This window comes from Equus caballus, chromosome 9 (assembly GCF_041296265.1).
Source record: "Equus caballus isolate H_3958 breed thoroughbred chromosome 9, TB-T2T, whole genome shotgun sequence".
Lineage (NCBI taxonomy): Eukaryota > Metazoa > Chordata > Mammalia > Perissodactyla > Equidae > Equus > Equus caballus.
This window is the reverse complement of record NC_091692.1, coordinates 97,564,691-97,697,299: the sequence shown is the minus strand read 5'-3', so window position 1 is coordinate 97,697,299 and position 132,609 is coordinate 97,564,691. Positions and strand designations below refer to the sequence as shown.

Sequence of the window (132,609 nt, the reverse complement as noted above, 5' to 3'; positions counted from 1 at the left end):
CGCGTGAAGCGGCGCTTCACCGAGGACAAGGCGGCCTTCGAGCGCGAGGCTCGCCAGCGCGTGCAGTCCCTGGCGCGGCGCGCGGAGCGGGAGGCGGCGCGCGCGCTCCTCGCGCACACGCAGGCCATCAAGGCGGACAACGCGCGCCTGCGACAGGAGCTGCTGCGGCTGCTCCAGCGGGCCCAGCTGCTGCATGACACGCGGCGCCAGCTGCTGGAGCAGCGTGAGAAGCTGCGGCGCGAGCACGAGGACACGCGGGACCTGGCGCGGGTGCATGGCTGGCTGCGCCGGGGCCCCGGGGGCCCGCCGCTGTGGCAACCTTTGCCCGTCGCCTCGCGCCCCGCGTCCTTCGCCTCCCCGACAGGCCCGTCGCGCGCAGCCTCCCGGTCCCCGTCAAACGCAGCCTCCCGGGTCCCGTCGCTGCTCTCGTCGCGCATGGCTTCCGGGGTCCCGTCGTTGATCTCGTCGCGTGTGGGCTCCAGGGTCCCGTCGCTGCCCCTTTCGAAGGCGAGCTCCCGGGTCCCGTCCTTAACTCTGTCCCGCCTGGCTTCCCGGGTCTCTTCGCGGTCCTCGTTGCGTGCGGCCTCACAGAACATCCTCCTCTCTGCGAGGCCTGTGCTTGGAGTGGGCTCTTCCTATCCCCGCGTCGAAGGACACCATGAACACTGACCCTGCAGCAGAAGCCGCCGCGGGAGAGCCTGCACCTGCCGGGAGGGAGGCCCGGGGCCGGGGGAGACGAGCGCGCAGGACGCGTGTTTGGAGAGTGCCGCTGTTAATAAAGGTGCGACACCCCCGCTCGCCGCTCTGGCGCCGCCTGCTTCGCCGCGTCTGCGTTTGCTGCAAGGGAGCTGGGTCGCCCTTCGCCCCGTGCCTGCCTGGCTTCAGCACCCTTCACTCCGCGGCTGCCCGCGGGCCGCTCGGGTGTCCTGCCCGCGGGGGTGACAGTCTGGCGGCAGGGACGGACACCGCGGGCACGGACAGCCGGCGTGACGGCGGGAACGGAGTCCGGCGGGCCGGGCAGGAGCCGGGCAGCTGCGCGCTGTGGCCGGAGGGCCGGCGCCATGCGAGCTGCGGTCACAAGGCCTTCGGGAGGGACGTGGCTTTACTCCCAGCGCCGCGGGGAGCCACGGGAGATTTCGTCTGACCTCTTGGGGTTTTTCGGTAATTTTTAAATTTTAATGTAATATCCAACTTAGAGAAAAATTGGAAGAATACTACAGGGAAGTCCCATGTGCACTGGTCCAGACTCACCAGCAGCTTGCCTTCTGTCCCTTTGGGGCGGGGGATGTCCATGCATTTTTCTCCGTGAACCATTTCAGAGTAGGTTGCAGACATCGTGCCCCTTTGAAGACCTCTAAATCCTTTAGTGTTTCCCGAGCATAATTACCGCAGTACTATGATCCAAATCAGGAGATTTAGCATGGGGAAAAGAGCATTAGCTAATCCATAGCTCATATTAAAACGTCAGTTGTCCCAACAGTGTCCTTTGTGGCCACGCCCTCTGCCAAGGTCACGCATCGTATTTACTTGTCAGTCCCAAAGTGCACAGGCCGGTTATTAGGACGTCCTTCAGTGTGTTTTTTTGTTTTGTTGGGGCTTTTGTGGGGGGGGGGGGAGGGTGAGGAAGATTGGCCCTGAACTGACATTTGTGCCAGTCTTCCTCCATTTTGTATGTGGGACGCCACCACAGCACGGCTTGACCAACGGTGTGTAGGTCCGCGCCCGGGATCCGAACCTCGGAACTGGGCCGCCAAAGCGGAGCACGCGAACTTAACCACTACGCCACCAGGCCGGCCCCCTCAGCGTGGTTTGTATTCATCGAGGGCTGTGCTGGGGAGGAGGTCGAGCGGCTTCGGAGAGGCCAGGCCCCACGCACCCTCGATGCTGGCCGAGGAGCACGGACCTCGCCCCGAGCGCGGAGGGAAGGTTGTAAAAGACGCTTGCTCTCTGGACCCCAGCGCAGAGTTGGAAGTCCGACCAACGAGACGGCCGCCGCTAGAGCGGCCGGCGCACTTCCGGTCGGGGTCACGCGAGTTCCGGCCGGCCGGGGCCGGGTACCGGAAGCGCGGGAGCGGGCGGGGGCCCAGTGGCGCTGCCGGGCGCCGGGTTCTCAAGAGGCCGCGACCCTGGCAGCCCACCTGGGACGCCCTGGAGGGAGGCGTTCAGGCCACAGGTTTAAGACGGAGCTCCTGTGGGCCAGGGCAGCGCGTGAGGCGGGTGACGCACAGACGGCGTGGGTGAAGCCCCGCCCCCCACCCCTCCGTGTGAGTGCTCGGCGCACGCGCGCCCCCTGGCCCGGAGCTCCGGGCGGAAGTCTCGGCGCCCCTGGTTGGCGGCGCTCCTCGGCCCCTGGCAGCAGCAAACGCAAGTCGTTTTGGGCGAGTTCGCTTGAAGCCCAGGTCGGGGAGCGTTCCCACAACCACTTCCCTTTAAAAGGAGCTAGGGCTCCTTGGAGATTTGGGGCAACGGTGCGGAGCAGTCTCGGCCGTCCTGTGGACGGGGTGACAGCGGGGCGACGTGCCGGGGTGTCGGGAGCGGAGCCGGGGCCGCAGGGCGGGGGTGCAGCCGCACGCGGGGCTGCAGACGGGGCGGCGGGTTTGCGAGGGGCTGCGCCGGCGCCTGGCCTCTCGGAGACGCGCGCGCTGCCGAGACGACAGCGCCCCGCCGTCGAGGCGCCTTCGCAGCCGCCCGCGCGGGCCCGGCCCCAAGTCCTGCCGGACCTCCTGCGCGCTCCGCCTTTGCGCACCCTCCCCGCCTGACCCTCCGCGCCCCTGCTGGGTTCTACCTGACTCGGTCTCTAGAATTACGCTTCTCACAGCCCCGGTAAATACCTGCTGCGTGAACTGCAGTGAATTTCTCTGCGGGCAACACCCGAGAGCCAGGTTGCTCCCAGACGGGGCCGGTCAGAAGGACCGGGCAGCAGAAGCGAAGGGCTCCCACTCGCCGCCAAGGCAGCTAGTTCAGCATCAAAAAGAATACTGACTGTACTGAATAGAAACGTCAAATGCATAAAGTGCATGAGTTTAAAATACGACAAAACCCCACCCTACCGGTCATCTTGAAGGTTGCCGGTACGATACTCATTATGCTAAAAACTGGCAAATGAAGAATCACGTGTTCATCCCGCCTTTCCCGTGTGAACTGTATTTCAGGATAAACGAATTGTTGGTGAAGGGAAGTTATGTACGGAATTCCACCTAATAACTGCAGAAGAAATATAGCGACGTCATGGTTGCTGAAGCCTGTAGGTGGCAGACTGATGAGGACAATGCACGGACCGGCTCACTCTCCGCATCCGTGAATGGCCCCAACTTTGCCGAAAGGAAGCCACTCAGGGCCTCCTGGTCTGAAGCAGCAGAATCTGCACGGTGCAACCTGCAAAGAACGCTCGATCAGAAGCAAAGCTCTGACCTAATCAAGCTTTGGGACCTGACTATCAATGTATATAAGATAGAGGGGACAGAGGAAGATGTTAAAAGACAGTAGGGATGCAGTCATCCAGATCCTCTTTAGGGCAAATGACTCAGGTTTTTTCCGAAAAATAAATGACAAGGGAAAAAAAAGAGGGAGGGGTAATTATCAATTAACAGAGACTTAAGACATAGGTCCTCTAAATGCAGCATGTGCACCTTGTTCAAACCCTCATTCTAATTTGTAATGTTAAGTCAAGATAGGAAGAGTTTCCTGGTAATTATGAAGCTAATAGACTGCAGCACGCCCCACTTCCTCTTCCCAGGCACTGCTCCTATCCGCTGACACTCCAGTCTCTCTCTTCTGCCCAGACCCTCCTGTCCCCAAGACCCTCCAGCCCACCACTTTCCATGAAATCCTTCCTGGAGAGACATCAGGGTAGGCACTTGTCAGTTTATCCTTGTAGTTCTGCCCCTGTTACTTTATGTGTTTGAAAGCAAGTATTAGTTGCGTATAAGTTTAGAACTACTAGCTGTTCTCCGTGAATTGAACCTTTCATCAGTCTGCAGTGTTCTTCTTTACCTCTGCCCACAGCCGGTCTGACATTAACGTGGCTGCTCCAACTTTCTTTTGGTTTGTTTTGCACACACCTTTCTTTGGGTGTCAATTTTATATTTCAGGTGTGTCCCTAGAAACAGTATAAATGGTTCTTATATTTCGAATACAGTCTGACTTGAATACACTCTTCTCTTTTTGTGGTCACCTGAGAAATGTTAACACGCACATTTAAGCTCATAATTTATGAAGATAATATCTTTACCCTCCTCCCAACCCTCAAAATGCTTTAAATTTTGATCACATCTTCCTGGCTGAGAACCTATTGATAACAAGATTACCCACAAATTAGACATTGTTACTTTCCTTGTGAAAGTTCATCCACCTGCATACTTACCATTTGGGACATATTTGTATGTTGTTATGCTTTGACAGAAAGCTGACTTTCCAAATCCTGCAGGTTTAGTTCTGGTAGTCCCTTATTCCTTGCTCAGCTTTCTGGCTTCTCCCTCTCAACGAGCCACTCAAACTCAGCCCTGGTTGACCTGTCTGGTTGCCACCCTGACAGCTCCTATGGGGATGGAGGAGAGCATGACCCCACAGGGCCCTGATGCTGGATCACCCAGCCCAGGGGACATAAAGCAGTGGAGGGGACAGGATGGCCCTCAGGGGGCACCTCCAGTCCGGGCCCCCTCAGACTGTGACCCCCATCCTCTTCTGTCCCATCAAAACCCACCCACTGCTCTGTGGCTCCTGTGCCAAGTCACCACTGCACACTCAGTGGGGGCCGCGGGGGCTTTCCTGTCACCACCTGGAGCCCCTCCCTAGGATCTTGAGGGCAGTCCGGAGAGCAGGGACCAGAGCAAGCCCATCCGCAGCGATGCTTGGTCCCCTCCCAAAAAAGAGCCGCTGACTGTTCAGCTTCCAGTCACCTCGGCAGAGGCAGGAGGGACACTGGTTGCCAGGGGACGGTGGGTAGGTCCCTTGGAGGGTGTAGTGAGGGTTACAGTGAGGGCACCGTCTCCGGAGGGTTCAGGCTGGGCTGGGCCAGGGTGTGTGCCAATAGCGGCAATAGCCAGAGAGCAGAGGAGTGGGCAGCCGTAAGGTCGGGCAGGGCACAGGGTGAGTGGGAGCAGCATCCCAACCTGCGGAGGAAAGTCACGTGATGAGAAGGGAGCCTGCCTTGGCCTGGACGCCAGGGCATTGTACCTCTGCACAAGGCCTGCCGGAGAAGAGGGGCAGCTGGCTGCTGGAACAAGCAAAGGGCTCTCACCATCAGGTCTCTCTTTGTGACTAAAAATCCAAGAATTCCAAAAAAAGTAAACACTTACCTGTTAGAATGGCTAAAGTCCAAAATGCTGACAACACCAAGTGCTGCCGAGGATGTGGAGCAACAGAACTCTCATCTGTTGCTGGTGGGAATGCAAAATAGTGCAGCCACTTTGGAAGACAGTTTGGTGGGTTTTTACAAAATTAAAATATTCTTACAATATGATCCAGCAGTCATGCTCCCTGGTGTTTATCCAAAGGAGCTGAAGACTTGTGTCCACACAGAAGCCTGCCCACGGAGGTTCACGGCAGCTTTGTTCACAATCGCCCAAAAGCAACCAAGACGCTGTTCAGTGGGTGATGGACAGATAAACGTGGTCCATCCAGACAACAGGATATCATTCAGTGCCAAAAATAAATGAGCTATGAAGCCGTGAAAAGACACAGAGGAACCTTAAATGCATGTTACTAAGTGAAAGAAGCCAATCTGAAAAGGCTACATAGTCTGTGATTCCAACTCTATGACATTCTGGAAAAGGCAAAACTATGAAGACAGTAAAAAGATCAGGGGCTGCCAGGGGTACTTGGGTGGGGGGGGATGAATAGACCGGCACAGGGGATTTTTAGGGCTGTGAAACTGCTCTGTACGATACGATAATGGTGGATACGTGTCTATACGTTTGTCCAGACCCACAGAACGTGCAACACCAAGAGCGAACCCTGATGTAAACTATGGGCTTTATTAATAATGGATCCATATTGGCTCATCAGTTGTAGCAAATGAACTGCACTAATGCAAGATATTAATAACAGGAGAAACTGGGGGGTCAGGAGTACATGGCAACTCTCTGCACTTTCTGATCAATTTTTCAGTAAGCCTAAAACTACTCTAAAAATATAAAGTCTCTTAACTTTTTTTTAAAAAGTAAAAACATTAAAGTAGTGGAAGCCTTTTATATTCCTGAGGAGTGGAAAGCATTTTTTAACAAGAAAGAAAACCCCAAGGCATAAAAGAAAAGATTACTATAAGAAGATAGAAAATTAATGTAAAGAACTCTAAGGTAAGGGCCGGCCCCATGGTGTCGTGGTTTGGGTGCGGGGCACTCCACTTCGGCAACCTGGGTTCACAGGTTTGGATCCTGGGCACCAACCTACTCCACTCATCAGCCATGGTGTGGCAGCGACCCACATAGAAAGTGGAGGAAGACTGGCACAGATGTTAGCTCAGGGCTAATCTTCCTCAAGCAAAAAAAACCAAAAAGCAAAAGAGGAAGATTGGCAACAGATATTAGCTCAGGACTAAGCTACCTCAGGAAAAAAAAAACTAAGGTAAAATACACCATAAATTAGAAGGCAAACAACAATCTTGGCAAAAATATTTACAACAGATAAAAGAGACAAAGGACAACTCTCTTTATAATGAGCTATAAAGAAAAGAAAAAGAGCCAACAACCCACCAGCAAAAGCAGGCAGAGGCCTTGGAGACCAGAGAACACAGTGCTGATGCACAGGCGACAAGACAGTGCCCCGGGCCTGGGGAGATGCCGAGTAAAGCAGTGCCGCATGAGGGAGGCCCCCACCCAGGGTGGGAAGGGCTCCGTCACGCTGAGCCTGAGGCGGGCCGTCTGCCTCTCTTAAATTCGAAGCAGGCAGACTGTGACCAGCGGCTCTCCAGGAATCCTTTCTGCGTATATGCTGTGGGTTGAACTGTGTCCCCAGAAAGATCTGTACGAATCCTAACCTCCAGATCCGACCGTGTTTGGAAATAGGGTTGCTGCAGATGTAATTAGCTGAGATGAGGTCACAATGGAGTGGGGCCCCTAATCCAATAGGACGGGTGTCTTTGTAAGAAGACAGAGACACATGGGGTGAATGCCATGTGACCACAGAGGCAGAGACTGGAGTGATGTGGCCACGAGCCAAGGGACGCCAAGGATGGCCGGCGCCACCAGCAGCAGGAAGAGGCAGGAAGGATCCTCCCTCCAGGTTTCAGAGGCAGCGCAGCCCCGCCCACACCTTGATCTTGACTTCTAGCCTCAGAACCGGGACAGTAAATTTCTGGTGTTTTCAGCCGCCCGGTCTGTGCCCCAGGAGACGGATGCGACCCACATGCGCACACAGACGCGGGAGACCGTTCACCGCAGCACGATACTCACGGGAAGCGTCCTTCAGCAGGACACAGCGTGAAGCTCTGTGAGGCTGCCACCCGAGGAGGACACGGAGCGTCCATGGTAGACTGACGAGAGCAGGTGCAGGACGATGTGGGGAGTACGGCTCCGTTATTGCGAGGAAAACAAACCAAAGTCATGGGCTTACTGACACGGCACAGGACAAGCAGCTGGGGACATGCCACCGTGAACAGACTATCCCCGGGGAGTGGGGCTGGGTGAGGGGGTCTTTGACTTTCCGCTGTCTCCCAGAGAGGTATGCTTTCTCAAGGATGAGGCTTCTATTGAACCGATAACTTGGAATAAATTTCACTAGAATAACATGCACTTGGCTCTCTTGTCTAGGCAAAACTTGCCTAATTTACTGGTCAGGAGATCCAGAACCCCACTCCACCCTCCCCACGGGGCACACAGTCAGACCACAGAGGCCTCGTGGTGAGGGGATTTCAATGGGTCATGAAGGACAAGGACGACGCACAGCAGCTTGGGTTTTCTGGGTCCCAAATGGGAAGACTGGGATGCCATGCTTTGCAGGCCAGGAACCAGAGAGGCCAACTGTGCTGCAGCCCTGACAGCTGGCTTTTCTGTTTGAATGCAAGTGCCTGGCCTCAGCTTTGACTGCTGGCGCCCACTTCAAAGAGGGCATTCAGTCCAATGACGGCTGTCTGGAAAAAACACGTCGTCAGCCACTCGACTAGATAAAGAGCCACTGCTCCCCCCAGGCCCCCCAGGCTCCTTTGTTTCACAGATCCTGGTTGGTTTCTATAACTCACTTTTGGGGCCTCTTGTTTTTTCTCTTCCCAAGCTTTAAATTCCCACTCTTATGTTTTAAATTCACCAATAAAGAGTGAGCCCACGAAGCCCTAGGCCCCCACCCTCCACCCCAAGAAAAGCAGAACCCCAGGCCCATGCGCTCACTCTCTGTACAATACTGTAATGATGGTGTCAATGCAAATAACCAACAGCCACTCTATAGATAAGAGAGGGACGGTGAGGTCTACCTGAGCCAAGCTGAGGACTAGCCCAGGGAAGGCAGTCTCCACAAAGGAAGAAAGCGTTCTGGAGAAGCATGGTTTTCAGTACAGTTTTATACCTTTTTAGAACGAAGAACATACAGCAAACACACCAGGGATACACATTCATCAAAGGTTCAAAGAGATACGCAATTATAGGTTAGCAGGTCAACATGACCCTGCTGTCCGGGAAAGGAGACATCTCCAGGAGCACTGATACTCCGTGCAGGCACAGCAGTGAGCAGCCTATCCTCAAAGCATTCTTTACTTTGAGACAGTGTTTAATGCATCCTCCTCTTAGTTTTTTGTGCGTGTGAGGAAGATTGTTGCTGAGCTAACACCTGTGCCAGTCTTCCTCTATTTTATGTGGGATGCTGCCACAGCGTGGCTTGACAAGCAGTGCTAGGTCCGTGCCTGGGATCCAAACCTGTGAACCCCAGGCAACCAAAGTGGAGTGTGCAAACTTAACCACTACGCCACCAAGTCAGCCCCTAATGCATCCTTATCTTTAATGGTTAAAGCAGACGGACAATGTATGTCTGACAGGCCTTAAGTCAAGCTTCTTTAGTTCAGGCCAAACCAGGTTTAAACCAGAACAGTACCCCACATACCTCAATATGTGAAAATTCATTATCATTGGATACATTGCGACCTCGCTGTGTGGCCCCAGGCGGGCTGTGTAATTTCCAGGTGCTGTAGGTCATAAACCTTTATTTTGCCAAAGTTTCTTTATGGTTACTACTGAAGGGCATCTTGTAGTCATAACAGGAACCAGAAGGGCCGGCCCAGCCACAACAGTGGTTATTGATAGGCTGAGACCAGCACCAAACACCAACTCTGAGACGGAAACGCAGGCTGCGGGCGTGCTGAGGAGAGGATGTGTGCACAGGGAGGAGTGAGGGCCCAGGCCGACCCACAGGGCGCTCTGAAGCTGGTGCCTTTACACGCTCTGGAGCTGTTACACGTCTCCATCGACCTGTCATTGGAGGCAGTCATCAGGAAGGGGGGCCAACTTGGGCCAAACAACTCACTTTGGCCAAGGGCCCTTCCTGGAGGGCTGACCCATGAGGGCTGTGGCAGCAGCACTCTCAGCAGCTGGGGGACCGTCCCTTTAGTCCTGAAGGGGCATTCAAATGGCATGTCACTGCATCTGCTACAAACGCCAAAGGGTTGAGTTTTATTTGCAGGACTGGAGGGAAAAGTGAATCAGGAAATAGCAGGACTGGATTCATGTTGTACAGAAGGACCTGGTGCCTTTACTGGAGCCAGAGCTGCCTGAGGAATAAGGTGGGAGCTGCCAGGCAGCCTCATTCAGAAGGCACCACGGGAGACGACAGGACGCCTCTACAGAATACTGTCCTAGCTCCCTTAGGTGTCTCTCCTCCCCAAATGGTAAGGCATTGGAGAAAGCCGCCCCCTCTCTCAAGCCTGTTCCCAAGTGACCTCCAGGAGTCTGGAGGAGCCTCACAGAGTAGCCTGAGGAGCCCACCACTTAGGAGGGACTCGGGGGGGCCTGATGGCGGCACAGGACCACTCACTGCCCGCTTCTGCCTCCCATGCGGTCTCAGAAGCAGCGCTGCCCCGGGGCTGTCCTACAGTGGACGTCACTGAACTTTACCCACCCGCTGACTTCCCTGATTCCTCTTTTAAAAAGAACCTCCCTCTCCTCTTGCTCCTTTGTAGGGAATTTTGTCGTACCCAAATTTTCCACATGGTCCTTGAGTTGCAGAAGCCCCTTCGGGTTGTGACAGACACACTGGACACCAGCTCTGGGGAGGCGGGCCCACGCGGTGCTCAGCCACTGCTCAGGCATGCATGCTGGCTCTCTGCCACCAGGGGCGGGCAGCCAGACGGGAAACTGGATGGCGCATCAGAGACAGTGGGGGGCACCCGCGAGCTGACCACCTTGTCTTCCCCTCTCTGCGGTAGGTAAAGATAGCCCCCGGCCACCACAAGGGGGCCTGCAAGTCAGGAGCTGCGAGCCGATCAGAAAGCTCTTCCAAAGAGGCCATCAAGAAACCCAGCTTAGTGGCAGCACCAGGAGCACAGTGAGCACGTCCTGAGGCTGTCTTACCGAGGCCTCGCCTTTCTTGGGGCTTGACTGTTGAGCTCTGCTTGGACTGTGGAGACAGGACATTCCTGCAGTTGCAGTCCCGCACTGCACAACGACACAGGCTGTCTTTCCTGAAAAGTGTGCGTGTGCGCAGGGGCTGTGCGGAGAGGGTGAGCGAACTCGAAGCGGTCAGCTGTGAGATGCCCGGGCCCCCTCAGAGTTCCCTCTGTGCCTCCTTGCCCCCCGGCTCCACAACCCACCATCCAGCTGTGGACAGTGATGGGCCAGGTGGAAAGGAGGTTTCCTAAAGTTAAGTCCGGTATGGTTCCGACATTAGGCTCATACTGAGGAATCCTCTTTTTTCATACTTTTGCTCAAAACCTGCACGTTTCTTATTCCCCAAAACATTTCATTTGGTGGGCCATGACTTCGATCCCAGGAGACCACAGACGCAAGCATTACAAGGTGGATTATCAAGGGCAAGGCTGCATGGGAGAAGCCGCTGCCTCCTACCCGGGCCCTGCACTGCCAACTCCATGCGCACGCGCCCTCAGTGGAGGGTCTCAAGGGTTTGGGACATCTGCAGACTCCACGAAGACCCAGAACATCAGGTATGTAGTGTTTATGATGCATCCTTCCCAGCATGACCCCAAACATCTGTATTTACCAAGCATTATGCTTCCCCAAAGATGACCAGATGGTCTGGCTGCGGCTTCAGAACACACTGGGGCTGTTCGGGGTGCTCGGCCTGCTGGGAATGTGCTCTCCCTGAGCGCCAGGCTCTCCTCTCCCTGGACACACAAACTCCCTGGTCTTGGGCAAGGCTGCAGGGGCCACTGTGTGGTTCTCATGTTCCTGGGGTTCTCACTGCTCCAGGGCACACGTGTGCTGGGTGTAGACATGCAGGCTGGACAAGAGCGTCCCCTGGGGACAGAGAGTGGAAGGCCAGGTCACAGGCATGATTCTTACAAATCAGCCCCAGTGGGACACCATCCTGCCCCAAAGTGGACTCACGTGTCCTCTGTCCCAGGGAAACGCAGGCAAAAGTGGCAGCTACTCCCCTGGCTGATGGTGGAGCTCCACTGCCACCAGGCTCGCCTGCCCTGAGAAGGCTGGTACTTCTCACCTGCTGTGAGACTCCGTCCTCCTGGGGACGTGGTGACAGCAAGAGCTGAGGGGCAGGCCCTGTTGTGCCCTCACGAGCTCCACTACCACGACTCTCCATCTGCATCTTGTCTGAAGGCAGCTTTCTCAGGAAGCGACATGCAAATGCACACAGGAGCCACAGCCTGGCCAGCCAGTACTGTGTCTGCCAATTACTGCTCCCTTGAAGGACTCTCCAGCCAGAGCCTGGGAAGCTGGGCACCAAGAAACTACAGACTGGGACGTCCACCACAGCCGTGGTCTAAGCAGCCGGCAGCAGTGAGCGAGGGGCAGCTGGAGGCCTGACGCTCCCACTCTTCAACTGCCCCTCAGCCCAAGGTGGCCGCTGGGATCAGTCGACAATTGTCGTCAGATGGAATTTAGTTAGTTACATAATTATTCATTGTTCATATTTAACTCCACACAATTGCATCATGAAGGATTAAAACCCAGAAACAGGGGAGACAGTCACCTGGCCAGCGGGCTCCTGCAGGACAAAGTTCGAGTCTTTAGAAGTGCTACCCAGAGCGGTGACTGCTCACACCCCCAAGGCAGGCCATTCAGACCTGCACACAAACACCATCTGAAGGCCTTCACAACTCCACACATTGGGGGAAACCCACCAGGCACTTCCCTGCCCAACAGCTCTGAACTGGAAGAAAAATACAGGCACTAGTACAAATGTTTGGATTCCATAAATAAGAGAAAAGTCACTCAAATGTTCCATTGGGTAGACTTCCATTTATTCTAGAGGCCCTGCACCCCACACCCCCATGTCCTCACTGGCCAGGAGAAGGCTGGTCTACAGACCAGGACTGACCCAGAGAAGCTCCTGCTATGACCTGGATTGTGTCCCCACAATTCCCACATGGAAGCCCTAACCCCTAATGGATGGTATTTGGAGGGGGCCTTTGGGAGGTGGTTAGGGTTAGATGAGGTCGTGAGGGTGGGCCCCGTGATGGTATTAGTGCCCTTATAAGAAGAGACGGCAGAGCTCTCTCTCTGTCCACTATGTGAAGACACAGCGAGAAGGAGGCCATCTACAAGCCTGGAAGAGAGTCCTCACCAGGAACCCACCATGCTGACCGCATCTTGGACTTCTGGGCTCCAGAACTGAGAAAATCAATTTCCAATATTTAAGACCCCTAGTCTGTGGTGTTTTGTTATGGCAGCCCAAGCCAACTGAGACGGCTTCGTAACTTAAGACTTAATGGCTGTTTTCAACCATCTTCAGTAAGTGTTAATGAACTTAAAATATAATATCCTGTAAAACAAAAAAAAATACAGAAAAATTTCAAGCATACCCATCACCTAGCTTCAACAACTCATTCTGCTAATATTGCTTTGTCTTCCTTATTAGAATTTTAAAGCAAATCCCACATCACATCATTTCACCCATGAATGTCAGAATGTGTCTTTAATAAGGACTTATAAAAACAGAACCACCATGACATTATCACAACAAAATCCTTAATACCACTACCATCCAGTCCATGCTCAGATTTCCACAACAGTCTCTGACGTGCCTTCTTCAGCTGGTTTGCGCAGATCAGGATCAGACATCCTCAGAGCACTGGTCCCTGGCGGCCCCCTCTTCCCCAGCCTGACTCACTGAGAGGTCACTGCCTGGCAGCATCTCCCTGTCTGATCTGGCTCAGTGCTTCCTCTTGGTGGTTTGAACCTGCCCTTCACCCCCCATTTCCTGTATACTCACTTCTAATTCTATCATTCCATCCACATTTGTTAGCTGGAATTCTTAAAAAACAAAAGAAAATCAGAATCTTTCATCAACTATTTGGCTAACCTGAAACGGTGTTCATACCAGCAAGGGGGCAAGTGTCCTGCCCTGACCAGCTCTGAGTGGGAGCCGCTGCCCTCGGGAGCTGCACTTGGCAGTTATACTTCCGTGCTGGTCAAGCGGAGACGCCTGAAGTTTAGAACAAAGAGGTGCCTCTTCCTCCTAAAACTCCCTCTCGCGAACACGGCTGTCCCTTACTGCTCTAAGACCGGACTTCACTCACTGATTCAAGGTGCGGGACCTAAGTCTCTCCTGAAGGTGCCGTGGGGGGACTTGCGTGGCAGTGGTCACCTTGGTGAGCAGTCAACCACTCCGACCTAATCAGCTCCTGGACACCACCCACCAGCACAAAGGCACCTGCAGTTGCTGTGGTGACCATAAAGCCACAACATGGTAGTGGCTGTGGGGGTCCTACTTAGCAAAGAAAGATCCTAAAAGCAGAGGGCCTGGGGCTGAGCAAAGCCATCACAGGCCGGGAGCCATGTCGGTGACACATCCACATGCGTACTCAGGTCTGGTGAGACCCCTCCAGGCCTCATGGGCCACACGGGAACCCTCTGCCGGCTTCCTCACCACACGTCCCTGCAGCCGACACAGGCTCTGACGGACAGTCACCACCAGAGTACCAGAAGCTCCCAGTGCCTGACCTCACCGGGCGGAGGGACTCAGCTGTGCTCTTGGGAGCAAAGGGCTGAGTCTGGAGCGAAAGGACCGTGCAGACCCACATGGCTTCTTCGACAGATCTGCGAGCATCTGATCACATAACTCTGGGAGAAAAGCCCTCCAAACTGCACGTGCTCACAAACATTAACAAACACACACAGCAAGATGCCATGATGTTTTACCAAAGACCTAGTATCTACAAGTTAATCTAGGCTGGAGAGAGGGGCCACAGCAACGGGGCTGCCAGGGCAGGGTTCTTAGACACTTGTGAGGACACACGGGCCCAAGCAGGTACCAGATGGATGCCGTGTCCTCACGCAGAGGACTTGCTAACCACAACTCTGGTTCTGAGTTCCGGGTGACCACTGAAGGTCTGGAATCCTCTGACGAGCTCACGACATTACAAAGGTGCCCCTTTCTAAGTTGCACCTACAAAGACTGCAGGAGGGGCTGTACTTCTGTGTAAAACCCACAGCTGCCTTAAGATGCAGAAATGGGATGCAAGTTGAAAAAGACAAACAGACCAGACAAGGAAGGGAGTGAAAAAGAGGTAGGAAGGGAAGAAAGTTAAGGTCACAGGGAGAGCCCTTGGCCCTGGGGAGGGGCAGGGGCCTGGCACCTGGAACCTGGCGCTGCACCTGCTTGGCCTCCTCCTGCTACCATGACCATGGGAGCACCCGGGCTCTTGCCACAGTGTGCCCCTCAGACCCACTTCTCCTGGAGGGCGGTGTTCCCAGTGATGCCACTCGGGAGAGCCAGGAGCTCTGACTGCACCTTTCCTGCAGGTCTGGGATCAAGGTGGCTTCTTCCCGCCTCGTTAAGTCAGGACCCACCGCCTCCCGCGGCGCCTGCAGACCCAGACACGCGCCGTGGGCGCTCCTACACTTCCCCTCTCCTGTGGGTCCTCTGATGCCGCGTGAAGAAGCCCAGGTGGCGGAAGCCCTTCCCGCAGCGGTCGCATTCGTAGGCCCTCCTGGTCAGGTGCAGCCTCTGGTGGATGCTGAAGCCCTTGGGCCACCGGAAGGCCTTGCCGCACTGGGCACACGTGTAGGGCTTCTCCCCGCTGTGGATCCTCCGGTGGTGGGTGAGGTTCTCCTTGGTGCGGAAGGCCTTCCCACAGTCTGTGCAGCAGAAAGGCCTCTCCCCGCTGTGTAGCAGCTGATGCCGGAGAAGGTTCGACTTCTGCTTGAAGGCCTTCCCACAGTCCCCGCACGGGTAGGGTTTGTGCTCAGTGTGGACCTTGCGATGCTGGGCGAGGCGGTCTTTCAGGCTGAAGGCCTGTCCACACACCTCACAGCTGAAGGGCTTCTCATTTGTGTGGTTTCTCTGGTGTCTCAACAGGTTTGAGACCCACCTGAAGGTCTGGCCACATTCAAAACACGCGAAGGACTTGGCTCCCGTGTGGACCGTCTGGTGAGCAGTGAGCCGGCTGTGACAGCTCAGGACTTTCCCACACGTGTCACAGATAAATGGCTGCTCCTGAGCGGGACACTCCTGCTGCTCTTGGAGGCCTGGCGGCTGCCCGCAACACACCCCACACCCGCCGCACTGCAGAGCCGCCATGCAGGGAAGCTGCACGTCGTCCGAGCTCAGAAGGAAGCTCTTCCCGAAACCAGCGCCAGCCTCGGCTCTCTTGGACTCGTGGATTTCCTCATGGGTTGCCGACAGCCGATTATGCTGTCTCTTCTGGTAAAGGGACTTCCCTGCTCCTGGGGAGGAACACAGGCGCTTACACAGGGCTGGCAGCCCTGAAGACGGGCCAGCAAAACAGAAGAAAAGCTACAAAATGTGTCCTATCAGCTCATTTCAATCTAATTAAGGATTCACTCCAAGTAAGTGGCACAGGTGTGGTAAGGAAACACACAGACAAGCCAGAAGTGTCAACAGTGGGAATGAAAGTGAACTGAAATGCTCACCCGAGGCAGGTGAGAGTTAGGTACACTCCTGCATCATCGGCATGATGGAAGACTCTAAACTTCAAGTTGGCTTACACGGCCCAAGAGTACAGGTACATACTTGTCTTCGCATAGGAAGAAAGACACCAATCAGGGTAGAAAGAACGCCCTAAGCTTGCCTCCGTCCATTCAACAAGGCCCTGGTGGGGTGGGGGGTGACGCCAGGGACAGGCATGTAGAAGCTGGGGAGCTCTGCAGAGTTGTTCTGAACCACTCACCCTCCAGGATGTAAGCTCCTCTCCAGCCAGGGACCTGAGACCCTCTCCGTCCTGGGGCTCCACACAACCCAGTGTCTTCCCAGCTTGTCTCATTTTCACACATCTGCTTGATCTCACTTCTGAGAGAATCTGAAATCAACAAGAGAAGCCCACCACTGCGCCCACCACCTCATTGATGGAGGGAGGCACCGTTACCATCTGGTTTTACAAAGGCATAAACAGCACACAAAGCACCTGCCCAGGCCACCGGGAAGACCCTCAGAGAAGCGGGTCAGGCTCCTGACTTCATCCTGTGAGCACATGTGGCCGCCAGGCCTCAAATAGCTACACCCAGGGTCTCCACAGGACAGTGCCCGGCCCTCTCAGGCCAGACCCAAACTGAGGCTGCACCTGCCGCCTGCCCGCCTCACACATCCCCAGGGCGTGCTTGGCACTCCTTGGGGCAGCTCTCAGTGCAGGAGTGTGGCTGACACCCCGTGGGTTTCCACAGTCTCATTAGGAAGCAGCTCGGCACCCACAGTCCCACTGGGAGAGGAAAACGGACAGACACTGCATGTTGAGCTCACCCGGGAGCTGGGAGGTGGGAAAATGGGGAGCCCTCCACGCTTCCTGAAACTTGGCTCTCTCCTGCTCCTCAACCCATGGCTCATCCCACTGTTCCAGGTGAGAGATGAGGTCTGGTCTGGGGCCGCAAAATCCTTCTCAAAGGAGAGAAAAGGTGCTGTTTTATTTGTAGAGAGGACAAAGCGAGGGTGCAGGGGCTCAGGCCAGTCCTCAGGGATCCTCCAGAGAAGCTGCCCCAAAACAGAGACAACAGAGAGAAAGGGAGTCAGGGCAGCAAATGGGCTCTCCTTCCCCCCTCCCTGCTGCTGGCAAAGGCCCAGAGAAGGTTCCAGCAGTGCCAAGTCCAACAGTGGATGGACCTGAGGAAGAGGGGGCTGCCTCCAAGAGCACAAAGAAATGCCCTTGGCCAGACTTGGTGCAGAACAGCCCCTCTATGGGACATAGGACAAAGGCTCCCACTCCCAAACCCCCGTAGCCTGGACTCCAGGCCCCAGCACCATCGAGGGAGCAGGGAGGCTCTAGAGACTGAAAGCACAGTCCTTACCCAGTGCGGCCAAGTTCCCAAAATTATCCAGCATCACGTCCCGGTAGAGGGCCCTCTGGCTGGGGTCCAGACACTGCCACTCCTCCCTTGAGAAGTGTATGGCCACCTCCTCGAAGGTCACCGGCTCCTGCAACAGACAGCTCCCCCCCAGGAGCAAGAAGTCACACCTGGCTGCTCTTGAGGCTGGCAGGACAGCAGGAAATAAAGAGAAGCTAAAACCCACAGGTCTGGGCTGGAAGAAAAAGTGTGTGTGCGCAGAGGCTGGAAGCTTAGGCATGAGGGAAGGCACATGTTAGGGACTAAATGTCTGTGTCCCCCAAATTTGTACGTAGAAGCCCTAACCCCAGTACGGCTGTTTGAAGACAGGGCCTGTAAGGCAGTAATTAAGGTTAAAAGCGGTCACGAGGGTGGGGCCTGATCCGATAGGATCAGTGTCTTCATAAAAAAAGACACCAGAGAGCTTGCACACCCACTCTCCCCCTCTCTCAGGCGGCCGTCTGCACACCAGGAAGTGGGTCCTCACCAGAACCCGACCATGCCGGCACCCTGGTCTGGGACTTTCAGCCTCCAGAACAGTGAGAAGTACTCAAATGCTTGTGGTAGTGAGTTATGGCAGCTCTAGCAGACAAGATAGCACCTAAGAGAAGGACACGTATTTTCAACTTTTCTGTAACATCTACTGAGGTCTTACTGTAAATGAATCACATTTTCTTTTTGTTCCTCAGTCCATAAGAGGGAACGACCAATCAGGCAGGGAGCCACAGACCTCTGGAGCCACCACCGTGGACCCCTCGCCACGGTGGGCTGGAGGCTGGGGCTCGGGCACCTGCAGGGCTGGGGAAGGCTGCGCTCACCTGGGACACATCCATGGGAACAGCAGTGGCCTGCAGGGAGACGTGTGGGCCCTCGCTGGGGAAAGGCAGGTGCCGAAGAGCAGCCAATCTGGGGAGACAGAGAGTGAGTGAGAGCTGCAGCCTGGAAGCCCCCACCTGACTCAGGAGCTGCACCTACTCAGGGGGCCGAGGGGGATTCAGGAAAAACCAGTGACACAAGGGCACACATGCTGGCAGGGGATGCTGCTAGCAGGGGATGCTCCATAATAGAAGGGGAACTGGGGGCGCGGAGCGGGCCAGCACCACTGTAGGGAAATCACTAGCTGCGATGTGCTACCTCACACACAAGGACCATGACATTCCAGAAGGCAAGCCACAGTCTCTCACCAAATGATAGCTGAGAGCAGCCATTTATGGCTGAAAGCCAACAGCTTTTTTGCAGACATGTCACTGGAGAATTTGGGGCTAAAACCCCACTTGAGGCAGCCTGGGTTCCCCCCCAGGAGACAGGACCAGGACAGCCCATGCCCATGGCACTGCACACACAAACGTCCTCGGGCATCTTCCCACAAACAAGGCCACCTCACAGCCTTCCCCCAAACGCAGCTATGGTGCAGCTCTTTATTCTTCCTTATTCTCCATCAGAGCTTCATCATTCTTCACCTAGTTTGGGGAATAAGCCACAAGCTCCCAAACCGAGCAGCAGGCTCTGCTCAGATCAAGCATCTTCCCCCAGGTCTGTTCAGAACCACCCTCCTGGAAGCCCAAAGACTCCTGCCACAGTGGGCTCCTGTGTCCTGCCTGGGTGAAACATGGAGCCCCAAGATGCAGGAGAGGCCAGTTCTAAAGATGCCCCGAGAAAAGACAGACCAGCTGGAGGAAGATGCCTAGTTGCCCATATTAGGAATGAAAGAAAGAGGCCTCGCTACAGATCCCTTAGACATTAGAAGTATCATAAAGGGCCGTTACAAGCAACTTCATGCCAACAAACTCAGTAACTGAGATGAAAGAGACAAATTCCCTTAAAAGCACACTATGAAACTGACAAAAAAAAAAAAAACCCTCCCACAGGGAAAACACCAGACCCAGCTGATTCACTGATGAACGGCACCAAACCCTTAAGGAAGACTAGCACCAATCTTAGAAGCCTTTACAGGAACTGAGAAAGAATACATTCCAGCTTGTCTCACGAGGCCAGCAAAGCCTTCATACCAAAACCTGATAAAGACACTATAAGACAAGAAAAGTGCAGTCCAACCTCACTCATAAGCAGACACAGAAATTCCTAACAAAATATTAGGAAGTCCAATACAGTGATCTATAAAAAGAACTATAGTCTCCAACAAAACTCCAAATGGAGTTTATCTGAAGAATACAAAGTTGGTTTGATCATCATTCACTGGAGTTAATGACTCCAGGGCTGGAAGGCACCAGATCAGAGCACAACTTCCCAGAAGGATGCCTTTGCCCAGCTCAGCTCGGGCCTCTGTGGCAACCTCTCTTCACACCCATCTGCCTCACTCGCCACACCCACCTCCGGCCCAGCCACTCCAGCTGAGAGTTCTGCCGGAAGTTCATGGGGTTCATCCTTTGACATTCACTGGTAGTTACAGCTAACTGCTAGATGTTTTCCTGAGTATGTTTGTCAGGTTGAGATTTTCCTCATCTTTTCCTTTCAAGGGCATGGCATCACTTTCAGTCACAATGACTTCCTCAACTTTTCCTGTCACTTGAAAATGAAGCAACACAATTACCCACATTAACAGAATAAAGGAGAAAAACTACCATAAGAAAACTATATGATTATCTCAGTAGATGTAGAAAAGGCATTTGTTAAAATTCATCATCCAATCCCGAGAAAAACAAGGAACAGAACAGAAGCTCCTCACCCGGATAAGCCTGGGCTGACATCACAGCTAAAGGTCAAAACCCAGCTCCCCCTCTGGGCTCAGGAACAAGGCACGGCTGTCCGCTCTCACTGCCTCTCCTCAGCCTGGCGGTTCAGGCCAGTGCAAAGAAGGAGAAAGAAACAGAGCCATAAAGATTAGAAACAAAGAAGTGGAACTGTCATTATCCAAGGATGACATGAGAGTGCTTGTAGGAAAATCCTAAGGAATCCTCAAGCAAATAAAAACTAGAGCTAATGAGTGAAGTAAGGTCAGAGGATATAAAAACCAACTATATTTCTACCAGCAATGAATACTGGGAAAGTGAAATAAAAATTACAATGTAATAATTGCAAAAACAACAAAAAGTCAAATGCCTAGTGGGGCATAACAAGAAATCCTCAGTTCCTGGTACAAATCTCCTCAAACCCTTGGAATTTCATTCATAAGGAGCGCCCCCCCCCCTTTTTTTTCTTTTGTTGAGGAAGATTAGCCTTGAGCTAACATCCGCCAATCCTCCTCTTTTTTGCTGAGGAAGACTGGCCCTGAGCTAACATCCATGCCCATCTTCCTCTACTTTATATGTGGGACGCCTGCCACAGCATGGCTAGTCAAGTGGTGCCATGTCTGCACCCGGGATCCGAACTGGCAAACCCCGGGCCGCTGAAGCAGACCGTGTGCACTTACCCACTGGGCCATGGGGCCGGCCCCAGGAGCCCTTTTTTAACTTATGTTAATGAGGTGACTTGGAAAGCTCCTAAGTTGGGGGGGGAGGCCTGGTTGCCGGGGAATCAAACACTGTGAGGAGAGGGTTGGAACTTTCCCCTCAACCCCTGGGGAAGGGACAGGGGCTGGAGGTTGGACCAATCACCAAGGGCCAACGATTTCATCAATCATGCTTGCGTAATGGAACCTCCATAATAACCCAACGGAGGGGTTCGGAGAGTGTCCAGGTTGGTGACCACGTGGAGATTCGGGGAGAGTGGCTGCTGGGAGAGGGCATGGAGGCTCCGCACCCTTCCCATACGTGCCCTGTGCATCTCTTCCCTCTGGCTGGTCCAGAGTTTCATCCTTTCATGACAAACCAGTGATCTAAGTAAAGTAAGCAAAATGTTCCTGTGAGTTCTGTGAGCCGCTCCAGCAAGTTAATCAAACCCAAGGAGGGGGCGAGGGACCCTCCGATCGGTAGCCAGTTGGTCAGAAGCACAAGAGAGGACCTGGACCTGCAAGTGGCATTTGAAGTGTGCGTGCGCGCATTGGGGGGCAGTTCTGCACAACTCAACCCTTAACCTATGGGGTCTGACACTATCTCCAGGTAGCTAGTCTCACAATTTAGTTAACTGCTTGGCGGTGTGGGAAAAAAAACACACATTGGACCTAGAAATACATTTAACAAAAAATGTGCAAGTCCTCCACTCTCAAAATTACAAAACAAAGCTGAGCAAACTTGAAGACAGAAGCAAACTGAGAGAAAGCCCATGTTTATGGGGATTAAGCTTTCAATTCTCCCTAAGGGATCCAGAACTTCAACGGCACTCCAGGCAAAATTCCCAGCAGGTGTCTTTTCTTTTTTGTAGAAATGGACAGGCTGACTATAAAACGTACATGGAAAAGCAAAGCACCTCAAATAATCCACCTTGAAGAACAAAGGGGGAAGACTTACACTACCTGATTCTAAGACTAAGGTTCAGCTACAGTAATTAAGACGGCGTAGTGTTGGCATAAAGACAGACATACAGATCAACGGAGCATGACAGTTTGGAAACAGACCCACACATACAGTTAAGTGTTTACGACAAAGGCACCAATGTAATTCAAAAACACCAAAGTTTTTTTTTTCAATTAATGGTGCCATAACAATAGAAAAAATTACACTTGTACAGTTAACACCCCCTGCCCCACCCATACCCAAAAAGAATTCAAGATGGATCAGGGATGCAATGTAAAAGCTGAAGCTATAAAACGTCCAGAAGAAAAACTCGGAGAATATCTTCATACCCTTGGGGCAGGCAAAGATTTCTTTCATGGAACCCTAAAAGCACTAACCTTAAAAAAAAACTGATACATTGGACTTATCAATTTATTGTGCTTATCAAAAGACAGTTAAGAAATGACAAGGCAAGCCACAGACTCGGAGGAAACATTCCGAGTACACGTATCTGACAAAGGACTCCTATCCAGAAGTCCTCCAAGTCCATAATAAAAAGAAAAATACAGTTTAAAATGGGCACAATATTTGAACAGACACTTCACCAAAAGACGCCCGGTGGTCTAGACACACATGAAAGGTGCGCCGGGCGCATGCGCCATGAGAAGCGTTCAGGTGGAGACCCAGCTCCTCCAGGCACGGATGAGCACCAGGGCGACGAAATCGGAACGGTTCCCTGAACTGAGCACCCACCACGCGCTGCGAACGGGCTGGACGCGGCCTAGGGAAGCAAAGGGGGCGGGAGGGACCCGTGAAGCAGGCAGGGGCGGCGAACCGAGGGGTCCCGGGCCGCAGCTCGCGGGACAGGCAGGAAGGGAGACTACCGGCATGAGTTACGTCTTCGAAGGACCCGTCCGGTGGACACACCAGAAGGCAGCAAGGGGAAGACAGTGAGACGACCTCCGGGAGCCGAGGGCGGAGGCGGAGGGCGGGGGTGGGGGCGCGGAGGGGGAGTCTGAGCCGCGGGAAGGAGTGAACTACGACGGAGTTTGCAGCGCGGCGCCGGGGGCGCCGGGGCGGGGCGGGGCGGGGCGGGGAGACTCGCCCTCCGCGGGATGGCGGGGGAGGCGCGCTGACGGCGTGTGGACACCTGGCTGGCCGTGACCCTAAGCCGGCAGCGGGACGCGGTGTCCGGATCCCACCGCAGTGGTCCAGCCGGCGTCGCAGACGCGGAGGTCGGCTATGAGGTGACCGTGGCCGGGTCCCGGGGGGCCCAGCACAGCGCACGCGGGCGCGCCCCTAACGAGCCGAGGACGCACGGCCGCGGAGAGGAGGCCGCGCGGGGACGGGCGGAGAGCGGAGCCGAGGCGCACCGCTGACTGGCAGGTGGGCCCCGCCGTCCGATCCCCGAGGGCGCGGGCCGGGGAGGGGGCGCGGCGAGGGGGCGGGACACGAACCGGCGCCGGGACTCACCCGCTGCCCCGCGCCGCGGCTCCCGGCTCGCTCCAGCTTTCTCAAACTTCCCCAGCGGAAGTGCTCCTTCCGCCACCGGAAGCGGCGCTCCCGCCCAGCCCGGAAGCCCGTCTCAGTGGTGCGCGCAGGCGGCTCCCAGGGGTCCAAGGGGCGAGCCAGCCGGCCCCACTCAGCCTCCGTCTCCCACCTCCGCCCCCAGCTGAGGGGCGCGCTCTGAGCGCGCGGGGAGGTCTGTGGGTTTTTATTTCTACTGTGGTAAAGCACACATGACATAAAATTTATTATCTTAGCCATTAAGTGTGCAGTGGTGTTAAGTACATTCACATTGTGCTTTTGAGCTCCAAGCTTCATCTTGCAAACCAGCAACTCAGCACCCATTAAACAACCGCTTCTGTCCGCTCTTCGCCCCAGCCCTTGACAACCATCTGCCTCTATGAATTTGATTAAGTACATCGGATAAGTGGAGACGTACCGTATTTGTCTCTTTGTGGCTGGCTTATTTCACTTAGCATGATGTCCTCAAGGTTCATCTACGTGGTAGTGTGTGACAGGATTTCTTCCTTTAAGGGTGCATAAGAGCTCTATTGTGTGGATAGATCGTACTTTCTTTATCCATTCATCCCCTGATGGACGCTGGGGGTGCTTTTTTTGGCTATTGTGAATATGCTGCTACGACCATGGGTGTACAAGATCCTGCTTTCAGTTCTTTTGGGCGTCCACCCAGAAGCGGAATTGCTGGGTCAGATGGTACAGTCGTGTGCCGCGGAATGACGTTTTGGTCAATGACAAACCGCATATACAGTGGTGGTCCCATAAGATTATCATGGAGCTGGAAAATTCCATCGCCTAGTGACGAGGTAGCCATCGTAATGTCCAGCGAAGCGGTGTTTGTGGTGACGCTGGTGTAAGCCAACCTTCAGGTCCTTCGGGAGGTGTTCCAGAAGGCGTTGCTATCATAGACGATAGCTCCATGTGTGTCCCTGCCCCTCAGGTCCTGCCGTGGGAGGATGTGGAGATGGAAGATGGTGATATTGATGATCCTGACCCTGTGTAGGCCTAGGCTAATGTGTTCGTCTCTTAGGTTTTAACAAAAAAATTTTAAAAGTAAAAAAAAAACAAAAATTTTTTTAAATAGAAAAAGCTTATAGAATAAGGATATAAAGGAAATATTTTTGTACAGCTGTGCAATGTGTTTGTGTTTTCAACTGTTATTACAAAAGTCAAAAAGTTTGAAAAATTAAAAAGTTTATAAAGAAGTTAGCATAAGCTAAGTTTATTATTGAATAAAAATTTTAAAATAAATTGAGTGTAGCCTAAGTATACAGTCTTTATAAAGTCTGCAGTACTGATGTCCTGGGCCTTCACATTCACTCACTGCTGGCTCACTGACTCGCCCAGAGCTGCTTCCAGTCCTGCAGGCTCCGTTCATGGTGAGCGCCCTATACAGGTGTACCATTTTTTATCTTTTTTTGGGAGGGCTGGAGAAGAGTCACCCTGAGCTAACATCTCTTGCCAATCTTCCTTTTTTTTTTTTTCCTTCCCAAAGCCCCAATGCATAGTTGTATATTCTAGTTGTAAGTCCTTCTAGTTCTTCAATGTGAGCTGCTGCCACAGCATGGCCAATGACAGACGAGTGGTGTGGTTCCACGCCCAAGAACTGAACCCAGGCCGCCAAAGTGGTGAGAATGCCGAAATTTAACCACTAGGCCATCAGGGCTGGCTCCATTTTTCATCTTTTATACTGTATTTTACCGTACCTTTTCTATGCTTAGGTACAGATATACTACCCCTGTTACAGTTGCCCACAGTATTCAGTGCAGTAACATCCTGTCCAGGCTTGTAGTCTAGGAGCAATGGGCCATAGCATCCAGGTTTGTGTAAGTACACTCTGGCATTTTTTCATGACAAAATCACCTAACGACGCATTTCTCAGAATGTATCCCCATCATGAAGTGACCTATGACTATAATTCTATTTTAACGTATCAAGGAACCACCAGACTGTTTTCCATAGGGGCTGTACCACTTTACATTTCAACCAGCAGTACACCAGGGTTCCAATTCTCCACATTCTCACCAACACTTGTTATTTTCTGTTTTGATAATTGCCATCCTAATGGGTATGAGGAGGTCTCTCACTGTAGTTTTCATTTGCATTTCCCTAGTGATTAATGATGTCAGGCATCTTTTCATATCTTTATTGGCCATTCATATATCTTCTCTGGAGAAATGTCTATTCAAGCCTGTTGCCCATTTTTGAATGGAGATTTTCTTGTTGATTTTTAGAAGTTATTTATATATTTTGGGTATTAATGTTTTATCAGATATGTGATATGCAAATATTTTATCCATTCTATGGGTTACCGTTTTACTCTGTTGGTAGTGTCCTTTGATACACAATTTTTAACTTTGATGAAGTCTCATATATCTATTTTTGCTTTTGTTGCTTGTGCTTTTGGTATCATATCCAAGAAATCATTGCCAAATCTAATATCATGAAGCTTTCCCCCTATGTTTTCTCCAGGGAGTTTTATAGTTTTACCTCTTAGGTTTAGGTCTTTGATCCATTTTGAGTTAATTTTTGTATATGGTGTTAGGTTAGGCCCCCACTTCATTCTTTTGCCTGTGGATAGCCAGTTTTCCCAGCACTGTCTGTTGAAAAGACTGTCTCTTCTCCATTGAATTGTCTTGGCACCATCATCAAAAATCATCTGACCATAAATGCAAGGGTTTATTTCTGGTTTCTCTATTCTATTCCATTGGTCTGTATGTCTGACTTTATGCCAGTACCAGGAGATTTTATACCCATGGAAGCCAGAGACACCTGGCCCCAAGAGATTGAGTCCATACATACTCTTTGATTCTATTTATTTAATTCTTGAAATGACAAAATTATAGAAATGGAGAAAACAGATTAATGGGTGCCAGCTGAGAAGGAGGGGTTGGGTGCAGAAGAGAAGCAGATGTGCCTATAAAAGGGTAACATGAGAGATCTTGGTGGAAAGGTGATGTTCTGTATCTGGATGGTATCAGTGTCAATCTCCTGGTTGTGATGTACTACAGTATTCAAGATGCTACCATCGGGGGAGATGGAGTAAACAGAACGCAGGACTCTCCACATTACATCTTACAAGTGCAAGTGAATCTACAAGTATCTCAAAAAGTTTAATTAAAAATGAAAGCGTGAACTCAACAACAAAAAATCAAACAACTCTATCAAAAAATGGGCAGGGGATATGAACAGACATTTCTCCAAAGAAGATATATGGATGGCCAACAGGTACATGAAAAGATGCTCATCATCGCTGATCATCAGGGAAATGCAAATCAAAACTACACTAAGATATCACCTTACGCCTGTTAAAATGGCTATAATCACTAAGACTAAAAATAACAAATGTTAGCGAGGGTGTGGAGAAAAGGGAACCCTCATACGCTGCCGGAATGCAAACTGGTGCAGCCACTATGGAAAACAGTATGGAAATTTCTCAAAAATTAAAAATGGAAATACCACATGACCCAGCCATCTCACTACTGGGTAAGTATCCAAAGAACTTGACGTCAGGAATTCCAAGAGACTCATGCACCCCTATGTTCATTGCAGCATTATTCACAACAGCCAAGACGTGGAAGCAACCTAAGTGCCCACCAACTGATGACTGGATAAAGAAGATATGGTATATATGTATACAATGGAATACTACTCAGCCATAAAAAAGGATAAAATTGTCCCATTCACAGCAACATGGATGGACCTTGAGGGTATTACGTTAAGTGAAATAAGCCAGATAGAGAAAGACAAACTCTGTATGACTCCACTCATATGTGGAAGATAAACACGTGGACAAGGACAACAGGTTAGTGGTTACTGGGGGAGAGGGGTCTGAGGGATGGGCACAAAGAGTGAAGTGGTGCACCTACAATATGACCGATAAGCAATAATGTACAACTGAAATTTCACAAGGTTGTAAACTATCATAACCTCAAAAATAATAATAAAAAAAAGAGTGTGCCTTTGGAGGCTGCCCAGACTACTGCAGGGGGGCCCATCTTGGGCCTGTGAAAGCTCCTCAGGTGATGTTGAACCATAGCCAGGGCTGATACCAGTGCTCCTGGGGCCTCGACCTGGTTCCCTCCGCACAGGGCACACTGCAGCTATCCCAGTACTTGCCAAAGATCAGGGAGCCAGGGAGACTGAGCCACCTGTGTGAACCCCTTCTCAAGACCAAGTGGGAGACAGGGATGCCCAGGAGGTAGTGTGCCATCCATGAACAGCTAGGAAGGTATGAGGACCCCACGCAGAAGGTCCAGCAGACCCAGTTGATGGATAAAGACCCTGCCCAGAAGGGTACATGCTTGGGCACAAAACTTTGACTCCTTCCCTTGGCAAGGGGACATCCCAGCAGTCCAGTGCAGCAGGAGAGCTCTTAGCCTGAGTCCGGGTTGGATGTCCCTGCACCTGGGGTCTGTGAATGCCCTGCCCCACACCCCTCTCACCTCACCTCGGACTGTGCTTTGATCTGGCCTCCTCAGCAACTCAGCCCACAGCACACACCCTCCAGGTACGGCACTCCCCACACCACGGTGCAGGACAACACTCACCACATGCAACACTCAGCCCCGCCCACCACCACTCAGAGACTGTAATGGAAAAGATTCCAAATTTGATGAAAATCATAAACCCACAAATCCAAAGTCAATAAACAAGCAGGATAAAAACAAACAAAACCATAGCAAGGTACATCACAACCAAATGGCTGAAAGCCAGTGATAAAATCTTAAAAGCACCTAGAGGGAAAAAAGGCACATTATATACAGGAGAACAAAGACAGGAAGGACTACCAAGTTTTCATCAGAAATGGAGCAAGCCAGATGAAAATGGGATGACATCTTCAAGGTGATGAAAGAAAAAAAACCTGTCAATATAAAATTCTATATCCAGCAAAAGTATCCTTCAAAAAATGAAGGCAATATAAAGATAATTTCAGAAGACAAAAGCTGAGAGAACTTGTCCTTGGCAGACTTGCAATAAAATAAATGATAAAGGACATTGTTCAGGTTGCAGGATACAAGATATAAACTTGGACCAGTAATAGTAAATGTGTACGTAAATATCAAAGTCTCTTTCTGGGGCTGGCCCCGTGGCCGAGTGGTTAAGTTCATGCGCTCCGCTGCAGGCAGCCCAGTGTTTCATTGGTTCGAATCCTGGGCACGGACATGGCACTGCTCGTCGGGCCATGCTGGGGTGGCGTCCCACATGCCACAACTGGAAGGACCCACAACAAAAAATATACAACTATGTACTGGGGGGCTTTGGGGAGAAAAAAGGAAAATAATAAAATCTTTAAAGAAAAAAAAGTCTCCTCTTCTAATGTTTAAATTTCATTACAAGATAATTGTTGAAAGTAAAAGTAACAATTATTCTGTGGCAGTTAGAACATATTTAGCAGTAAAATGTATGACAACAGTAGGACAAAGGAGCTGCAGGGAAGTGAAAGAATATTGTTGAAAATTTCTTACACTGTATATGTGAAAATACACTGAGAGTTAAAGACTTACAATATAAAACTGAGAGCAACAAACAAACAGGTGCAGCAAATAAGAAAACGGGAAATAAGATGGAATGCTAAAAACTACTTGACCCCCAAAAAGGCCAGAAAATGGGAACAAAGCACACGTGGGACAGACAGAAAGCAAACAGCAGGATGGGTGATTTCAAGTCAGCCACATCACTATTAAATGTAAACAGACGAAGCTCACCTGTTAAAGGCTGTTTATCATACTTGATCAAAAAGCCAGCCCAATTATAAGCTGTCTACAAGAAATACACACGAAATATACGGACACAGATTAAAAGAAAAAGAAAAATTGTACCATGGAAACACTAATTATAAACCTATAATGGCTATGTTAATATCAGACAAGATAGATTTCAAGTTTTTAAAAAACACCAGAGTTAGATACTTTTAAATGACAAAAAGGTCATCAAGAAAACATAACAAATCTAAATGATTACGCACCCAAACACAGAGCTGCAAAATACATAAATAAAAGTTGACAAAACCGAAGAAGGAACAGACAAATCCACTAAATTTACTGCTAAATATGTTCTAACTGGCACACAATTGTAACTGGTGAATTCAGCACTTTTCTCTCAGTAATAGAAAAGTAGAAAGAAAATCAGTAAAGATAGAGAAAACTTGAACAAGCCTATCAAACTGGACCTAATTGACATTTATAAAACACTAACACCCAAACAACAGCAGAATGCATATGCTTTTCAAGAGCATGTGTCATTCACCAAGGCAAAACATAATCTGGGCCATAAAACCTCAAATTTAAAAGAATTGATAATATACAGAGTATGTTCTCTGACTATAATGGAATTAAATTAGAGATCAGTAATAAAAATGTATCTGAAAAATGCCCCAAGTGCTTGGCATTTAAACAACAAACTTCTACATAAGTCATGGTCAAAGAAATCGCAAAAGAAATCAGAAAATATTTCTTACTGAATGATAATGAAAACACAACATGTCAAAACTTATGGAATGCAGCTAAAGCAGTGTTTAGAGAAAAATTGTTGGCTTTAAATGTTTATATCAGAAAAGAAGAAAGGTCTAAAATTAATGACCTAAGCTTCCACTTTAATAAGCTAGAAAAGGGAAGGAGAAATTAGCTCAAAGTAGAAGGAAAGAAAGAAAATGATTCTATTTCAATGAAATGGAAAACAATAGAGAAAATCAAGGAAAACAAAAGCTGCTCCTTTGAATGACAGATGACAACGGTAATTCTCTAGCTACATTGATCACAAAGACAGAAGGAAGACACAATCACCAATACCAGGAAGAAAAGAGGGAACATTATTTAAAATATAATTAAAATAGGATGCAAAATAGAAAGAACAACTTTATGCCAATAACTCAAAATATTAGATGAAATAAGTAATTCCTTGAAAGACGCAAGTTACCAAAATTGGCACAAGAAAAAATAGAAAAATCTGAGTAGTGTCATATCTATTACAGAAATTGAATTTTCAATTTTCCCACAAAGAAATTCCCAGTGTTTCATTGGTGAAATATATCAAACATTTAAGGATTAAATAATAAATACTATATTACTAACATTAATAATTAATTATATTACTTCTATTATTATTACAAAACTTCAAAAATAGATGTGGGTAGAATAAATCACTACTCTTTGAAAACATTACCCTGATGATAAAACGGCGTCTCACCACTTCTAATAGAAAGTGTACAAGATGCCCTAGTCAGTGCAATAAAACAAGAAAAAGGATCAAAGTCTATATAAAGTGGAAAGGAAGAAGAAAAATTCTTTATTTGCAGATGACATGATTATCTACATAGAAAATGCTAATGAATCTAGAAAAAAACTACTGGAACTAATAAGTGAATTCATGTAGGTTGCAAGATACAAGGTCAATATACAAAAACAAAATGTATTTCTACACACTAGCAATAACAATTGAAAAATAGCTTTTAAAAAACCTAGACAGAATTCAAAAAGCATAAACTATAAAAATTTTTGGTAAATTAGACTTACTAAAGATTAAAAAGAATCTGATCTTCAAGACACCATTAAGAAAAGGAAAGGGCAAGCCAAAGAGTAAAAGAAAGTATTCATAATAAATATATATTTGAAAAAGACTGCCATCTAGAACATAGAAAAGACTCTTACAAGTCAATAAGACGACAAACCACCCAACTTAAAAATGGGCAAAAGGGGGGCCGGCCTGGTGGCGTAGTGGAGCCATGCTTTAGTAGCCTGCAGTTTGCAGGTTCAGATCCTGGGCATGGACCTAGCACCGCCTGTCAGGCCACGCTGTGGCGGCATCCCACATAATATAGAGAAAGATTGGCACAGATGTTGGTTCAGCAGCAATCTTCCTGAAGCAAAAAGAGGAGGACTGGCAACAGATGTTAGCTCAGGGCCAATCTTCCTCACTCACTCACACACACACACACACAAAATGTACAAAAGGTGTGAACAGGCACATCACAAAAGATGATACAGAAGGGCAACATGCACATGAAAAGATGCTCAATGTTGTCATTCAGCAGGCACACACAAATCAGAAGCAGAGACATCATGAGACGTCACCAGAATGGATTCAATTTCAGAAGAGTGACAATACCAAGGGTGGCAAGGATGTGGAGCAATACAAGCTTGACACACTGTTATAACCCAGCAATTAAATTCTTAGGTATTTACCCAAGAGAAATAAAGACACATATCCAAATAAACACGCTTACACAAATGCTCATAGCAGTTTTATTCACAAGAGCCAAAACTGGGAACCCAAATTTCCATCAACAGATGAATGAGTAACAAATGATGGCTTATCCACACAATGGAACACTACTCAGCAAAGAGATACTGAAACACATAACCACTTGGTTGAGTCTTTAAAACATACCAAAGAGAAAGCCAGACACACAAGAGAACATACTGCATGAATCCATTTATACGAAGACCCAGAACAAGCAAAACTCATCTACACGGACAGAAAACGGTTACTTGGGGCTGAGGTGGAACTAATGGGGAAAGGGCAAAAGGGAACATTTTTGAGCAATAGAAATGTTATTTTTATTGTGATGGTGGTTACACTCGTGTATGGATTTGTCGAAACTGTGTACACTTAAGATAGGTGTTTTTCTGTATGGAAATTGGACCTGAACAAAGCTGATTAAAATGGCCTGGTAATATCTGCTTCTGTACCATTTGAAACGTCTCTGGTAATGGTGAGTTTTCCAGAAGATGGAGTACTGTATGCTCTTTCTAAATTATTTACCCCCTCAAGGCTTCTACAGTTGCTGGAATTTGTTAAAAACTCAAAATATGCCCTCATGGGCAAAAAATTGTTCTGCTTGCAAACTGGTTCTTTTGGTTAACGTTCAAAGAAATTCAGAGGCAACAAGACTTTTGCTAGACAGAGATCCCCTGTGTAATAAACCTGCCCGCTTTTGAACAGCCCTGTCAGAGGAATCGGTCATGCCTCCCTGCTTCTGCATGGCTTCCCTCCCCCAGATCGTTCTTTCTTCTCTTCTCTAGCTGACACATCTACTTTTCTCTGAAGACCAGTTCAAACGTCAACTCTTCTGTGAAGCCTCCCCAGACCCTCCATGACAAATCAGTCACCTCCTCACCTATGCTCCTATACACCTGGGAACATACTTCTGTTTCAACACTTCGCTCAGTGCACCATGATCTTTCTGTTTTTCAGACTTTGAACAACTTCAGGATGGATGATGTCTTACTCATCTCTGTTTTCCCACTATTTAGCACTGGTCCTTATAGGCATCAATACATTTTCAAATAAATGACAAAATGAGCCAGAGAGCTGAAAAGTTGAGTTCAATCATGGACTGCTAAGACAAGAAAAGTTGTGTAGTGCACTGGGGGTGTGTGCCCCTTGAGTTAGAAAGATACAGAGACAACTAAGTGTAGACAGTGCTCCCCAAAAGCAAGTGGACAGTCATGGGTGAGCTCTAATGGCAATAAATATGAGGGGCATTAGTTTTATACTGGCTATTGCCTGCAACTTCTGAGTTAATTATAAGCAGAAGACAGAAACAGGGCTGAGACAAGATATTTCCAGTAAACCAGTAGATTGTACTGATTACACAAAACAAAAGTACAAACACTTAAAAAATAGCAATATAGAAAGGACAGAGCAAGAGAGGTGCCAATTACACACAGGTTTGAGGTGTGCTTTTTATTGCACTGCGCCAGACGCCAGGGACACATAAATCAACCAGATATGATCGTTGTCCTTAAGGAATTAACAGTCTAACAATGAGAGAGTACATAAAAACATAATTTATCAAAGTTTAAGGGCTGTAACAGGCGAGCACCAAGCAGCAGCAGCACAGAGAGGTAGCTGGCTGAGGCTGACGTGATGCCGGAGATGGGTCCTGACTAGCAACGAGCAGTTCACCAGGTGAGGACAGCATTCATGGAGGACAAGGCAGGCGAAGGCAGAGCTGGGAAGGGGGGACGTCCGGCAGTTAGTGCCGCCATAGGGCCAACCATGCAGCAGGGAGCTATGCCATGGCGGATGAGGCTCCAAGAAGCAAGAGGCCTTCGGATGCAGGAGATCCCAAGGACAACAGGGAACCAATTTGTGGTTTAAAATAAGAGAGTATCTTTCTCCAACTTGTCTTTTTGATAGATCCAAATTTGCTACACAATATTCTTTTAAGTAGTAAGACTAGATACAGGCATACTTTATTCTATTGCACTTTGCTTTATTGCCCCACATAGATATTGTGTTTTTTACAAGACCCTCCGCCAACTAAAAGATTACAGCTCGCTGAAGGCTCAGATGACGGTTAGCATTGTTTAGCAATAAAGTATTTTTTAATTAAGGTATGTACATTTCTTTTAGACATAATGCACACCTAACAGACTATAGTATAGTGTAAACATAACTTTTATATGCACTGGGAAACCCAAAACTTCGTGTGACTCGCTTTATTGCAATATTCACTTTATTGCAGTGGTCTGGAACTGAACCCACAATGTCTCCGAGGTACGCCTGTACATAGTTCTGCTTTAAAAGGGACTTAACTCAGGGGCGAATTGTAGTTGTGCAATAAAATACAGAAACCCTCTCTTGAGACCTAGCTCCCCCTGCTCCTTGTTCCAGGTCAAAGTCAGTTGTCCAGGTACGCGGCTCTCCTGAGGACATGTGTCCCTAGCCAAGGACAGCAGTCCAGCACTGCTGCAAAGTTGTAGGTGGTAGCCCACTCCTAAAGCAGCCCCATCTGTGACTGGGAAATGCTGACGTGTTGAAAGCCACATGAATTAGGACTCATGCCACTCACTTCCAAACATCACTCATTGAGTCAGAGAATAATTATAAGTTATTGGTATGTTCCCCCTGACCTACAGAATTCTCACCCAAATATATGGGGGTCTTACTCAAGGGAAGTCCCTCTTGGTGAATACCTTGATTATTTTTAAAGTTTGGAGTTGAGTTGAAATCTTTCCCATACTCACTACATTCATAGAGTTTCTCTTCAGTATGAATTTTCTGGTGTTGAAGGAAGTTTGACCTCTGAATAAAGCCTTTCCCACAATAACTACATACATAGGGCTTTTCTCCAGTATGAATAATCTGATGTAGAAGCAGCTTGGAGCTCTGAATGAAAGCTTTCCCACAGTCCTTACATTCAAAGGGCCTGTCCCCAGTGTGGATTTTCTGATGTTCTGTGAGATGGGCTTTCTGCAGAAAGGCTTTCCCACACTCCTTACATTCATACACCCTCTCACCAGTGTGGATTTTCTGGTGTCGAATAAGGTATGAACTCAAAAAGAAAGCTTTCCCACATTCATTACATTCATAGAGTTTCTCTCCAGTGTGAATTCTCTGGTGCTGAGTAAAGTTTGACGTCTGGCTGAAACGCTTCCCACACTCATTGCATACATAAGGCCTTTCTCCAGTATGGATCCTCTGATGCTGAATAAGCTTTGAACTCCGAATAAAGGCTTTCCCACATTCATTGCATTCAAAAGGCCTCTCTCCAGTGTGAATTCTCTGATGTTCGATGAGGTCTGAGCGATGACGGAAGGCCTTCCCACATTCCTTACATTCATACTGTTTCACTTCTGTGTGGATCTGGTAATGTCGAATAAGGCTTGAGCTCCTGATAAAGGATTTTCCACACTCATTACATTCGTATGGTCTTTCTCCCGTGTGAATTCTCTGATGTCGAATAAGTAATGAGCTCTGACTGAAGCCTTTCCCACATTCTTTGCATTCAAAAGGTCTCTCCCGGGTGTGAACTCGCTGGTGCCGAATCAGGTCTGAGCTGTGACAGAACGCTTTCCCGCACTGAGCACACTTGAACGGCTTTTCTCCTGCGTGTATGCTCTCATGCTCAGTAAGATCTGCATAGTGAACAAAATCTTTCCCACACACGTTACACACATAGAGTCTTTCTCCGGTGTGAACTCTCTGATGCTCAGCCAGGTGGGAGCTCTGGCTGAAGCCTCTCCCACACTGATCACATTTGTAAAGTTTATCCCCAGTATGAGAAAGCTGATGTCCAACTAGGTCTGAATTAAATGGGAAGCTTTTGCTGCAAGTCTCACACGGGTGGGCCTCCCCTTCTACGAGCTCCCTCTCAAGGATGAGGAGGTTTGAGCTCAGGACTGGGCTGCCTCCTGACTTAGTGCCCACCTGGGCTGCCTCTCCAGTTTGGATCTTCCAATGGGTAACTGTCACCTGCTTGAAACCTCTCTCCTGAGAGGGGGTTCTCTGCAGGCTCTGCCCTTCCAGGTTTCCCAACAGCCCCCCTAATCTGAGTTCAGGGCACCGCCCAGACTCAGGGGTGGGGGGCTCCATCACTGTGAGCGTTTCTGACACTGTCTCCTGTAGATTTCCATCCTCAGAAATTCAGGCTCCACGGTTACCTTCTTGTCACCAATTCCTACGTCAGAATCTGAAATAAAAGAGAATAACATCATCTTTCCCTTTCATTAACAGACAAGAATCTGCCGGAGCAGATGGGGGATAAAACACATGTGCAAGGAGTGGGAGAGAGGAAACTGTTTCCTCTGCCCACACTCTGGACCCAGCATGCTGCCACTACAGTGCTCGCCTCACCCCAGACCAGCCTCTCCCACTTGGGAAGGCTTCTTTGGGGCACCATGTCTAACATCCAACTCCAGGGGACAGATCAGCCGGGTGGCAGATGGATAGAAATATGGCTTGGACTCCAAAAATCAAGACATATTTCCAAAGAAACAGAAATTTATCAATCTTGCCACCTCTTCTTTGTCCCTCATTCCTTCATGTCCTCCCTGCTGTCCTTGCCCAGATGAGAGCCCATGGTCTGCGGGATTACATTCATTTCAGGTTGTACGTTATAATCATTCTCTTGCATATTAATCCTAACGCCCCTGTCCTTTTCTCCCTCTATCATACTTGCATGGGAAAACCCCAGCTCAGGTTGAATTCAACTTGCTTCCTGATCTGTGTCGGCATCCAAGCCGACTGAGCTCTCTACAGTTATAATCCCTGGCTAACAGGGCCCTGAGAGCTGCCAGCAGTTTATACACTTCCCTAGCTCTCCTTTAAGACCATCTCCTGCTTTTTCCTCTTCTCGAATGTCCAACAATACCCCTCCCTCTCAGTGATGACCTTGCTTATTACTTCAATAAGAAAATCGAGAACATTCACTTTCTCCCCCATTTACCAACTACCTGTGTCTGTACCCACACCATGCTCTCCCTCATTACATGGGTTAAACTGTCCTTGATCCAACTAAACACCTCCACTTGTGCACTAAAACCCACCCCTCTCGTCTACTCAGGGACACCAAGTCTGCCTTGCAGGAGTCTACAGCTGGAGTGTTCACAGCAGCACTACTCACAAGCACCAAAATATCCATCAACAGAGGAACAGATAAATTGAGGACTGCTCCTACCAGGGAATAATATATAGCAATGAAAAGGAACCGCCACACGCAAGCACAGGTGAATCTCACAGATGTAATGTTGAGCAAAAGAAGCCAAGCACAAAGGAGTTCATGTCGTAGGATTCCATTTACATGAAGTTCAAAGACAGACACAACCAATCCTTGGTGGGAGAACTGAGACAGTGATGATCTTTAGGGAGAAGACAAAGACTGGTGGGGGGACAGGGGCTTTGGAGTCCCAGTGACCTACTTGGTGGTCTGCGTTCCACAGGTGTGTTACCTTGGAAAAGCTTGTTCAGGCAGTGGTTACTGACCCTTACACAATTACTGCGGTGCTGTGACCAGCTCCCTTCTTCAGAGCGATGCCCTCCCTCCAGCTTTGGAATTCTCACACTGGGAACTGCCTTCACGCAGGAATCTGCCTCACCCGAGGTCACGCCCTCTCCCAGGGAAGGCCCACTCTGTTATTCATGGCTGCAAACAGTTTACCACAAACTTAGCAGCAGAAAACAGCCCCATCTGTCATCTCGCAGTGCTGTAGCCTGAAAGGATGGGGACCCCTGTTCAGGGCCACTCAAGGTGTCAACCAGCTCTGGGAAAACCTGTTTCCAAACTCACTCAGACTGCCGGCAGGATTCAGTTCCCTGCTGTAGCCAGAAGCTGCTCTCAGCCCCTAAGAGCCACCTACATCTCCCAGCAGGAACGGCTCTTAGAAGTTCTGACTTCTCTTCTGCAACCAGCTGCAGAAAACCCTGCTTTCCAAGGGCTCAAGTGAGAATCTCCCCACCTGGTCAGCTGACTTAGGACCTTAATCACATCCACAAAATCCCTCCACGGCAGCTGGGAGGAGGTGCGTACTTTAGGGGCAGGGGTCTTGGAGGACCATCTCAGAGCCCTGCCTACCAGACCCCAGCCAGCACCCAGCAGATCAGGGAAACCGAGTGCCCTTGCCTCCATCTGGGGCAACTCTGAAGTGTCATCCCAGCCCCCGAGCTCCAGTGGGGTCAGCCGCGGCCTCAGTTTCGACTCCACCACCCAATCCTACCTTCCTTACAGGTGTGTCACATAAGAGCTCTCCTCAGCTGAGTCCTCTTCCAGGGAGCTCCATCCAAGATGACCCCATATGATCGCTTCCCGCCCCAAATCTGCACCGGTGGGAAGCAGACTGACTGCTGTGCAGCCCTGTGAGGGACACCCTCCAAAACTCATTTCCACCGCGGCCGCCAAGGAACAGGATGTGCCTCCGAGGGCAGAGCCAGGGGCGAGGGGAGCCACCTAGGGAGCAGGAGAGCGGAGTGACCAGGCAACAGGTGCTCCGCCACCACCGCAGAGCACGCTTTCAGCACACCTCTTTTACGCGAGCTATAAATTGCAGAAAGTGCACGCATCTTGATGAACTGATCATGGACACCTGTGGAACCACCGCCCAGGTCAGCGCGGAACATTGCTGTTGCCTGAAAGGCCCCCACTCCAAGAGTAACCATCTCTATTACTATAGAGGAGTCCTCTTCCTGAATTTCATTTAATTGAAATCATACACTATGTTCTCTTTTGTGTCTGCTTTCTATTCAACATGTACCCATTTTTTATTGATAAAATTCACATACCATACAACTTACCAATTTAACCTACACAATTCAGTGTTTCTAGAATATTCCTAAGGTTGTAGAACGATCACCACTATCTAATTAACTCCAGAACATTTTCATCACCCCAAAAAGATGCTTCTGCTTACACTCACTGTTACGTCTCTGAAAGTCGCCTGTGAGTTATGTTCCAGCAGCTCCTTTCGCTGACGTGCAGCGTTCCACTGTATGAACACATCGCACTTCATCTGTCCACTCTTCCAGTGAGGAACAGCTGAGTGGTTTGTAGTTGGGGTTCTTATGGATAAACCCGCTATAAGCACTCCTGTCCTTGTCTTCCGGCAGACAGAGGTCCTTGTCTCCGCTGGGTCCCGGGTCCTAGCACTGTTTCACTTTAGTGGCCACCAGTTCAGGACACCTTTGCAAATTCCACTGGGAACCACCGTGGACCAGTGACCGCTGTGGGTCTGGGCTTCCTCCCCTGCCTGAGTGGGCGCATCTGCAGTCACCCTGCTCTCTCGCTGGGTGTTGCAGACAGTATACAGGAGGCTGGGACTTGTCGCAGTCTACAGTGTGACTGCACTGTGTGAAGCTGCACTGGCGCCTGGTAAAGAGAGCCACATGCCACCCAGAGGGCCTGGCTCTGGGCTAGAGGCAGTGAGTATGGCCTGGTGTGGGACAAAGAGTGGCGGGGGGGTGAACTGTGGCCAAGACTGAAGACTGCCCAGGGTCCCTGCTTCTTTGAGTGACAGAAACCCCACTGGAAATTGTAGTGGGCACACAACCACCCAGCAACTAACTACATTTCCTAGAGTCCCCTGAAGTTAGGTGTGACCCGGTGACAGATCCAGCCAATGAGACAGGAACAGAAGGGAGGTGTGCATGCTGCCTGTCTCCACATGCCCTCTCCCACCCCATGGCGACGTGCCCGTGAGGCAGAGCAGCCAGGCTCCCAGAGGGCCTCTGGGGCAGAGCCGCCCACCTGCCTGTGAGATGGAACACAAGAAACCAAGTTTCTTGTTGGAAACACTATTTCTGAGTCTGTTACAGCAACTTGAACCCGTGCTCAAATAACGCTAATAGACAACCTGACTATTCAGATGCCATGCTCCCTGTGATAAGAAAGAAATGCAATCTGCCAACCAGTAACTGACAGTAAGAATGAGAAGCTGAACACAAGTCCAGGTGAGGCATTTCTATCCACAGAAGACTTGCTTTCTAATTAGTCAGCAACAGAGCTCCCTGCAGCAGTGGCCCACTTGGTGGGGCTCTGTGACACAGCATCTACCACCACTGCCTGGTGGCAGTCACTGAGAGTGTTTTCCTAAGTGAAAGGCCCACTAACTTGGCTTAAAAAATCTTTCTCCTGCTTATAAAAATTACTTTTAACTAGTTATTTTTTCAAGGTATAGAGGTAAATTATGCTAGTTGAGAAAACTTAAAGAAAAATAAAATTACCCTTAACCCCACCACTCAGATTACCACGGTTAACAATTTTCCTTTGGTCTTTTTTCTGCACCAATATTCTATGAAATCAGGACCGAGTAATCTTATATCCTGTTTTACCTTACTTTTATATCTTTTGAATTCCTAGTGATTAAAAACATAAGGTACACACTGTAGACAGTGAAAATCCCCGGCACTTCAACAGATAACCACTGCTTGCTATTTAGTTCATACACATTCATCTAGTCCTTTGCTTAAACAAACACAGTTATACGTTTACTGTGGACACACACGATTTTCAAAACCAACAGTGGAATCACACTGTACCTATCCATCTGCCACCTTTCCCCATTTTCAATATACCCTGGCGTTCCCCAAGGTCATCCACACAGACGCGCCGGCGCTGTGCATGGTGTCTCCATCCCAGGTGCTGAGTCCTACAGCAGGCCAGGCGCTGGGGGGAGCGTTTGTCCCTACACCTCTGGAGTCATGAGGAGGGATGTTCCCTGAAGTATCCTGCCACCTGCCTGCCCTTTTCTCCTCCTCAGAGGTGGAATGAGTTAGCAGAATGAGAGGTGTGGGAGATTAACGATTGCAGCGCCCAATATCTTCCACAGGGGCGCATTCTGCCCTGCTCCTCCCAGCTGGAGTAGGGGGGACGGGGACCCACAGGCGGCCTGAGGAGAGGCTGCAGAAATCCAGTGCTGCTGGTGAGCCGGCAGAGAAGTCTAACTGGCATTCAGCCTGAGGAGCCCAATGTCGCTCCACCCTCGCCTTGGACCAGTAGCAGAGTGACATTTTGTGCTTCGTGTGCCTCACTGGTTGAGAACTCTGGAGGGGAGGAGAGGTACTATTCATTAGGGGCCCCCAAACCCCAACCGGGCACAGTGCTAACAACCAGCTGCCACTGTCTCATGCACTCCTCCAAACCTTACGAAGCCACTGTTACCTCTGTCTTACAGACGAGGAAACGGAAAGAGAAAGTCAATTACCCAAGGCCGCTGAACCACTAAGTGGCGGAGTTAAGGTTCAAATCCAGGCCTGTCTCCAGGCCCCTCTCCCCAGTGTCAAAGATCCTCCCAAGTGTGATCGGTCATGTTCACAGGATGCTTCGCTTAGGTCAGCTGGGATCAGTACAGAAAAGTAGGTTTATATTTTAAGCCTCTTTATTTTTAATTAAAAGGGGGGGTAGGATGTTGGGTTTTTGTTTGTTTTGGAAGTCAGTGAATCTTCTGATTTTTATGTTTAAAATGACTGCTATATGACCTGAAAACAAGCTTTCATCTGTCTATAATATAGCTTTAAAAACATGTGCAGGCCTTCTAATGATTTTCATGTTTTTTACCTTTAAAGCTTTTTTAAAATACATTTTATTATTTATTTATTTTTGTGTCTGTGTGTGAGGAAGACTGTTGCCAAGCTAACATCTGTGCCAATCTTCCTCTACTTTATGTGGGATGCTCCCCACAGCCTGGCTTGCCAAGCAGCGCTAGGTCTGTGCCCAGGATGTGAACCTGTGAACCCTGGCCCGCTGAAGCAGAGCGTGTGAACTTAACCACTATGCCACCAGGCCGGCCCCTAGAGGAAGTTTTTAAGATCAAATATACCTTGCTTTGAACAAACATTTATCTGAAAATCAGCAATCTTTCAGTTTCTGCTTAGCTCCTTTATATTCTGTAGATTCAAGCAAAATTAAATTAATACTCTTTATTTTAAAAAACCTGAACGAACAAAATGAACTAAAAATACACCAGACTTCTGGTTCCATAACATGCTGGGCTATCATGTCCCATCCTTCTGTTATAACACACAACTTGATGGATAAAAGGTAACATGCAACTATCTAAATAAACAGTTGATGTTGAGAGAGAAGGGACAATCCTTGGTGCTGGAAAGGAGGCGGGAGCTTAATCTGGGAGTGGGAACCTGTGAGCAGCCCAGAGTGGCTCTGAGGTGGCGAGGGGGCAGTGCCAGACGCAGGCACTAGAAGCTGTTTTCACATCTACACTGGTAAGGGGGTACCGTGGCCTTTATGCTCGAAGGTTAGCCTGACTCACTGTCTGCTGCTTACGGCCCAAAGAGAGGAAGCAGGAAGGTTTGCCAAGGTTCCCCCTTGGCAATAACAAGGAAGAGCAAACGGCGACCCTGAGTGAGACAGAGACTAGAGCTCGCTGAGCATCTGCATCTCTGTGCCTGCCCTGGAGCTGCCACTCTCCTCACCCGGTACTCCTACCACTGTAGCAATGAAGGGCCCTGCGCGCCCGGTGGTGCTTGCCTTGTCTTCTTACATCCTCCTCACAACCATCCTTGAGGTTCAAGGAGGTGACCTGCTGAACACCAAATCAGCTGCTAGCTGCCATCTCCACCCCCCCCACCCCCGCCATCCCATGGCCATTTGGTTTCTGCTCCCACAGGTCTGCCCAAGGACGCTGACGATCTTCTCCTTTCCTGACAAGTCCAGTGTCCTTCCCCAGTCATCTTCCATGACTCGAGGCAGCACTGGACATGCCTGACAGCTCCTTGAACTGCTTCAGTGGCACTGCCCTCTGCCTGGTCAGTTGCTTCCCTGACCACCCCTTCCATCTCTGGCTCACAAATGTTGTCTTGGCCTTCTCAGCTCTGCCCTCTCTCCCTATCATCCTCAAGACCTTTCCAGGAGAGTCAGGAGTCCACTACTATCATTCCAGGAGAGGCTGGGCCCATGTGTGCATGCTTGTGAAAAGACAGAGCAAGCCCTCCGTCAATTCTTCTCTGTATCGCCCATAAGAGGGTGCTGTGGTTACTGCTAGTATTAAGATACCGTTACAATGTTACATCTATACTAGGGACAAAAGTCCCACCTCTGTTAGACTGGCATCTCTCAGATCCTAGGTGGGCAAAAAAACCCACTTATTTCTATCATTCATTGATTCATCCATGAATTGACCTCATGGAACAGATGTGCTGTGGGAGGGTACCGCAGGGCGATTGTGAGCATGAGCTCTAAAGACAACTGCCTGAGTTCAGAGCCTGCCTCAGCTAACATTCCTGGGAAACCTCAGGCCCTGAGGATCCCGCCACCGTGATGGAGCCAGTGTGAGGGGTAAAATGCTGTCCCTGACATCGGTAGAGACGGCCACTAGGACTGATAAAGACTTCTAGGAAAAGGCAGCCTTGACGAAAGAGCTAGAACAGCACAGCCAAACCACCTCTCCCGACCTGGGAATTCTCCTTCAGGCCCAAGGGTTGGAGGAAATTCTGCTGCTCACATTTCCCCCTCCACCTCTACTCCCAGCAGGGCAGAAGGTGCCTGCTCTGCATTTCCTCCAACACAAAGCGGCGCAAGGCCCGGCCCCCTTCCCAGCATCACTTGGAGAGCTCCCTCGGGATCCGGGGGAAGGAGGCAAGCTCAGAGCAAAACAGCAGCACTACTCGCACCGGGACCCCGCCCAGGCCACCTCGGAGGGGCTGGCAGGCTTAGAACTGCGACAGACGCTTCCGCTGGAGGCTCCGAGGCCTGCTGCGTGAGCCCTGGGACGAGGGGAAGGAAACTAGGGAGCGAGACCGGGTATCCACATGACGTTCCTCGGGCAGAGGAGCTGCGGGCCACCGCACGACTGCAGCCCCGCGGGGGCAGCCGCGACAGCTGCGGGACAGGGGCTCCCCGAGGCCGGGGCTCCGGGACAGCTGTGCGGGGCGGGCCGCCTTCACAGCCAGCTCGGCGCCAAGACACTCGCCCACCCGACGACCTGGCCCACACTCGCCCGCGGCCCGGAACGCGCCACTCACCCGGCGCCCAGGGACGACAGGAACACGGCCGCCCGTCCCGCACACCAGCGGACAAAGCACGCACGGCGTCCCGCATGCCCCAGCCGGAAGTCGGCCTGAGGCTCCGCCCGAGGGACTTCCGGTGCCGCTCTAGGCGCGCCGGGGCCGGCCGGCCTCTCGGTGGTGAGGACTTCCGGCCAGGCGCGGATTCTCCTGCCGAGACGTGGGGCCACGGCGGACATCCCTGAGCGCGGCCTGTCTCCCAGGTGGAGATGGTGGCGACGTTGAATACCCGGCGGAGGCCCGTACCGACCGAGGCCACGCCGTCCCTTGGAGGTTTACCGAGAGGGCCGAGCCTTCCAGGGGCCGCGCCGAGCGGGGATGCTCGGAGACAGTGAGAGCCAGCGTTTATGGAGTGCTTCTCACAAGGTCTCCCAGTTAATGCTCGCTGCACCCCACGAGCAGGATCCTTGAACATCTTCCTTCTACGGACGAGGGACTGGAGCCGGAGAAGTCACGTCACTCGTGGGAGGTCACACAGTTGTGCGTGACCGGGCCGACCACCTCTAAGGCCACGCTCTTGCCCTGGCTGTGTGGTTGGTCCTTCGGGTGCAGAAGTAGCCTCTGGGGACAGTCACGGGAGATCCCGCCCATTCCCCCCACCAACCTCTGGGTAGAAGAGCAGGTGTCCAATTACCAAAACCAAATAGGTGATTGAGCTGCTGGGAGAATTCGGAAAGCCTCACCGTATCCACGTATCCACGGGGGCGGGGCGGGTTGGTGAGGGACTACTAAAACTACAGCTGGTGGCGCAGCGGGCACGCCTGGCCTGCGTGGGGCGGGGGGGGGGGGGGGTGCTGCGTTCCTGGTCCCCACCTGCCGGGGCTGCAGAGGACCCTGTGGAGGACTCAGGAGCCGTAGAGGAGAAACGAGCAAAATGGAAGGAGCCTGGGAGTCTGCGTGAGCAGGGAGAAAAGCCCCCCACGGATCCACAGGAACCGCCGAAAACCGGCTGGCACGGCAGCTGGTGCTGCTGACGTGCTAATACGGCGTCTACGGACGATACATGGCATCATTCTGTGCGTGCATCTTAATCATTCACACAGCAGGCATGCCCATCATCTCACTGTGCAGTTGGCTAGTTTCGCTCATCATTGTTTTAAAATCACCCCCCTCTTAACACACAGATCTAGTCTGGTCCACCCACTCACGGGGTGCATAGTCCTGTATGTCTACATCCGCTGTGTATTTACCCCTCCTTATTAACGGACACCATTTATTTCCCGCTTTACTCTGTTGTAAATAATGCAGGATAGCACATCCTTTTCCAGTATCCCATGTCGTGAGCAAGGATTTCTCTGGGGGGTATACCTAGAAATGGGATTAAATGGGAATCGATGTGCAGATTTTAATTTTAGGTACTGCCACATTGTTTTTGAGAGTGGCTATCATAATTTATACTCCCTCTAGTCGTGTGACAGTACCTGTTCCCCTACTTCTTCACTAACGACATTATCTGACTTTGAAATTTGCAGATCTAAGGGGTGAAAAACAGTATCCTGGTTTTTGTTAGCAATTTTGCTGAGATATAATTTAGAAACAATTAGATGCAGTTTTGTTTTTGTTTTGTTTGGGTTTTTTTGTTTTTCTTTGTGAGGACGATTCGCCCTGGGCTGACATCTGTTGCCAGTCACCCTCATTTTGCATGAGAAAGGTTGTCGCCGAGCTAACATCTGTGCCAGTCTTCCTCCACTTTATGTGGGATGCCACCACAGCATGGCTTGAGGAGCAGTGCTAGGTCCACGCCTGGGATCTGAACCCACAAACCCTGAGCCACCAAAGCTAAGTGCGTGAACTTAACCACAATGCCACTGGGCCAGACCCTAGATGCAATTATTTTTAATAAATAAATATATTTGGGGGCCAGCCCCGTGGCCGAGTGGTTAAGTCCACGAGCTCTGCTTCGGGGGCCCAGGGTTCAGATCCTGGGCATGGACATGGCACTGCTCATTAGGCCATGTTGAGGCGGCATCCCACATGCCACAACTGGAAGGACCCACAACTAAAATATACAACTGTGTACTGGGGGGATTTGGGGAGAAAAAAGCAGGGGGGAAAAAAGAAGATTGGCAACGATTGTTAGCTCAGGTGCCAATCTTTTAAAAATAAATAAATAAATATATTTGATAAATAGAATTTTGCCAAATGACTCCTCCTATGTGACTTCCACAATCCAGACGGAGAACATCTCCATCCCCCCAAAGTGTTCTCCTGGACCCCTCCATCAGCCCCCACCCCTCCTGGGTGTTTCAGTGAGCAAATCTGATAGCCAGTCAGGCCAGGCCTCTGGGTTTATTAGACATTCAAACTTCTTCTGTAACTCCATCTCCTAAAATGACCTTGCCCATTTTCCACTGGGCTGGTTATCTTTTTCCTTGTGATTCAGTAGAGTTTGTTTTCTATTCTGGGTACAAATTATTTGCGTATTACATATGCTGCAAATCCCCTACCGTGCTCTCTCCACAGAGTCACATGCGTCCTTCACTAATCCTGGTGTGGACAGATCTGTCTGCCTTTTCCTTTGTCACGTGTATTCTCTGCTTCTGTCTCTGTCTTAGGATCCTAACAGTGTTGTCTTTTCTTTGAGAGGTTTTAAATTTTTACTTTTAATGCTTAGGCCTTCCAATCATCTAGAATTTATTTCTGAATATGATGAGATGTTGGAATCTAATTTAATTCTTTTCCATATGGAGAGCCAGTATTCCTGATAAGATGAATTAGCAATCTGCCCTTTCACACACTGCCTTGTCATCGAAATAGGGTCTTGAGAATAATCGTTTTGAAAAGAAATCAGTCTTGCAGCCATAGTAAGTGGGAAGTACATGTCTTGTAAACTATGAAGCAATGGTGATTTAAGCTTCAGGATATATAGAAAATTACACCTGATAGGTGTTGTCAGCACGTGAGGGCTGCAAAGAGACCCCCACTGATCCCCATTTAAGACCTAGAAATAGGATGGAGTTAAAGCTAAGGGGTCAGAGCAGAGCTGAGCCTCTCCCAGCCTTCAGCACAGGCCTGGGGCTGCATCTGAGAAGTGGAGCCATTTAGAGGGACCCTGGGACCCGGACAGAGGAGAGGGAGACAGAGCCCACCCTACTCCACAGGGGCAGTGGGGGCTGTCCTGGCTGAGGCCTCCAGAGTGTGCCACTGCCACCAGTATGAGCATCCAAAACTGCATATGCTTCATCTCAAGCCCACCGAAAAGCTTCCTGGGTTGCATGGCTTCCCTTACAGGCCTGTCTACTGGGAAGGACTCTGCTGAAGGTGCCCAAGTGAGTGTCACTGTAGAGGGCCACCCGCCATTACCCACCTGGCTGCTGGTGAGCCCTCGGGGAGAGACGCTGTCTGCTGCTTGAGTCCGGCTGCAGAGAGCCTGTTGCCATGGGAACTTGCAAATACCACCCAGGGAGGGGGCCAGCCATCCTGCCTCAGAGAACCACCCTCTGCTTTGCAGCCGGCTGTCCACCCCTCCTCGAGTTGCACAGTGGACCCCAAGTCCACCTCTGGGTTGTGATGACTATAACAGCCCAGCCCAAGCGAGGTTTTTGAAGTGAAACAATCTAACTGCAGTTGGGGAAGGGCAGTGTTCACAAGCACCTGCTCTGTCTGGTCAGGGGGTGAGATGTGGGAGCACGCAAGGATTCACAAAGGGCCATTACAGTCAGCAGTGCCAAAGAGGGGCACTTAAAGATGTAATAGTCTGACTGCGTTGTTAGACGTTTCAGTGCTGACAGATTTTCTCACCTCTCCCTCTTCTCTTGGCCCCACATCTGGGCAAGCTGATAAGAAAGCCAAGGAGCTCCCTTCAAGTCCCTGCCTGCAAGTGGGAACCCTCATCCCGGCCCCACCCTCTAACCACAATCAAAATTTCAGACCAATCTGCTTTCCTTGCTTTCTCAAGCCGTTTTTGGAGGCCTGCCTTGCTGCCCCAGAAAAGCTTCCTAATGAAGTAGTAAATCATTTCAAACCCTCTTGGTGTGTGTGTGCGGGGTCACAAATCCAAATCAGAACCAAATTTTGGGTGGGGGTCTATCCTGATCCTGCAGTGTGATCACAAAAGAAAGCCAGGAAAAGGGATCGTCCTTACTGTTACAAACTGCCGCTTCCTTATGCTGCATCAGTTGCACGCCAAGGATTTGAGAAGTACTTCATCGTCTTTCCTCTCACCTGAGCGGCATGTCTGCTGCTCAAGTCCCCCTTGTAACTGGAAGCAGTATGTTTCCGACACCAGCGGGGCACAGCCACAAACCTTCCTGACATCTGGACCAGTAGCCTCTCTCTTTTTCCCGTCCCCTCCCCTCCTCTTCCGTCCACTTTCCTTTTTCTAAGACAGAGCTCTGCCAGCGCCAAGCCCTGATTCTGAGGGACAGAGGCGCGCGCGTGGGCGTGTGTGTGTGACTCGCAGGCCCTCTGAGGTCAGGGTCCAGGGCAGGGACCCTCTTCAGGGGCCCAGGGCGGCACTGGCCAGGCGGTGGAGGGGATGCGGCCTGTCCTAGGAACAGGAGTGTCCGGGACAGGGTTCCTAAGCCTGCCTTCAATAGTATCTCCAGGAGAACTTGCTAAATTGACTCCCAAGTCCAGCCAGACCGGCGGAACCACAAGCCCCACGCCAAAGGCCCACAGTCTGCGCCTTCAGCAAGCATCCCAGGTGAGCCAGGGCAGGTAACTCAGGGAGGCGGGGCTGAGCGCAGGCGCGGGAGGCGTGGTCGAGGCCGGCGCGGGGTGGGGGCTCCTGCGGAGCAGCCCAAGCGGAGGAGGAAGGGGCGGGGCCTGCGGGGACAAAGAGGGGAGGAGCCCGGGGCCCCGCCCACCGCGCGCGGGCAGGGTCGTCCGGGCTCGGGGGCGCGCTCGGTCCGCGGGGACGCGGCTCCCCGACAGCAGCGGGTCCTCCTGTATCTCCCGCTGGACCCGGGAGCCCGGCGCTGCAGCTGCGCCCCAGGTAGGCCGGGCCAGGCAGTGGCTTCTCTAGCTCCCCTGCTGGACGGTGCGTTGAGCCGCGCACCCGGGGCTCACGTTCGCGCAGAGCGTCAGGCCCGTGGGAGCCCCATCGCTGGAAGGGCCCGGGCTGGGTCTGGAGCCCCCGGGCCGGCCGCCCCCACCCTGCCCGCTCGCCGCTCCGCAGCCCGCCGCCGCTGCCCTCGCCCGGGGGGACCGGGAGCCGGCATGGCGCGCAGCCTCCCGGCCGCCTGGCCCCAGGTGAGCGCGTCTGCCCCCGGGAACTGGGGCTCCTTGCCTCCCAGAGGGTCTTTCCTCGGAGCCCGCTGCACCCGGGCCCTTGAGTCCCAGGTCCTCTCCAGGACGAGGGGCTCAGGGGGCCTCCCTTGTCCCCACCTTCTCTTCCCCGGAGGGTTCCCTGAGGCTGGGGAGGGACATTAATCAAAGAAGACAGTGGGGAGCAGGTTGGGGGGATGGAGGGAGGTGAGAAATGATGTCAGCTGGACAGGATGGGTAGGGAGTGCTGGTGCCCCTTATCATTAGGTCCCCCAGTGCCCCACAACCCATATTCCCCAGTACCTGCTGACCTGCCATCTGTCCCCTCCCCCTTGTGTGCCGATACCCTGCCCACCCCTGACATGGTGACCCCGTGTGCAGCATGAGTGTTGTTTCAGGGCCTGCTGACCTTCTGGGACGTGGCTGTGCACTTCACTCAGGAAGAAGGGGCACGTCTGGATCCCGAGCAGAAGGCCCTGTACAGGGACGTGATGCTGGAAACTTACAGGAACCTGGCCTCGCTGGGTGAGGGGTCTCAGACCCAGGCCTTCCGCCCTCCTCACCCCCAGTCCCCATTCAGAGTTCTGGTGGGACCCGGAGGGGCCAGACTGGCTGTGGCTCAGGGACCAGAGCCAGGCTATTCTGTGCCCAGGCCCAGGTGACAGATGGGGTCTCTGGGCCCATGCCCAGGGCAGGGCCTCTCCTAGGGCTCTGGGGCCTCTGTGAGTAGAGCATCCCCTTCTCTCATGGCTGCAGACCTTGCTTGAGCCCACTGTCCTTGCCCTGAGCCTACACCCCTGCCCTGCTCCCCACCCCCACAGGGTCCTGGGGAGACTCCCTGTTTCTGAGCCTTCACCTGGGGCCCCCGAGCCCTCAGTCCCAGGGCTACCTCCGAGGAGAGGAAGCCGAGGGTGTCCCAGCATCTCAGTCCACACACTTCCTCTCGGCCAGGAGTTCCAGGATCCAAACCAGATCTGATCTCCCGGCTGGAGCAAGGAAAGGAGCCCTGGGGCTTGGACCTGCTGGGGGCCAACGAAGGAGAGATCCTGGAAGACCCCAGCATGGGTGAGTGAGGGGAGCCAGGGGCCTCAGTTGTTCAGTATATACAGCCAGCCAGCGTGAGCGTCGTGAACAGCTGGATGGAAGGACAGTCACACAGAGTCATAAAGGGCACTCTTGTTGGCTTGTCCCTTGGTGTCGGTACCTGGGCACACGGACATGCATCAGATTGGAAACAGGCGGCCAGGTAGCAGGTGAGGAGTAAAGGCCGCCACTGTTGCCTTCGCCACCATTGCAGTAGATGCAGAGAACTTGCCAGGAGCCCAGCACTTGCTAGGTGCTTTACGAACGGTGCCTCACTTTCTCTCCCAGCAACCCCAGCAACACCTGATGGGACGAGCATCAGTTAGAACCCTCACCTTCAAGGGACAGAAAATCCAAGCCAAACTGGCCAAAGCCAGGGGGACTCTTGGCTCAAGTCACGAAAGTTGGGGGTGGGGTTGCGCAGGGGCAAGAGCCAAAATACTTAGTGGTCCAGCCCAGACATCCAGCCTCCCGGAATGGCTGCTGGCCGTGCATGGTGGTGGCCCACTGGCTGGTCATCACCCAATCACCTCCCCTTAAAGGAAAGCTCTTCCTGTTTCTCTGCTTCTCACAGCACTTCCCAAATGCGTGGGAGGGTTTTCCCCAAACCAGCCAATTCCCCAACTCTCTGAACACCAACCTGGTGTCCTAGAAGTAACTCAACTCTAACACTGACTACCCGGAGTTAGTGCAGACCCCGCAGACGGAGCTCAGTCCCACCAAGTGCCCCCACTTACAGTGCCAATCGCAAGTCCAGGTTGGCACCTGTGCTTCTAAGCGACCAGCCGTAAATTGGAGGTTCCCACATCCCCCTCCTTGCATTCAGTTAACTTGCTAGAACAGTGCACAGAACTCAGGGAAACACTTTACTTACCAGGTTACCGGTATATTATAAAGAATACAACTCGGGAACAGCCAGCTGGAAGAGATGTGCAGGGCGAGGTGTAGGGTTTCTACGAGGCTCCAGCACATAGGCGAGACTGATTAAATCACTGGGCCTTGGCGATTGAACTCAATTGCCAGCCCTTCTCCCCTCCCTGAAGGTCTGGGGGTGGGACTGAAAGTCTTTTCGGGTTTGCACGCCATACAGGCTCTGTTGCGGAGCCAAAGGATCTAGTAACAGGAAGCAAAAATTCTGCAAGAGGGTCATAGGGCGTGATGGCTCCTGGACGCTTGTACACCTGCTGTTGGTTCGATGTCTATGCCCTCCAGGGAGGGCCCCAGCTGGCTTCTGGGCTGAACCCGTGCAATGTTCCATCAGGCTGGCTGCTTCTGCTGATGCATATATTATAGGACCAGCGGATCCGGGGGACCTGCACCCATGGTTTCACCTCCTTTGCCACAAAATGGGTCCCTTGGTCTAAAACTATGACCTGTGGCTCCCACATCAAGAAGCTAGGGCTGGGGGCTGGCCTGGTGGTGTAGTGGTTACATTTGCGTAGTGGTTAAGTTTGCCCGGTCTGCTTCAGGGACCTGGGGTTCACCGGTTCGGATCCTGAGCATGGACCTACACACTGCTCGTCAGGCCATGCTGTGGCGGCATCCCACATAAAACAGAGGAAAACTAGCACAGATGTTGGCTCAGGGACAGTCTTCCTCAAGCAAAAAGAGGAAGATTGGCAACAGATGTTAGCTCAGGGACAGTCTTCCTCACCAAAAAAACAAAGAACTAGAGGTGGGCCCTAGAGGTGGGGTGCTGGCCAAGGTGCCCCGGGCAAACCTGGATCTGGAGTAGACGTCAGTGTTGGTGGGGCCCAGCCACTGCCCCCTGCAGGGTGGAAGGTGATTAACTTGCCCACAGCGCTGGTCAGTCCCCTTGCAGGTTTCAGACTGAGGAATTGGTCTTTGCTACTAACAGGTCATGCACTCGGCAGGAACAGGAGCTAGATGAGCCTGGGTGAGAGCTCTGGCCCCTCCCGCACTAAGGCTCCTCTGCCCGTGGGCTCACTGGTCAAGCTCTGGTGACTGAGGACAGAGGCTGGCTGATGTCCGAAGGACAAGCCATCCTGTCCCCCGGTCTCTGAGTGCCTCCCCTGCAGCAGACCTGCACGCCGTCCATCAAACACCTCTCCCCAGGTGTGACCTTGCCCGGTCGACCTCTTTCTCGCCACAGAGCTGACGGCAGGTGCGCTGCCCTGAGCTCCACCCCTCCCCCTCTGCCCGCATTTGAAGCCCACCCAGGCAGGAAGCAGGCCCTCAAACACCAGTCACTGGGGTCCCGGGGAGGCCCAGGGACAAGCTGAGGCAGAGGTGCTGGTGTCAGAGTTGACCGACATGGGGACCCTGGCCCTCGCTCCTGTGAGTTACTGTGTCTTCTGGACCTGCCAGGCCTGTTCGGGTGGATCTGACGATACTTGGCTGCTGATGGCAGCTCTAACCACACAGCCAGTTGCTGTCCCTTGTCCAGTCTCTGCAAAGCCCAGCAGCACATCAGACACCACTTTTGAAAGGGCAAGTGTGTCCTGCTGCAGCAGGCGCACCTAGCCCAGAATCTACAGGCTCGACACCTGCAGCTGGCTGGGGACTCCACGCAGGGCCCAGCAGGTCCTCAGCACCTTGCAGCCGGGGCCTGTGGCACAGCCCTTGCATCTTCTGGGCCCTGCTTGACACTGGCAGCCCGTGGGTCACGTGAACGGGGTGGGAGCGGTTTCCCCAAGGGTGGCATATGCTGTCTCAACCCCAAGAGGCCCACCAGGCTGAGCTGCCTTCCTGGCAGAGGAGGGCGGGGGCCACATTTGCCCTCTACTGAAGAGCTCATCTCCTGGCAGTGCCCACCTCTGGCCCCCTGCACTTCCCCCATGTGGCAGGCCCCTGACCCTTTCTAGGGGTTCACTCACCCTCTGCCACGCAGGCATCTCTAGAGGGTTGGGAGCCCTCGCCACTTCCAGTTTGCTCACCAGATCCGATTGGCATGAGGTCATCAGCACAGTGACCACTGGGCTGCTGTGGATGTCACAGCTGTCCAAGTCTCTGTGGACCCCATTGTGACGGAGCCGACACAGCCCTGGGGCAGGACCATGAACATGTGCTGGGGTCGGTCCCGTGACATATGCCAGCCGCTTTGATCCTCTTTGAAGGGAGCTGAGAGGAACACATCTGCCACATTGAGAGCCCCTCCTAGGTGCCTGAGGTGCTGTTGCTGTGTCCGTTCTAGGCGCCGTGTCCAGCCCAGCGGCTGTGGCTGAGCCGACACTTGCTCAAGCTTCCAGTGGTTCCTCAGCACCAGGCATGAGCCATCGGGTGGTTCAGGTGCCAGGCAGGTGGACCGAATGGGGCTGCGGTTGGACCACCGTCCCTGCCTCCTTCAAGCCTCTGAGGCGGCCACGTGGGCACAGCACTGCTGCTGGTTGACAGCCTTGCCCAGGGCTGGGGGCAGTTTCCCGGCTTCCACTTGGCCCTTCCTGACATAACGGCTCTCACGGCACCAGCCAGGAGGCCAAGAGAGGGCTCTCCCCTGCTAAGTGCACCTATCCCAATTAGACCCTCGGGGATGGGCGGCCACACGGGGGTCCGTGACGTGCTCCTTCACCCCTTGTGTCACCTGGCTTCCATATGCCCCCACTCCACTGGCACTTCCGGGCCCTTTTATCAGTGTTGGCTCAGACCCTGTACCCAGCAGCCTTCTGGGTGAGGGTGTGCGTCTTTCCCTGGTGTTCAGCCCTTTGGAGAAGGATTGAGAATATATCTATTGTAGATATATATAATATAGATAGCTATAAGTTGCAGGGCTGTTCTTCTCAAGGGGACCCAGCCTCCCCTTCGGTCCACAGCCCTAGGTCTGTGAACTGCCCAGATCTGGGTGAGAGATTGGGCTCTCCATCGTGTCTGCTGATCTTGGCCCTCCGCTCCCCATCACTTGGCTTTTCTTGTTCCACACGTCGAGCAGCAGCCGGGTTAGCTGCCCATTGTCTTTCTCAAGGAAGCCCACAGTCGATTGTCCATCGCCAAGTGTCCCCACGCCAAGTCCCAAGGTCCTGCTCTCCTCTCCAGGCCTTGATCTGAGCCGAGGCAGCGATGGCCCAGCCTGCGCCTGCAGGGCCCCTGGTGCTAGGCCTCGCTTGTGGCCTGGGCCCCACAGTCAGCACAGGGACGTCCACGGCGGGGAGCTGAGGGCTCAGGGGAGCTGTGAAGGCCTCTGGCTCTGACAGCCTCCTCTGGAGGTGGCTGGCTGCCCTGAGCCTGTCGCTTTACCCAGTGCTGTCCAGGACATTTACAAAGGTCAGGCGACCCTGTGGCCCTCCTGAAGACCACTGCCCTGCACAGCTAGAGGGCAAAAACGCCCACATAACCTGGCGCTCCCCTCCTGCCTGCCCTCTCTCACTGGCCCCTGCGAAGTTCCTAGCCTCCTGGTGCTGCAGCCCCAGCCCCCTCACCTCATCCCTGTGCTGGAGGCCTGTGGCCGTCTGGGCAGTGGAGCCCCATCCCAGAAACTCTTCCTGGGGTTCAGCCAGGCCACTTCCAGTACCACTCGCCTTAGTTTGGGTCCCCTGGGCACAGAGCCTGAGAGTTTGGGGTACTGATGGTGTATCTGGAAGGCAGCAATTTCAGAAGTGGGAGGAGAGAAAAGTCACTATGAGAGTTGTTGCTGTGAGCATGTGGAGTGTGATAGCTCCAGGAGCACTGAGAGGTGTGCAGAAGGCATCTGGAATTGTCCATCAGAGAGAGGGAGGTGGGGTTTCCTCCATTCCCGGCCCAGGCGGTACCTGTAGTGCAGTGCGGCTGGCAGCCCAGGGCTCTGGAGAAGGCCCAGGGACTCCCCCAGAGGCTGCTGGCAGTGGGCAGCAGTTGGAGCTCAGCAGAGCTGTCCACTGCAGCTGGGGCAGAAATCCTAGGTGGGCAGGGCACTGAGGTAGGGTGCTAGCAGCATCTGCCACAGCCTTCAACTAGAGAAAGATGGAGAGACGGTGCAGCCTCACAAAGTTGGGACATACAGAGGAAGCCCTTGGGGGAAGGCGAGCACAGCCAATGAACTAGGGTCACCTGTGGGATGACCTGTGGGAGGTGTGGCAGACGGTCTGATGCTTGATCTGTGAGGCGGGTCAGGGCGCACGTGGACTTTCCAGCACGGGGGACACATAGGCCCTTTCTTTTTGTTTCAGATTCCAGCCAGGGGTCTCCATGTAAGCAGGTGACTGCAAGAGTGAGCATGTCTCAAGCTGCGCAGCCTCCAGGAGAAGCATCTGGAAGCTTCTCAGGGGTGGCGCCTCCAACACCGGTCTGCAGAGAAGCCCTTGGACACGAGGGCCGGTTAGGGAGCCTTGAGAACTTCCTTCTCCAGGAGAGACAGTTACACAGGACACACTGGACAATCTCCAAAGGAGAAGGTGCCCAGAAATGCAGTAGATGGGGACCCAAGATTTTCCTTAGTCCACCCCTTGGGACCCACGAGAGAAGCACTAAAGGGGAGAGAGCGCACACGTGCGAAACGTGCGACAAGAGCTTCAGGTACCTCTCGCGCCTGCTGAGGCACCGGGCCACCCACAGCGGCGAGAAGCCGCACGCGTGCGCGGAGTGCGGGCGCGCCTTCAGCCAGCGCTCCCACCTGGCGCAGCACCGCAGCGCGCACGCGGGCGAGAAGCCGCACGCATGCGGGGAGTGCGGCCGCGCCTTCACGCGCCTCTCCACGCTGCACCGCCACCAGCGGGTCCACAGCGGCGAGAAGCCCTTCGGGTGCGAGCGGTGCGGGAAGACCTTCAATTACAGCACCCTCCTCGCCCAGCACCGGCGGATCCACACCCGAGAGAGGCCGTTCCAGTGCGCGACATGCGGCAAGAGTTTCATCTGGAAGTCAAGCTTTAGAAACCATCAGAAATCCCACCTGTGCAGCGGTGCCGCTTGGACCTCTGCGAGTTAAGCTTTGGAAGCTGCCGCTGGAGGGGAGAAGGCTTGCGACTCGCTCCAGCCCTCCATAGAAATGAAGGGCTCTTCCTCCGTGGAGGGACCCCAGAAGGATGTCCCCGGGCAAGTGGAAGCAGCGCCACAGCGCGCCCAGCGTCGGGGACCGGATTGTTGCTCCACCCACGATCAACGTGTGCATTTCAGGTCCCTCCCGTAACAGGAGGGCCGCCCAGGCTCCCTGCTCCCCGCCGGCGCCGCCCTGAAGTCTGCTCCGTTCGGCCTCGCTGTAGCAGCAAACTGGACAAATGGATGCTTTGAAGGTTACTATTTTGAAGTGCATCCGGATTTTATTTTTCAAATGCAGGTCTTTGTTGCAACATAGATGGGTTCTAAACGCCTTTGGAACCCAGACAGGCTGCAGAGCGTCTGGATAATCTTTCATCACACAACACACCTGAGCACCTGGCGAAGGGAGTCCGAAGGTCAGGAAATTCTAGCCATCATTTGGTTCTGGCTTTTTATTCTCGGATGCTGATTTGTTGCAGCAGATGTGGTGGTTCCTTCCTCGGCCAGCTCAGCCCCTAGCGCTGTCAGGCACTGAAGGCTTTGCTCACTCAGCCTCACTTTCCTGTGCGCTGACTTTCTCCTTAAGTCAGGCAGTATGAAACGTGGAGTGTGCATTTCATTTTTGTGCTTTTTTCAGCCAGTTCCAGAGAGAATGAGTTTGCATAGTACAAAAGTTTTCTATACAATGATGACGTTAAAGACTATTAAAACACATGGTAGAAATATGAGACGAGGTTATAAAATAGACCAGTGGTCGTGAAACACACGGAGTGATATGAAAGTGAGCTGGAAAACGCTGCCCAAGCATCGAGGAGCAGGGCAAGGCTCTTCCTTTGTGTCCGTGCTCACCAATTAAACCTGGCATTCCTGGAAGGATCATGCTTGCACCTAAAGGCTGAGCGTCACCACGTATAGTGAAACTCGAAGTGTGTTCAGCCATTTTCTCATGGACAGTTTAAATAAAGAAGCACTACAAGATCATTCTAGGAAATATACAAATATACAATAAAGTATATGACGTGTTATGTTGAGTCATCTCATTTTGCCTCTTTAGGAATCCTTATGCCACTAGGTAAACTGACGATGAAAAGGGGGCGGTGGGATTTTGGTGTTGGCCAGTGTTTTACCCAAATTATCTAGAGTCAAAGCTTTAACAGAAGAAATCTCTCCTGAACTAAAGGAATATCTGATCTCAATACTGTGCACTAAGAAAATAATAGAGAGCAGCACGACTACTGAAATTACTTCAAAGGTTAAATACAATAAAAACATCCAGAAAAAAGTAGTAGATCACTCACAAAAGAAAAAATAAGTTTGCCTCAGACTTGAACAAGCACCGTGGCCCCTTCCATAATTATTTCCTTAATGTGTCGTAGTCGTATTTTTTGTTACAGCCATATTTTATTCCTTTCTCTTTCCTACTAGGATGTGATAGCAATAGGTAAATTCAACATTAAGTTCATAAGATGCAAAATATGTGATAGACTCTTGCCAGAAATAAAGGAGGAGACATGGCTCAGAAACACTAGATGTGAGATGGGATGCAATAAATGAAGCAGACGTTGGATTATCTCCCTTTGGGGACAGGGAGAGAGCACTTTCAGATGTATGCAATAATTGCATTATGTTGGAAAGGGTTGAGAAAAGTTTCCAATTGCTTTACGGAAAGAGGTACCTATGTGGATATTGGGTAGTCAAGGGGTGGACTGTAATGAATCTCTCTTGTTTTAGCCTATCCCACATCCATCCCCTCCCCTTTTCTTTTTGCAAAATTTCCTCAGTTTTGGTTTGCAGCACTTCCTAGGGTCGGTTGTACACAGTCGTGGTGGTACCATCCATCTGGATACACCACCCTCCCTTCCCACCTGGTCAACATGTGACTGAAGCTAAGGCAGTCAGAGCCTCCTCTCCAGCCTTGCCCCTGAAGGTGAATGTAAAATCCGGTGATGCCCTAAGCCTTCTTTTCTTCTCAGACCATGTATTCGGCGACAGTGATGTGGCACCTCACCTTGCTCCTTCCTCTCTCCAGCTACCTACTAGAAATCTTCATTTAAATGTCCTAGAGACAGTTCAGTTTCAACATGGCATGACTGACCTCATTTTTGCCTTCCCTCTCCCTTCCAAAAACAGCAACTGTTAATCCTCCTGTGGATTCTCTTTCCATTTGTAGATCCACCATCCACCCAATATCTATATTCTGGTCTCCTCCTCAACTCCTCCCTCCCCTCACCTCCCACATCCCACTGCCACCACATGCTGCTCTTTCTTCCTTAGAAATGGCTCTCAAGTCTCTCACCTCTCTGCAATTGATTTTTGTTTTTGCTGTTGTTTGTTTGCTTTTCTTTTACTGAGTTGAAATTCATATAACGTGAAATTAACCATGTTAAAGTGTACAATTCAGTGGTATTTAGTACATTCACAAAGTTGTGCAACCGTCACGACCATCTAGTTCCAAAACATTTTCATCACCTCACAAGAGACCTGTGCCCATTAAGCAGCCATTCCCTGTTCCCCCGACTCCATCACTAGCAGCTGGCAACCACTAATCTGCTCTCTCTCTGTAGATTTACCTATTCTAGATATTTCATATAAATGGAATCATACACTTGGCAACCTTCTGTGTCTGGATGTTTTCACTTAATGTAATGTCTTCAAAGTTCATTCATGTTGTAACATGTGTCAGTACTTCATTCCTTTTTATTGCTGAATAATATTCCACTGTATGCATAGACCACATCTTGTTTATCCATTCATCCACTGACAAGCACTTGGGCTGTTTCCACCTTTTGGCTATTATGAATAGTGCTACTATAAACATTTGTGTACAAGTTTCAGTGTGAACATGTGGTTTATTTCTCTTGAGCATATGCCTAGGAGTGCAATCGCTGGGTCATATGGTAATTCTACATTTAACTTTTTGAGAAATACCAAACTGTGTTCCACAGTGGGTGTGCCATTTAACATTCTCACCAGCAATGTGCGCGGGTTCCTATTTTTTCTCATCCTTGTCAACACTTATTTTTATTATTATTGTTATTTATTATTTTATTATTGTTGTTACTGTTATTATTGTAGTTATTATTATTAATACCATTGCAATGAGTGTGAAGTGGTGTCTCACTGTGGTTTTGATTTGCATCTCTCTAACGACTAGTGATGTCGAACATCTTTTCATGTGCTTGTTGGCCATATATATGTATATATCTGGAGAAACATCTGTTCAAGTCTTTGCCCAATTTTAATTGGGCTGTTTGTCTTTTTGTTGTTGGTTTGGAAGAGTTCTTTATATGTTCTGGGTACTAGACCCTTATCAGATATATGATTTGCAAGTATTCCCTCCCATTCTGTAGGTTGGCTTTTCACTTTCTTGATAGTGTCCTTTGATGCATAAATTTTTAAAATGTGATAAAGCTCAATTTGTCTATTTTTTCTTTTGTTGCTTGTGCTTTTGATATCATATCTAAGAATCCATTACAAAATTTAAGATCAGGAAGATTTACCCCTGTTGTCTTCTGAGAGTTTTAAAGTTTTAGCTCTTACACTTAGGTCTTTGATTCATTTTGAGTTAATTTTTGTATGTAGTGTAGTGTCCAACTTCATTCTTTGCATGTGGCTATCCAGTTGTCCCAGAACAATTTGTTGAAGAGACTATTCTTTCCCTTTGAATGGCCTTGGCAACTTTTCCAAAAATCAATTGACTATAGATGTATGGGTTTATTTCTGGACTCTCAGTTCTATTCCATTTGTCTCTATGTCTATTCTTATGCCGGTACCACATTGCTTTGGTTACTGTAGCTTTGTAGTGTACTTCGAAATTCAGGAAGTGTGAATCCTCCAACTTTGGTCTTCTTTTTCAAGATTATATTGTCTATTCTGGGCCCCTTGCAATTCCATACGAATTGGAGGATTGGCTTTTCCGGTTCCACAGAAAATAAAATTAAAAAAGGCTGCTGTGATTTCGGCAGGGATTGTATCGGCTCTGTAGATCACTTTGGGTAGTACTGCCAACCTAACAATGTTAAGTCTTCCAACCCATGAACGTAGGATGGCTTTCCACTGACGTAGATCTTCTTTAATTTCTTTCAGCAATGTTTTGCAATTTTCAGTATGCAAATATTGCACCTCCTTGGCTAAATTAATTCCTAAGTGTTTTATTCTTTTTGACACTAGAGTGAATCATTGTTTTTTAAATTTCCTTTTCAGATTGTTTATTGCTAGTATACAGAAATACAACTGATTTCTGTGTGTTGATATCGTATGCTGAAACTTTGCTGAATTCGTTGTATAGCTCTAGCAGTTTTTTGTGGATTCTTTAGGGTTTTCTCTATATATAAGATCATGTCATCTGTGAATAGTGATAGTTTTACTTCTTTCTTTCCAATTTGGATGACTTTTATTTCTTTTCCTTGCCTAGTTACTCTGGCTATAAGTTCAGGTACCACGTTGAATAAAAATGGCAAAAGTGGACGTTCTTGTCTAATTTCTGAACTTAGAAGGAAAGCTTTCACTGTTTCATCACTGAGTATGATGTTGGCTGTGGGTTTTTCATAAATACCCTTTATCAAGTTGAGGAAATTCCCTTCTATTCCTAGTTAATTGAATGTTCTTATCATGAAAGGGTTTTAGATTATGTCAAATGATTTATCTGCATCTGCTGAGATGATCATGTATTTTTTCTTCATTCTATTAATGTAGCGTATTACATTGATTTTTGCATATTGAACCATCCTTACATTGCAGGAATAAATCCCATTTAGTCATGGTGTATAATCCTTCTACTATGCTGCTAGATTCAGTTTACAATTGTCTTTATTCCAGCTCTTACACTTCCCTTTGTGAACGCTCCACTCACCATATAGTGCCCTAGATAGAAACTCAGGTGTATCAGTCAGGGTTCTCTAGAAAAACAGAATCAAGATAGATAGATAGATATCAGAGACAAATACAAATATGTACGTCTATCTACCTAGATAGATACGTATAGATATAGACCTTCATTTCAAGGAATTCACCTATGTGATTGTGGGGCTGGCAAGTGAAATGGGTAGGGGAGGCGGGCAGCTGGACCTCACAGGTAAGAGCTGATGCTACAATCCTCAGGTAGAATGTCTTCTTCGTTAGGAAACCTCAGTTTTGTTCTTAAGGCCTTTCAACTGACTGGATGAGACTCACATTATTGAGGAAAGTCTCCTTTTCTTAAAGTCAACTAACTGATTGAAGATGTTAACATTAAAAATAGCATCACAGTGGGGCTGGCCCCATGGCCAAGTGGTTAAGTTCAGGCGCTCTGCTTTAGTGGCCCAGGGTTTCACTGCTTTGGATCCTGGGTGTGAACGTGGCGCCGTTCATTAAGCCATGCTGAGGTGGCATCCCACATGGCACAACCAGAGGCACTCACAACTAGGATATACAACTACGTACTTGGGGGCTTTGGGGAGAAGAAGAAGAAGAAGACGGAGGAGGAGGAGGGGGAGGAAAAAGAAGATTGGCAACAGATGTTAGCTCAGGTGCCAATCTCGAAAAAAAAAAAAAAAAAGCTTCACAGCAACACCTAGATTAGTGTTTGACTGAATCACTGCGTGCTACGACCTGGCCAAGTTGACACATAGCACCAACCACCACACCAGGTATCATTCCTGACTTCCTCTGCTCAATTTGCATAGCCCATGAATCATGAGTCCTGTTATTCTACCATCTCAGTGTTGCTTCAGTAGGTAAACTTTTGAGTCCTTGTTATCTGCACTACTACAATGGCCCCCTAAGTGGTCTTCTGCTTTTAATGATCTCCTGAGGGCCAGCTGTGGTGGCCTAGTGGTTAAGTTCAGCACACTCCACTTCAGCAGCCTGATTTGGTTCCCGGGTGCAGACCTACACTGCTCATCTGTCAGTGGCCATCCTGTGGAAGCAGCTCACATACAAAAATAGGAAGATTGGCAATGGATGTTAGCTCAAGGCAAATCTCCCTCAGCAAAAAAATGATAATAATACCAATTTGAAATGTACTGTCTCTTTAATGTATCTACTAAAATATTTTTTATGCTGTCCCACCATAATCCCAAATATGGTAACAGAGTTGTAATTGGATGTCACAAATCCACAATTTTTGCCCTGGGAAAGCAATGAGGGGTTGTAACTCCTCCATTTTTAGAATGGTCATTGGATATGCTGTCAGATGCTTGATCTCAAGTAGGCGGTGCCCTATCTCTCACCCAATCCCAAACACAAACACTATATGTGTGGCCAAGAGCTGAGAGAGAGAGAGAGAGAGAGACAGCCCTCTCACCTTTAGGTATAGGGAAGAGGCTCTGGGGGGATGTTTGAATATTGCTTGGCATTGCATTTCATGGGAGAAAGAGACAGTGAAAGCCTTCAGCCAGGCCATGCCTCCTGGAACAGTGCTTCTAAAAATGTAACGTGTATATAAAATGCCACACACTTTGCTGAGCAAGGTGCTTGATGTGTGAAATGGATGTCTCGAGCTCCCCAAGGCCCGATCCAGAGGAGTGGTGCCCCTGACATGGGCAGGTCCCAAAGCAGCTTCATGTATTGATTTTCCATCTTTGCTGTTACATTTACCAGCATTCTTCTTTTGCAGTTCACAGAATCAATCTTGAACTAGCTTATGCAAAAATGGAGGAGTTATTGCAAAGATATGAGGGTAACTGTCAGGATGATAGAGGTAGCCGAACGGAGCTGGCAAGGGCGGGGGTAGGGCAGGTGACAGGGAGGATTTCATCCCACCTCCCCCACCCTCCATTTGTGTGTGCTCGAGGTGGCTTTGTTCTCTGCAAGGAGTAAGAGAAACCTCACCTAAACTGGAGTCGGGAAAGCCTGTAGGGGGCGCTCTCATGCCCCATCACACATCGTCAATTACAGCGAACAGGAAGAGACTCACTTGCATCTTGGGCAAAAAGTAAAACTACTTTACTGTGAAGGAAGATTTCTCTCATTGCCCAGCAACAGTTCAGCCAATGAGAAACGTGGAAGCTCAGCCAATGAGAAACACTTTAGCTCAGCCAATGAGAAATGCTTCAGCTCAGCCAATGAGAAACGCTTCAGCTCAGCCAATGAGAAACGCTTCAGCTCAGCCAATGAGAAATGCTTCAGCTCAGCCAATGAGAAACGCTTCAGCTCAGCCAATGGGAAACGCTTCAGCTCAGCCAATGAGAAACACTGCAGCTCAGCCAATGAGAAGCCATTGCTGCCCTGAACTGTTACTCTCACTGTATGGACTTTCCTTTAGAATAGCCCCGCCCTCTCCCCCTTTTTCTCTTATAGAGAAAACCTCTTCCCTGGTTTGTTTTCTGGATTTGCCTATGGTTTGCTATAGGATGTACCTCCTGAATTGTAGTTCTTTTTGGCTATTCCCAAATAAACACGGTTTGCGAGTAAAACAGCTGGCGGATACACTTTTTAAGTTGACAGTTCTCTCCTGCTGCAGCTGCACCTTCTCCCTGGTGGGACTACAATGGCTGCAGGCAGCCGTGCACCATGGCCTGAGAGGAAAAGGCTCCTGTCGACTATCTCCATTGTGACAAGTTCTGGAACAGATGTTCACTGGGCTGATTTGAGTCCTGTGCTGACCTTTGGCCCATCATGGGTCCAGGGGGTTGGGAAGCAATGGCCAGTTCCACCTGGGTCCTCTGCAAGGAGGAAGCTGTGATGACAAGCGGATGAAGGGCCACAGCTGGAAGCCCAGTCTGTCAGGCACAGGCATTCTTTCTGTTTGACAAAGTGGAACATGGATCATCTCTCAAAACCAGAAGCCAGAAGACGACAGTCCAGGGTAGCCCCGGGACCTGGGACAAGCCTCTCTCCTGCATCTGTTCTCTGGCTTGCTTCCTGGTGCTCACGGGTGGCATCATGTCCTCAAAATAATCAGGTCGTTGACAGAAGGAGACTTTCTCTTCGTTTGCCTCTGCATGACAGAGGAAGTGGAGGCATATGTGGCATTTACAATGTTGTAAAGAGAACCCCTGCAAAGCTGACAAAGGGACCTAGACCTTCTAACCCCTGAGGAGACAAAGTGCCCAATCGCAAGTGCACCGCCAGAGGAAAGGACAGACGAGAAAGCATTACAAGCAGAAGTAAGACTAAGGGAATATACAACATCAGTATGCGGGAAGAGAAAGCTCACTTCACAAACGAAAAGGACTCTCCGGTTAATTTTAAAAACCAAGTATAGCTGGTGGGAATGTATAATGGTGTAGCCACTCTGGAAAAAGCAGTCTGGCTTAAAAAGACTTTTTGGTGGGTTTTCAATGTGGGCTAACATTCCATCCTTTTGGGTTCTGATTTTCGAGATGAAATTTGTGTTTTTGAGGTCCAAGCCCTCTCCTTCTGTCCCTCCTGCCTCCCACCCCAATAGTTCACAAATGTTGAGGGGGTGATTTTCATCTTGCTTTAAGTCAGAAGTCACAAATGACTTTCTTTTTTTAATTAAGGAAAAGACCTCCCACTTTTTGGCTATTGTAAATATTGCTGTTATGAACAGATATCTGAGTCCCTGCTTTCAATTCTTTGGGGTCTACACCCAGAAGCAGGATTTCTGGGTCTTATGGTAATAGCAGCCACAGCCCATTACATCCCCACCAGCAGTGCACAGTGGCTCTGGGTGTCTCCACAACTTTGTCAACACTTGTTATTTTCTGTTTTTTTGATAGAAGCCATCCTAATGGGTGTGAGGTATAAATGCCTGATTTTTAAAAGAAATATAAACTGGTGCATTTATGTGTTTTGCTGTTACTTGATAGTCCTTTGCTCTGCACCCTCTCAGTCCTTGAAACAGACGCCACCCTAAATAAAAGACAAGAGAGAGTGAGCCAGCCGTGCTCACATCCATGGCTGGACATAAGGTGCATAGACAAAACCCAGCAACTGTTATAAGGACATTTCATTAGATTGTGCCTGGGGCCAATTCGTGTTGAACAACTAACATTTATTATTGATATTGATGAACTTCCAAAAATGAAAACAAAAAAGTGGAAATTAATGAGTATTTCACTGATTTTACTCTTGGTAATATAATACAGTGAAAAACTTTTTTTTAAAAAACCTTAAATTTTATGCACTGATTTAGAAGATTGTTGAAGGTAAGTCCATGAAAATGGAGCTAAAATGGTTGCTCGAGAAAAAGATGAACAAGCCAGAATTTAGGCTTGTTCTAGAAATACATCTAGAAAAACTAGATGTATTATCTGTGTCATTTATGAAGCATCATTTTCATTTGTCCCTAAGAGATGTGGCCTCAGTTGCAATGAGATTGATGACGTTGCTTAAAACAACTCAAAATTACATATGATATTTTTTGATTTAGCCCAAAGATGGAACATCTGATGAAATATGGGCCAGTTTTGACCTTGAACCTCTCCTTGCCTTGGCCACAGTATGGAAACAGTGACTAAATGCTGTTAAAAGATTAAATTTAATGTAGACAGGGTTTGAGAAGCTCTAAAAGAGAGAAGGGAAGCAACAGAAGGTGCTCAAATGAAGAACCAATTGTCTTTCCTGAAAATAAGATCCATCTTGAATTTGCACTCTTCAGTTATTGGGTATGAACTGTTACTGGTCATTAATGACGTTTGTAAAAGCTTATCCAAACCCCACATAGAGCTAAGATTGACAATTCCATTTCAAAAGGATTTAAAAATATATTTCTTTAATTTTAGAGAAAATCTTAAGAAACTGCACACGAAATACACAAGAGTAATATTCCAATGAAACATGCAAAATTGAAACAAGGAGAAACAAAAATGTTTGTATGACTACTAAGGAGGAAACTTTCACAAAAATAATCCTCAAAGTAATTTTAATATAAATTATTTTCTGGCTGTTGTAGATTAAGGCGTAATGCCAATTAAAGAGAGTTGTAAATGAATTGTGTCATTCTGCTTTTTTTGGTTTTCTTTGTAACATTCCAGCATGAAAAATGTGAAAGAACTTAAGACATACTATATTGCAGTAAGAGATGGTGAATGGCGCTCTGTAAGAGTGATGATTTTAAATTGAAATTAAAATATTTGCTAATATTTTCTGCAATACTGATAAATTATAAAATGCAATGTGGGGAGGTAATATATAAAAATCCATGGTTTGCTTCTGAATCTGAGTACTGCTTTATGGATTTTATTGACAATTGCAGTTGCCACTGCCTCAGCAAAGTAGTTTCTCCAAACTGAACCAAATTAAAAAACAAAACAATGAAAAAGTACAATGAAAAGTACAAAAAAAATGAAAAAGTACTTAAGAAAGATTGTCTAATTTGGCATTACAGTCAGTAGAATACAAATTATGTGAGACATTTTGATTATAACAACATAATTAGTAATTTTTCTGAAATGAAGACAAGAAAACTAAATTGTTTGAGATGAATATATAACAATTTGGGAATTATGGGGTCTTTATTTTATTAACTAACCCTGCCTGCCTGTCACCACAGCACCTGGAAGCGAGTAGTCATAACTACATTCAGTAATCTGATAGTTTGCTGATTTCCATTCATATAAAACCATAGCCTTAGGGATATTTTTGAGTTTTATAATTATGAAATGTACTTTCATAATAACATGTCGTCAGGTAGGAGGGCAGAGCCCATTTTATTTACCAGTTTGTTGGCTTGGTCGATTGCTTTCAAATACTTACATTTAGATAGAAGGCACGCGGGCCCCTGTGAACTCTCACCAAGGGAAGGGGCAGTCCTGTCGCCAGCCTCCCCAGTAGGAGGAGGACAGCGCTCTGAGCAGCCAGCAGAGAGGCCCTGCCTTTCTCCTCAAAGCTGCAAGGTGCCCCAGCGAGGGCAGGGCAGGCCTCGCCGTGGGGGGATGGCACCGCCACTCACAGAAGGGCCCAAGGGAGGCAGTTTGAGATGCAGCTTGAGACGTGATGGCAGGACATCTGGTCAAACAAACTCCCAGACAGAAGATGGTCAAGGTCCCAGGGATGAGGAGGAGAGGCCCCGACAGACCGCAGGACAGAGACCGACCCAGAACCTGAGGGAGCTACCGACTGACCGGCTCCTGTCGCTCTGCCATCGCCTGCCGTGTGAGTCTGGAGAGCTATCTCAGGCCTTCGAGCCTCAGTTTCCTCATCTGTACAAGGGGTTGACAATGGCCCACTCTCGGCTGTGGCTGTGCGGACCGAGTACGCACGCGTATACCTTCACAATCTAGGGGCTCATAAAGTTGTATCAGAGGGGATGGAGGGGAGTCAAGAGGGCGAACAGCCCCAGAAGGGAGACTTGCTGGCCAATGCCTCCTTCCTGCTTACCCCCAGCCCCCTCAGAGTGCCAGTCCCTTCTCTGGGCTCAGACCGAATGGACGCCCCCAGGCCCTCTCCGGGGTCCCCATCCTGACTTCTTGGCGGCGCCCCTGGCTCCATTCCCCCAAGGGCAGCTTCTGAGCCGGTGCTCCCCTGCTGGAAGCCCCCTCCGCGGTCCGCTGATTACAAAGGCGGCCCCAACTCCCCGCTGCCTCTGTGGCCACGCCCTTTGCAGCTGCGCCCCCGTCCCGGTGCCGTCTACGCCCCACCCGAGTCGGGCCTGGTGACTGCCTCGGCCAGTGGGCCGCGGGGAGGAGACCGTGTAGGGAGGCCGAGAGGCCTTTCCCTCCTGGACACGGCGCCCCGTCACCCCCGGGCCTGCGGGCGGCAGCGCGGGAGCCCACCGAGCCCGCTGTCCCGCCGGCTCAGCCGAGTGCCCGCCGTGGGCGGGGAGCTCCCGCTCTGCCTTCCCGAGGTTAGGCGGTCTCAGGGATGGCGGCCTCCCCAGCTCTCCATCCTTCCACCCTCCCCAGCAGGAGCTCATGCCCTGCGCCTCGTTTGGGTTAAGGAGGTCGTGGTCCGAGGACCCTGAGACCACAGTTCCTAGATCGGCCTCCGGGACCCGCCCAGCGGGCATAGAGCTGGCGAGAACTACATTTCCCAGGATGCTGCGCGGCCCCGGACTCTACTGCCCAGCAGTGCCCGGGAAGCCTCGCGAGGACTCCATTTCCCAGAGTGCTGCGGGAGGGGCCGCCCCCTCTACCTGGCCCCAAGCGTGGCTGGAGGCTCCGCCAGTGCCGGAAGTGGCTCTCCGGACCTCGGGCAGGTGGGACCGGGCAAGGGTGAGAGGGCGCGGGGCACCAAGGGGACCCCACGGCGGCGCGATGTGGCGACCCGTGCCTGGGCACTGGGTGCTCGGTGACAGCCAGAGAGCCGTGAGGCGTGCGGGGATCCTGGGGGCGTGGGAAGGGACCAGCCGCAGTGGGGTCTCCCCACGGGGCTGCTGCTGGGCTGTCCCCGCGATCGGGAGCAGCAGATGTCTGGGCAGGGCCCCCTCCCGACGGGGCTGGCCTTGGGGCCCTGCGGGAGAGGCGGCAGAGCTGTCCTGTAGCTGCCGGATCAGATTTCCAGCCCCCAGGATAGGGTCCTCGGGGGCGAGGGAGTGCTGCCCCAAGGCCTGTCCAGTTCTGAGCCCGAAGCGCGACCTGCCCAGTAGGACCAGGCTCGCAAAGACTCTCGGGGACCAGCCGGCCGCGGGTGGGCACCCGGCTGCAAACACAGGCGTCGGTCCTTTCTCCTCTGTAGCATATGGGCTTTGGCTGGAAGCAGCCCTAACGATCTGAGCCAGGAGCCCCCAGCCCCAAGGTTATCTGTCTCCCCTCTTGTCAGCCAAAGGGGAGCTGAAAGTACCCTTTCTTGGCCTGGTGGGGGTTGTGGATTGGGTCTGCAGGGCAGAGTTGCAATCAAGCTCACTGGGATGGGTGGTAGCCCCAAGGACCCTGTGGAGCTTTAGGCCAAGTGCTCCCTAGGGAATGTGGCTGGGAGGAGGAGATGTCTCAGGTCAGCTGGATCTCTCTGGTCCCCAGGAGGCCATCTCCCCTCCCTGGAGGCCTCATCCTGTACCACTTGCCCCAGGGAGCCTGGGGCCAGGCCTTGGACAGTTGTTGTGGGGCCCAGTGCTAAGCGCAGTGACCCCAGGCAGTGACGTCTCAGGGGAATTGGTTTCTGATGGATGGGGACATGATGGCCTCAGCCTCACACCATTTGGCCCTACAGGTGCAGCCAACATGGGTGAGCCCCAGGGGTCCATGCGGATCTTAGTGACAGGGAGCTCTGGGCTGGTGGGCAGAGCCATCCAGAAGGTGGTAGCAGATGGGGCCAGGCTGCCTGGAGAGGACTGGGTGTTCGTCTCCTCCAAGGACGCTGATCTCACGTGAGTGGGCCCATCCCCTGTGCACCCCTGCCAATGCCCTCTCCAGACTGAGAGCTTTGGGTAGGCCTGTCCCCTGAACCTAGTGGCTGCATGCCTGGGCCCTCCCTGCCAGGTGACCAGCCTGGCCTGGGTGTGCACAGCTCTGCTCCTGGGCAAACATCCTCCCGTGTCTTCCTGGAAGCACACACCCTCCTCAGACCAGTGCCTGAATTGGCCACTTTCCCTTTTGGCTGTCCCTTCTGCCACCAGCCCTGCTCAGCTCCTGCCCCCGGTGCCCCAACCCCAGGGTCCTAGTTCCCTCAGGCCTCCAAAGAGCCCCTGACGGCTTGGCTCCCCCTAGGGATGCTGCACAGACCCGAGCCCTATTTGAAAAAGTCCGGCCCACGCATGTCATCCATCTTGCTGCAATGGTGGGGGGCCTGTTCCGGAATATCAAATACAATTTAGACTTCTGGGTAAGTCGGGGGGCCCCAACAAGCACTGGGAGCCAGGAGCCAGGGTTCTAGGAACTTCCTGGCCACCTTCACCAGCTTATGTTCGAGCCCAGGAAGTCCCTGAGGGTCAGGGCTTGGCACAGCCTGGCGAGGGCAGCCCCTGAGGGGCCCCCAGTGACCCACACTTGGTCTGTGGGCAGGGAAGCATGTTGGTGGGCCTGGGGCATTTAGCCCAATAGGAAAAGCCACGGAGCTGACCAGTAGGTTGGAGAAGCTGAGAGAATCCAGTGTTCACTGTGTGACCTGGGGCTGGTTCCTGCCCCTTGAGCCCTCTGGGTCTCCAGAACCATCTGCTTCTAGGACCTGTGCTAGTCCAGCTGCACATTGAGCCAGGTCCACCGTGCACTCCAGGGTGCAGAGGTGTGAACTGGGTTCTAGGGGGATGGGGGAAATGGAGTGAGGGGCTCGAGGAGAGTAGGGCTCTGCCCGTAGCCTTGCCCCTGCTGGGCTGTACCCCAGAGGATTGGCCCCAGCATCTCTGTGCAACTGGCCTTGGTGTGGTTTGGCCCTGCATAGGGCACTGGGTGGCAGAGGCTCAGACCAGGTTCTGCCCAGGGTCCCCTGTTACCTCAGGGCCGTTCTTGTCCCAGTTGCAGCCTTCCTAGCAGGCTGCCCAGCCACCACCTCTCCCCTCCCCAGAGCAGTCCAAATGCCCTGGCCATCTCATGTCCAATTTCCAGAAGGGGAAGGGCCCGGGTAGGGGTGGGGCTGGCCAAGGCTTCACTGCTACTGGGCAGTAGAGCCAGGGTGAGCTCCTCGGGGTGGGCAGCGGAGGGCCCCTCCTCCCCACCCTTGCTCCAGGGCCAGATTTGGCCCGGAGTGCACTACCTGCCCTGCCCTCAGCAGCCCCTGTAGGTGGACCTAGCCCTGGCTGACAGGTGTGGTCCTCTCCTCCAGGGCCCTCCCCCAGCCTCCGGGAAGGCAGGCCGGGACCCTCCTACAGCCCTGGGGAGGGGACTGCCTGCTGAGGAGTTAACAGGCCAGGAGCGGGCACTGGTTTCTGGAAAGCCTGTGCTGGGCGGCTCCGCCTTGTCCCGGGGAGCAGTTAGGAGGAGCCGGCTCAGTACCGCCCGCTTCGGACGGGCCGGGGTGTGTCCGGGCTTTTTTCCCTGGAAGCAAGTAGGGGCTGGGGTCCTTCCTGGAGGGGCCTGAACCTGCCCCGCCCCCGCAGAGGAAAAACGTGCACATCAACGACAACGTCCTGCACTCGGCTTTTGAGGTGGGCGCGCGAAAGGTGGTCTCCTGCCTGTCCACCTGCATCTTCCCTGACAAGACCACCTATCCTATCGACGAGACTATGGTGAGGGGCGGGGCGGGGCGAGGCGGGGCCTGGCCGGGGCAGGGGCGGGCCCGGAAGCAGCGCTTCCTCTGCTCCCGCAGATCCACAATGGGCCTCCGCACAGCAGCAATTTTGGCTACTCCTATGCCAAGAGGATGATCGACGTGCAGAACAGGTCTTCGCGCGGGCCCAGCTGAGGCCAGCCAGGAATGCGGGAGGAGCGCCCGAGCCCCTCGGGGGCGGGGAGTGGGGCCCAGTGGGTACCCCAGCAGGCTTCTTCTCCCTTCCTTGTTGGCCTCTTTTTTCCACCTGTCAGAGGCCGGGGTGGGGTAGGGTGGGCTCAGTGGTCCAGGGCAGGCCCGGAGGAGATGCTGCGCCTCTGCAGGGCCTACTTCCAGCAGCATGGCTGCACCTTCACTGCTGTCATCCCCACCAACGTCTTTGGGCCCCATGACAACTTCAACATCGAGGACGGCCACGTGCTGCCCGGCCTCATCCACAAGGTGCACCTGGCCAAGAGTGAGTGCCCGCCACCCAGCACCCTCAGCCAGGTCACCCACCTGATGGGGTCCCTGGGAGGTAGCTGGGAGGAGGGGGTGGCGGCTGGCACAGCCCCCTCTGACCCCCGCCCCCTCCCTGAATCTGCAGGCAGTGGCTCAGCCCTGACGGTGTGGGGTACGGGGAAGCCGCGGAGACAGTTCATCTACTCACTGGTTCGTGCAGGACGGTGCACAGTTGTCCCCCAGAACGTCTCCCTGGGCCTGGCATGCTGTCTGTGAAGAAGCATGAGGGATCCTGGGAGGGGGTGAGGGTCCAGGCCGAGCCCCTGGAGGAGCAGTCACTGGTCCTCGCTGAGTCCCTGTAGGCTCCTGGCCCCCCGGGAGTCTCTGAGTGCAGCTCTGAGCTCAGCAGGAGGAAGGACTCCGTCTGGTGAGGCTCAGCTGGCCAAGGACTGCCCAAAGGGAGGGACCCCTGTCCCCAGTTGGTCCTGGGCTGTGCCCCTACTGAGCAGGGGCACTTGGAAGAGGTGACTTGTGCCCCTATTTGGCCTGTAATTTGTAGCCTTTGACCCTGCCTGTCTGACCTCTAGGACCTGGCCCGGCTCTTCATCTGGGTCCTTCGAGAGTACAATGAGGTGGAACCCATCATCCTCTCAGGTGGGCACCCTGTGGCCCTGACCCCCACCACAGCAGGGCAGGACCTATGTCTGTCCTGAGAGTGGCTGAGGGCAGAGCGGGAACATCTCTTGGGCTGGGCGGCATGCGGCTAGGCGGAGGAGGCCTGACCTGGCCGTGGGGCCCTCATTCCCCACAGTGGGCGAGGAGGATGAGGTCTCCATCCAGGAGGCAGCCGAGGCTGTGGTGGAGGCCATGGACTTCCATGGTGACGTCACTGTATCCTTTGGCTCCCAGTGGCACCATGGGCCTTCCTGCACAGGGACTGCGGGTCTGACGCACCCGGTGGCACTCACCCTGGCAGCTGGTGGGGCGGGGGGCGATATCTGCTGCTCTCTCCCTGAGGCTCCCCTGGGAAAGGCAGAGGAGGTTCAAGGGCAGGCTGGGGGAGCAGCTGCCCCTTCCGCTATGGCCTTGACCGGGCACCCAGTTTGATACAACCAAGTCAGACGGGCAGTTTAAGAAGACAGCCAGTAATGGCAAGCTGCGGGCCTACCTGCCTGACTTCCGGTTCACACCCTTCAAGCAGGGTGAGCCCCCTGTCCCTCCCAGGGCCTCCCACCCCTATTCCTCAGGATCTCTTGGCCCCTCCTTGGCTTTGGGCCACCACTGCCCCTCCCTAGGCCTCAGCTTCTCTACTGCCAGCTGGCAGTGGACGCCCTGCAGGTTTGGTCTCCACACCCTCATCAGGGAGGCAGGACACGGGGTGACTGCCCTGTGTCCCTTGGGCCCTCACCCTCCCCACCTCCGATGGAGGTCAGTGCAGCCCCAGCCTTTACCTGCCACCACCCCTCACCTGCCCACGTCTGCAGCTGTGAAGGAGACCTGTGCCTGGTTCACCGACAACTACGAGCAGGCCCGGAAATGAAGCACAGTGGCGGGAGCAGCGCCGGCTTACCCCCCAAGGCCCCAGGGGCCCCTCAGCTAGCAGAGCCCAGTAGCAACTATGCTCAGACCCTGCCAGAGTCGAGGGCGCTGCCCAGCAGCCTGGCCCACGTTCCACCCCCTCTACCAGGGTGGCTCCAGGCAGCTGTCCAGCAGGGCCACCAGTCATGTCTGTCCTCAGGGAAACCAAGGCCTGACCAGGCCAGACACCTCATTACCCAGTGCCAGTCCCTGGGTCCTGATGTGTCCCCTTCTGATCCCGCTCTCCTACTCCTTGGGAGCCAATAAAGTGCATTTTCACAGGCCTGGCCCCGGCAGCTCTGTGCCAGCGGTCCCCCACATGCAGGCACTGCCACCCTGAGCCTGGCCAACCCCAGGGCCCACCATCCCCCTGCTGACTGCTCAGCCCCCAAGAGCTGCTAGGACAGAATGGCCAACTGTCCCTGGGGTGGAAGGGCCATGTGTAGGCCTGAGGTCCCCTGGGCTTCACCGCTCAGCCCCAGGACTTTGAGGAAACATGCTGAGACTGGATTTGCCCAGGCTGAGTGGACATGTGGATGGATCTCGGGAGGGTGGTGATTGGGTAGCTCAGCCTCCCCTGGGACCCCACGAGAGAGCTGAGTCAGGTTTGGCCCCTTATCTCCCTAGCCCTCAGGTGGCAACTCGGGTGATGGGGCCCAGCCTTCCCTTCACCCATGGGGACAGTAACAGGTGCTGCACAGGAGGGTCTGCTGGGTAGGGAGGTGAGCAGCATGGGCCTCCTCATTCTCAACAGGAAGACAGCAGAGTCTGGATAGGTTGACTGACAGGTCCCCTGGCCAGCCAGTCAGTGCTGGGGTGTGGACCCAGGAGTGCCCAGCTCCAAAACCCCCAGGCCAGAGCTCACTGACCCCCCTTACCCAGGACCCAGGCACCTTCCCTGGCCCTGGGACTCAGCCTTGGGCCTGCCTCTTCTCGGGGCCCCTCTCTCCTGGGTCCCCTTTGTCACTTCACGTGGATGACTCCCAGCTCTCTCTGACCACAGACCCGCCTGCCACATTCATTCCTTCATTTATTCAAGCGGTATTGGCTGTCTTCCCTGTGCCAGGCACGAGTCCCAACCTCTGTCCCTGAGCCCAGCTGACCTCATACTGCATTTGTCACCACCCACTTTCTCTGTGGCAAGCTGAGAGGTTTATCCTCCAGCCTCCCCAGGGGCTGGCCCCCACCCTTCTGAGAGGGGCTTCCCACCTCTTAGGTCTCAGCTGAGGTGGGCTTTGCCCTCTGAGCACCCTGTGGTGGGCGATTGCCGATTTGTCTAAAAACACCTAGGAGCCCCCTCCTGCCCAGGACTTGGGGGCTCCAGGACCCTTTGTGAATGAAGGCTCTGCCCATGTTGGGTTCAAGGAGCGGGTGGAAGGGGTGGTGTCTGAGCTGGAGCTTGGATCAGCAGGTGACAACAGAGGGAAGGAGGCCCAGCACAGAGCAGAGAGGCCTGGACACATGAGGCAGGACACAAATGGTGTGTCTTTAGCCACCCCCTGTGTTGTCCTGTGTGTGTGTGTGTTTACTGTAGAGGGGCTGTCCTCCTAGACAGAATGCAGGTCCTCGGGGTGGGGGTTCAGCCATCCGCTCCCCTGCTGTGTGGCTTTCATCCCTGGCCCAGAGTAGGGCCCACACCCTGCAGGGGCAGTGTTGAATGAATGGAATTTCATTATTGAAGAGCTTAGAACATGTCAGAGTTTTGAAGAAGAAAACAAAATATCTTTAAAATGCAGTCTTAAAAACTACAACCTCAGGTGTTCAAGCTTTATTTTTCCCATGTCCATTAAAAATTACAAGGACACCCCGCCCACCCCCACCCTCCCCTGTCAGTCTGTAAGATGGCCCCTGGTGGTAGCCAAGCGCTCCATCTTCCCAAGGGCCAACACGAGGGGCCAGATCTTTGCTGGGGTCCCAGGTCCCAGGAAGGCCTCTCCTGCCTCCTCCCCACAGCTCCCTGAGGCCCACAGCAACCAGCATCCAGGCTGCTGGAGAAACTTCTTTAATACAGAAAAGTGAGGGCAGACCCCATGGCTGAGTGGTTACGGTTACATGCACTCGCTTTGGTAGCCCAGGGTTCGTGGGTTCGGATCCCAGGTTCAGACCTACTCCACTCATCAGCCATGCTGTGGAGTCATCCTACCTACAAAATACGGGAAGATTGGCAACGGATGTTGGCTCAGGGCAAATATTCCTCACACACACACGAAAGTAATAATAAGACAGGAGAAAAAATGTGTTACAAGTAAATATAACATTTAAAAAAAAGAAAAGCGATAGATCCTTGCTCACATTTCACTGGCAGTGTTAATTTTATGCTGTCACCTGGACACCTGGACCTGCTGTGGCTTAGGGAAGAGCTGACCACACGCCATGACCAGGCAGCCCTGTCCTTCCCACCTGAGACCACTCCCAGGCCCCAAATGGAGAACCAGGGCGCTCTGAGAATGCTGCTCCCACCCAGAGAGACCCGCCTGAGGCTGGCGGGGCTCCACTTCCCAGCACCTGACCTGACCTGGCCACAGTCCGGATCCTGCCTGTCGGTCTTTCATCAGAAGCAGGGCGGATGGCACCCTCCTGGAAGCTCAGCTGCCCAGGGACCACCAATCAGTGGTCTCTGGACTCTGCAGCGTCCCCGCGACGGTCACCCAGCAGGCGCGCTCTGGGCACCGATCTCCGGGACGGCGTCACAGGAGCCCCTACCCCTTCCGACCCTTCGCCTTTGAATGGAGCCTCTCAAGCTGCCCTCTGGAAAATCAGGATCTGATCACACGTGGCCGGAGTCCTCCGTTGGGTCTCGTCGCCCTCCGCACAGGACCCATCCTCAGATTGCGCCCCGCCCCCGCGACGCGTCACGCCCACCGGAGTCAAGTCGACCCGCTCGGACCAATGAGCAGCGAGAGGGCGGGGCCCAATGCTTAGCATGCGTTAGAGCGCGGAGCCCGGACAGGAGGGGGCGGAGCGTGCGGGCCTGGCAGCCAATCGACGAGGACGGGGGCGGGAAGACCGTAGCCCATTGGTGGGCCGAGGGCGCGGGGCGCGGCCGGGGGCGGGGGGCGGCGCGGTAGTGACGCGGCAAGATGGCAGCGGCGGCGGGGCCGAGCCCGGGGCGCGTGGGCTTCGTGGGCGCGGGGCGCATGGCGGAGGCCATCGCGCAAGGCCTCATCCGAGCCGGTGGGTGCCGCGGCCGTGGGGCGCGTGGGGTGCTCGGACCTGGGAGCTAGCGGGCGTCCAACACCGGCCCGGTGTGGGAGGGACGGACTCACCTGCCCGGAAGGGTGAATTCCGCAGAATCCTGGGCGAGGAGCGAGGGCCCTCCGCGCCGGGTCCCCGGGGTGGAGCAGGGCCAGGCGGGCGTGTGCCAGGGCAGATGGCGGACTCTTACCCCGGGCTCTGTTTCCCTCTGAGAGCACAGGAGGAGGGGATGTGCGTGCATTGTCTTGGAGCCGGTTGTCCTCACAGTAGCCACGAGCCACAGATGGCCATTGGGCGCTTGAAATGTGTCTGGTCCGAATTCAGATGTGCTGTGTGTGTACAACAAAATATACGTCGGATTTGAAAGATTAAGCACACGCACACAAAAAGAAACTAACGCATCCTAGTAATTTTTAATACTGATCACATGTTGGAAGGATAATATTTTTGCTATATTGGATTAGATTAAATAAAATATATTGCGGTTAACTTCACCTGTTTCTTCTCACTTGTTTAAAGTGACTACTAGAAAATGTAAAGTTACACATATGGCTCGAATGGTATTTTCTGTTGGGCAGCACTAGCTTAGAGCGTGGGATCTCCTGCCAACTTTCTGGCCTCATGCCTTGGCCCACTTGCTTGACCTCTCTGAGCCTCCAAGTCTTTTTCCTATTTGTATGCCAGCTCCACTCCTGGTGGCATGCTGCAGGATTTTTCAACCTCGGTAATATGGCCATTTGGGACCGGATAATTCTGCATCCTTCACATCTGGCCTCTCCCCACTAGATGTCAGTAGCACCCCTCAGTTGTGACAGCCAAAAATCTCTCCAGGCGCTGCCACATGTCCCCTGGGGGCAGGGGGCGGGGCTTGGGGAATCGTTGCTGGTTGAGAACTGCTGGTTTACAGCAGGGAATGGTAATGCTGGCCTAATTCTACTCCACAGTATTTAGAAACCTTTATGTGTAGACTATAGGCTGGCTTTCTGCCTTCAGCCGTATGTCAAGATCCAGAGGAATCAGAAAACAGTTTACTGCAAAAATACTTTACTGTCTCAGGTATTTTACTTGTGAAACCTGGCAGTATCACCTCCCTCCAGGGCTGTACGGATTCAGTGTTGAGCAGCACAGTACTGCTGTGTGTAGGCAGTGCACGGCGGCCATCCCTGTCATGATTCATCCACTCTTATGTTCAGGTTGTGGGATGCATTTCTGCCTTCCTGTTAGACCTCACAGAAGTCTAATCTCCCCAGCCTTGTAGCCCACAAACACAGATGATTTCTACCAAATGGGCCCTTAGTCTCTGCTTGGACGTCCCAGCACAGACATATCCTGCTCCTGGGAAAGCTCAGCCCTCATTGGGCCTCCCTCCCCACCATGCCCCCCTCCCCAGCCTTCCTGTCCCCAGAGGAGGCAGAGCTCCCTGGGATCTGTGTCCTCAGTAGACGAAGCAAGCTCCTGGCCCCTGTGTCCAGCAGGGCCTCTGGACTCAGCAGCAGCAGGTGGGTGGCAGCGACTGCTGAGTAGAATCCAGTGGGTCTGATCGACTGTTCCTAGCTGCAGGGAGCAGCCCTGCCGAGCACTTGGGTTCTTGCAGAGCCTCAGGCCAGCCCGGGCCAGGACGGCCCAGGGTGGCTCAGTCAGGGGCAGGCCAGGCTGACTCTTCCTCCACCCCACCTCCTCACCGACTTCCCTGCCTTTGCCTTTCTCTCCAGGGAAAGTGGAAGCTCAGCACGTGCTGGCCAGTGCACCAACTGACAGGAACCTCTGCCACTTCCGGGTGAGCTGGGGCCCAGCTCTTCTGGGTTGAGGCTTCCCCCAGGGGCCCAGGGTGGCTCTTGGCTCCTGTCCCTCTGAGACACTTCTTGGGGCCAGGGAAGGGTATTTAGCTAAAGTTTTTAGATGGGCTGGGCTGGGCTGCGCTGGGCTTGGGAAGGGGAGGTCAAAGGCCAGAAGGAAAGGTAGGGTCGTGGAAGGACAGGGCAGAGTAAAGGGGTGTGTGTGTGTGAGTGTATGTGAACCAGCACACACAAGTGTGTGTGTGTGTGTGCATATGTGCACTTGTGTGTGTATGTGTTGGGGTGGGCAGGGATGGTCATGGGCACTCACTGGTATCTGAGGCTCACAGGTGCTGACATCACGGGGCCCTGTGAGGTGCCTGGTTGGGTCCTGAGCAAGAACGGGTGGTCTGGGTGAGTCTTGGACATTGGGAGTGGGGTGGTACGGGTATTTGCAATGGGAGAGACCCACAAGACCCCTGGGAGTGCAGGATCATCTCCAGCAGGAAGGGCCGTGGTCTGGGAGGATGCCACACTTACCCCCAGCCCTGGCCCTGGCGCTCCCGGTGCAGGCTCTGGGCTGCCAGACCACCCACTCGAACCAGGAGGTGCTGCAGAGCTGCTCACTCATCTTCTTTGCCACCAAGCCTCACATCCTGCCAGCCGTCCTGGCAGAGGTGGCCCCTGTGGTCACCGCTGAGCACATCTTGGTGTCTGTGGCTGCTGGGGTCTCTCTGAGCACCCTGGAGGAGGTGAGTGGCCTGTGGAGGTGAGGTGGGGGCTGAAGCTCTGACCCCAGAGTAGGCTCTAATAGCCAGACTCGGTTTCCCACCCCTTGCCATCCCAGACTGGCCCCAGCCTAGGCTCAGCCCTTCAGAAAACCAGTTTGGGTGGGACAGGTGGCAGACAGCCTCCCAGCCAGCCTGCAGAGGTGGCCAGGTAGCCAGAGAGCTGGGGTTGGGGTTCCTCCTTGCACCACGCCTGGGAAGCAGGGAAGGGAGACCGCAGCTGGCTGAGGCATGTGCCTGCCTGGCAGGGCGGATACCACAGGCTCCCTGACTGCAGCCTCTTTCTGGCTAGCTGCTGCCCCCGACTGCACGGGTACTCCGGGTCTCGCCCAACCTGCCCTGCGTGGTCCAAGAGGGGGCCGTGGTGATGGCACGGGGCCGCCATGCTGGGAGCAGCGAGGTCAAGCTTCTGCAGACCTTGCTGGAGGCCTGCGGGCAGTGCGAGGAGGTGCCCGAGGCCCACGTGGACATTCACACCGGCCTCAGTGGCAGCGGCGTGGCCTTCGTGAGTGTTGTCTCATCCCCGGCCCTGCCCCCACAGGCCAGCCCTCAGCAAAGCCGGGCCTTTCCAGGTCCCTGCAGCCCCTGACCTCAGGACCCAGCGGCTTGGTCCCCGGGCTGCCCATGAGCTGTGCTCTCTCCACATCACTGTCTTCCTGGCCCTTGAGGCCCAGGAGTGCTCCAGTGAGACCTCTGGGCTCAGGCCTCCGCCCTGGGCCCTGGACTGGTGTCTGGTGTTCTGGGCCTTGTTCTGAGGGTTCCAAGCATTCTCCAGGCTGGGTGCTGTGTCCAGCGGAGTGTTGGCTTTGATACCCTCTGTCCCCTCTCCTACAGGTATGCACCTTCTCTGAGGCCCTGGCCGAAGGTGCCATCAAGATGGGCATGCCCAGTGGCTTGGCCCACCGCATTGCTGCCCAGACCCTGCTGGTGAGTGAGGGTGGCCCCAGGGGAGCGTGTCAAAGTGGGTGGGTCCATCTGCCTCCTGGGAGCTGTGGGAAGGGAAACAGCAGGCCTGAGAAGCTTGGGCCAAGATCTGGGGGATACATGGAGAAGCAGACTACACAGGGTGGGGCTGAGCTGGAGAAGGGGCTGCCCGCCCCCCGAATCATCAGCCCCCAATGCCGCTCTGCCCAGGGCACAGCCAAGATGCTGCTGCAGAAGGGGCAGCACCCGGCTCAGCTGCGGACGGACGTGTGCACGCCTGGTGGCACCACCATCTACGGGCTCCACGCCCTGGAGCAGGGCGGGCTTCGGGCAGCCACCATGAGTGCGGTGGAGGCCGCCACCTGCCGGGCCCGGGAGCTCAGCAGGAAGTGAGGCACAGGTGCTAGACAACGACCACAGCCCCCAGAACAGCCCGCCCACTCCCAGTCCCTCCTTCCCTGGCCCATCCCGGAGGACTGCGGTTCTCTCTAACCTGCAGGAGCCTCCCGGTTGCACAGTAAATGGGAGGGGACCCCTTCGTGAGGGGGGACTCCCCACCCGCTGTGGGACAGAAGGCACTGTGGTGTTGGCCCACTGGAAGGCGTGATGTGGTCTCTGAGGGCCCGTGTGTGGCACTGTTGGTCTGGTGCCCCGTGTGATCTGCTGGTTGGTTGAGGGAGGACTTGAGCGGCTGGCAACAAAAGCAGCTGGGGGCCCTTCCGACACTGTCTGATTGCAGCCAGACCTGCTCCCTCATCTCAGCTCGGGGGCACAGGGACATATGGAGTGAAGCCTGCTGTGGGGTGGGGCCCCCAGAGGGAGCTGGGCCCTGGCCCTGCCAGCCCCAGAGAGAGCGGCTGAGGAGCCCACAGAGCAGAGGGCCGTGGGGTCCTCTGCAGTGCTGTGGGCAGCAGCAGGCCAGGGGAGGAGCTGCTCCAGGTCTGGGAGGATGGGCCCTGGCCAGCCCGGGAACACAGCCCTGGCTGCTGCGGCTGGTGTGGGCCCCCTCCCCCAGGCCCTTGGCTCCTGGCAAGTGGCAGGTGGAGCTGGCGCCTGACGCTTCCCTGGGTCAGGTCCTGGAGGGGCCTGTGATTGCAGGACTTGGCTCTTCGCATGTCTGTGAACGGACCAGTGGGCGAGGAAAGCCGGGAACTTGGGGCCCAAAGCAAGGCCATAGGGTCTTTAGGTTGGGGGCGGGCCGCCTGCAGTTCTGTCCTGGGCACTGCCTGAAGGCTCACTGGGGCCTCCCCACCCTACGCAGGCCCCAGAGTGCTGGCCCCTCGCTTCCACCAGTGGCTCCTGAGACTGCCAGCCACGCGGTGGACAGAGGCTTGGGGCCAGTTCCCCTCTGCCACCTACCAGCTGTGTGACCTGGGGCAGATTGTCTCCCATCTGGGCCTCACCATGCCGCAGTGCTGCTCCTTGCTTCCCTCCCCCCAGCTGCGCACCCACCCTGCCACTCCCTCCTTGCCCATCTGCCCAGAGCTGCCCTCCCTGGCGGTCTGCCTTCGACCCACCCAGCCAGCCCCTAGGTTGGCCCATCCCCCGGGCCTCCCACCCCCACCCTCTTCCTGCCTGGCCTCTGCAAGCTTGACAGGCTGGCCCGTCCTCCGTCCTCCGCTGGTGATTGCTTGATCTGACTCCGGCCTCTCTGCTTGTTGGAAGGGTTAGCCTGAGTCCATTTCTACATCTTGTATCTTTATCTGTGAAACAGAAATAAAGATGCTGTCCTATAGCACGGAGTGCCCAGTATTTAACCAAATTCCAAGTGCCTGGAAGCACATCTCAGCCAAGGCCTGGGACGTTGGGCTCAGACCTCAGAGCTGGAGGGGTGCAGGTGGTGTTGGGGCAGAGGGCGATATGTCCCCATCACCTGAGAACTCTGCAGGGGCAGGATCACCGGCTTCCCCTGCACCCAACCTCACCCTCAGCTGGATGTCAGAGGTCCCAGCCATGCATCTTCTAACAGAACCCCTGGGGACCAGGGTGGGCTCAGCTGGGCAGAAGCCCAGCCCTGCCCCAAACAGGCCACTCCCTGAATGAGAGGTGCCTCGGTGAGCTCCCAGCCAAGCTGGAGGGGCAGCCAGAGGGGCAGCTGTGCCCCAGATGGTGATGGCCTGTGATAAGACATGTTGTTTCAAGAGGGCCCGGCCTCAGAAGGGCAGCTGCGGGGAGTCAGGGTCGCAGCCAAGTCTCTTCACCTTACCCTGCAACGCTACAATTACTTTTTCAAGAAACTGCTGAATATGAGAATGGTTTCTTACTTCGTCAGTGTTGTCCATTTTTATCCTCTCCACCTTTTCAAGTTATGAGGTGTACTGGATCAAGAGTTACAAAAATAAGACTTTAGAACGGGGACGCATATGAAGTCGACACGTTCAACCTTTATTATAAAGCGCATCAGGCCATCTGACCAGGTGAACTCCGCCATCAGCGAGGTTGGGGGTGAAAGGGCCCCTCAACAGCATGTACCTCGCACGCCCACAGTCCTCTCAAGGACATGCCTCTGGAGTCAGGCCACACCCATGGCACCCTTGGGCTGGGAACAAACAGGGCTCTGCACAGCAGTCCCCTCTTGCACTCTGCCAATGGGCTGGGGGTCCCTGGAGGATGGCCCCTGAGCTTGAGGGCACTGCCCTTCCTCACACCACACTCTGGTATTTCCCCCGCAGCCCAAGTGGCGTGGGAGACGGTCACTTCCCAAGCGTGCAGCCCCCTGGGCAGGGCCACACTTCTCTGACTGCTGCAGCCTGGTCTCATCCCCCTAGACTCACAGATCGGGGGTGGTTTTAGTAGAAGCCTGCACCCTCAATCTTTCCATCCTCAGTGCCTTCCCTGCCCTGGCTCACTGCCAAGCCTACTGGCTGAGCTCCGACAATGACCCCGACTGACCAAGGACCACTTTTTGAAGAACAGTGACCTTGAGTATTCGTCAAAGGGCTGAGAACAGGACAGGGAGAGGCCAGCGGCTGTGTCCCTGAGCAGCTCCCAGTCTGTGGTGGTCCCCACACCCTTTAAAGGTGTGCCCTCCAGGGCAAGAAAGCCAGTTCCAGTGCCCAGCAGTCGGCAGGCAGACAGTGGCTGCTGCAGGAATTCCAGGGCCTCAGCTCATAGCCCTCCCCCAGTGCTGTCCACCATCACTCCCATTAGCACAAACCAGGGGCATGCTACAAGGCCCTGGGCCCAGTGGGCAACCGCAGGGAAGGCCGGCGCCCCACTGGGACCACTTGAGCTGTTCTGCAGAGACAAACTGGGGTCTCTCTGGGGAAGACTCTGGCCAGGCCGCCCCATGATTTCCCACTGAGCTGAGCCCAGGGAAGTGGGTGACTGAGCCACTGGCAGAACTGGGACGGGGCCCCGGGATCACAAGGAGTCGATGTGTTGCTGGGGCTGCCCTCAGGGCCAGGCATCCTGGCGGAGCAGCCATCTCCGTGTGTCAGGGGCCTGCAGCCTCCGCCCCGTGGCATGCACAGGACACCAGCGCCTCTAGGCTCTAGGGAGAAGACACTTAGAGGCCCAGCAGCTCCCCCTAGACCCACACTTGACAGGCACTCTAACTAGCTCCTCAAGGCCCCAGGCTGGCCTGTTCTCTGCCTTGTTTGTACAGTGCCCTTCCAGGCCCACGGGGACAAGCCAGAGCCATCTCCCGGTGTGCAGCCTCCGTTCCCCAGAGGGGAGGGGGTTGGTATGACGTGAAATCACTCGGAGAGGCAGGTGAGAGGTCCTGTTCCTGACATCGGGTCTCAATACCAACTCCAGCCTCCCCTGCCCAGGCCCACAGAGGGGTAGACCTGGAAGGAGGACTCGAGAGGGAAACCATGGCAAGAGGGGCAGTGCTGTTGAAGCCTGAAAGGTCACTACCAGAGGCCACCCTGGGCCATGTGTCAGGCCCCAGCACACCGTCACTTGGAGCCCACCTAGGCCCTGGTCTGCCTCTCCAAACACCCCTGCAGGCAGACTGGCCATCAGGACCAGGAGCTCCCAGCCCTGGGTTGCCATCAGCTGGACTTCCTAAAGACCCTGCCAGCTGCTTGGCTTAGAGACCCAGGGCCAGCCTGACTGCCAAAGGCTCCTTTAGGTGTCCAGGCTCAAGAAGGCTGGAAGAGGAGGTGCCAGCTGGGCCCCAGCAGGCACGGCTGACGGTTGCTGCCCTAGGCCTGGCTAGCCAAGCCTCGCTCCTCTTCTCCACATTCTCCACACCTTCCCTTGGCTTTCAGATTTGAGATACATATTTATGTCGGAAAAAAAAAGTCAAATACATATACATATATGTTTTTTCGACTAGGAGCACTTCCAAGGAACAGTTCATGTTCTTGGATGCGTGTGGAAATTGCTGGGGGCTCCCTCCAGCTAGCGCAAGGCCAATCCTCTCATGAATGCATCGCCTTCTGCAGCCTATGCAGTCCTGGACCACTAGAGGACACAGCACTGGTGCGGATGCGGGAGACAGCCGAGAGGCAGGCAGGGCCCAAACCTGGCCCACTGCCCCTCATGAAGGCTCTGGGCAGCATCTCTGCAAAGGCAGCCCCCTGGGGAGGCACGGGCATCTCTTGGCCTCAGACCACCAAAGGGATGCTGAATCTAGAGCTGGACAGTAACACCCGAGCCCTTTCCTCCCATGCTGCCCAGAAGCCCAATTCCCGGGGCCGCAGGAAGCAGCTCCTCAGCCAGGCCCTGGGCAGTGCCAGGAGAGGTGGGGAAGCCTCGGGGGCAGGCCCCGGCAGGAGGAGCCTTGGAGGGGTGCTAAGGCACTGCAGGATCGTCCCGGCACGGCTGTCAGTGCTGCGGGCCTGCTCCTGGGTAGATGAGATGGCTCCAGGCCCTGGGGCTGGACAAAGTGGGCTCTGGCTGGTAGGAGAGTCCAGGGAGCTTGTCCAGTCATTGGTCAATCACCAGGGCCCAAGTCCAACTGCTCGCCAACCCCAAAGAATAAGAGAGCTGCTCAGATGGAATTTTCTTAAGGAAAATTAAAAATCTGGGTGGAACAGAAGTCTACACTCCCTGCTGCATCCAGAACCTCTGGAGGCCCCAAGGGCTGGGCACCATCCTCCCTTCCCAGCCCACAGAGCCAGCCTTGAAGACCCGAGCCAGCCTCTGAGACCAGCCCCAGGCTGGGGACTGAGACACCACCCTGGACCCCTGAAGAGTATCTGTAAAAATGATTTAATGAACTAAAAACCAAAACCGAGTGGTGTGCTTCCCCACTGAGATGATCTCAGGGCTGTGGTTCGGGAAACACACTGCACCAGGGCTCCAGACAGATGGGGGTGCTGGGCCCTCGTCCAGTGCAAGTCACGGGCCACTGGCTGGGCGGCAGGAAGTGCGGACAGGCTCGGGGCTGGAAGCCTCAGCCCCACAGGGGCCAGGGCGAGCACCCAGCAAACTGTTCTCTGATAAGAGCTGTGGCATGCGTGCCAGGCATGTGTGGGAGGGAACCCTGCAAAGACCGCAGACCCCATGCGTGTGCTTGCCCAGGGCGGAGAAACCTCAACCCGGGCCCCTCTCCCAGCTCCCCCAAAGGAGACTGGCAACCGTGGAGCGGGATGACTCTCACCAACAGAGCCTCTCCAAGAGAGGCTGGGCTTCAACCTCTGTAACTCCCTGAGCCATGGGATGGGTCACCCCAGGAGAGGGGAGGCGTGGAGATGGGGAGACTGTGTGTGTCCCCTCCCTCCAAGTGCAGCAGGAGAAAGGCCGCTTGGGGGGCCCCTCAGGCAGGCTTGGTCACACCCCATCGTCAGGGACTGCCAGAGAAGGCCCGATGCCCCCTAGCCTTCGGGCCATGCTGATGAGTGAGCGCAGCTGCACCAGCTTCAGTGGCCCCACCTCCCGGGGGTCCTGGCTCTCCAGCCATCGCAGAGCAGTCTCAAGACCCCGAACAGCCTCCCCAGCGGTGGGCACGGCGGCCTCCTCCTCCTCTCCGCCCCTCATGACAGAGGATAGGCTGGCTAGGGGCAGAGGGGCCACGGGGGCCAGCGCAGGGGGCCGGCCGGGGCCTGCCTCCTCTCTGCAGCTGTCGGGCAGCCCCCCATCATCATCCAGGTGCAGCCACTCGGCCACCTCCTCGGGTGCCAGGCGCTTGTAGGCCAGGGCTGCCAGGTGCGTGAGGTCGCTGAGCACCCTGCTGTGCTCGGCAGCCTCCTCCGCCTGGCCGGCCAGCTGCCCAGCACACTCCTCAGCTGGCCGGGGCTCAAAGGCTGCCCGCAAGCCCAGCAGCCAGCAGCGCTCGATGCTGCCTGCCTGCACCAGATCCCAGGAGAGGCCGGCCAAGTAGAGCATGTCCTTAAGCATGAAGCTGCGCATGAAGTCCAGTGGGGACCCCCCGGCGCAGGACACAGCCAGCCGCAGCAGCTCCCGCTTGTATAGCTGCTTGAAGGCAGCCACCACCCCCTGCTCCAGTGGGGCAGGGATGTGCGGCCGGCTGCTGCCCTTGGACAGGAACAGCACTCGCACAGCCCCGTCCGGGGTCTGCAGCTCCTCCGGGGCGCCGAGGGGCTCAGGCCGACACCGCCTGGGGGTCTCCTCGCTTTCCTCCAGGGTGGGTATCCTGGCCGCTGGGCTCGGGCAGGGCGGGTGAGCGACCAGCAGGACAGCCTTCTGCTGCAGGCAGCTGCGGCGCAGGTAGCGCCTGACGCCCGGGACGAACTCCTCGAAGAACCAGCCCCGCAGAAGTGGGCGACTGAGCCAGGCGTCTGGGCTGTAGCGATAGGAGGCCGGGAACTTGTCCTGGTTGTGGTGGCGCAAGCTAGGTGGGTCCGGGAGCTGCCCGATGACCAGCGGCTTCAGCTTGTGGCTGCCAGTCAGGTTAGCGGCCAGCAGCACCGTCACCCTGTCGCCCCGCCAGCGGCGGCCGCAGTACCCCGCGCCGGGGTCCCCCGTGCCCAGGGGCGCGGCCTGCTCCGGAAGCAGCTTCCAGTAGAGACCGGTGACGTTGGCGTTGTAGATCTGCTCGTCGCCGTAGCCGCCCTCGGCGGGGGGCGGCTGGGCCGGGCCGCGGTCGGGCAGGGGGCTGGCGCCAGGAGGCTGCGCGGATTCCTGCTTGACCGGCGGACCCGGCGCGGGGCCCGCGGCCGGGGTCTCGGCCTCGCCGTAGATGCGCTGGCTGGAGATGCCGTGGCGCTTCTGCCAGCGCCAGAACCAGCCGTGGCTGGCCTTGAAGGTGCACTCCGGCCCGTAGATCTGGCGCGCGAAGGCCTCGGCCTGCGCCTGGATGAGCGGCCCCGACAGCGGCACGCCGTGCTGGCGCAGCGCCAGGAACCACGAGTAGACGGCGCGGTCGATCTCCTCCTCGTTGGCCAGCCGCATCTTCTTGCGCTGCGTGCCCACCTCGCCGCCCAGCTGCTCCAGGAACCAGCGCAGCTTGGGCTCGTCCTTGAGCCAGCCGCGCAGCGTGCCGCCGGGCACGCCAAAGTCGCGGCACACGCTGGCCTGCCGCTCGCCGCCCTTGACGCGCTCGATGGCCTGCAGCTTGTCCTTGATAGAGTAGGCCTTGCGGAAAGCCATCTTCACGGCCACGCGGGGCCGCGGCACGGGGGCAGGGGGCGGCGGGCGCGCGGCGGAGGCCGGGGCAGGCGCAGGAGGCCGCGGCGGCTGAGCAGGGCGCCCGGGCGGTGGACGGCGGCCACGGCGCGGGGCCGGGCCGGCCGGGGGACCCGCGGGGTACATGGCAGCGAGGACAGCAGGGGCAGCCGGGGCGGCAGAGGCGCGGGAGCCATACGCGCGCCTGGCCGGCCGCGCCAGGCGGGGCGCTGGGGGCGGGACCGGCCGGGCCCACCCCTTTGTCTCGCCCGCTCGCGGCGCAGGCGCGCTGAGGCCGCCCTGCCCGCCCTCCCCGCGCGTCACTTGGCCGGTGCCGGCAGGACGAGTCCACAGGACCCGCAGCGCAGGGGGGCCTGGCGGGCTGCAGCCTGCTCCTGGCTGTTTGCTCGGCCCCTCCGGGAAAGAGCGGGCCCCGCGGGGGTCTCCCGCCGGCTTCTGTCCTCGTCGCCGGGGGCAGCTCGCGCGGGGGTCCTGGCGGCGAGGCGGGCCTGCGCACGGGCTCTCCGCGCGTCCCCGGCCCGCGCGCGTGGTCGAGCCCGGGCTTCACTTCCCTTGAGCGGCGGGCGGCCCTCCCTTTCCTCGGACGCCCGCGCCGCCGGCCTTGCTGTTCAGTCGCTGCGTCCTCGGCTGGTGTGTGAGTACCGCGGCCCGCGCCGGAAGGGGCCGCCCGAGCGGCCGGGGCTGTTCCAGGGACTCCGCGCTGTCGGGGGCCGGGGCGCCAGCGCCGCGGGCCGACGGGAGGCAGGCCCGGGGCGAGCGCAGAGGGGCCCGCGGGCCACGTGGCCAGATCCCTGCGGCGGCCCCGGCGGGAGGGTGGCCGCCAGGTGCCCGGCCACTTTGGCCCGTCTGTCTCGGTGGGTGGCAGGGATATCTGCCCCGCTGTGGCCAGGAGCTGTGGCCCTTCCTTTGTCCAGCACGAATTTATTCAGCGCCTACTGCACTTGGGCTCTGGGCCCCGCGGGACGGGGGTGGTCCCAACCCTCGTGGATCCTCGCGCGCTCATGATCGCGGGAAAGAAGGACATGACTGCTGAGTGACTCAGAAGGAACACACAGGGTTCTCTAAGAGTGACCGGGGTCTTCACTTGAATCAGGTGGTCCCGGCAGGCGGCGACGTAGAAGCCGATCTCTGAGGGGGAAGAGGGGTGTCTTCCTGAGAAGTGCGCAGTTTAGGGGCATAGAAGAAGGGAAAGGCTCGTGCTAGAGCCAAGGGGTGCAGTGGGGTAGGGACCCGATGGGGGCTGCACGTCAGGGTTTCCAGAATGAAGGACCACTGGGACAAGAGAACCATTAGTGTGGCTAAACTTTGAGGTGGTCCCTGTCTGAAGGGGAAGGTCTCATAACTTGACCCTTGGCATGTAACTCCTCCCAGGTAGCAGGCCGGGAAGGACGCCTCCTCTTACCTCTTACATTATGGGGCTTCTGCAGGAGCTGTTCTCACACCCCACTCATCTCTGGGCACCCTGAGCTGCCAGTAAGTGGGCTGGTTCAAGTGCGACACGGATGTTCCTGAGCCCTCCAGTGCCCGGCTCTGTGGACAGGGTGGCCCCCTAGAGAGTGCCTTCTCCTGGAGCACCTGGCACACAGACTCTTGAGGAGCAGGTTCCCTGTGTCATCTCTGCAGGGCAGTTAGTGTGGCCTTGTGCCAGTCCCACTGGTGCCTTCTCTCCTGCGATGGGCCTGGGAAGAGTGCTGTCTGGAGAAGCCTGGTGTGGGGCCGCCCCCTTGGCTTTGCCCCTGGGGAGTTGGGTGAGGCCATAGGGTTCAGCACACGTACGCAGACGTGCTTGACTGATGTTTTTGTGAATGAAGTTTTTCTGAAGATCAACGAAAAGAATAACCTCCAGCACGTCATGCACTGGTGTCGGCTTTGCTGGGGGCCACAGGTTGGCATGGGCGTTTGTTGAGCCCTGGCCTCGCACTGATACTTTAGGATGGTGTGTGCTCAAAGTGGGTGGAAGTGTGACACTGGCGTGAAGTGCCAGCGTTGGAGCACGACTCAGCCCCAGTTTCCCCCAGTCCTGTCTCCCACCTGTGTGTGAGGCCTGGAGACGTACATGCAAGGTGTCAGGTGTACGCAGAAGGCTTGTCTAGTACTGGAGTCGCCCTGAAGGAAGGGGGCGCAGGGGCCAGGCTGGTCAGGTTAGGCCAGGGCACCATAGGCAGGGACGGAAATAGAACTGACGGGCCTTGGCATTTGAGGCAGAACCTTGTTGTGGCTGGCTGGGCCTGTGGTGGGGTGACTGTCAGCCACAGTGTGAGCCCTGAGTCTCGGGGTGCGGGGGCCCGCTCCCTGCCAGCATGACAGGTGGTGTTTCTGAGTGGGGCTGAGATATCCAGGAGTCAGGTAGGAAAGCATCTGAGTAGGAATTTGGAGCTGTGGAGTTAACCCCCTAAAGAAAGGCACAGGGTATCACTTGCCCTCACGGCTCCCTTGTGGCTGGAGTCTCGCTGTCCAGTGCCGCTGCCCGCTGTGAGCTCTTCACTTTGACTGAAACATTCGAAGTGCTTGTTGCTGCCCTCAGACACTGCAGATATGGGAAGCTCCGTTACGTGGCACCGGTCTAGGCCACGCCAGCCCAGGGGCGCAGAGAAAGCTGAGCTGGCTGGCAGACCCCATTCCCCTGAACACCTCACGCCTGCTCATGCCAGTTACCACTTCCTGTGGAAGGTGGGCAGAGATCCTTGACCCTGGAGTGGACAATCTGGGAGCTCCTTCGTGTGTATGACTGTGATGATATGACGGGCACAGGGGTACCTGAGGTGGTGTCCAGGATGGGAAGGTGGTGTGCAGGATGGGAAGGTGGTGTGGAGGGCAGCGCCGGGGGAGGGGCCAACCCCTCCCAGAAACCTTCCCTGTTCACCCAAGCTCATGGAGACCTCTGGGCCCCAGCACTGGTGGGCACAGCGCTGCCAGGCCACGCCCTCACCTTCCTTCAGGGCCCTCCAGCCAGGACTGTCCTGGGCAGGGGCTGCCACCAGGTTCCCTATGCTGGTGCCACGAGAACTGCCCTCCCAGCTCGGTGGAGGCTGGAAGGACCCCGAGGCCCACAGAGGCCCTGCACATGCAGAGCACGTGTCCGCCTCCGTGCAGCCGTGAGCGTGGACTACGCCGGGCGCTGGGCTGGGAGAGTTGCAGGGGAGGGGCTGTCTTTGACCAGGACCACCTCTGCTGCATCGGCCACCTTCTCCGCAGGTCCTGGTGGCCAGACAGGGCATGATCCCTCCAGGGCCTCCCAAATCTCGGGGCCCCCACAAACCCTGGGCAGCAGGGCAGTGCCTCCTCTTGTAGGAGAGGCCTCGATGTGCCTGCTGGACCGGGGCTGGGCCTTAGTGGTGGGCAGCCCAGCTCTTCACCCTGAAGGTCAGTGAGCGAGCAGGCGCCAGCAGACTGCAGTCCAGTCTGCTTCCAGGAGTGGAGGGTGGGGACTCCTGAGGCCACTGCTTTCTGGGTCCTTGCTCTCGTGTCTGCCAGCTTTTCCCCGGTGCTCACCTCTCTTTCCAGCTAGCCGCTGCTGTTGCTGCCTGGAGAAACTATGGGAGGGGAGGGTCTGAGTTCGGGGTCCTTCCCAGAGAGCTATAGGCTTGCATGTTTGTGTCCTCAAGTGGAAGTGTTCAAACTCAAACATGCTTTTCCACTAGAAGAGATGGGCTTTCAGTTCAGCAGGACCTCATGGAACATGGAGGCACTCAGGGACGAGGGAAGTCGAGGAAAGAGAAGTGGGCCCTTGTGTCTGAGAAACTGGGCTCTGTGCTGGCTGTCCTGGGAGGCCCAGTGGAAGGGCACGGGGAGCCAGGAGCACCATGCCACCCCATCCTCCAGTGTCCCTGTGTGTGCCTTTGGAGCCCGTCCTGACTCTGGCATCCCGCCCAGGAGGCACTCTGCTGCCCTCAGCTGTCTGTGGCCAGCCTCCCCAGGTGACACTCTGCCAGTAGGAGTGGCTCACTGCAGTGTCTGCAGAGCCTTGCTGCCCCCTCTGGGAGCCTCGCCTCCTAGGAAGCCCCAGCGGTGGGTGTTGTTCTTGCAGGGAGGCCTGCCCGCATCTCGTGGACCTCCACTGCGCTCCCATGAGGCAGCTGCCTCCCGCTGGTACTGGCGCAGGGCACCTTGTGTGTCCCCGTCAGCGACTCAGTCCTGGTGCTCTGGTGCTTGCTGCAGTGTGGGGTGGACAGGGGAGGGCAGGGGCCTAGGTGGCAGAGCTCCTGTTGGGAAAGGGAGACGGCTCCTCGGGACTCTGGTCCCTGAGCAGCTGGGGAGGACCTCAGGCCTAGCAGATCTGGCGGCTGTGCCCAGCAGGCCTTCCCAGAGTCGGGTACGCGTGCAGCTCCCTCAGCTTCTGGGCTGCCACCTTTTGTGGGTTTGAGGCGGGGCACCTACCACCTCTGGCCTGTTTCTGCATCTGCAAACGGGTTGTCAGCCCTGTCCTTTTGTGCTCAATGGGAAGACTTTGTGCCCCTGAGAGTCTTTCCATGCAAGCCTGCAGGGGTGGTGGCGTCCTGCCCCAGCAGTGGTCCTGCTGAGGGAGAGGCCCTGTCCCAGCGTGGGGCACCTGGGCTTGGTGGCTGCCGAGACCCCTAGAGTGGTCCTTGTCGTCTTGCACCTCGTCTAGCAGCCTGAATCCAGTGGCAGCTTGGGGGTTTGGCTGGGTGAGGATCCCCTCCACGGCTCCAGGTGGACGGTGGGGGTGCTCGGGGTGCTGGCTCACCTCTCCCCAGGTTACCTCAGCTCCAGTGAGGAGCAGGTGGGAGGGGTGCTCAGATGGTGTCTGCCAGGAACTGCCCACTGCAAGGGATGATGGAGCAGCGCTGTCCTGAGCAGGTGGACTCGCCCCCTCTGGGATTTTGGTGGTGGGTCTGTCTGGTGCTTGCCTTCTCTCTCCTGCACCAAACTCGCCTCCATGCAGCTTCTGAAAAGGCCCTCCAGCCTGCTTGGGCCCCTGTCTGACTGCCTCTAACCTTGCTGCTTTCTCTTCATGCTGTCCTAGGAGATCAAAGCGAAAGTAAGTACCCATCTGCTGCATGCCCCCTGTGTCCCCTTCATCTGAGCCAGGGGCCCCCAACCCAGCTGTCGCTGCACCTAGGAAGTCCCAACACCTGTGCGGCTTGAGAAGTGGCCCCTTCTCTGAGCAGAGCCTGGTCTGATGTCGGGAGCCGAGGACAGCGTTTAGGCCAGTAGGGTCTGGCAGGGCTTCAGTGCTGGGAGGGAGCGAGGCGTCAGCTTACTGGGTGGAGCCGAAGGGGCCAGCCCTGCCTGATCTGCACTGCTCTGTGAGGATCCACCGGGAGCTTGGCGCTGGAGAGGTTGGGGGCAGACAAGCCCTGCCTGGTAGGTCAGCAGTCCCTCAGGGACAATGGGTGATGTCACAATGCCCTGCCTCCTGGGCACACGCTCCTGCCTCCCATCACTGCCTCTGCCGCCAGCCTGGCCTTGGTAAGCGCTGCTGCTGGCCTGAGGGGGGAAGCGGGTGCAGGGGGGAGGCCTGGGGCCTCTGTCCGCAGCCCTGGCTCCTTGCTGGGATGTCACTAGACCTGTGGCACATGCCATTAGAGGCCCCTGATACGCCCCTTCAGAGTACGAGGGGAACCTCTGCGAAGTCCCAGGCGGGCACAAGACTCAAAACCGCAACACGGCCCTCAGGGTGACCGGAACCAGGTTTCGGTTCAGTGTGGGGGGGTTAGGAAAGGGACAGAGACCCTGCAGTGAGTGGTGAGCAGGGTCTGCCATCCAGGCTGAAAGGCAGCCCCCACTGAGACCTTGTCTCTTGGGGATGAGGGCCCAGCAGGTGGAGGCCCTGTGGGCCGGCGGATCCGCCATCCCTTATGCTCCACCAAACGGCCCCGTAGAAGCAGAGGACTGCAGGAGTTTCCCGAGGGCAAGCTGCTCAGCCCCTGGCAGGTCAGCTCTGGCTGTTAGTCAGTCTGCCCCAGTGCTTCTGCTTTGGGGAGCAGGGCAGTTCTGTGGCTGGGAAGGAATCCCTGTGTTGGGTCAAAGCCACCCCTCTAGAACAGGCCACCCAAGTGTGAGCTTGGGGACCCCTAGGTGCGTACTAAGAGCAGACTGGCCCCCAGGGCTTTCTGGGCCTGAACCTTTCCTGGCCAGAGGCCGCAGTGGCCCAGACCCCTCGGTGCTGGTTGAGTGGGGTGCTGGTTGAGTGGGTTGCTGCCTTAGCATTCTGGGCTGGCCAGCAGAGTGGGGGCCAGCCTTTACATAGCACCACGTCTGGGAGCAGAGTAGGGAACCCCTGTACCAGGAGTAAGATTGGCATGTGGCAGGGGACAAGGCTGTTGCCTCGTGTGGCGGATGGCGCATGCTAGCTTGCATGGGGGCAGCAGATGACCAAGGCCACTCTCAGCTAGAGGGAACACCACCTCCAGCGAGGAAGCTGCGGCTCCCAGGGCAGAGGCTTGTCCATGGGCCACAGCAGCCAGTGGGCTGCAGAGTCCCCTCGCCTGCCTTTCACAGCAACTGGTGCTGAAACAAGGGGAGGGATCCCACGTGGTCCCTTTAGTTTAGGTGCAGCCAAAGGCGTGAGCTGATTGCTTCCCAGTGAGGAGGTGGCTGCAGCTGACCAAGGAGCCTGGTTCCTACTTGCTGCCTGAGACACTGGGCTCCTTTCCTATTAGACGGTCACCAGCACCCTCCCTGGTGTCTCCCCTGATGTGGCCTTGAGGGAGTGGGCACTCTACCTTCTGCTCTAGGCTGCCCACTCAGAGACTGTCCTTTGTCCCAGACCCTCAGCTGCTCCCCCTGGAGCGTGCACTGCTCTGCTATGGCAGTGTGGCCGTGGCGGGTGTAGGGGACCCAGAGGCGGGCTGCACTTTGGGGGGCCGTCCTGAGACAGCCGGGTGCATTTGTGTAGGAGAGAAACACTAGGAGCGCCTCAGGGCAGGCGGTCAGACTTAGCAAAAACACGGGATGTCCAGGTGAAGTTTCAGAGGAACAGGGAGGAACTTTTTAGTATAGGTGTGTCTCAAATATGTCACGGGGCCTACTTATTGTAAAAATTATTTGCTGTTTATGTGGAAGTCAGATTACCTGTGTCCTGTATTTTATCTGGTGTCCCTCCTCGGAGGCTCTGTGGACAGAGAGGTTTGGAAACCGTGTTCCCGGGACGCCTGGAAGAGCCTAGGTGCATGTTGGATCGGCAGAGACAAGTTTTGCAGTTCAAAGAACACACATGTGCACATACGCGTATATGTATGTGGCGTGTTCGCTGCTTTATTGAGCTCCCCATGGGTTTGACTGTGGGCCCTTGCATGCTACCTCGTGGCACCCCCACTGGGGAGCATCCCCAGACCCTGCCAGCCCTGCCGGTCAGGCTGAGGGGCTGCAGGGGTGCTGTCTGCGGGGCCCGCTGTGTTGCAACTGCCTTCTTGTGCTTGCCTTTTAACGCTGCGTGGAAGATGAGGAGCGGGAAGACCTCCTGTGCCCTGGAGACCGTCTGGGAGGACAAGCAGAAGTATGGGGAAGCCGAGCGGCGCTTCTACGAGCACGAGGCCACGCGAGCCGCCGCCGCTCAGGAGCTCGTGGCCGAGGCGCCAGCCGTGAACGGGCCTGGTTGGGAGGACACTGAGGAGGCTGAGGAGGCCGACACCCCCGACAGCGGCAGCGGGGGTGACCCTGGGAAGAAGCCCCTGCAGAAGAAGAGGAAGCGCTCCCCGAAGAGCGGGCTCGGCCAGGCGGACCCGGCTCTCGTGGGCCTCTCCGCCGACCACGTCTGGCTGGACAAACCACTTTTCGACCAGGCGGAGAGCTCCTACCGCCAGAGGCTGGCAGACACGGCCGCCCAGGCCTCCCAGCCGCCGGCCCTGGCCCCCCGAGGCCCCTGCACCCACGGAAGCCACGTGGCCTGCCACCACGTGACCTGGGGCGTCTGGGTCAACAAGTCTTCCTTCGACCAGGCCGAGCGGGCATTCGTGGAGTGGTCTCAGGCCCTGCTGCTGGCTGCAGAGGGGAGCGGCAGGCAGGGGGCTCCTGACACGGGCCAGCGCGAGGCCAGCCCTGACCAGGCCCTCGCCCACCGGCCCAGCCCACCGGCCAATGGCCAGCCCCCGCTGGGAAGCCTGCAGGCACTGGTGCGGGAGGTGTGGCTGGAGAAGCCCCGGTACGACGCGGCCGAGAGGGGCTTCTACGAGGCCCTGTTTGACGGCCACCCCCCCGGGAAGGTGCGCCTGCAAGAGCGCGCCAGCCAGGCCGAGGGCGCCAGGCGGGGCCGCAAAGACCGGCGGGGCCGCAACACCTTGGGGAGCAAGCGGGCCGGGCCACGGCGGGCCGACGGGGAGGCCCCCTCCTCTTTGCCCTACTGGTACTTCCTGCACAAGGACGCCGAGGCCCCCTGGCTCAACAAGCCCGCCTATGACAGCGCGGAGTGCCGCCACCATGCTGCAGAGGCCCTGCGCATGGCCTGGCGCCTCGAGGCCACATCACTCACTCACCGACCCAGTGCCCGGTCTGGCGCATCCATGTCCAGCCTGCGACCCAAGTAGGAGAAACATGCTGGGCGGTGCCCGGCCTGGGCCCTGAGTATTCCCCTCCCAGCCCATCAGGGCCTCCCCAGACTCCTGGACCTGGCTAAGCTGGGTACAGGAGCGGGTTGGGCAGGGGTGGCTCTCGGTTCCTGGGGCTGTGTGGCCTTGAGGATCACAAAGTTCTGGGCTGTTGGGAGAGGGAAGGGGTCAGCACAGGGCTGAGTGTGCCCTGTACAGGGTTCCCCTCTTGGCCAGGTCACTGCCAGGTCTCTTCTGGGTGTCAGTCAGGGCAGGGGGAGCGTTGAAGCCTCCTGGCCCCTGAGTCCCACTGGGCAAGACGTGGGATCCGGCAGGCCCTCGCCTGCTCGTCCTGTCTGTCTTCCCCGCCTCCCAGCCGCCCAAAACCACATCTGAGGTAAGGTGGGTGTCTCGGGTACACCAGCACGTGGTCCTTGGAGCGGCCCAAGTCTGAAGGACAGCTGCTGGGCAAGGCCGACTTGCCTTCAGCCTGGGGACCCAGGGGCCTTGCCCCAGGTGGTTTCGTGCAGCACCAGCAGTCGTCACTGGAGGCCAGGGGCGTGGAGAGGGGCAGGGTAGGGGCAGGTCAGTGACTGGCCACAGAAGAGGTCCCCCAGGCAGCTGGGCAGAGATAGCTGGACTCCAGGGAAGATGGGAGGCGCAGGAGCGGGCAGGGCGCCTGGGGTGCGGGCGGCCGTGCAGCAGGTAGGCTGGTGAGACTTGGAGAGGCCTCCCTGGGCCCCAGGGCAGCAGTGCCCACCTGGGCCCCTCGGCTCCTCGGCAGGGTTAGATTTGCTGGTTTGACAGGATCCAGGCCTTGATGTGAGGAGCATGGTGTGGGACCCCGTGACAGGGGAGTGTTCCCCATCAGGCAGGGTGGGAGGGAGCGTGGGGCTTGACACCCTGTTGACGGTGGCCTGGCTCCTCATTGTGGGGAGTGTGGGGGGTGGTGGAGAGTTTTGAGACCAACTCCCCTCTTGTCACCAAGGGGACTTTTGTCCGCTGATGGCCTGGTGTCCTCGGCACAGGGGATTGGCAGGATGGGGTCTGTTTCTGTTGGATTTAGTGAGGAAGAGGGGCTCCCGCCGTCCGTGGTCAGCAGACTTTGTGACGGGCCGGGGAGCACAGAGTTTGGGCTCTGCGGGCACAGGGCTGTGGCGGCTCCCCCAGCTGAGTGGTGGGAAAGCAGCAGGCGCTGGTGGGTGTGGCCATGCACCAGCACAGCCATCTGCACACAGACCATGGCTGGGTTTGGCTCCCAGGCCACAGTTTGCCCACCCCTGGTCCAGAGCAGGATTTTTCAAACTGACTGGTCTTGAGACCCCAAGAACTTTGCTTATATTTATTGATTTTTACCACGTTAGCAACTAACAGAAATGCTAAAGTACTTATTCACTGAAAAATAGCTTGTTACATGTTAATAATATATTTTTGTGAGAAATAGTTTTCCTGTAACAGGAGACTTCAGTGAGCAGAGCGGCCTTGTTTTCCGTTTTTGCAAATCTGTTCAGTGCCTGGCTCAGTCGGAGGCATCTGGGTTCCCACACCTGCTTCCACATTCAGTCTTGGTGGACGTCTGACAGGGATCCAGCCTCGCAGAGAGGTGTCATTGGAGAAGGGAGGGCCTCGGGGACCCCCAGAGGCTCCTGGCCACACTTGGATATCCGCTGGCCTCGGGGACAGGCCTGAGCACTGAGGGAAGCCCACTGCAGGGAGTGGTTCAGGGGGCTTACCGGCTCAGCCTGGTCTGTGCTGAGAACCCCTGTGCTCTGTCCTGGAACCTGGAGCCCTTGTCGTCCCCAGGACTGGGACAGCCCACCCTGCACCCTTGCCATCTGGGCTCTTGGCAGGGGCACACGTGCAGGCCCGGCCTGGGGCCTGTGGGGAGGTACCCCCTCCTCCCGCCCGGCAGTCTTAGCCTCTCCTCCCCCTCCCAGCAGGAAAATGGCCACAAACTTCCTAGTGCACGAGAAGATCTGGTTCGACAAGTTCAAATACGATGATGCAGAGAGGAAATTCTACGAGCAGATGAACGGGCCTGTGGCTGGCTCCTCGCGCCAGGTAGGGCCTACGCTTGGGGACGGTGAGTGGCTGTGCCAGCTCTAGGAGGGCAGGGGCACGTCGGTCTGAGTAGCGCTGCTTCAGGTGCTGGTGGTAGGGTCTTTGGAGGGGTTGCCCTGCTGGCTCCTGTGTTGCTGGGTCTGCTCTAGTCCCAGCAAGGGTCAGTGAACTCCCACCGTCTCCCAGGCAACCGGGGCCAGCGGGCACTCAGGTGTCCATCAGGACGGTGCAGGCCTCACCTCGGCCTATAGACCGGCTGCATCTCAGGCCCTGTTTTCACGGCCACCAGGCTCCGGCACCTTCCACTCCTCGCTGTCCTGCTGAGCTTTAATCTGTGTAGCACTTTCTTGCTCTCTCCACGTGAGGGTCCTTTTTTGGAAACTTTTTTTAATGAAAGAAAAGACTTGGTTCTTTCTGCACTGTCTGCAGGAGAACGGCGCCAGCGTGATCCTCCGAGACATTGCGAGAGCCAGAGAAAACATCCAGAAATCCCTGGCCGGAGTGAGTACCCGCGGCCCGTGTACCCACGGGCTCGCGCTCGGCACAGCTGCCCTCACACCAGACAGCGTGTCTGCCTTTTCCCCGCAGTCCTGCTGACTGTTTTGGCCTTTGGCGCAAAGTTAGGGTGGGCTGTGCAGTGCTGTGTCCTGCCGCCACACGGACCTGGCCCCGACCACCACGAGAGACGCCCTTACTCCTGCCTCCTTGCTGTGCTTTCTCCCCTGCTTGCTGGTGGTCACCTGGGCTCCCTCCTGCCCTCGGCCTGGCCATGTGAGCGGTGCCAGCCCTGGGTTGATGCTGTCCTCCTGCAGGGCGCGCTCTGCGGGCACGTGCCTGGAGGCCTTTTCCTTCCTGCCTGCTCCCTGCTCAGGAATGAAGGCGGGTGGGGGGCTGGCGTCTGCCACGCTTCCTCCCTTCTGCCTGAGGCCTTGCCCTCCCCAGAGAGATGGGTTCGCGGGGTGGGTGGAGTTCAAGTCACAGAATTGGCACCATCTTGAATTTGAGGCCCAGAGAGGGGCCCTGTGGCTCCGCTCAGCCTCCAGGCCCCAGATGAGGTCAGGAAAGGAGCTCTGCCCACTGCCTGGCTGGGGAGGTGGGCCCCTAGTAGGTGGCAGACGTGTTGTACCACCTGTCTATCCAGAGGAGTCAAGACCTCCTCCTCCCTCTGGGACACACAGTAGCATCCCAGCCTTGAGGGCCAAGTGTCAGCAGAGCTGTGTTCCTTCTGGAGAGTCCAGAAGAGAATCCAATTCCTTGTCTCCTTCAGCTTGGAGAAGCTGCTCACATTCCTTGGCCTGTTGCTTCTAGCTGGCCGTGTCCTGACCCTGAGGTCTGCTTCGGTCACCCTTCCTTCTCTCTCTCTTGCCTCTCTCTTACGTGGACCCACCTGGATAATGCAGGATAGTCTCCCAGTCTTCAGATCCTTCACTTCCTCATAACCTGCAAAGTCTCTTTGGCCACGTGAGGTCACCTTTGTACAGGCTTCAGGGACAAGTTTGTGGACATGTTTGGGAGCCTTCTGTCGGCCACAGCTGGTCCGGGTGTACTGGCTTCTGGGCCATAGGCCAGTGGCCCTGGGCGGGTGGACCCCAAGAAGTGATGCCTCTGCTGTCTGCCCAGCAGGCCCTGCTTTGTGCTTGACCCCTACTTTCTCCTGCTCTGCCTTGTGCCCACCAGCCCTACATGCCACCTGCCACCCGCTGCTTGCCTGACCAGGCTCAGGCCAGGCGGACACAAGATCGAGGTGGCACAAGGTCTTTGCACCCGGGCCAGGCCTCTTGGGCTCCAGCACCAAGAAGGCCGGGGCCACAGGGGTTCTGGGGCTGCAGGAACTCTTCCTCCTCTGGCCCTCAGGGGGCCCTGGCTGTGTTGGGTCGGCTTCTAGGTCCAGTCTTTGGGAAGAGTGTGCGGGCGTGCTGCTGGAGCTGGGGGGCTGGTCCGCTCAGGCTGCCATAACAGCACCGCACACCCGATGGCGTAAACAACAGAAATTGATTTTCTCACAGCCTGGAGGGTGAAAGTCCAAGATCAAGGCGTGGGCAGGGGTGGTTCCTTCTGACGCCTCCTTGGTGTGTAGACGGCCGTCTTCCTGTGTCTTTACATCGTCTTCCCTCCGTGTGTGTGTGTGTCCAAAGTTCCTCTTATAAGGACACCAGACGTTGGATTAGGACCCCCCTCATGACCGCATGGTAACTGGATTTCCACTGCGAAGACCCCATCCAAATATGCTCCCCTTCTGAGATGCCTCTGGTTAGGCTTCCACGTGAACTTCAGAGGAGCGTCGTCCAGCACACACGGGCCCGGGAAGGACACTGTGGGCCCAGCCCCAGGCTTGGATTGGGTGGGGTGGGGCTCAGCAGACACTGGGACTTGAGAGCCCGAGGTTCCTGGACACTGCGTGGTGCCAGGTGCGGGGTGGAGGTGGCGGTTCAAAACCTTGGTGTGTGGCACTGCCCCCTGGGGCTACAAGGTGGCCACCTGCAGCAACTCAAGGGCTGTGAGTGGACTGAGTGGCCTGGGCCTGACAGCCCTTGACTGAGTGGCCTGGGCCTGTCTCATTGAGGCTGGGGTTCGGGGCCCTGGGCCCCCTGGCTTCCTCCTTCCCTGCCTGGGTCAGAGTCCAAGTGGCAGGTGCTGGGGTGGCTGGGGCAGCCCCAGGGCATAAACCTCATGGAGAGGCCTGGTGGCATGTGTGGCCAGGTGGTGCTGACCTGATGGCCGCTTGCACCCTAGGATGTCCCCACCACTTTCTCTTGGCCTCGAGGGAGATGAGGCCTTGCCCAGAACCTGCACCCTTAGGACCTGTCATCAGGCAGTCCCCGCTCCATGTTGTCACCAGGCTGAGGCCAACATGCCAGGCAGCAGGCACAGCAGGCCAAAGGCTTGCAGCACCAGCCTCCGCCCCATCTGCCGCCAGGACCTGGCTCGTTTGCTTGGCTGGCACCGAGCCCCCAGGAAGCAGGCTGTGAGGAAACCTGCTGAGTTGAGAGCCGGGTCCTGGCCTGCAGGCTGGTGCAGTGGTAGATGGGTGGTCGGGGCTTCATAGGGAACAGAAGCTCCTGGATTTCATCCTTGTGCGATGGAAGCTATTGGGAGATCTTAGTGGGAATGGCTTTGGGAGCTGACTGCTGTGAGGAATGGGCTGGAGGGGAGGTCACCTGCCCAGTGGTGGTGGCAGCTAAGACTTGGGAGAGGATGAGGCCAGCACAGCTTTTCAGTGCGTGCTGCCACTTAGTGACCATAGGAGGAGGCTGGGGCAACGAGCCGGGGGTGGACGCCTGAGTTGAGCTGAAAGGAGGGGAGTGGTGGGAATGGAGCCCACCCTGGTCCCAGCTCTTTCACAGCCACATGGCAGCTGACCACCCTTGGCCGGCTCTGCTCCGAGCAAGGGAGTGGGAGCTGCTGTGTCAAAGGGGACGGTGTCAGCCGTGCACTGCCCATCAGTCCAGAGGCAGGAAGCTGCGCGCCCATCAGGCTGTCTTCTCTGGGGACCTTTAGCTTCTCCGTGGTCTGGGGTTGTGCAGAGCAGGCGAGGAGGCTATGCAGCTTGCCCAGTGGCTGCTTGGCGGGCCCACAGTCATTATTGTGATTGGACACGAGAGGGCAGTAGCTGCCCTCGGGAAAGCCAGGTGCATCCTGTCCTCAGAGTCATTCCACTGGGATGTGGCTGTGCCAGATGATACCCACATATGCGTGCAAGCCCTTGGGATGTAACGGACTGAGCTGTGGCCCCTGGGGGGGGGCGCTTGGGCAGCACTGCTTGGGTCAGACAACAGGGGCTGTCGTTGAGGGAGGAACCAGAGGGAAGCCGGTGGGCAGGCTTGTTGAGCCCGATGGCGTGTGCATGACCTGCGGGAGGCGAGGCACTGCTGCTCTGGCGGCGCAGGGTGGCTGCCTCTGCGCAGGTGTGCTCCTTCAGCTGCTCTCCCCTCCTGCTCCCAGCCCCCCTGGGGTCCCCGGCCAGGCTGCCCCTGGGCCCGTGAGTCCCCTGCTTTCTCCCACCCGCCAGACAGTGGCAGCTGTGGCTCAGCTCTGCTCTGCACTGCCTCCTGTCTTCTGCTTCCCACGTGGCTGTGACTGTCACCACATCTCCCCTCTCAGGACTTCTCCCCCTTGCCTAGCCAGAGCCCAGCAGGTAGACCCAGCAGGGCTGACAGGAGCCACTACCTGGTGGATATGAATAGGGGGATCCTAGGAGCAGGCTGTGGTACTGAGCCCTCCCTTCCCCTGCCTTACAGAGCTCTGGCCCTGGGGCCTCCAGCGGGCCTGGTGGAGACCACAGTGAGCTCGTCGTCCGGATTGCCAGCCTGGAAGTGGAGAACCAGAGTCTGAGAGGCGGTGAGGCCCTGGGCCAGATAGGTGGGGGGACCCCACCCTGGCCCCTGCCATCTGACCGGCATTCCCTTTGCTCCCACAGTGGTGCAGGATCTGCAGCAGGCCATCTCCAAGCTGGAGGCCCGGCTGAGTGCTCTGGAGAAGAGCTCACCTGCTCACCGGGCTACAGCCCCGCAGACCCAGGTGAGTATCCTCCCCAGACACAGGGACCCCACACCTGGCACTGCAGAGGAGCAGGAGGCCAAGGAGGGCCTCCACCCCATCTACAGGCTGGCCCAGGCGGCAGTGAGGGGCTAGAAGCCTGGGGCCCTGTCTGGGTGGGCCTCAGCCTCCCTCCCCCATGGCAGCACGTGTCTCCCATGCGCCAAGTGGAGCCCCCCACCAGGAAGGCCGCCACCGCCACAGAGGATGACGAGGACGATGACATCGACCTGTTTGGCAGCGATGAGGAGGAAGACAAGGAGGCCGCTAAGCTGCGGGAGGAGAGGCTGCGGCAGTACGCTGAGAAGAAAGCCAAGAAGCCCGTGCTGGTCGCCAAGTCCTCCATCCTTCTGGATGTCAAGCCCGTAAGTGGCTGTCCTCCAGCCCTCCCCCTGCCCTGGGGTTCTGGTGGGATCTAAGCTGAGTTTAGAATCTTGGGCTAAGGAGAGAAATGAGGGGGCCAGGCAGGTGTGAGCTGACAGTTCTCAGTGCCTTTTGAGAATTGCTAGGCAGGAGGGGGCTCCCGGTGTCTGTAGGCTCCTGACCCCAGCCTCTCCTCCCTCTTATTCCCCAGTGGGATGACGAGACGGACATGGCCCAGCTGGAGGCCTGCGTGCGCTCCATCCAGCTGGATGGGCTGACCTGGGGCGGCTCCAAGTTGGTACCTGTGGGCTATGGCATCCGCAAGCTGCAGATCCAGTGTGTGGTGGAGGACGACAAGGTGGGGACTGACCTGCTGGAAGAAGAGATCACCAAATTCGAAGAGCACGTGAGTGGGCAGGCCCACCTTGGGGGGGGGGGGGTGGTCCCCAAGTGAACTCCTGGCTGGACAGGTGACAGGTGTGGGTGGGCTTTTGTGAAACTGGGCCCCACATGACCACCAGGCTCCCTCCTCTCCTCAGGTGCAGAGTGTCGACATTGCTGCTTTCAACAAGATCTAAGACCTGGCCGTGGGCCTGAGCGTGTGAGGCCCTGCAGCCATTAAAGACTGAGATTCTGGCTTTCTGGCTCTTGTCCTGGTTTGGGCCCCCCGGGTGGGCTCATTCAGTGAGCAGTACTCTCCTAGCCTCCAGGCCTCAGACTTGACCTGCATTTCATTAGGGCCCCTGGGGTCTCGTCTATCCTGTTCCTACACAGCAGTCCCAGGGGCCACCACCATTCTCCCCTCTCCTGGCCCCTCCACAGCCTTCCAGTGGCTCTGCCTGCCCCTCCTGTCTTCATTTACCCTCAGTTGCAAGTGCCATGTCCAGTTCAAGCTGTGAAGCCAGGAACAGAGCATGTGCTGGCTCCTTCACTGTAGGGGCTGCTGGTTCCCTTTGAGGCACAGGAGGCATTCCTGGTCCTCCCACCTCCTCTCAGCTCCATTCCCTGCTCAGCCAGAGTGCCAGTCTGCAACTGTCCAGGGAAGTGAGGTCCCAGCAGCCGTCCTGGCCCTGCTGCTGTGACTACAGTCACATGTCCCACCTGGTCTGACCTGTTTGAAATCCTGCCAGGCTTCCCATCATCTCTAGAAAAAAGATTGAGCCTTTTTTCTTAGCTCCTCGGCCCTGCTGTCCCAGCCTTGGCCCTCTGGCTTCAGTTCTCAGGGGGCACTCACCACTCCGCCCCAGTGCACTGCCTGCATCTGCTCTGTGGTCTGCCCTCACCCACCAGAGGTTGGGCCCTGGACAGAGCCCATGACAAACTGCCCTGTGGAGTTGTGGCCACTGCCCTGTCCCCCTAACTACTTCTGGGCAGTACTTTGTCGCTAGTGGTTTCTCTCCTGTCCTGTTGGCCAGCATGGCTGATGAGTGGTGTGGGTCAGTGCCTGGGACCCAGAAGCATTCTTGGTGCCAGCTGGGGGTCGGCACATGGCACTGCACTCATTGCTGAATGACACAGTGTGGGCCCCACCTAGGTGCCGGCAGAATCTAATCACCTCTACCTGCCGCCAGGTTGGGCTGGTTTCCAGGTGGGGCGGGGTTAATAAAGCCTGGCTGGATGTGAATTACCCCTGCCCTCTCCTACCCTCCCCCCGCTGACTGTAGAGAGCGGCCGGCCGGGGGACTAGGGGGCTGGGATGACCAGCGGCAGCAGACACATCCCCAACTGAGTCCGGTCCAGGCGCTGGGCCGCCTCTGGTGTCCGGAGGCCGGCAGGCCCGCCCCGCCCCCCAGTTGCCAGGAAAGGCGGTGACTCCCGGGTTGTCCCGGCTTCACTGCGCGTCAGCGGGCGCGGCCCGGCCACTGGGCAGCGGGCATCACGTGGGCCGGGGCGGGGCGGCCTAGCAGATGGCGGCGGAGCAGGAGGCAGAGGGGCGCGCGGCGGCGCGGCCGCTGCTCTCCGACCTCTACCAGGTCACCATGGCGCTGGGCTACTGGCGCGCCGGCCGGGCGCGGGACCCCGCCGACTTCGAGCTCTTCTTCCGCCGCTGCCCGTTCGGCGGCGCCTTCGCCCTGGCCGCGGGGCTGCGCGACTGCGTGCGCTTCCTGCGCACCTTCCGCCTGCGGGACGGAGGTACCCCCGGCCTGAAGAGCCCCCCACCCCGACCCCGACGAGAGCCCCCCGCGGCCCGGATAAGACTCGCCCCGACGAGCCCCCTTCCCTTCCCACGCCCCGACGAGTCCCCCACGGCCTCGGGCTAGCCCCACCCCACAAGGGCCTCTCGCCCCCAGACGTCCAGTTCCTGGCCTCGGTGCTGCCCCCAGACACGGAGCCCGCGTTCTTTGAGCACCTTCGGGCCCTCGACTGCTCTGAGGTGACGCTGCGGGCCCTGCCCGAGGGCTCCCTCGCCTTCCCCGGCGTGAGTGCAGGGTGAGGGGGGCGCAGGGGGGCGCCCAGTGGGGCGCGCGGTGCCGAGCTGATGGCCCTTCCTGCAGGTGCCGCTGCTGCAGGTGTCCGGGCCGCTCCTGGTGGTGCAGCTGCTAGAGACGCCGCTCCTCTGCCTGGTCAGCTACGCCAGGTGGGATCCGGGCCTGCCTGGGGAAGACTGGGCTCCCTGGGGAGGAGCATGGACTTCTGGAGAGTGGGGCCCTTCAGGGTGGGGGCGAGCTCCAGGGGTGGGGCACAGGGCCCCCTGCCCTGGCGAGGGTCGTCCCACTCCCGCTGTGGAGAGTCTCAAAGAGGGGCCGGGCTCCGGGTGGCTTTGGGACCCTAACCCCGGGTCCCCTGCCCCCTTGCTGTCCACAGCCTCATTGCCACCAACGCAGCACGGCTTCGCCTGATCGCGGGACCAGAGAAGCGGCTGCTGGAGTTCGGGCTGCGGCGAGCTCAGGGCCCGGATGGGGGTTTGACGGCCTCCACCTACAGCTACCTGGGTGGTGAGGGCCAGGGGAAAGAGGGCTGGGACAGGAGGAGGCCTGGCCCTGGGAGCCCCTCTGCTCTACCGCCTGAAGTCCCCCAACCCTGCCTGATGCCCTGGCCCAGGCTTTGATGCCAGCAGCAACATGCTCGCAGGACAGCTTCGGGGCGTGCCAGTGGCCGGGACCATGGCGCATTCCTTCATCACTTCCTTTTCAGGCACTGAGGTGCCCCCTGACCCGGTCAGTACTCCTCTCCCCTGCTGCACTTCAGAGGGCAGACTTCAAAGATCAGCCTTTGCCCAGGGAGCATGAGCCAGTCCCTGCTCTGCACACAGGCACATGCCATGCCTGGCCCGCCCAAGCCACCCTGGGCAGGTAGCCCCAGTGCTGCTGGGAAGCTGGCAGGCAGGGGGCATTACCCCTGCTCAGACCCTCAACTAGGGGTGAACCAGGCCCCACCCTGCACTCTGGGCCCCCCATGCTTCACCAATCCCTCTCCATAGATGTTGGCTCCGGCTGCTGACCAGGGCCCCAGGGTGGACCTGGCCACCTGCGTGGAGGCATGGCTTGAGCGTGTGTGTGCCCACCTGGGGCTGGGGGTGCAGGAGCCGCACCGGGGGGAGCGGGCGGCCTTTGTGGCCTATGCCCTGGCCTTTCCCCGGGCCTTCAATGGCCTACTGGACACCTACAGTGTGCAGAGGTGAGGCCAAGGCATCCCCCAGGGTGGGCTCAGCAGAGCAGCTGCAGTCCCCTGACCCCCTTGTCCCTGCCCGCAGGAGTGGTCTTCCCAATTTCCTGGCAGTTGCCCTGGCGCTGGGGCAGCTGGGTTACCGGGCAGTGGGCGTGAGGCTGGACAGCGGTGACCTGCTTCAGCAGGCCCAGGAAATCCGCAGGCTCTTCCGGACCATTTCGGCCCAGTGAGTCCCCCTGAGAGGGCTATGCCTGCTGAGAGACCCCTTCCAGGGCAGAGGGAGGGAGGGACTGTGGCTCTTGTGTAGTGATGAACTCTGATCTGGTTACTTCCTCAGTGGCGGGGAAGCCAGAGGTGGGCTCACCCAAGGGGTCATAAGCAAAAAACCAAAGCTGGTGTGGCTGAGGGCAGATCCTGAGGTGGGGAGGATGGCATGAGTGGGGAGGGAGGGAGACTGAGCAGCTCGGGAACACCTGAGGGTCTGCTCCCATTACAGGTTCCAGGTACCCTGGCTAGAGTCGGTCCCCATTGCTGTCAGCAACGACATTGATGAGGAGGAGCTGGCCCGGCTGGCCCAGGAGGTGGGGCAAGGCAGGGCAGGCCAGAGGGTGGCTAGGAGAGCCCTGGGCCTGCAGGTGCTGGCCGAGCTCAGTGCTACCTCCTCTGCCCTCCTTCAGGGCAGCGAGGTGAACGTCATCGGTATTGGCACCAGTGTGGTCACGTGTCCCCGCCAGCCTTCCCTGGGCTGCGTCTACAAGGTGGAGACAGAGTCTGGGGCCCAGTGGGGGTGGGCTAGGGGATCATGGGTCAGCGGGGTGGGGGGGGCGGGGGCGGGGGCAGAGAGTCCAGCTGTCCCTTCACCCTGTCCCTGCAGCTGGTGTCTGTGGGAGGCCAGCCACGAATGAAGCTGACTGAGGACCCTGAGAAGCAGACACTGCCTGGAAGCAAGGCGGCCTTCCGGCTCCTGGGCCCCGATGGTGAGGCCCCTCCCAGCCCTCAGTGGTCTCCCTCAAGGTCCCAGGTTCCCTGCATTAATTTTGGCACCCGCCCCACCACACACACACACACATACAGGGTCTCTGCTGTTGGACGTGCTGCAGCTGGCAGAGGAGCCACCACCCCAGGCTGGCCAGGAGCTAAGGGTCTGGCCTCGAGGGGCTCAGGAGTCCTGTACTGTGAGGCCAGCCCACGTGGAGCCACTGCTGCGACTCTGGGTCCAGCAGGGACAGGTGACTGCCCCCACCAACCCCTGTAGTTTGCACCTTCAACTGAAATAGAGTCCTGACCCCTGACCTTGAACCAACCCCTTCCTTCCTCTTTCCCAGCTGTGTGAGCCCCTCCCATCCTTAGCCGAGTCTAGAGCCTTCGCCCAGCTGTCCCTGAGCCGCCTCAGTCCTGCACACAGGCGGCTGGAGCAGCCTGCGCTGTACCAGGTGGGTGGGGGCCCACGTCATCAACCCCCCCTGTGTGCTCCATGCCCCCACGGCCACCCATCATCCTCTCCTCTCCTCTGTGCAGGTCGCGCTGTCTGAGAAGCTGCAGGCCTTGGTGGACAGACTGAGTGCCCGAGGTCCCCTGTGAGAAACCCGTGGTGGGGGCTGCCTGAAATTAACATGAGTCACTCACTGTTCCCGACAGCTTGTCACGTGTTGTTTCTTCACGCAACCCACCACTCACTTGACACCCAGGGCCTTCCGGGGTGGGCTAGAGTCAGGAGTCAGAGCCAGAGTTCATGCTCCCAGGAGAGGTGCAGGCCCGGCCAGGATGGGAGGCAGCCCCATGCTGAGGCCTGGTGGTGGCGAGGAGCTAGGCCAAGGCCGGGGAGTGTCCGAGGCTCAGGGAGCTGGACTCTGGGGGCAGATCTGAGGCTGGAGAGGACAGAGCTACGGGGAAAGGGAGGGCTTTGGTGCCCACCCAGGAGTTAAGGGAGTTACTGTGGAAGGCCTCTCCCCGCTGGAGGCTGGGGATGGGGAGCTGCGGGGGGATGAGGTGCCAGAAGGAGGGTCTTGGGGACGTCCTGTGTCCAAGCACGGCCCCAGGCTCCCACATCTGCCAAGTATACTACTTCTGGGCTCAGGGTCAGTAGGACGCCTCACGCTTCCCAAACCAAGGGGGAGCCCAGGTGTCCCCTGCCATTGCTGCTGCCAGCCCTGCAGGACCCTGCCACTGGGGACCGTGTGCCCCTGGGTTCCACCCATCTGGCTCCCTCCAGGCCCTGGCATCTGTCATGCGGTCAGCCAAGCCCAGGCCTTGGGGACCCAGCTCCTGATCCAGCAGCCCTGGGAAGGGAGAGGAGGAGGTTAGGGGCCTGCACTGGAGCCAGCGAAGAGGTTGAGGGACCAGGGCGTGGCTCAGCTCTGGACACCTGGTCACTGTCCCGGGCTGGCCCTGCCTCTGTGCAGACAAGCTAGTCAGGTCTCCAGAGGATCTGCTCAGGAGAGAGCTTCTAGGCTCTACTAGACCCGGAGGGCGGGGACCTGGGCCTCTCCTGTCTGGGCAGCATGAGGTGGCACAGGCAGGTGAGAGCGTGAGGGAATGCTGAGTGTCTGGGGTGCTTCCCGGAACACTTCCGCCTGCCCAAGTATTTGGCTGGACCAGCTCTTCTGGCTCCCCAGGCTCAGGCTGGGCAGCACCTGCTGTGTTGCTGGGTGAGGTGACAGTGGGGATCTGGGGCAGAGGCCAAGTCAGGCCAGCCATGGGGAGCATGAGGCTTGGAGATACACACATGCACATACATGGCAGAACACACACTGGGCCCCAGGGACCCACAGGCACCACTTCTCAGCTGTGCACTTCCTAGGTGCCAGGACCCAGGAACCCTGTGGTCCAGCGTTGGGGGGAAGGGGCATGTCAGAACTGGCCAGGACTCAGAAGGCCCACCCCAATCATGGCAGTCAAGTGCAAGAGCGCCCAGGGGATGTGGCTCCTGGCCTTATCTCTCCTATCCCAGGACCTCCCAGTGCTCAGAGGCAGTGACAACTCCCAATCATCCCCATCCCCAAAATGGCTGCTAGGTCAGAATGCAGTGGAGACAGCCCCGCCCCCAGCCCCAGGCCCGCCCTGGACCAGCCGGCTTCTTTAGCGTTGAATTAGGCAAGGCCTTAGCTCAGGGCTGGGCCCGGACTTCTGGCCCCTGCTGGGGCCTCCTCAGGGCTATCCACACCTGCCCGGGGTCCCCCCATCCAGAGGGATGGGAAGTCAGGGTCAAGGGCCCTTCTCCCCCTCCCCTTGCAGATCCACTGTCTCCAGGAATCTTGCCCCTCCCCCAGGGCCCTGGTGGGCAGAGCCAGACCCCAGACGCTCAGCTTCAGGCTGGCCACTCACTGCCAGCAGCCTGGGCAGGAGGGCCCTTCACATGCCCCCAGCAGGCACTGTGCCTGGGGACACCTCTGTGTGGCTCCCCAACCCCCCCATACACACAGAGCACATGTTCACACACGTACATTGCCACACCTGTCCCTGGTCCCGCCCGGGGCCTGCTTCTAGGTCAGGCTGGGCACGACTTCCTGGGAGGATCGGGGGCAGGTGTTGCAGGCTGGGCCCGGCTGAGCAGCTTGGCGTGTGCCATGGCCATGGCTGGGGGTGTGTGGGGCCGGCCCCGGGGTGCCCCTGTAGGGGCCCTAACCCTGACAGCTCTGGCTGAAGGGATCCGGGCCAGCCAGGGGCAGGCCCTGAGACCCCCTGCCATGGGCCCTCAGCCTGAACCTGAGGCAAAGCCTGGGAATGCAGCCAGCATCCCCACAGCTGGCCGTGAGCCCCGCTCCCCACCCTGCATACAGGAGCCAGCCCCCAAGGGAGCCCATCAGGTGAGCGGTAGGGGAAGGGAGGCTGAGGGGGACGGGCCTGGGGGGCAAGGGAGGGGGCTGGAGAACAATAGAAGGGCACAGGGACTTTGTCAGGAGCTGAGGGGTTGCTGGGTAAGAGAACTGGGAGAGGCAAGGGGACTTCGTTCATCTGCCCACCCCACCCTAGGCCCCCCAGAGTTCCCCGGAGGAGGGGGCCCTTGCTGACCTGGCGTTGTACACGGCTGCCTGCCTGGAGGAGGCTGGCTTTGCAGGGACCCAGGCAACAGCACTCACCCTGTCCTCAGCCCTGGAGGCCCGAGGGGAGCGGCTGGAGGACCAGGTCAGCCCCCAGCCCTCCCTACCCAAGAGACTCCTGCCTTTTCCTCCAAGGTTGGGGGGTTGGAGCGATCAGCCTGACGCGCACGCCCCCTTCAGGCTTTCCCTACGCCATGCGAATACAGGGGGTAATGTCCAGGTATCAAGGAGGCCTGACCGCTGACATCCATCCCTCCATGCCAGGTGCATGCCCTAGTGCGTGGGCTGCTGGCACAGGTGCCCAGCCTAGCCGAGGGGAGGCCCCGGCGGGTGGCCCTGCGGGTGCTGAGCGCACTAGCCCTGGAGCACGCACGGGATGTGGTATGCGCGCTGCTGCCGTGCTCGATGCCCCTGGACCGGTAACCTGCCCCACCCTCCCAGGCACCACATCCCCCAGCCGCCACGCAGCTTCCTTCCCTCTTCCCGCTTGGGGTCGAGTCTGACCCTGAAAGGAGGGGTCATGGGGGAGACAGAGCCTCTGAATTCCCTCCCCTCAACTCCTGCTGCCCACCTCTCCCCTGCCTCTCCTTTCATTCAGAAAAGTCCCCCACCCTTCCCACCTGGGGTCCTCTGTACTGGGTGCCTGGCTGGGGGCCTGCCTTCTCTGTCCACGTTGCCCCTGGAGCCCAGCCTGGGCTTGTGCTCCAAGGCAGGGTAAGTGAGCCAGGTGGTTTCTGCACCCCTGCGCCCCCGGCTCTTTGAGTAATCCGCCCCAGGAGAAGTTATCCTTGGCTTTATTCTCTACGGTATTGTTTACCATGCCAGGTTTCGTTCACTGTTGCTGGCCCTACAGGCTTCTGAGAGGCCCTGCCAGGCAGCTGATCCTGTGGAACTCAGCTCTGTTGTGGTCTGCACAGATGCCACTTATGTTGTTTTTCTGGAATTGGGGGAGGGTGTGGGGGCATGGTTTGCCTGCCTCACTCCCTGCTGGAGTCCTGTGGCCACCTCCAACCCTGACCTGGCAACTCCCCGCATCCTGACACCAGATCCTGTCTCACGAACCTCATACCCCCAGGGCGGCAGCAGAGCTGTGGCGCAGCCTGAGCCGGAACCAGCGCGTGAATGGGCAGGTGCTGGTGCAGCTGCTGTGGACGCTCAAGGGTGCGGCCGGGCCTGAGCTGGAGGCGCTGGCTGTAGGTAGCTCTGGCCAGCATTGCGAGGGGACTGGCCCCTCTCCCCGGCACTCCCCCTCCCCTGCCCGGGGGGGGGGGTGGGGGGGTGGGGGGGTGGGGGGGTGGGGGGGTGGGGGGGTGAGGGGGGGTGGGGGGGTGGGGGGGGTGGGGGGGGGCAGAAGAGTTGCCCCGCAGCGGGTTGGGGGCAGCAGGTTCTCACCTGAGTCAGGTGCTTCCCGAATGTCCCTCCAGTGTCTGAGGCTTTGTCCTCGTCCTGTCTTTGGTGCCTCTGAGCCTGAATGGGCCACTTGTTCTGCAGGCCACTCGTGCCCTTGGGGAGATGCTGGCTGTGTCTGGCTGCGTGGGCGCCACGCGGGGCTTCTACCCGAATCTCCTGCTCGTACTGGTCACACAGCTGCGCCAGCTGGCCCAAGGAGTGCACTCCCCTGACACCCCCAAGGTTTGGGCCCCATTCCACCGCGGGCCACCGCACAGCCACGCCAGGTGAGGGGCGCACACTGAGGGAAGTGAAGGCTGGGCCAGCGTCCTCCTGGCCCTTGCTGCCCACTCCCCTGCTGCCTCCCCCTCCAGCTGCGCAGTGGAGGCCTTGAAGGCCCTGCTTACTGGGGATGGCAGCCGCATGGTGGTCACGTGCATGGAGCAGGCTGGAGGCTGGAGGAGGCTGGTGGGAGCCCACACCCACCTGGAGGGCGTCCTGCTGCTGGCCAGGTGCAGAGCATGGGGGTGGGGCAAGAGGCAGGGGCATGAGGGTGGTCGGGTGGAGGCAAGGGGTGAGGCAGGAAGCAGAGCGAGAGCTCCCATTTCCGCCCCGTCCCAGTGCCATGGTGGCTCACGCCGACCACCACCTGAGAGGCCTGTTCGCCGACGTGCTTCCCCGGCTGCGCAGCCCCAACGACACGCAGCGCCTCACGGCTATGGCCTTCTTTACCGGGGTGAGCCCTTTTCCGGGATGCATGCTGAGAGGTGACGGTGGACTGCGCCGCCGTCCCAGCACAGGGACCGGGAGCGTGCTGACCCCTTGTCCCCCGCCCAGCTGTTGCAGAGCCGACCCACGGCACGGCTCCTGCGAGAGGAGGTCATTCTGGAGCGGCTCCGCGCCTGGCAGGGCGACCCCGAGCCCACCGTGCGCTGGCTCGGCCTGCTCGGCCTCGGCCATCTGGCGCTGAACAGCGGGAAGGTGAGGGGCGGGGCGGGGCGGGGCGGGGCGGGGTCTGCGAGGGCCGACCACGAGTCCCTGCCTCCGCAGGTGCGGCACGTGGGCACGCTGGTGCCTGCGCTCCTGGGCGCGCTGGGCGAAGGCGACGCGCGGCTCGTGGGCGCCGCGCTGGGCGCGCTGCGGAGGCTGCTGGTGCGGCCGCGGGCTCCCGTGCGGCTCCTGAGCGCGGAGCTGGGGCCTCGCCTCCGGCCGCTGCTGGACGACGTGAGCCCCGCCCCCCCCGCCGCCGGCCCTGCCCGTTCCTCTCCAAAGTCCTCCCTTCCAGACTCTGCGTCTCTGTGCCCCTCTCCCCAGGCTTCCCCACCAGGCCCCACTCCAGGCCCCCAGGTCACGCCCCCAGACAGCAGCCCTCCTTAGACCCTCGCCCTCGTTGCTCCGCCCTGACTGCGTCCTCCCACGCAGGCCCGGGACTCGGTCCGCGCCTCGGCGGTCGGGCTCCTGGGGACGCTGGTGCGGCAGGGCCAGGGCGGCCTCCGGGTGGGGCTCCACCGACCCCTGCGGAAGCTGATGCTGCAGAGTCTTGTGCCGCTGCTGTTGCGCCTGCACGATCCCAGCCAGGACGCTGCTGAGGTCAGCCGCCCCCCAAGACTGTCCCAAGGCTGTCCCCACCCAGCCCCATCCCTCCACACCCCATCGCCTCTCCGAAGATCGCAGGTCAGGGACTTCCCCAAGGACCTTAGGGGCAGGCGTCATGGGCTCCCAGGTTCCTGGTCTTCCCTGGGCTATTTGCCCTGGGCTCCTCCATCCTCATCCTGGCCACACTCTGGCCACCACTTGTCACTTTCTAGATCCCTAACCCTGCTTCCTTCCCCTGTCCTAGAGCTCGGAGTGGACCCTGGCCCGCTGTGACCAGGCCCTGCGCTGGGGCCTCCTGGAGGAGATGGTCACTGTGGCCCACTACGACAGCCCTGAGGCCCTAAGCCGCATCTGCCACCGCCTGGTCAGTCGGGGGAGGACACTGACAGTGGCAGGATGTCGTCAGCTGCCCACTTGGTCCAGTATACACCGGGGCCACTTCCCCCTCAAAACTGACTGTCCCCTTCCCAGCCAAAGTGGTGGCAAGTCTAAGGTCTCAGACCCTGATGCCCTGCCCTGGGGGCTCCACAGGGCACCCCAGCCTGTGGGCTCACCTCTGCTGCCTCCTGTCCTGCCATGAGCCCTTCTGTCCCCAGGTTCAGCAGTACCCAAGTCATGTGCCCAGCTTCCTGAGCCAGACCCAGGGCTACCTGCGGAGCCCACAGGTCCCCCTGCGCCGGGCAGCTGCAGTGCTCATAGGTGAGGCAGGCCTGGTGCCACACAGTCGCTCCCACCCAGAGCCCTCCCTGCTGGAGGTGTGGGGCCAACACTCACAGGTCTGCCTTGGTCCAGGCTTCCTCGTCCATCACTCGAGTCCCAGCCATGTCAGCCAGGACCTGCGGGACTCCCTGTTCCAGGGTGAGGACCCGACCAGGGTGTGGGGTCCTGGACAGGCAGTGGGTGCTAGGGTGGGGTGGATGGGAATGGATAGGTGGAGGGCCAGGGACCCAGGGCGCTTGGCCATCCTAAAAGCCCCCCCCCACCCTGCCTGAACTGCCCTGTCCCCGCAGACCTGGGGCAGCTGCAGAGCGACCCTGAGCCGGCTGTGGTCACCGCGGCGCATGTGTCCGCCCAGCAGGTGGTGCTGCTAGCCCAGGAGCAAAGCCGTCCCCGCAGCCTGCTCCTCTCCCGCCTTGGTGGGCGCCGCGCCCGTCCCAGCCGGCCCTGGCCAGTCTATGCAGACAGCCCCTTCCAGCGTCGGAGCCTTGCAGGCCGCTGGGGCTGTTTTGGACCCGGCTGAGCCTGACCCCATGCCCACCCTCAGGGGTCTGAGTCGGGCACCCCACCACACTGTGGCCAGTCCTGGTGGGGGCAGATCTGCAGAAGACGCTCTGCTTGAGGGGCACCCTGGGCCTGGTGCTGGACGCTGGTGCCCTCCCCTCTCAGGCCCCCCCACCCCAAGGCCTGGTGTGCACAATGACTGCTTTCTAGGAGCTCAACACCATGACCGCTGTGTGACCTATAGGGACAGCAGCCCCTTCTGTCCGAGCACCATTTCACCCTCAGCCCCTTGCCTCTTGCGCCCATGCGTCCATTTGTTCCTCCTCAGATCTGTTGCTTTCCTGGCCCCCTAGAATGTGCCATGCCCCCCTACCTGGGTCTGGTGGGGGACACTGTGAAGCTGGCACAGCCCTGTAAGCTGGTGCCATGATAGTTGCCCACTTCCTGGGCTTCCACCCCCTGCCTGGCCCAGGCTCCCCTGCCTGTCAGGGCCCTCCTGGCCGCCCCAGCAGCCTGCCTCCTGCCCTGTCACGTGCCCCTCTCCTCTCCGGCCTATGTCCTGGCCTGAGGTTCTGAGGTTTCTCTCTCCTCAGGAGGCATTGATCTGTCTTCCTGCCCACACCTGCTGCCCTGTGGCCTGGTGCCATTCGTGCCCCCCGTCCCCCCCGCTCATCGTGTCAGAGCCCCCCCCACCGAGCCTTCTTCAGAAGGTGTCCCCTCACCTCCCCACTGGACACCACAGGGCTGGGATTAGACCTGTGGGTTCAGGCGTGGGGTGCCAGCATCTGCACCCCACCAGACTGAGCCCTCGAGCCGGTACCCCAGCGCCCCACACGGGGGTGAATTAGGAAGGGGTGACTGTGGGGAAGAGACCCTTCTGGGAGCCTCTGAAGCTGTGACCGTGCCCCTCCTGGCGCCGGCCCCGGCGGGTTCCCCCACTCGGAATGCCCACCTCGCAAAGTCCTCTTGCTTTTCAAGGTCTACCCCCTAAAGTTGCCTCCTGAGGGAGACCTCAACTCACACAGCCTCTTGCAGGGCTGGGAGCAGTCCACACCAGACTGGGGACCCTTTGGGGACAGGTGTGGGGTCCTGCCCACCCGTTATGGAAAGTGTTTACAATAAAGACATGTGGATCAAAGCGATCTGTTATCTGTCTGGGGCCTGGGCCTGGGCCGAGGATATGGTTCTGATGAGCTGGGCCTGGTCCAAAATCAAGGTCAGACTGAGATTATAGATAAGGCAGTGTGTGGCCGAGAGTAAGGGTCAGCCCAGGGGTGGGGTCAGAGGTCAGGCAGGTTCAGGGTGCAGGCTTGTGACCAGGGTCAGGCAGGGTCTACCTTGAAACAAGGAAGGGAAGCTGTGCTGTGGTCCAACACCCTGAATTGACGAGGTCGGAGCTCAGTCAGGAAGGGGTTGGGGTCTATGGAGGTCTCCCAGGGCAGGGTGGGGTCAGGCCAAGGGCACAGGTCTGTGTGGAGCCAGAAGCATGGTTTGGTGTGTTAGTTTAGATCTTCCAAAGCAGATGCAAAACTGGTTAAACGACAAGAAACGTATCTCTGGACATGCCGTGCGTGAGACCCCCAGTGAAGGAGAGGGAGGGAGGGCAAGGGGATTGGTGGGTGCATCGTGGACATCTGTGTTGACCTCGGGGTGGTTCTCAAGCTGGTCACCCTTCAGGGAGGCCTGCGGCTCCCAGGACAGGGGCCCCTGTGCAGGGCTGGGTTTCCCTCCTCAGTTTCCATTGCTGCAGTTGGGGTCCGCGAGGAGCATTCTCACAGACCCCTGACTCGGGCTGGGCCCCAGGCTGGGCTCAGCAGGAGCTCATGGACCCCCTCACGGCAGCCCCTGAGGGCAGAAGCAGGCCTGCCTCCACCCCACCCCTTGCAGCCCAGGAGCCAGAACCTTGGCTGAGCATTCTCTGATCACTCTCCTACCAGGCATACGCTTGTCCCCACACAGACCACAGCAGGACAGGCCACTGGACTGCAGGCTGTCGCGTGCACGTGCACACGGCTGCTGCCTGCTCATGGTCGTGCGTCCGCCCACCTGGCTGTGGCCCCGCCCAGGGGCTGGGAGCCCTGTGGGACTCTGCCTGCCCCACACGAGTTTGATGCAAAGCCCACGCAGCCTGAAGGCCCAGACTATTACTGGACCCTGGGAGCATGACTCTTCTTGGGAACTTCGCTGCTGGGGTCCCCGGGGAGGCTCCCGGTAGAGTGGTGGCCTGATTCACCAGAGGCTGCCCCCAACCGCATGGCAATACCACAGCCCCACCCTCCCGGTGAGCGTTTCCGGTCTGTGAGTGTCTGGAGGACAAGGTCCATCAGCTCTGCCTGCAGAGAGCCCATCCCGTGGTGAATCTTCCAACGTGGAGCTAGGATCAGAACCCATTCCTTTCCCCATAAGGCTCTCCTGCCTTGCCCTTGGTGCCTAAGTACACTCAGATGGGCTATGTCGCTGCAGACCTCAAGGCACTGGTGGTCCTGGAGCCCGATGGCCAGCAGTCATATCTCCAAGTGGGGCTTGGGTGGGGCTGACCAGGACGTGTTTTATCCCCTCAACTGAGGGCAGAGTCTCAGGCGCCGAAGCAGCGCTGTGTGCCCACTTAGCTAGTGCTTCCTAAGACCCAGGCCGTTCCAGACAAGTCACCTAACAAGGGTCCCCACAGGAGGCCCTGGGTCCTGGAGAAGACAGCAGGGCCTGAGGCGCGGAGCTTCTCACTTGACTGTGTGGAGATTGATCTCTAGGGTGTCCTGTAACCCGGACCTGCGATGTTTGGGGTGCACTCTGTCTTCTGTGTTTTGTTTTGTTTGTTTTTTGAGGAAGATTAGTCCTGAGCTAACTACTGCCAGTCCTCTTTTTGCTGAGGAAGCCTGGCCCTGAGCTAACATCCGTGCCCATCTTCCTCTACTTTATATGTGGGACACCTGCCACAGCATAGTGTGCCAAGTGGTGCCATGTCCACACCCGGGATCCGAACCAGTGAACCCCAGGCCGCTGAGAAGCAGATCGGGCGAACTTAACCGCTGTGCCACCGGGCCGGCCTGTCTTCTGTTTTAATATTAATTTCACCGTTGGGCTTGGATCCTGGGTTTTCTGGGGGATTAACATCCCAGCCACAGCAGAACCCACTGTCCCTTGCCTTTAGCGAGTCCTGAAGCTGCATGTCAATGGTGTGCCATGACAGAGGTGGCATGTGGCTTCCTCCACCTTCCAGTGAGTGGAGGAAGGCAGACTGTGGTTCCCACCAAAGAAAGGCACATTTCTCCTGGCTGTTCAAGCTCCCAGAGACGAGATAAACTCCCTGGCTAGATCAGCTACCATCTCTTCCTGCGCATGGGGCTGCTACCCCCACTGGCTGCTGAGGCCCTGGATTTCCATGGAGGCAAGTGCTCTGAGACCTGCTGGAGCCCAGGGACCTGCAACTCAGGGTTAGGAGGCCTCCTCCGTGGAGAGGGACTCTTACCTCTGGGTAAATGCATTTCAGTGAGATGGACACCAAAGGCCAGTGGCTCCGGTGGGTCACTGCTTCTCCAGGAGCCTCTGTGCAGCCCCAAGAGTGTAGGGTCTGTCTGCCCATCAGCCACACCTGCTCTAGTCCCCTCTGCAGCCCCCGTGGGCCGAGGATGGGCCCATTAGCTGCAGCAGAATGTTCTCAAGTTCCCTCAGGCAGATAGAGACCCATCCTGGTGGAATTGTTCTGCCCTATTCTTTCACAGGCCAGCATGCTGGGGAGGGGCCAGGAGCCTGGCCACGTGGCTGGTCACTCCAGAGTGGCCAGGTGCAAACACAGGGAAGGCTCCCCTTAGCCCCAAAGCGCAGCAAGAGTGAGACTAATGAGGAGAGGCCTGCTCTTGGCCCCCACATCTCTCCCTAGTCTATGTGGGCACAGTCCCCACTCCTGCTCCATACCCCAGATCTAGGGCCCTCAAAAACTGAGTAACACATCTTTCCTTAGTACATCACATTTATTGACTTTCCCCAACTTCCAACCCCATGGTGACCTGGCCACATGGCTGCACTGAGCTCTCGCCTTCCCAGGGCTGGCAGCTGGGTGGGCATGAGCTCTGCTCTGCCTAGAGAGCTGCCCAGGTGTGCAGGCTAGCAGGGCTCGCTCAGCCTCAACAGCACCGCCAGGCAGGCGTAAAGTGCACACGTGCAGCCCTGGGCCTGCGGCTCCCAGGACACCTGGGGGGCGCCCACCTGCAGGCCTAGGCCGCACTCCTCCAGCAGGACCCAGGCAGGCGCCTCTGGGCCCCAACTGCTCCCCAGGAGCTTGGGTGGCAGGAACACAGCCCTGCAACTCTGCCATGGGGAGCTCTGCTCCAAAAGGCTCCTCACCTGCCAGGATAGGGTGGAAGGTTGTCAGTGGGGGCCCCTGGGCATCCAGTGCTCTCCCCTACCACCCCATCCTAGATGGGGCCCCATACCACAGGCCGGCCCCTTCCGCTCCAACCTGTGCCCTCTCACCAGCTCAAACTGCTCCAACAGGGTCCCCGTCTCCAGCAGCTCGGCCAGAAGCACGTGCTGGGTTTCATTCAGCACTGGGTAGAGACCGTGGGTGAGAGGGGGTTCCAGAAGGCCCAGCTTGGGAAGCCCTGCCCTCTACCCACCTGCCCCAGGGCTCCCTCACCAGCCAGTGCTCCCAGCAGGTAGGAGATGGGGCCGGCGAGGTCCTTTTCCAGCACTCCGGAGGTGAGCACCATGCAGTCAAGGATGGCGTGCCCTGGACCGTGTAGAGGCTCCTCCACCCGCCCACAGCACAGGCCCTGCTCCAGCTGGGGACACAGGGTGGGGCACGTGAGCGTGGCTGGCTGGGCACAGGCTTCACCGGCTCCACCGGCCCTGCCCCACTTGCTTACCGCCTCCTCCAGGGCTTGTAGGGCCAGCTCTTCCCGCAGCACCTGCCGCAAGCCTCCCAGCAGCTGCTCACGCAGGTCCTTGCACAAGCCCTCCAGGCCCTCGGCCTGTGCCCTCACCTCCTTCTGCAGGCCCTGGAAGTCTTGGGTGGGCACCAACCCGTCTTCGGTGGACCCATCTGTGGGGACAGGGCTGGCATTGCCCGGGTGCCCACAGGGCCCTGGAAAGCCCTGGTAAGGAAGGACAGACCCCCCAGGGGGCTAAAGGGGAGCCCACCATGGGTCCCAGAGGCAGTCAAGAAGGTACTAACCCGACTCGATCCTGAATCCTGACACGCTCTTGGAGCTGACGTCCAAAGTCTGCGGTGGCTTGCGGTCTTCACAGGAAGGCCTCTGGCCTGGGCAAGCAGAGCTGGTCAGTGCAGGGTGTGGGTCCCCAAACCAGAGAGAGCTGAGGCCTTCCCTGGGCCCTCACATTGCGTCACCACCACCCCAACACTGGCAGCCCAGGGCAGGGAGCAAGGCCATGCCAGACTGATGTCAGCCTGTGGCTGTATCACCCTTGTGCGTGTGTGTGCACGTGCACAGGAGAAGGCCTCAGCGCCTGGAGCATGCTCCTCCTGTCGCCCAGGTGGGGCGGGGGGCCATGGGCCTCACCTGCCTGGGGCGGCTCGAAGGTCCTCTGCTTCTTGCCCGGGAAGAGGAGGACGTCTGGCAGCCATGTGGGGGCAGAGAGAGGAGGCAGGTGGGCTGGGGCTCCCAGCCTCTCCCTCACCCCCCGGGGCTACCCCGCGAGGTTCCCCCAGTGTGCCCCAACCCCCTACACCCCAGAGCCTGGCACCCTCGGCCACCCTGACCCAGGAAGCTATGCAACCAGATGCCCACAGCACCCCCAGCCAGCCGGTGGCTCATCTCAGGCCTCCCTGTCTCTCTGCCCCTCTGCCCTGCGAGTCTTGGCCCCAAAAGTACCCCCAACCACGGCTCACCCCAGTCAGAGCCAATAACCAGCTGGGCCACTTGGAATGCGAGGATGCTGCCTGGGGGGATGGTGACCGTCTTCCTCTGGCTCAGGTGGCCTTGGCCCTGGCCCTGAAGGATGGATATGGGCTCAGGACCAGGCACTGGGTTGTAGGGCCGGGCGTGGGCTGGGTGTGGTGGCCAGGGTCTGCCGGGGGGCACCGCCCTCTTGCCTCCCAGGCCTCTGCCCGCTGCAGGACCTGCGCCACACCTGCAAGCCCACGGCTCCAGGCAACACAAACTGGCCCGAGCCCTCCTGCTTGTGGGTCCGGGTGACCTCCACCTCCTTCTGCGTCTGCAGCACCTCCGTCACCACGAACACATCGACCCCACGATTCCGTAGCTGCTGCAGGATTTTGTGCTCAGGCTGCCGCAGGCGCCTGTGCGGGGTAGGAGCCCAGGCAGCTTACGGGGGTGCCCTTCCCCAGCCCGGGCCACAGCACTGGCTTCCCTCCCCCGGACCTTCGTGCACACACAGGGGGGATGAGGACAGGTGGCAGCAGGGACCGGGAGCTGTCAGTGTTGGTGGGTGGGATGCAGGGAGGAGTGGACACCTTCACCTGGCTGCTCCCTCCCTCCACTCCCTGCCCCTTCCTGGGTTCAAGTTTCAAGTCTTCACTCTGAGCGAATGGTCCTCCTCACAGGTGTCCCCACGTCTGCTCCTCCCACCCCAGCCTCCACACAGCAGCCTGACCTGTCTGACCCTAGACCCCCTGGGCTCCGCCTGGCCACCCTGGTCCTCGCCTGGCCACCCTGGTCCTCGGGATGCAGGCCCCCATTACCACTGCAGCCTCCTGCCCTGCCACCTGGCCCCACACGCCCCTGCTTCTGGGAATTCCCTCTACTGTACTGACCCTCAGCCTGGCACAGACACCCTGTGACCCCTAACGCCTCTAGGTTGTGACCCAGAGGCTGCTCAGAGTCAGCAGGTACCCCCCCCTCGCGGCTCACCGCTCTTGTTGCATGGCCACCCAGGTGTTGGGGACGACCTGAAGTCTGCACACGTTCATGGAGGCACTGGAGCTGCCGGACACTGAGGCCCCACCTCCCAACCGCCCATGTCCTGGGGCTGTCAGCTCCACACTGCCCTTCACCTGCCCGTCCACAGTGTCTTGGAAGTGGAAGGGGCCGCCACGTTCCACAGCTGGAGAAAGACCAGAGTTGAGGCCCCGTGCTACGAGCTACCACCTGTCCCACCCAGGCTGGGGGACCTTTGAAAAGGTCCTGCCCTCTGGCAGCAGAGAGCCCAGAGGCCCAGGGCAGATGGCAAGCTGGTCTGCTTGTTCCCCTCCCACCCAGGGCTCTGATGCAGTGCCAGGTGGGGTACCTGGTTCCGGGGCGTTGGGCTCCAGGATGTCCCTGATGGACAGGTTGACACACTTGTAGCGGTGTCTCCAGAACCACGACCTCGAGGGCTTCCTGACCAATAGGCAGTAGGGCTGGAAGCTGGTGGAGCTCTGCAGGCTGTCCACTGGGATGAGCTCCCCTCTTTGGTCCAGCTCCCGGATGACGCTCTTGACTACCCTCTCAAAGGCTGATGCCATGCTCCTGAGGAGGACAGATGGGTCAAGCATTGTGCCCTCAGGGCTGGAAGAGTGGCAGGGGGGTTGAGCAGAATGGTGGTACTCGGATGCTTCCAATGATGGGGAGCTGTCTCCCTCCAAAGCAAGCCTGCATGGCCAGTCCTGGGATGCTCTGATTGGCAGAAAGCTCTTGCCCTGACCACTACCCAACACAGAAAGAAATGGAGTGCCCACCCTGTCATCCACTCATCCACCTCTCCACGGGGCTGTGAGCGCCCCCAGGCTGGGACGTCATTCACAGCCTTCAGCAGGACTCAGCCCATTCACACCATCCGTTCCATGGCCAGAGTGCCCAGAAGCAGCCCAAGAAAGCCCTGGGACTCTCAGTGCTGGGGTGGGGTGGGACGGGGCAGGTGGGGCTACCCACCAAGGCCACCACCCTTTGTCAGCCCAATAAGGCTTAGGGCCACTCAGGAAAAGCACCTGCTAAGGGAGAACAGGGCGAGGGGGGCTTCAGAGGACCCCCAGGCTGATGCTCTGTCTGTTGTAGCAGTCGCCTCCTGGCTGAGGCGTCCAGACGGCAGGGGAGAAATGAAGCCACCATCTCCTGGGTACCTGCCACAGGGCCCACAGCAAGGCCAGCCAGAGGGTCCCCAGCTCCCAGGCGTATCCTCTAGGGCTTTCTCATGCCTGGAGCTTCATGAGCCACCAGTCCAAGGCCAGAGACCAAAGCAAGCCTGACGCAGGAAACAGGAGACCTGGGCCCAGCAGAGGAGCCAGCCATCCCCACTGGGCAGGAAGCCTCTGAGCCTCAGCGCTGGTCTGAAATCGGAGTGGGGGCCAAGGGGCACCTGGAGGGCCGACCCTGGAGTCAAGCGGAAACGCACCCGGGCTGGCGAGGTGGCTGCCTTCCCAGAGGCTTGGGGTTTCCCCCGAGCTGGTCTGGGATTGTGGGGAGTCCTGAGAGGGTGCTGGGACCAGGGCGCCCCGCAGAAGGGCCGGCATCCCCCCACCCAGAGTGAATGGGGCCCCACCCGGGTGCCAAGGGAGGCAGCGGGGGAGGTGCCGAGCACAGCTCACCGTGACCGTGGCGCTCAGGCTCCGGCCCAGAAGGGAAGCGAGGCCACCCTGCGGGTGAGGTGCGTTCACTCTGCCCTGGAGCTCCGGAGCAAGGGCACGGCCAGCGAATGTCCAGATCCAAAAGTGAAACTGCGGGAGAGGAGGTGGTGTGCTGGTGCTCCCGGAAATGCCCTCATGAGCCCGCCCCAGGGGCCCTAGACCAGGAGAGGGGACAGCCAGCTCTGCGTCCTGCCACCACCGCCGCCGGCAGCCTGCCTGCCTCCAACCGCATGGCCCTTCTCCCTGTCTCTTAAAACTCTAGCTCACGGCAGGGGCTCTGAACAGACATTTCTCCAAAGAAAACGTACGAGGGCCAACAAGCATAAGAAAACATGCTCACGTCACTAGCCATCGGGGAAATGCAAATCAGACCGCAGTGAGAAGCCACCTCTCGCCCACCAGCATGACTGCATCACAAAAGAGAGAGGCCGCCAGTGCTGGGGAGGGTGGAGAAACCGAAACTCTCACATGCTGGGGGAGGTACAATGGTGCAGCCGCTGCGAAAAAGTCTGGCAGTTTCCTCAGAAAACTAAAGAGAATTACCACAGGGCTCATCCACCCCACCCCTGGGTGCACACTCAAGAGAAGGTGAAAATCGCACGTAAACGTTCCTCCGGCATTATTCATAGTAGCCCAAACATAGAAACAGCCCAGATATCCATGAGTGATGCAGAGTAAAGAAATCTGGTGCCTTAACACCACGGGAGACCTGAGACGGAGTGGCGCCCAGCCACAAAAAGGAAGGAGGTTCTGACACATGGTACAACACGGAGGAACCTGGGACTCAGAGTCCAGGAGACCTCACTGAAAACCCGGCCAGGAGGCCAGGAGTGGGGAGCCCTCCACACTAGACTCCACCTACTTACAGACCCGCGGGAGGGCCTGCCAATTACCACCCCAACAGGAAGAAGAAGAGTTCCTCCTGTTCCTCCTGCCAAGCAGCTCAGCCAGTGAGAAACTGTCACCACTCTGAACTCTCCATTTCCACCAAAGGATGCTCCTTCAGAACAACCCCTCCCAACTTCCTCCTTTTTCTTATAAAGTAACGTTCCTCTCCTTCACTTGCTGGATTCGCCTATGGCTTTTGCTATAACTTGCTTGTTCCAGTCTGAAATTCCTCTGCTATTCGCAAATAAACCGATTCCACTGGTCAAATAACTGGCTGTTTTTTTGCTTCATGTCCACAAACCTCAAAGCATGATGCTAAGTGAAAGAAGCTGGACACAAAAGACAACATATCACATGATCCATGTCTATGAAATGTTCAGAACAGGCAAATCCATAGAGACAGAAAGTGGATTAGTGGTTGTCAGAGGCTGGGGGGAGGCAGAATAGGGAGTGACAGCCAATAGGTACACAGTTTCTTTCAGGGTGATGAAAATGTTCTTAAAATAGATTGTGGTGATATTTGCACAACTCTGAACGTACTAAAACCCATGGAGTTTTACACTTTAAATGGGTGAATTGTATGGAATGTGTATTATATCTCAATAAAGCCGTTACAGTCATACCTTAGAGATCTTGCAGATTTGGTTCCAGACCACTGAAATAAAGCACGTATCGCAATAAAGCAAGTCACACGAATTTTTTGGTTTCCCAGTGCATATAAAACTTACGTTTACACTATACTGTAGTTTATTGAGTGTGCAATAGCCTTGTGTCTAAAAAAACAATACATGTACCTTAATTAAAAATTAAGTGCTACTAGAAAAATGGTGCCAACAGACTTGCTTGACACAGAGTTGCCACAAACCTTTAAGTTGTAAAAAATGCAGTATCCGCAAAGTGCAATAAAGCAAAGCACAGTGAAACAAGGTGTGCCTGTACTTAGGAGATCCAGAGCCAGCAAACAACACCAGGCCTGTCAGAGGCTCCTCGGTGCTCGAATTCTCCGGGACCACGGTCAAATCCTGTCCAGCGCAAAGCAGCCGGGGAGCCCCAAAGCCCTCCTTCTCCACCACCACAGCCTGCCTCTAGGCCCTTACCCCTCCATACTCTGGAGCCCACATCAGGGCCCCTGGCCGACGGCTGTCCTGAGACCTACCTTGAAAGCTCTGCCACACTCCTTCACTCATTCAGCACACGTGCATCAGCACCTGGTGCCAGATGCCCTTCTGGCTGAGGAACCTGGGAGTGACCCAGACAAGGCCTCCGCCAGGCAGAGCCGCTGCCAGCAGCCCTGACACCAGTGCAGGGAAGATGATTCCCCGTGGTGTGTGTGTTGAAATGTTGTGGCTGCAAATAACTGCAAACACAGATTCAAACAGAAAGGGAACATCTTGTGCAAGCAGAAGTCCAGAACTGCTGTGTGCGCCCTGCGTCAGACACGGACAGGCACCATCCATCCAGGGGGGTAGGGGCCTGCTCCAGGCTCACCTGGGGCCTTTGAGACCATTTCTGTCTCCACGCCAGGGGCCTAGGGTGCAGGCCTGAGAGCTCTGATGGCTGAGGGTCTCTGGGGCAGTGGATGACCACTCAGCTCAGCGTGGGGCTCCCAAGCTCCAGTCCAGCCCCTGGAGCCCATTCTCTAGTGTGAGCAGGGTGTCCTTGCTGGTGGTGGCAGGAGGCTCCAGGAGCCTGGGGAGGGCTGAGCATATGCGTGTTCCTGTTCATGTGTGTATGTGTGCATGCATCTGCACATGTGCACACACGTGCATATTGTATGTATATGTGTGTCTGTGTTCATGTGTGTATCTGTATCCATATTTTTTTGGGCAGTGCACGCTTGTACCTGTGTATGTGTTTGTGTCCGTGGGTGCACACATTTGTACATATTATGTGCACTCGAGTGTGTGTGTTGGGGGGCTGTGCTGAGCCCACAGCTGTTGATGCTAGAAGGTGCTCCCTCCTCCATGCCCCCTTTCCTCCAGCTCAGCCTGCATCTCCCTGGTCCTGCAGGAAAGTGCCTTGAAAGCCGTGCAGCCTCTTGAGACCTCTTGCGTCTTATCTCCCTCTCTCCAGGCACTAGGCTCCAGGTCAAGGTCAGGAGGTGGCGGCCTCCTCAGTGCGGGGTGAACCTCGCTGTGGGGTTCCAGCAGCGGTGTGACCAGCCCTGGTTTACTTTTCTCCAATGCCTTGGCTGCCGTCTGGGTTGATGGGGTGGAGGTGGCGCAGCAGCAGCCCCTGGGGGACTCAGTCTGAGGCAGAGGCACCAGGCAGGTGCCATCCGTGGGCAGGAGGAGCAGCATGGTGGCCGCAGTGGCCATGGCAACAGGAGATGGCGTGGTACACTGTGCCCACCTGCCTTGAGGCAGGGACCTGGGGCTGCCACAGCCTGGGGCCGGGTGGGGCACCAAGGACCGCTGCATGTCCTTGTCCACTTTCCGTTCTTCACCACCAAACCGAAACAAGAAGCACTGGGCTCCTGACTCAGCCCAGGACAGAGGTCAGACTGAGAGGGCAGGAAGTGAGCCTGCTGGGGAGAAAAGGAGGAAGGATGGGGGGAGGCTGGCCCTGCACCCCATCTGCTCCCTGGCCCCTATTTACAGGCAGAGGGGTTTGGAGCACCAGGACATCTTGAGGACCAGGAACTCTGGGGCGACATTACCTCTTCCTCACAGCCACCCTATGTTGTTGGAGATGGGTCACGCCGCCTGGGCAAAGTCTAGGCAGGCCCTGGGGTCCAGAGCTGCGGAGTGAAAACCATGTCCCCAGTAGCGATGGCGAGCTCTCACCAGGGACTGGGAGCCTGGGAGGGGTCAACAAAGCTGGGGGGTCAACAAGCTGGCCTTCGAGGAAGACAAGCTCCCTGTGGCCGGATCCCAGACTCCCCCTAGCCGGTGTGGGGCGCTGGCGCCGCGGGGACCCTGGCAGGGGCAGGCCGCAGCTCCCGCCCCCGGGAGGCCAGAGCAGGGCCCGAGAACCGGGAGAGCGCGCTGGCGGCAGCGCCCGGCGGACTTCGGGGCAGGTGGGAATGGGCTGAGGGGGAGGAACGAGGCAGCTGCGAACCGGGAGGGGCGTTCCAGCCCAGGGAGCGCAGGGTCCCGCGCGGTGGGCGGCACGAGGAAGCCACCCACTCTCCGCCGGGGGGACTGTCGGACCTTGGGGCGAGCGAGGCCGGGGGCCCGGGGCCGCGGGGCAGGCACGGACGGCGCTTCGGGCGCCGGGCCCCGCTAAGTCCGCGGTGGGGGCCGGCGCCGCCTCCCCGAGCGCGCACGGGAGCAGCCCGGGACCCGCTCCACCCTGTGCAGCCCCGTGACGCTCGGGGCTTCCCGCGCTGCCGGGAAGTCGGTGCTCACGCCCGCGGCAGCCGCGCCCGGCCCCACCTCCCCTCCCACGGCTCCCCTCTCCCCTCTCCTCCCCCCTCCTCCTCTCCTCGCCCCGCCTCGCCCAGCCACCCGCGCTCCGCCCCCCGCCTGCCCACCCCCCCCCCCGCCGCCCCCACAGCTCCTCCCCAACCTCCCCTCCCTGCCTGCGCCCGCGTCTGTGCCCCCGTCCTGGGCCACCTGGAACCCGTCCCCAGCAAACAGCTCCCCGGAGGGCTCCGAGCGCCGAAGAGCCGACGCGGCCAGAACTAAACAGGCAACCAGCGCCGCTGCTGCGTCAGGGCCAAGCGGGTGCGAAGCGTGGACGGAAGGCCCCGAAGGCCTCTCCTTACGGGGCTCGAGTACCCCGCGGGGCCTCTTTCCCGCCTGTGGACCCCTTGCTTGCCCCAGCCCCTCGCGCACGGCCTGTGGGCATCTGGGTGCCCTTCGGGCGGCGGCTCCGACGGGCTGGTCAGCAGCCCTGGCCCAGCAGGCGCTCAGTCGATGTTCGGCGGGTCGCTGGGCCGTGGAGGCAGCCCCAGAGCGGGAGGGGGGTCTCAGGTTCAGAGGCTCCCAGGAGTCTGGAGGGACGTGAGTGGCGAAGGCCCGGCAGAACCAGGGTCGGGGGAAGTACCCTCCCTCCCCCAGCTCCGGGCCCCCAGTGGCTCGCGGACCCCCTTGTGGTTAGACGGCCCCATTGCCTAGGCCTCGCCTCCCGGCGCCCGTCTGCGGCTTGCCCCGCCCAGTCCTGCTGCTTTTTGGGGTCCTCTGCCCTGAAGCCCGCTGTGTGCTGCGGGCTGGCGGGGGCGCAGGACTCTGGCCCCGGGAAACAGCAGCGTTGGTCCTGCTTGTGTCTCACTTCACTTTATCCCCACTGGAAGAAGCCCTTACTGCTGGAATCCAGGCACTGCTGGTGAGGGTCTTTCCCTGGAGGTGGGGATGCTGCCCGAGGCGTGCCCTGTACTAGGGCGTGTGGGACACTGTTGCAGTGAGATTCACACTGCGTTCATCCTGGTCCCTGAGAGCCTGGTGGAAAAGCCATGATCTAGGAAACAGTAGACTCATAAACTTTTCTTCCAACAGGATCTGGCTCAGAGAGTCTGAGGGTCACGCTCTGCAAGTGAGGGTCAGGGCGTGTGTGTGATGCTGGGGTGAAGGGGGGACCCACAGGGTCCTCGAGGGTAGTTCTGTTCCCCAGTCACTTCCTGTTTGCCCTCCTCCAGGATAAAAGGTGAGGGGGGCATCCATGGTTAGGTAATGGTCCCAGTCTGCCAACCACCTGTGCCCACCTGAGGGCCTGGTGAGTCAGGTCACCTGACTCCTGTGTAGACCTTCTAGAGGGAAGGAGATGGCAGGAGGGGGAAATTCCCCCAAGAGTGGGTGCAGGCTGGGTCGGTGGAGCAGGGAGGCAGATACCTTTGCAGGGCATAGAGACAGGGGAGCAGATAATACCCAGGTGGGATTTGACATTTTGTGCATGTCCCTCTGATAAGTGTGTTTGGTGTGGCTACATTGCATTCCTTTTAGTTACTCCCCCACCCCCTTCAGAGAGGCTGGTGCACCTGTGTAGCCTTAGGTGGTAGGGCTGGAGAGAAGTGGGGTGTGGCAAGGCCCAGGGCTTACCTGGGTGGGGTGGTCGGGAGGCACAGCTTGCAGTTCAGGAAGGAGGAAGCTGCTCAGGCTACATAGAGAGAAACCCTCTGCATAGGAAAAGAGCTGGAAGCTAGGTGGGGGAGAGCAGGGTGGGTAGGGTGAGAGAAAGCCTCCCAGTGAGGAAGAGGAGAAGCCCATCTCAGTGGACTTCCCACGGCTGGGATGTCTGACACCCGGTTCTTTTGTTTGTGGAATGTCTGTAATGGAAATCCTTTCTACCACCCCAGACCTGCATGTGGGCAGGCTGTGGGAGAAGGAAGACAGACAGAGATGGTAGGGATAGCAGGCAGTTAGCAAGACGAGACCACTGGAGGAGAGATGGCCAGGGAGTAGACGGTCCAGGATGTGCAGGAGTCGCGGGAGGGTGTGGCTGTCCTGCCAGATTTGAGAGGAGAGATTGACTCACTGTGCACTCATTTGCTCACCCCTGAGATGGAAATGACGCCTGAGAGGGCTGTTAGGAGGCTTCAATGTGTCCATATGTGTTAACACTAGAACAAGGCCTGGCATTCGGGAAATGGCTATAGACATGCTAAACATTTTTGTCTGGTATTCATAAAGAACTCAGTGCTCGATATTTTTTGTTCATAAGTTCTTGCATGTGGTTTGTTATTTCCTTTGGGGGATTCCTAAAAGTGAAATTGCTCAAAAGGTATTCAATGGGCCGGCCCGGTGGCGTAGCAGTTAAGTTCGCATGTTCTGTTTCGGTGGCCCGGGGTTCACCAGTTCAGATCCCGGGTGTGGACATGGCACCACTTGGCAAAAGCCATGCTGTGGTAGGCGTCCCAAGTATAAAGTAGAGGAAGATGGGCATGGATGTTAGCTCAGGGCCAGCCTTCCTCAGCAAAAAGAGGAGGATTGGCAGCAGATGTTAGCTCAGGGCTAATCTCCTTCAAAAAAAAAAAAAGGTATTTAAGGTCTTGGCACGTGTTGTAAATTGCCCTTCAGAAAGGCTCTGCCAGCATCAGAGTGAAGAGTGTCAGGGAGCCTCTGCTCCCCCCTCGCCAGTGCTGAAGGCGGATTGTTTTCATCTTTGCCAGTTTGATGAGTGTTGAAGAGTTTTAAGTGTAACTGTCAAGATCAGTTTTAGCAAGTTAACTGTGACAGCACTTACATCCCATTTATAGTCTCACAACCCCAGGAGACAAAGCCACAGTTCCTGCCTCCTCTCAGCAAGTGGCTCGGCTCTCCTCTCCGCCACCTGGCGACTGGAGTCTAGGAGCAGAGAGCTCGTCTAGCACAGAAGACAACAGGCTCAGTGCTAGACCCATGCAGCCGCCAGTTTGTGCAGTGTAAGAAGTCACCCTAGAGGCCAGCCCCGTGGCCTACTGGTTAAGTTTGGCACCCTCTGCTTTGGCGGCCCAGGTTCAGTTCCTGGACTCAGAACTGCACCACTTGTCAGCAGCCATTCTGTGCCGGTGACCCACATATGAAATAGAGGAAGACTGGCAAGATGTTAGCTCAGGGTGAATATTCCTCAACCAAAAAGAGGAAGATTGGCCACAGGTGTTAGCTCAGAGCGAATCTTCCTCAGGAAAAAAAAAAAAAAAAACACTTGAAAAAAAAAGGGAATCACCCGAAAACTTAGTGGCATAAACAACATCCATTGATTTTCTCATAATTATGTGACTTGCCCTAAATTATGACATTCAGGCTGGGAGCAGCCGAGATGGTTCATCTCTGCTCCGTGTGGTATCACTTGGGTTCATTGACTTTGTGGTTAGCTGGCAATTTTTGGCCTCACGTGTTTGGTAGATGGCTGGCTGTCAGGATGGTCAGTGGTATTAGCTGGGCGTGTGATGTCCGTCCTCCAGCAGGCCAGCCCTGGCTCATTCACATGGTGCTGATTACAGGATTCTGAAGAGAAGCAAGACACGGTAAGTCCAAAGCGTAAATGCTTTTCAAGCTCCCCAGTGGGAAATTCCATCTCACTCATTCTCTGGGACCTCCCCTGCCCTCAGAGTTTTGCCAAGGGCTAAGGATCGTGCATAGGTCCAGGTGCTGAGGCACAGCCCATGGTCACCAGTCCTGGTACATAAATCACCCTGAGCTTGTACACATGGTCTCTTTCCCAGGGTGCCACTGGCTGCCTTGTGGAGAACTCCTGGAAGGAGAGAGATGGAAACTCCAGCTAGCGTTCAGCTGGGACAGTGGCAGTGGGAGAGGAGAGGGGCTAAGAAGGAGGATGGACAGGACTGGGCAGTGCTTGGAATGGGGCCAGGAAGGGAGCCCCACAGCCTGAGTACAAAGGCCATTTTATTGCCTGGTCTTTCCAGCTTGGCATGCCACCACTGCAGAAGGAGAAGCCCTCACAGCGCCCATCGCTGCATGTGAAGCAGAAAATACTAACACCTGGGGTGGGGCCAGGTGCAGAGTTGGGAGGCAGGCTGTGGGCTGCATCCTCACCTGCAGGAGACACAGTGCGTGCGAACCTCCCAAGTCATTGTTGGCATATGTTTTACTTCTACAAATGTTATAAACCCATGATACGTTGTTATTATTTCTGCTGTAACTATTTGTCTTTTAGAGGATATGAGAAGTGAGAACTGAAAAAATATTTACTAACGTACTTCCCATTTCCTGTCCTCTTTCTTCATGTAGATCTGTTTCCATGTTATATTATTTCCCTTCAACCTGAAGAATTTCCTTTAACATTTCCTACTGTGCATGTCTGTGGTGGACACATTCTGCTCACTTTTTAAACTGTGGTAAAATATATACAATGTATAAGTTGTCATATAACCATTTTTAAGCATAGAGTTCAGTGGCATTAAGTACATTCACGTGTTACGCAACCATCACCACTATTTCCAAAACTGTCTCATCACTCCAAACAGAAACTCTTGTGAAATAAGACAAACCTCAACTAAACTAGAGTCACGGAGACTTGTAGGGGAGCTCTCACCCCATCACACATGTCAATCACACCAACCAGGAAGAGATGGGCACTTGCATGTCCCACAGGAACTACCACTACTTTACTACTGAAGGAAGATTTCTCTCTCCACCAGGCAACAGTCCAGCCAATGAGAAACACTGCAGCTCAGCCAATGAGAAACACCACAGCTCAGCCAATGAGAAACACCGCAGCTCAGCCAATAAGAAACACCACAGCTCAGCCAATGGGAAACGCCACAGCTCAGCCAATGGGAAACGCCACAGCTCAGCCAATGGGAAACGCCACAGCTCAGCCAATGGGAAACGCCACAGCTCAGCCAATGGGAAACGCCACAGCTCAGCCCATGAGAAACACCGCAGCTCAGCCAATGAGAAATGCCACAGCTCAGCCAATGAGAAGCCATTCCCACCCTGAACTGTTCCTCTCCCCCAATGGATTTTCCTTCAGAACAGCCCCTCCCTCTCCCCCTTTTTCTCTATAAAAGCAGCTCCCCTCCTTTGCTTGTGGTATTTGCCTATGGTTTGACGTAGCATGTGCTTCCTGAATTCTGATTCTTTTGGCTATTTTGGAGTAACCTCATTTTGAGGGTAAAATAAAAGACAAATTTGCTTTTTTTAAAAAAATTTTTTTTAAAGATTAAGCACCTCTTGCTTTTACAAAATACATGATCTGCTAGTTCTATGACTCATGCTTACATACATCTCCCAGCTGTGAAAAGCCGGCTTTGTTCTCTGAGTTCCCCAGGAACATGATGACCTCCAGAAAGAAAAATTCTGCATTGGTACCCATCACAAATGACAGAAGAAAGAGAGAATGTGGCACTCTGAAGTTCCTCACACGGGATGGTCGACATCCCTAATCCCCCTCCTTCCCTGCCCGTTTCCCCTATATAACTGCCTCAAGATTCTGTATGATTGTAACATGGTTCTTCAGGACGCTAGTCCATCATCTTCTGATTATGCTGGGTAATCGTATACATTTTCCCTTCTCAACCACTGGCTTGTTTCCAATTGATTGGCACCAGATTGCAGTGAGCGGAACGTGGCCCTTTT

General features: G+C 56.1%; 11 protein-coding genes, 4 long non-coding RNA genes and 1 other non-coding gene across 60 annotated transcripts in view; 10 read left to right on the top strand and 6 right to left on the bottom strand.

The window, feature by feature from the left end:
- Window positions 1-808, top strand: part of CCDC166 (coiled-coil domain containing 166) — a 1,716-nt gene extending 908 nt beyond the window's left edge. Inside the window, exon 3 of the mRNA XM_070222023.1 lies at window positions 1-808. This exon is cut by the window's left edge and continues 87 nt beyond it. Coding sequence (XP_070078124.1) covers window positions 1-669 — 669 coding nt within the window. The 3' untranslated portion in view covers window positions 670-808.
- Window positions 809-2,031: 1,223 nt separating this feature from the next.
- On the top strand, window positions 2,032-4,153 carry LOC106781019 (uncharacterized). Its single transcript, XR_001377514.3, has 2 exons — window positions 2,032-2,399; window positions 3,153-4,153. It is a non-coding gene; the product is annotated as an uncharacterized lncRNA (long non-coding RNA).
- Window positions 4,154-12,333: 8,180 nt separating this feature from the next.
- On the bottom strand, window positions 12,334-23,290 carry ZNF707 (zinc finger protein 707). Of its 3 annotated transcripts, none has more exons than XM_023649107.2 (6): window positions 23,195-23,290; window positions 18,209-18,296; window positions 17,355-17,481; window positions 16,813-16,944; window positions 16,247-16,375; window positions 13,002-15,782 (listed from the first exon to the last, which is right to left on the bottom strand). In XM_023649107.2, exons 2-6 carry the CDS (start codon window positions 18,221-18,223, stop codon window positions 14,953-14,955), a joined length of 1,233 nt encoding a protein of 410 aa, XP_023504875.1. In that variant the 5' UTR covers window positions 18,224-18,296; window positions 23,195-23,290; the 3' UTR covers window positions 13,002-14,952. The 3 variants fall into 3 exon arrangements, with proteins under 3 accessions (XP_023504877.1, XP_023504875.1, XP_023504876.1); XM_023649108.2 differs by lacking the exon at window positions 23,195-23,290 and adding an exon at window positions 22,872-23,016; XM_023649109.2 differs by lacking the exon at window positions 16,813-16,944 and having other exon boundaries at window positions 12,334-15,782.
- On the top strand, window positions 22,795-38,183 carry LOC138915499 (uncharacterized). Its single transcript, XR_011421525.1, has 2 exons — window positions 22,795-23,107; window positions 36,537-38,183. It is a non-coding gene; the product is annotated as an uncharacterized lncRNA (long non-coding RNA).
- Window positions 31,461-43,570, bottom strand: ZNF623 (zinc finger protein 623). Its single transcript, XM_005613348.4, has 2 exons — window positions 43,442-43,570; window positions 31,461-35,663 (listed from the first exon to the last, which is right to left on the bottom strand). Exon 2 carries the CDS (start codon window positions 35,564-35,566, stop codon window positions 34,076-34,078), a length of 1,491 nt encoding a protein of 496 aa, XP_005613405.1. The 5' UTR covers window positions 35,567-35,663; window positions 43,442-43,570; the 3' UTR covers window positions 31,461-34,075.
- A 4,723-nt stretch (window positions 43,571-48,293) lies between these two features.
- Window positions 48,294-56,703, top strand: LOC102151058 (zinc finger protein 251-like). Of its 2 annotated transcripts, none has more exons than XM_023649119.2 (4): window positions 48,294-48,676; window positions 49,090-49,216; window positions 49,643-49,756; window positions 54,874-56,703. In XM_023649119.2, exons 1-4 carry the CDS (start codon window positions 48,644-48,646, stop codon window positions 55,626-55,628), a joined length of 1,029 nt encoding a protein of 342 aa, XP_023504887.1. In that variant the 5' UTR covers window positions 48,294-48,643; the 3' UTR covers window positions 55,629-56,703. The 2 variants fall into 2 exon arrangements, with proteins under 2 accessions (XP_023504887.1, XP_023504888.1); XM_023649120.2 differs by having other exon boundaries at window positions 48,296-48,676; window positions 49,646-49,756.
- Window positions 56,704-67,171: 10,468 nt separating this feature from the next.
- On the top strand, window positions 67,172-73,002 carry GFUS (GDP-L-fucose synthase). 3 transcript variants are annotated; one of them, XM_001505003.7, is made up of 11 exons: window positions 67,172-67,760; window positions 68,711-68,867; window positions 69,208-69,322; window positions 70,533-70,661; window positions 70,742-70,815; window positions 71,026-71,159; window positions 71,289-71,353; window positions 71,731-71,797; window positions 71,955-72,034; window positions 72,246-72,345; window positions 72,628-73,002. In XM_001505003.7, exons 2-11 carry the CDS (start codon window positions 68,722-68,724, stop codon window positions 72,681-72,683), a joined length of 966 nt encoding a protein of 321 aa, XP_001505053.1. In that variant the 5' UTR covers window positions 67,172-67,760; window positions 68,711-68,721; the 3' UTR covers window positions 72,684-73,002. The 3 variants fall into 3 exon arrangements, with proteins under 3 accessions (XP_001505053.1, XP_005613403.1, XP_005613404.1); XM_005613346.4 differs by having other exon boundaries at window positions 67,224-67,776; XM_005613347.4 differs by having other exon boundaries at window positions 67,731-67,869.
- Window positions 73,003-75,751: 2,749 nt separating this feature from the next.
- PYCR3 (pyrroline-5-carboxylate reductase 3) lies at window positions 75,752-81,138 on the top strand. 3 transcript variants are annotated; one of them, XM_070222024.1, is made up of 7 exons: window positions 75,752-75,895; window positions 77,629-77,693; window positions 78,264-78,443; window positions 78,772-78,984; window positions 79,314-79,406; window positions 79,614-79,803; window positions 80,665-81,138. In XM_070222024.1, the coding sequence occupies exons 1-6, from the start codon at window positions 75,802-75,804 to the stop codon at window positions 79,794-79,796; spliced, it is 828 nt and encodes a 275-aa protein (XP_070078125.1). In that variant the 5' UTR covers window positions 75,752-75,801; the 3' UTR covers window positions 79,797-79,803; window positions 80,665-81,138. The 3 variants fall into 3 exon arrangements, with proteins under 3 accessions (XP_070078125.1, XP_023504890.1, XP_023504889.1); XM_023649122.2 differs by lacking the exon at window positions 79,614-79,803; XM_023649121.2 differs by having other exon boundaries at window positions 79,614-81,138.
- A 629-nt stretch (window positions 81,139-81,767) lies between these two features.
- On the bottom strand, window positions 81,768-87,188 carry TIGD5 (tigger transposable element derived 5). Its single transcript, XM_070222021.1, has one exon. The coding sequence runs from the start codon at window positions 87,066-87,068 to the stop codon at window positions 85,128-85,130; it is 1,941 nt and encodes a 646-aa protein (XP_070078122.1). The 5' UTR covers window positions 87,069-87,188; the 3' UTR covers window positions 81,768-85,127.
- Window positions 82,859-83,003, bottom strand: MIR9016 (microRNA mir-9016). Its single transcript, NR_128028.1, has one exon. It is a non-coding gene; the product is annotated as a microRNA mir-9016 (primary transcript).
- Window positions 87,189-87,217: 29 nt separating the features above from the next.
- On the top strand, window positions 87,218-103,026 carry EEF1D (eukaryotic translation elongation factor 1 delta). Of its 20 annotated transcripts, none has more exons than XM_005613344.4 (9): window positions 87,246-87,572; window positions 94,346-95,424; window positions 97,366-97,489; window positions 97,919-97,990; window positions 101,728-101,827; window positions 101,907-102,007; window positions 102,172-102,390; window positions 102,600-102,794; window positions 102,928-103,026. In XM_005613344.4, exons 2-9 carry the CDS (start codon window positions 94,346-94,348, stop codon window positions 102,964-102,966), a joined length of 1,929 nt encoding a protein of 642 aa, XP_005613401.2. In that variant the 5' UTR covers window positions 87,246-87,572; the 3' UTR covers window positions 102,967-103,026. The 20 variants fall into 20 exon arrangements, with proteins under 20 accessions (XP_023504863.1, XP_023504865.1, XP_023504866.1 ...); XM_023649091.2 differs by having other exon boundaries at window positions 87,293-87,572; window positions 97,369-97,489; XM_070222011.1 differs by lacking the exon at window positions 87,246-87,572 and adding an exon at window positions 92,280-92,372.
- On the bottom strand, window positions 87,848-92,285 carry LOC102149572 (uncharacterized). Of its 5 annotated transcripts, none has more exons than XR_011421520.1 (6): window positions 92,036-92,285; window positions 91,648-91,922; window positions 89,872-90,475; window positions 89,363-89,469; window positions 88,345-88,758; window positions 87,848-88,070 (listed from the first exon to the last, which is right to left on the bottom strand). It is a non-coding gene; the product is annotated as an uncharacterized lncRNA (long non-coding RNA). The 5 variants fall into 5 exon arrangements; XR_011421522.1 differs by having other exon boundaries at window positions 90,435-90,475; window positions 91,320-91,922; window positions 92,036-92,283; XR_011421521.1 differs by having other exon boundaries at window positions 90,202-90,475; window positions 91,320-91,922; window positions 92,036-92,274.
- Window positions 103,027-104,074: 1,048 nt separating the features above from the next.
- NAPRT (nicotinate phosphoribosyltransferase) lies at window positions 104,075-107,632 on the top strand. 2 transcript variants are annotated; one of them, XM_023649102.2, is made up of 13 exons: window positions 104,075-104,521; window positions 104,680-104,807; window positions 104,884-104,966; window positions 105,194-105,324; window positions 105,431-105,546; window positions 105,810-106,006; window positions 106,083-106,223; window positions 106,494-106,578; window positions 106,675-106,755; window positions 106,872-106,974; window positions 107,072-107,226; window positions 107,323-107,430; window positions 107,516-107,632. In XM_023649102.2, the coding sequence occupies exons 1-13, from the start codon at window positions 104,296-104,298 to the stop codon at window positions 107,576-107,578; spliced, it is 1,617 nt and encodes a 538-aa protein (XP_023504870.1). In that variant the 5' UTR covers window positions 104,075-104,295; the 3' UTR covers window positions 107,579-107,632. The 2 variants fall into 2 exon arrangements, 1 of the variants encoding a protein (XP_023504870.1); XR_011421519.1 differs by lacking the exon at window positions 107,072-107,226 and having other exon boundaries at window positions 104,221-104,521.
- Window positions 107,633-108,880: 1,248 nt separating this feature from the next.
- Window positions 108,881-115,381, top strand: MROH6 (maestro heat like repeat family member 6). Of its 4 annotated transcripts, none has more exons than XM_023649088.2 (14): window positions 108,881-109,803; window positions 109,970-110,122; window positions 110,302-110,456; window positions 111,113-111,230; window positions 111,529-111,713; window positions 111,801-111,938; window positions 112,048-112,162; window positions 112,264-112,407; window positions 112,477-112,650; window positions 112,849-113,016; window positions 113,267-113,386; window positions 113,619-113,721; window positions 113,815-113,880; window positions 114,101-115,381. In XM_023649088.2, the coding sequence occupies exons 1-14, from the start codon at window positions 109,018-109,020 to the stop codon at window positions 114,292-114,294; spliced, it is 2,619 nt and encodes an 872-aa protein (XP_023504856.1). In that variant the 5' UTR covers window positions 108,881-109,017; the 3' UTR covers window positions 114,295-115,381. The 4 variants fall into 4 exon arrangements, with proteins under 4 accessions (XP_023504856.1, XP_023504854.1, XP_070078111.1 ...); XM_023649086.2 differs by having other exon boundaries at window positions 114,033-115,381; XM_070222010.1 differs by having other exon boundaries at window positions 113,267-113,515.
- Window positions 115,382-118,192: 2,811 nt separating this feature from the next.
- On the bottom strand, window positions 118,193-126,449 carry GSDMD (gasdermin D). Of its 11 annotated transcripts, none has more exons than XM_070222492.1 (13): window positions 126,309-126,449; window positions 125,493-126,176; window positions 122,723-122,851; window positions 121,447-121,667; window positions 121,071-121,263; window positions 120,331-120,499; window positions 120,089-120,191; window positions 119,760-119,813; window positions 119,414-119,500; window positions 119,106-119,281; window positions 118,877-119,021; window positions 118,714-118,787; window positions 118,193-118,584 (listed from the first exon to the last, which is right to left on the bottom strand). In XM_070222492.1, exons 4-13 carry the CDS (start codon window positions 121,661-121,663, stop codon window positions 118,345-118,347), a joined length of 1,458 nt encoding a protein of 485 aa, XP_070078593.1. In that variant the 5' UTR covers window positions 121,664-121,667; window positions 122,723-122,851; window positions 125,493-126,176; window positions 126,309-126,449; the 3' UTR covers window positions 118,193-118,344. The 11 variants fall into 11 exon arrangements, with proteins under 11 accessions (XP_070078593.1, XP_070078594.1, XP_070078600.1 ...); XM_070222493.1 differs by having other exon boundaries at window positions 125,493-126,173; window positions 126,309-126,384; XM_070222499.1 differs by lacking the exons at window positions 125,493-126,176; window positions 126,309-126,449 and adding exons at window positions 122,126-122,493; window positions 124,806-125,008 and having other exon boundaries at window positions 118,193-118,518; window positions 118,706-118,787.
- LOC138915615 (uncharacterized) lies at window positions 126,149-132,180 on the top strand. Its single transcript, XR_011421676.1, has 2 exons — window positions 126,149-126,668; window positions 131,670-132,180. It is a non-coding gene; the product is annotated as an uncharacterized lncRNA (long non-coding RNA).
- Window positions 132,181-132,609: the final 429 nt, after the last annotated feature.

What these genes read in the sequence shown, in the direction of transcription:
- TIGD5 (XM_070222021.1), bottom strand. Translation starts at nt 87,068, where the DNA reads ATGTACCCCGCGGGTCCCCCGGCCGGCCCGGCCCCGCGCCGTGGCCGC.
- EEF1D (XM_005613344.4), top strand. Translation starts at nt 94,346, where the DNA reads ATGAGGAGCGGGAAGACCTCCTGTGCCCTGGAGACCGTCTGGGAGGAC. An exon ending in CTACAGCCCCGCAGACCCAG is followed by an intron (nt 102,008 to 102,171) that starts GTGAGTATCCTC and finishes CCCCCATGGCAG; the next exon opens with CACGTGTCTCCCATGCGCCA. An exon ending in TCACCAAATTCGAAGAGCAC is followed by an intron (nt 102,795 to 102,927) that starts GTGAGTGGGCAG and finishes TCCTCTCCTCAG; the next exon opens with GTGCAGAGTGTCGACATTGC.
- LOC102151058 (XM_023649119.2), top strand. Translation starts at nt 48,644, where the DNA reads ATGGCGCGCAGCCTCCCGGCCGCCTGGCCCCAG. An exon ending in CAGGAACCTGGCCTCGCTGG is followed by an intron (nt 49,217 to 49,642) that starts GTGAGGGGTCTC and finishes CCTCTCGGCCAG; the next exon opens with GAGTTCCAGGATCCAAACCA. An exon ending in CCTGGAAGACCCCAGCATGG is followed by an intron (nt 49,757 to 54,873) that starts GTGAGTGAGGGG and finishes TTTTTGTTTCAG; the next exon opens with ATTCCAGCCAGGGGTCTCCA.
- NAPRT (XM_023649102.2), top strand. Translation starts at nt 104,296, where the DNA reads ATGGCGGCGGAGCAGGAGGCAGAGGGGCGCGCGGCGGCGCGGCCGCTG. An exon ending in GACACCTACAGTGTGCAGAG is followed by an intron (nt 106,007 to 106,082) that starts GTGAGGCCAAGG and finishes CCCTGCCCGCAG; the next exon opens with GAGTGGTCTTCCCAATTTCC. An exon ending in TCTGGGTCCAGCAGGGACAG is followed by an intron (nt 107,227 to 107,322) that starts GTGACTGCCCCC and finishes CCTCTTTCCCAG; the next exon opens with CTGTGTGAGCCCCTCCCATC.
- ZNF623 (XM_005613348.4), bottom strand. Translation starts at nt 35,566, where the DNA reads ATGGAGCCCCCCACCCCTGAGTCTGGGCGGTGCCCTGAACTCAGATTA.
- PYCR3 (XM_070222024.1), top strand. Translation starts at nt 75,802, where the DNA reads ATGGCAGCGGCGGCGGGGCCGAGCCCGGGGCGCGTGGGCTTCGTGGGC. An exon ending in CTCTGAGCACCCTGGAGGAG is followed by an intron (nt 78,444 to 78,771) that starts GTGAGTGGCCTG and finishes CTTTCTGGCTAG; the next exon opens with CTGCTGCCCCCGACTGCACG. An exon ending in TTGCTGCCCAGACCCTGCTG is followed by an intron (nt 79,407 to 79,613) that starts GTGAGTGAGGGT and finishes CGCTCTGCCCAG; the next exon opens with GGCACAGCCAAGATGCTGCT.
- GFUS (XM_001505003.7), top strand. Translation starts at nt 68,722, where the DNA reads ATGGGTGAGCCCCAGGGGTCCATGCGGATCTTAGTGACAGGGAGCTCT. An exon ending in TCCAAGGACGCTGATCTCAC is followed by an intron (nt 68,868 to 69,207) that starts GTGAGTGGGCCC and finishes GGCTCCCCCTAG; the next exon opens with GGATGCTGCACAGACCCGAG. An exon ending in GGAACCCATCATCCTCTCAG is followed by an intron (nt 71,798 to 71,954) that starts GTGGGCACCCTG and finishes CATTCCCCACAG; the next exon opens with TGGGCGAGGAGGATGAGGTC.
- MROH6 (XM_070222009.1), top strand. Translation starts at nt 109,018, where the DNA reads ATGCAGTGGAGACAGCCCCGCCCCCAGCCCCAGGCCCGCCCTGGACCA. An exon ending in CCCCCAAGGGAGCCCATCAG is followed by an intron (nt 109,804 to 109,969) that starts GTGAGCGGTAGG and finishes ACCCCACCCTAG; the next exon opens with GCCCCCCAGAGTTCCCCGGA. An exon ending in TGCTCGATGCCCCTGGACCG is followed by an intron (nt 110,457 to 111,112) that starts GTAACCTGCCCC and finishes TCATACCCCCAG; the next exon opens with GGCGGCAGCAGAGCTGTGGC.
- ZNF707 (XM_023649107.2), bottom strand. An exon ending in TCCCACCTCCCAGCTCCCGG is followed by an intron (nt 16,376 to 16,812) that starts GTGAGCTCAACA and finishes TGTTGATTTCAG; the next exon opens with ATTCTCTCAGAAGTGAGATC. An exon ending in AGGAGCTTACATCCTGGAGG is followed by an intron (nt 15,783 to 16,246) that starts GTGAGTGGTTCA and finishes GTTCCTCCCCAG; the next exon opens with GAGCAGGGAAGTCCCTTTAC.
- GSDMD (XM_070222492.1), bottom strand. Translation starts at nt 121,663, where the DNA reads ATGGCATCAGCCTTTGAGAGGGTAGTCAAGAGCGTCATCCGGGAGCTG. An exon ending in CTTCGAGCCGCCCCAGGCAG is followed by an intron (nt 119,501 to 119,759) that starts GTGAGGCCCATG and finishes CTGCTTGCCCAG; the next exon opens with GCCAGAGGCCTTCCTGTGAA. An exon ending in TGTTGGAGCAGTTTGAGCTG is followed by an intron (nt 118,585 to 118,713) that starts GTGAGAGGGCAC and finishes CTATCCTGGCAG; the next exon opens with GTGAGGAGCCTTTTGGAGCA.